We start from the raw sequence: 144,179 nt of genomic DNA on the forward strand, positions 1-144,179 counted from the left end.
TCAGCAGCTCTGACAGGAAAGGGGCGTTTCTTTCTGAATGTCATATTTTCATCCCAGGGAAGACTGGCCCATGCCTACCATGACTCATTAGGAGGGCTACTGTTATGGACATCCCACCTTTAACCCGTGGAAAGAGGGCTAGAAAGGCCCTCCGAGCTGAGGGGAGACATTTACAACTACAAGGATGGGACAGGGTCTGAGCATATCCAGACAATATACTTTCACGCTATGAGAGCTCGCCTGTGTTGCGTTATAGAGGTATTTAAAAAGATATTTAAAGGGGCGCCTGGGTGGCTCAGTCGGTTAAGCGGCCGGCCGACTTCGGCTCAGGTCATGATGTCTCGGTCTGTGAGTTCGAGCCCCGCGTGGGTCTCTGTGCTGACAGCTCGGAGCCTGGAGCCTGCTTTGGATTCTGTCTCCTTCTCCCTCTGCCCCTCCCCACTTGTGTTCTCTCTCTCAAAAATAAATAAATGAAAAAAAAAATTAAAAAAAAATATTTAAAAACAACAACAACAACAACAACAACCCAAACAGAATTGTTTTTCTATTAACTAATCTTTGCTATTGACTCAAGCAAAGAGTTTATAGCCTTTGGAAATGTGTGCTATAAAATGACAACCGGAGCTCCTTACTTGTCAAAGCGCAGCCTTTTGAAGAGAGGTATTTGTAGAAGGAGCAAATCAGCTTCTGATTTTAGTTCATCCAGAGGCCACGCGGGTTTTTTGGACCAATTATTTCCAGACCTTGAGATAAATCACCTCCTGTGCCATTAGTACTTGAAGGATTAGCGGCCTCAAAGATTTATGTGCGGATTAATTGGGGAGTGTACGTTAGATTGCTGTGTTTAGAACCACGGTTGTCCTGCAAGTCATTTTCGTTAGTGCTTCAGTCAAAATTCTTTAGCCTTATATAATACTGACGTTGCAGGGAAATCCGAACGAGCCCTTTCTTTTTTTATTTATTTGTGGCTTGGCCTCAGCCTGCACTCTAGAGTTTAATAGCTCTCGGTAGGGGTACACGGAACATGTAGAAGCACAGGGGCATCAGGTAGTGCAAAGATTACTTCATTTGCTTCAGCTGAACGGTGCCCGAAATTGACATGACCTTGTACTGAGAGAGACAAGATGAGGTACAAGAAATACATGGCTATTCTGGAAGCCGCGGTTGGTATCACCCCGCTTAACAAAAGGGAGCTTCTCCCTGAGAGCAGAAGACATGTGAACCTCTGGCAGCACCCCGGGTAAGCAGAGGAGACCAGAAGATGCTTTGTCTGTGTTTGGGTGAGGGGGGCGGGTTCTAGGTGGAGAAAAGGGTCATCCGTGTCCTGAGGGTCATAGACGGCGAATTGGTCATGGAGAACCTGTTTCTTCCTGGTAGACAGGGCCTTGCCAGACTGAATTAAAATAGTTAGTAATAAAATTCATGGTAATAATAAGTTTCAGAAAAATCCTAGTCTAACAGCCAAGAAGATGAAGTCATGGGTATTTTTACATTCAGATAATTTTAATCTTCTGATTTTGACGTTTTTAAAAATATGGCCTGTGTGTGTGCATGGCAATTCTCAAAGATGAAGTAAGTGTGCCTTATTATTTTTTTTTCCCTACAATGCAAGTATTTTTCTGACTAAATTGTACATGTGGAATGTTTCAGGTAAATACTTTTTATTTTACTTGACATGTCTTTCTAATGCCCCACTAATTGTCCATGCTGAAGAAGGGTTTAGATGTTCCTTTTTGAATAATTAGAGGCCTCAATTCCTGCTTTCTTCTCTAGAGTCCCTTTTTTTAAGTGTCTTTTACACATTGAAGAGAAGTTTAATTTAAGGTGTCTGTAAGGCAGATAGTATTTTTAGGGACTGAACTGAATTTTTCAACTGTATGAACCACACACATTGGCACTTACTCAAGGGTCAACTCGAGGTATCTGTGGAGCTAATGACACTTCTTTGTTAAAAGTGGAAAGTCACTAGCTTATTTAAAAAAAACTTTTTTTTTTTTTAGTTTTTGTATTTTTTCAGAGAGAGAGACAGAGAGAGCAAGCAGCAGAGAGGCAGAGAGAGAAGGAGAGAGAGAGAATCCCAAGCAGGCTCCGCACTGTCAGTGTGGAGCCTGATGTGGGGCTTGAACTCATGAACCGTGAGACCATGACCTGAGCTTAACCAACTGAGCCACACAGGAGCCCCATCCCTAGCTTATTTTTATCATAGAAACAATATACATTCATTAGAGGAGATTTAGAAAATATAGGGAAAAAAGGGGCAAAATCATCCATAGTCTCATCTCACTAAGAGAATTATTATAATCATTTAGGTCAGTAGTTTGCAATGGAGGGAAGGAGGGAGGACATTTGGCAATGTTTGGGCACAATTTTTTTTTTATATTAAATATAATTTATTGTCAAGTTGGTTTCCATACAACACCCAGTGCTCATCCCAACAGGTGCCCTCCTCAATGCCCATCACCCACTTTCCCCTCTCCCCTACCCCCTATCAACCCTCAGTTTGTTCTCAGTATTTAAGAGTCTCCTATGGTTTGCCTCCCTCTGTCTCTGTAACTTTTTTTTCCCCTATCCCCTCCCCCATGGTTCTCTGTTTCTCAGGATCCACATATGGGTGAAAACATATGGTATCTGTCTTTCTCTGCCTGACTTATTTCACTTAGCATAATACCCTCCAGTTCCATCCATGTTGCTACAAATGGCCAGATTTCATTCTTTCCCATTGCCAAGTAGTATTCCATTGTATATATAAACCACATCTTCTTTATCCATTCATCAGTTGATGGACGTTTAGGCTCTTTCCATCATTTGGCTATTGTTGAAAGTGCTGCTATAAACGTTGGGGTACAAGTGCCCCTATGCATCAGCACTCCTGTATCCCCTGGGTAAATTCCTAGCAGTGCTATTGCTGGGTCATAGGGTAGATTTATTTTTAATTTTTTGAGGAACCTCCACACTGTTTTCCAGGGTGGCTGCACCAGTGTGCATTCCCACCTACAGTGCAAGAGGGTTCCCGGTTCTCCACATCCTCGCCAGCATCTATAGTCTCCCGATCTGTTCATTTTAGCCACTCTGACTGGTGTGAGGTGATATCTCAGTGTGGTTTTGATTTCTATTTCCCTGATGAGGAGTGACGTTGAGCATGTTTTCATGTGTCTGTTAGCCATCCGGATGTCTTCTTTAGAAAAGTGTCTATTCATGTCTTCTGCCCATTTCTTCACTGGATTATTTGTTTTTCAGGTGTGGAGTTTGCTGAGTTCTTTATAGATTTTGGATACTAGCCCTTTATCCAATATGTCATTTGCAATTACCTTTTCCCATTCCGTCGGTTGCCTTTTAGTTTTGTTGATTGTTTCCCTTGCAGTGCAGAAGCTTTTTATCTTGATGAGGTCCCAGTAGTTCATTTTTGCTTTTAATTCCCTTGTCTTTGGAGATGTGTTGAGTAAGAAATTGCTGCGGCTGAGGTCAGAGAGGTTTTTTCCTGCTTTCTCCTCTAGGGTTTTGATGCTTTCCTGTCTCACATTCAGGTTCTTTCATCCATTTTGAGTTTATTTTTGTGAATGGGGTAAGAAAGTGGTCTACTTTCATTCTTCTGCATATTGCTGTCCAGTTCTCCCAGCGCCATTTGTTAAAGAGACTGTCTTTTTTCCATTGCATATTCTTTCCTGCTTTGTCAAAGATTAGTTGGCCATGCATTTGTGGGTCCAATTTTGGGATCTCTTTTTTATTCCATTGGTCTGTGTCTGTTTTTCTGCCAATACCATACTGTCTTGATGATTATAGCTTTGTAGTAGAGGCTAAAGTCTGGGATTGTGATGCCTCCCGTTTTGGTTTTCTTCTTCAATATTACTTTGGCTATTCGGGGTCTTTTGTGGTTCCATACAAATTTTAGGATTGCTTGTTCTAGCTTTGAGAAGAATGCTGTGTTTGGGCACAATTTTGGCTGTTATAACCTAGGGGGTTGCTTCTGGTATCTAGTGGATGGAAGCCAGGAATGCTGTCCAACATCCTAAAATGAACAGTACAGCCCCTCTACCCCCAACAGTGAATTATCCAGCCCAATGGGGTGCCTGGGTGGCTCTGTCAGTTGAGCATCTGACTTCAGCTGAGGTCATGATCTCAGGGTTCATGAGTTCGAGCCCTGTGTTGGGCTCACTGCTGTCAGCACGGAGTCTGCTTTGAATCCTCTGTCCTTCCTCCTCTCTCTCTGCCCCTACCCCACTCATGCTCTCTCTCTCTCAAAAATAAATAAACACTTAAAAAAACAAAACAAAATAAAACAAAAACTTAAAAAAAAAATTATCAAGCCCCAAATGTCAATAGTGCTGCTGTTGAGACATTTGATTTAGTGAGATTTTCTTCCCATATGTAAAAAGTAGTTTTTATTAGAAACACATTAGATGTTTCTTTAAGAAATGTTAGGGATGCTTCAGAATGGAATCCTGAGGCCTCATCATCATCATTATTAAGTATTTTACAGTTGTCTCGAGGAGGGAAGGAAGTGTATATGTGCGCCGAGAGGGCAAGGGGTATATAGCGACTCTGGGAGTCCATGTGGGTTGATGTTTAGTGATGAAGACATTCTGTAACGACCAAATTGTGACTCTTCAAGTACCCTCAAGAGGTTGGGCTTACTGGGGTCAGACGTTTGTCCTAGAATGGCAGAAGGTTACAGCCGGGAGGACCTCCTGTCAGGGATGGCAGACAGGTCTCCGATGGCTTGATGAAGCTAGGTGATGTGCGGGCTGCTCGTAGCGTCAAGCTGGGGAGGCCCCCAGGTCAAGTCTGGGCTTAGCAGAGAAGGGGTATTGTGACTGACGAGAGATACTTGTTCTGGACAGAATAATGCAGGAAACTGGAGAGACGCAATGTGTGGCCTGTATCGTCATCATTCCTTAATTCTAATTTTAGTCTTTGATTTTTACAAGTGTGGACGGAGCCTCTTTTGAGTCATCACGGTCGAGGGCTTGGCCCTCAGACAGCAGCTGGATGTTCTTAGTTTCTGGCTCAAGATCATTCGTTATAAGGGATTTTCCCTAAACCCACGCAATTCAGATGTGTACATTGATTGCCGCATTATTCATTTCTTTTTGGAGATAACCTTTTGTAGCCATTGGAATGAGTAAGTGCCTTAAGTAGAAACATCTCTGCTTCTCCTCGTTTCCCTCAGTCAAGGCAAATAGAAGTCAAACGATTTGTTCCAAATGATTCTTAATAAAGGAAGTTGGATGCTCTCTCTCCCTTCTCTCTCTCCCTCTCTTCCTCATTCTCCCTCCCTCTCTCTCTCCCTCATTCTCTCTTTTTAAAATTTTTTTTAATGTTTATTTATTGTTCAGAGATAGAGAGAGACAGAGTGCAAGCAGGGAAGGGGCGGAGAGAGAGGGAGACACAGAATCCGAAGCCGGCTCCAGGCTCTGAGCTGTCAGCACAGAGCCCGATGCGGGGCTCAAACCCGCAAACTGCTAGATCGTGACCTGAGCCGGAGTCTGACACTTCACCGACTGAGCTGCCCAGGCACCCCTCTGTCCGTTTTTTAAGAGAACATTCCCTTAAGCCTGATGAAATGATGCTGCATCACAGAACAACGAGATCTTTCTTGTATCTCTAAATACTTTGAGCTCTTTACACACACACGGACTAAACGTTGTTTTGCTGGTTCTCATTCTTTTGTTTGCTGACTCCCTCTTCACCTAACACAGTCTTCCTTTGGACATCTTCATATACCTCACTAAGTAGTCAACTCTCCTTTCCTGGAGATCCTAGGAGGGGTTATCTCCTGCTGATGAATTTCACCAATCCGTTCCAAATCTTTCAGGGTCACTTTGATGTCTTATTTTTCACATTTGTAACAGACATATGAATCTCTGTTAAAATGCAGATTCTAATTCTGTAGGTATGGTGGGGCCCGAGGGTCTGCATTTTAACAAGCTTCCAGGTGCTGCTGTCAACCCAGGTGATGACCAGTCAGTGGTCCAGGCGATGTTGATGGTTCAGTCCATGAACCACACTTTGAGAAGCAAACGCCTAGAGACATGCTCTCCGTGAGCATGCTTGCTTTCCTCTTGACCTCAGACTTTTCTGATCTTCCTGAGGGCTTGCCGTCCCCATGCCTCCCTCCTCTCTGCCATCGTTAGAGATGTCAGTGGTGAGACGGCGGTGCTTGTGTGGAGGGAAATCTGCCCTCGAGCATTCTGACCAGAGATCCCCGTTGGGCTGGTTGAGTAGACAGTGAGGCTGGTATTTTTTTTCCAAGACTTCAGGCCCTTTCATTCTTTTTAAGAAATATTACAATTGCTGCAGCATGTAATACCACGTAGTATTCAAGAACAGCTGCTTTTGCATTTTAAAACATAATTGGAAGTCAGGTCATGATTCAGTTTTCAAGACCTCAAGGAATTCATTCACGCCAACGCCCTCCTCCTTTGACTTGAGTACTTTGTCTTGCTGTCTGCAAACAGGGCTGTGCTTGGACATCTCTCTGCAAACTGTAGTCACATGACAGAACAGAACAACCAGCTACCAACCAATGACTGTGTGTTACAAGTTCACTGAAGCACAGTTCCGATTACTTCTGCACGCGCGCGTTCACCCCAATGCCCGCCACATGATAGGTGCTCGGCAAATATTTGCCAGTGCTTAACTTGGCTTCAGCATAGCCGCAAATAAAGGGAAAAAAAGTGTTTAGGGGGCCCTCGGGCGGCTCAGTAGTTTGAGTGTCCGACTCCTGATTTCAGCTCAGGTTCTGGTCTCACGGTTCGTAGGATCGAGCCTTGCATCAGGCTTTGCACTAGCCGTGGGAAGCCTGCCTGGGATTCTCTCTCACTGTCCCTTCCCTGCTTGTGCTTGTTCATTCTCTCTCTCTCTCAAAATAAATTTTAAAAAATGTTTAAAGGGATTGACATTCAAACACAAAAAATACTGATCCACCTATGGATTTTCCTTTTAAAATTTGTCCATTTTTTTTTTTTTTTAGTGTTTATTTTTGAGAGAGAGAGACAGAGCAAGAGCTGGGGAGGAGCAGAGAGAGAGGGAGACACGAAATCTGAAGCAGGTTCCAGGCACTGAGCTGTCGGCACAGAGCCCGACACCGGGCTCAAACTCACGAACTGTGAGATCATGACCTAAGCAGAAGTCGTTCACTTAACCAGCTGAGCCACCCAGGTGCCCCTAAAATTTGTCCAGTTTTTCAGTGCTAACTCATGTTACCTGACATTAATTTTACATATCTGCCAATACTATTGAAAACTAAGAATATAATTTAGTTCTTTCGCAAGCTATTATTAGATTTAAAAGTAGCCCTAGTCAAAGTACCCCTAGTCAACGGTAGCGTATTTTAGAAATGGTTGATTGTTATTGGTGGTTCCTATACAGTCAAAAACCTTGGGACTATTATAAAAGAAAGGTAAAACCAAGATGTTTTAGAAATGCAAAGATTCAAAACAGTTAAAAAGCAATCTGCTTCGGGGCGCCTGGGTGGCGCAGTCGGTTAAGCGTCCGACTTCAGCCAGGTCACGATCTCGCGCTCCGTGAGTTCGAGCCCCGCGTCGGGCTCTGGGCTGATGGCTCGGAGCCTGGAGCCTGTTTCCGATTCTGTGTCTCCCTCTCTCTCTGCCCCTCCCCCGTTCATGCTCTGTCTCTCTCTGTCCCAAAAATAAATAAACGTTGAAAAAAAAAAAAAAAAAAGCAATCTGCTTCAATACAAGAAACAAGCACTTTTTGTGGCTGAGACCTGTAGAAAAATTTCGTGTTAAGGCCAAAAGCATGACCAAGCCCATCTTGATTTGCTGGCCACTTATTTATCTTTGGAAGTAATAATAGAAACCAGGCATGGGCTGGGCTCTAATCCTGTGGCTTGCTTTGTAGGCTGTCCAGATGGCCTTGCCTTAGCCAGTTCCTACATTTCCTGCTGATCCTTGAAGGAGAAGGGAAATGTGTCCCCCGCCTGCACAAATAAAATCGACACTATCTTTTATTTCTACTTCATTGTGTAGAGAGGGTTTTGCACAGACACCACAATATCACTTTGTCTCGCAAGCGCAAGCAGAAGAGTAGGTCCAGAACACTCGAGAAGCCACATTCTTCCTCCCACTGACGTGACTGCCCTGTGTGAAGCTGCCAGGGCCCAGGCCTCGCCCAGAAGTGAGCTTGCCTCCTTGTGTGGTTTGAAAGGCATATGCAGACTTTTTTTTTTTTTTTAAGTTTATTTATTTCTTTTGAGAGAAAGAGAGAGAGAGAGAGAAAGAGAGAGCACGTGCATGTGGGGGGGAGGGGCAGAGAGGGAGAATCCCAAGCAGGCTCCATGCTGTCACTGCAGAGCCCAACATGGGGCCTGAACCCATGAATTGTAAGATCGTGACCTGAGCCAAAATCAGGAGTCGGACCCTTAACCGACTGAGCCACTCAGATGCCCCCATATTCAGGATTAATAAAAATGTGCAGAAGGGATGTTTCTTGGATTTTCTTAGAATGAGGGGTAAAAAAAAAAAGTGCCATCTTTTTTTTCTAATATTTTTTTAAATGTTTGTTTATTTTTGAGAGAGGGAGAAAGACAGAGTGTGAGTGGGGGAGGGGCAGAGAGAGCGGGAGACACAGAATCCGAAGCAGGCTCCAGGCTCCGAACTGTCAGCACAGAGCCTGATGCGGGGCTCGGGTCCATGAACCGTGAGATATCACCTGAGCCGAAGTTGAGCCACCCAGGCACCCTACCTTTTTTTAAATAGGTACATAAAAAAAATTTTTTTTTTAAATTTTAGAGAGAGAGAGAGTGAGAGATCGAGGGAGAGGGGCAGAGGAAGAGGGAGAATCCCAATCAGACTCCATGCCCAGTGCAGATGTAGGGCTTGATCCCACGATTCTGGGATCATGACTTGAGCTGAAATCAAGAGTTGGATGCTCAACCGACTGAGCCAACCAGGTGCCCCAATGCCATCTTTTCTAATGGTGGGCAATCCATAAATATAAACATAAAGATGAGCCAGTATTATAAATGCTATGAAAAATGAATTTTCTTTTAGTTTAAAATCTTTTCTCTATTGTTTATTTTAAAATGGTAAATTTTTGGACACCTGGGTGGCTCAGTTGGTTGAGTGTCTGGCTGTTGGTTTCAGCTTAGGTCATGGTCTCACCAGTTTGTGGGATCGAGCCCCATGTTGGGCTCTGTGCTGACAGTGTGGAACCTGCTTGGGATTCTCTCTCTGCCCCTCCCCTGCTTGTGCATGTGCGCACTCTCTCCCTCTCTCTCTCTCTCGTGTGCTCTCTCTCTAAATAAATAAATTGCATTAAATGATAAAAAATAAAATGGTAAATATTATGTTAAGTGCATTTTACTGTAATTAAAAAAACTAGTTTTCTCTAGATGTTTTCCACCCGTTGGGTATTTTTTTCATCTGAAAAGTGAATTCTTATAGGACCTTATTCCTTAGGATGATGGTGCCAAACTTCATTTTCTCCATTTTTTGAAGACTGAAAATACTAGGAGCAGTAATTCCACTCCTAGATACATACCTGAGAGGTACGAAAACTGTCTGCCTAAACACTTGTGCATAATAGCCCAAACGTGGAAACAACCCAAATGTGCACTGGCTGATGAAAATATAAATAAAGTATATCCATGCAATGCAATATTACTTGGCCATAAAAAGGAGTGAAATTCTGACACATGCTGCAGCTTGGATGGAACTCTAAAACATTATGCTAAGTAGATGAAACCAGTCACAGAAGGTCACATATTTTTTTAAGTTTGTTTTTAGAGAGAGAAAGTGTGTGCAAGTAGGGGAGGCACAGAGAGAGGGAGACGGGGAATCCCAGGCAGGCTCCGCGCGGAACCTGACATGGGGCTCGAACTCATAAACTATGAGATCATGACCTGAGCCAAAGTTGGACACTTAACCGAGCCACCCAGGCGCCCCCAAAAGGCCATGCATTTTATGCGTTTGTTTATGAAGCATCCGGTACAGGTAAATCTGTAGAGACAAACTTAAATTGGTGGTTGCCAGGATGGGGTGGCCAGGTTAGGGAACCAGGGCAGTGCAGGATGAGGTCTAAGGGGTGCGAGGCTTCTTTCTTGAAGTAATGAGAATGTTCTAAAATGGATTATGGTGATGGTTGCACAACTCTGTGAATATACTAAAAGCCACGTTTTAAATGGCTGAATTGCGCGGTATGTGAATTCCGGTGCATTTCCCAGAATCTCACGGTGCTGGGAGTGACCATGTTGGATTTTTAAACGCACTGTCTTTTTCAGGGTGCGGAGTGCCGCATTACTGTCATCTCCCTGTGAGTGGGACTGGTACCTGGGCCGCACCTCCTGGAGGGAGCATTCCACAAAGCATAGACGTGTGCAACCTGACAGCCTGCTTTATCAGGTACTTCATTTTTCCTCTCATCAACCTGGTCACCGGCTCTCCTCCTCCTAAAGTTTGGTGTAAATACTTCCCATCCTAGACAATGTCGAAGCCACCGTTTTCAATGTGGCTGATAGAGAAACTGTTCCATATCAGAGAAAATTTAATTGTAATATTTTATTTATCAAGGAACAGAAGCATCGTACCTGCATTTATGGTCTGCATTGCTAGGTATAGCTTTGCCACGGTTGGATGAGAACTAATTGAGATCTTTCCTGGCTGGAGCATATAAGTCCAACTCCTGTGGTTCAGGATAAATGCCTGACAGGGTATGTTAGTGTCTGGGGTTATAGGTCATTCTGGTAAATCATGTTTTTTTCATTATCTTTGATGGAGCAGAATTATGTAACAGTGATAAGCACGTTGCTGCAGATATTAAAGGCATCGGTCACACTGGCTTCCAAAGATTAATTATGTACAAGCTTTTAGTGAAAGAGCTAAGAGTGAGTATTATCTATTTACTGATTCAATTTTAGGTAGGAATTAAATGAGATTTACAAGGTATTAAATTTTATTTTGACAGATGCTGGGATGTATTTGTTCTTAGTTACACTTTAACCCCTGATTATAGGTCAGTCCATGGCGGCTGGAAGGGGGTTGGAATATTTTTCATGTGCTTGTTTCATAATTCCTGTCTGTTTAAGCTTGCAGCCCCTGCCTGGGTGCATTCTAGCTATGTGTCAGAGCTGGAGTTTAATAGACTGTGAATAGCACACTCCAGGGTGGCAGATGGCTGTTCAAATCCCAGCGTTCCTGCCTTCTAATTGAATGATTTGGGGCACATGTCTTCATGTTTCTGAGCTTCAGATCCTTCATCTGTGAAAACAGAGTGTCAGTATGAAGCTAAATAAGTAAAGTATAGTAGGAACCAGGCATATGCCAAGGCCTTTCTCGGAGTCTAGTTGTCCAAATGGGGACACCTGCACGGGGGAGCCCTTAGTTTCCACTGAACTGTCAGGGTTTTGTTTGCTGGGATGTTCCCTATGGAGCTCTTAAAGTTTCCAAACATAGGAAGGCAGATGCTTGCCTGGACTCCGGCAGTGGTTTTCCTGAAACTAGATTTCTGGGTAGGATCTTCTGATTTGGTCAAATGAGCTGGAGGAGCAGCCTGGAGTGTGGCAAAGGGAGATGATGCAGGCATTGTCTGGAGGAGGGAAGGCTCTTTGTGACTCAGAGGACCCCCCTGCTAAATACTTCCCTGGTTTTGATTCCCTGTACTAGTGACCACAGGCCCTTTGACGTCAGTTTGTTTTCCCAAGTCAGAGCCTTGTTCTAAAGCTCTTTCCTGTGTAGAAACTTAAGCTTGGCTTTCTGGGATGACTTCGTCTCGGGTGAGCTTGGATGGCGATGGTTTTTTCCCAGAGCCATCTCCTGTCACCTTAGTTTCCGATCTGGCAGACATTTATGGAGAGCCTTTTATTTGCCAGGCACTGGGCAAAGTGCATTCACCGATGTTGTTTAACCCCAGAATAACCCTGAGAGGGAAGGGGTTATGACCACCTCCCTTTTGCAAATAAAGCAACACTGAGATTCACAGATTTTAAGTGATTTCCCCAAAGTCGCACAGACACTGACTCCCAACTTCAGTGCGATTCCTACCGTCCCAGTTGGCTGTGTGACTCTCCAGAGTGTGGGGACTTAGCTCCTCAACTGAGAATAGTAGCAGACTTTTCTCAAGAGCCAGTTCTGGTCCACCGGTGGTGGTTGCCTGGGGTTCAGGATTTTCAGGTGCTGTCCAAGTCTGCCGAAGCAAGCATGTGGTGATCCATTAGCATCCAGTGTCCTTGGGTGGAGGAGGGTGTCTGCGGAGCCTGCCCTTGACCTTGACCTGAGGTTTCTGATATCAGCCTTCTGGAAGGATGTGAGTCTGGGCAGAGTCTCACTTCCTAGACATGGCTTCTCATTGTTAGGCGATTTAGATACCTCACACTTATCATGGACTCACCCCATTGCATGGGCTTAGAAAAGTCAGTTGAAGGTGAAAACTTTTCCTTCTGTGCACCTGAGAGCCCCTCTGCAGTCCCGTCTCCCCTGGGGCTCCTCAGTCTATCAGAATACTTGGGGAGCTCACCCCAGCAGTATAGACCCACACAGTAGTGCTCAGACTTTAGGGCATCAGAAACTCCTGGAAGGGCTTGATAAAACAGATTCCTGGGTTGTGCCCCCCCCCCCCCCCAGAGTTTCTGCTTCAGTCAGTGTGGGATGAGGCGCAGGGATATGCATTTCTAACAAGTTCCTGGCCAGGCCATTCTTGGTTTCCAGACCACACTTCTGAGAACCATTAACATAGAAAGCACTTCTACGAGCTGGTTTAGAGCATGGGCTTGTTTATAGACGGTCTATGTGGGGGCGCCTGGGTGGCTGAGTCGGTTGAGCGTCTGACTTCAGCTCAGGTCGTGGTCTCGCAGTTCGTGGGTTCGAGCCCCACGTCGGGCTCTGTGCTAACAGCTCAGAGCCTGGAGCCTGCTTCAGATTCTGTATCTCTCTCTTTCTCTCCCCCTCCCCTGCTCATGCTCTGACTCTCTCTGTCTCTCAAAAATAAATAAATGTTAAAAAAATATATATATATGTAGATGGTCTATGTGGCCACTTTCCCTCCCTGAGGTGAAGGGATTGTTTCCTCAAACCTTTAACGAGCATCTCACACAGAACCTGACGGAAATTAGGAGGAACATAAAGGCTCATCCATGGGGTACTTGGGGGTCTAATTTGGAATCAGTAATTGCATTGCTGTGTGAAAAGGCTGGTACCCACCCCTTTTGGTGGATGTGAGCAGAAGACCTGAGGCAGTGACTAAGTGAGGTGGGTCTCCTGGGGGAGGTGATATTTGAGAGGCAACTGGAGGACGAAAAGTTGTTGGCTACGTGGGCAAAGGGGGAAAAGGAACTTGGGGAGCAGAGACTGGACACCCCAGGCCAGGCTAGAAGAAAAGTTTTCATGTGTGGTGAGAATCCCGCTGTCATTCTAACATGAATGACATGTATCAGAGCTGTAGTAAAAACAATGAAAGCTTTATGTTTATTTGTGGGCTCCCCATAAAATAGTTGGTACCGTGATACATGTTTTATCTGCATTGTCTCTTTTATTTTATTTTTAATTAAAAAAATTTTTTAATGTTTATTTATTTTTGAGAGACACAGGTAGGGGTAGAGAGAGAGGGAGACACAGGATCCGAGGCAGGCTCCAGGCTCTGAGCTGTCAGCGCAGAGCCTGACCTGACGCGGGGCCTGAACTCACCAACCGTGAGATCATGACCTGATGCTGAAGTCGGACACTTAGCCTACTGAGCCACCCAGGGGCCCCTGCATTGTCTCTTTTGATTCTCATAACCACCGTGTGAGGTGTAGGTCCCACTATACTCCCGATGGACCTCAAACGAGCTGGCTTCAACAAGGGAGATTTATAGTCCTGGAGGCTGACAGTCTGAAATCAAGCTGCAGGCAGACGCGTTTCCTTCAGTGGGTTATAAGGGAAAGATCTGTTCTGAGCATCTCTACTTGACTTCTAGATGCACGACTTGCCTCTGTGTGTGTCCGTCTTTGTGTCCAAATTTCCCCTTTCTGGACAGACACCATTGTATTGGATCAGGACCTATTGAAAATCTCGCCTTAATTTGATTACCTCTATCCACACCCTGTTTCCAAATACGGTCACATTCTGAGGTGACGAGGGTCAGGACTTCAACATATGAATGTTGTAGGGACACAATACAACCCATAACACCATTTTACAGCTGAAGAAAGGGAGGCTCAGAGGTTTTAGGTAAGTGCCTAAAATCTGTGTAGATCAGAAACAGTTGACTAGTGGTCACAGGTTAAATCTAAGAAGTTAGCAGAACAGGGGCTTGTTGACTTCACAGCTGTGCTCTGTCACCCAGTGCTTTACTGGCTTCTAGCCTTTTCTTTGTTTCTACCATGTTTCCACAAGGTTCCCTGGGAACCCAGTGGGGTGGAGACCAGGGTGCCAAGCCGCTAGCCTGTTAGTTTCTGGTTCTTGAGTTTCTGGATGAGATATTCTTCCATTTCAGTTGTCTATCTTACCTGCTTATCTGTGGGAAGTTATTAGAGTATATGAAACATTTAAAATTCATGAAAGAAAGGGGCTATCTTTTTCCAGATGATGTGCTCTTTCTGCTGTTAAAATGTTAACTATCTATAAATGCACAGTTTTTCTGAGTATAGCTATTCTATTCTTAATGTCCTTCCCAAACAGCCTAAATGTTTGTAAATGATGTGTTAACAATGTGTTAGCCCTTAAACTTGTACTCTAAGTACATTTACTTGGAATTATTTCAGCATTAAGGGACTTAAGCACCTTAACTGTCTATCTATAAAGATTCAGACACATAGTAGTTTTGTTGGTATCCACACAAGAATTCCATATTTTCTTCCCTAAGTATTTAAAATGTTCTAAATACTTATCCAAAGACGTTGTCATTTTAGCAATTCAAGCAAACTTTCTTGAGAAACTAGTACACCACTGAAACGAAAGAAAAATAAAAATAAGAAGGGTTCACTCTTACTTTTGAATGCTTTAGCTATAGACTGACATGTTTTCCAAACAAAAATTGGAGCGCGTGGTTTACTCATGAAATCAACAAGACAAAGTGGTGGCCATCTGGCCTATCTCTGGAAATCTGAGATGTCTGCACACTGTTAAGTATAGCACATAGATGAGTAATGCTCAGGCTAGGGTCTGAAACAGAAATGTAATGATACTCCTGCATGTTTAAGAGAATCCGGAACCTAAGGATGGGGAGATGGCTAGGTGCTTTCCAACCCAGAGCCCTATCTGTCTCTTACTTTTCACAGCCAAATTTCTTTTCTTTTTGAATTTTATTTATTTATTTATTTAAATTTTGGTTAGTTAACATACAGTGCAATATTTGTTTCAGGACTAGAATTCAGTGATTCATCAGCTACATTCAACATCCAGTGCTCATCACAAGTGCCCTCCTTAATACCCATCACCCATTTAGCCCAACCCTCCACCCAGCACCCCTCCATCAACCCTCAGTTTGTTCTGTTTTTGTTAAGAGTCTCTCTTGTGGTTTGTTTCCCTTTCTTCTCTTCCTCCCCTTCCCATATGTTCATCTCCTGTTTCTTCAATTCCACATATGAGTGAAAGCATGTACTGTATTTTTCTTTCTCTGATTGACTTGTTTCACTTGGCATAATACACTCTAGCTCCATCCATGTCGTTGCAAATGACAAGATTTCAGTCTTTTTGGTGGTTGAGTAGTAGCCCGTTGTGTATATATACCACGTCTTCTTTATCCATTCATCAGTCGATGGACATCTGTCACAGCCAAATTTCTTACAAGGATTCACTGTACTTATCTCTTTTCCTCCCCACCACCTGCCCTTCTTTCTAAGACTTTTCCTCCATCTATTCTAGCCACTTAGCGGTCCAGTAATGGTTCCAGGTACCCTATGAACTAGGCACTGCACTGCCTGAGGAAATTTACATGGACAAGGCTCTTCCCTGGATGGGAGTTCAGTCTTATTTGTGATCGGCAGTTATACTGCTATGCATGCTGCCTGATTTGGGCCCCTGGTGCTGTGGCTGTGTGGGGAATGCTAGAGGAAACCTGATTCCCATTAACCTGCTAAAATTGAGATAAATAGTTTGCAGCTAGCTTCTGCTTGGAAGGGGTATCATCATTAGAGCCCTATTTTTGGTACTTTGTCACATTTTTATCAACAGAGTGGTTGGTGACAGCAGTTTTCAGTTCAGCCAGATTTTGATTCTTGTGTGGAAGTAATCTGGTTGTGTAGCAAGATTAGACAAGATACCCTGGACAGAATTTACCCCACTTAATCATAATTATATTCATATTTAAAAAAAATTATTGATTTTAATAATATACACAGTTATTTGATTATAGTTACTTTTTTTAAATGTTTATTTATTTTTGAAACAGCACAAGTGGGGAGGGCAGGGAGAGAGGGGACAGAGGATCTGAAGTGGGCTCTGTGCTGACAGCAGAGAGACTGATGTGGGGCTCGAACTCACAAACCGTGAGATCATGACCTGAGCTGAAGTTGGATCTTAACTTCACTGACTTAAGCCACCCAGGCGCCCCGTTTGTAGTTACTCTTAATACTTGATGTTGATATTTGAAATATAATTGTTGATATTCAAAAAATCAACTTCAGGTCTTAAGTCCAGTTAACTAAAATAATTAACTTTGTCAACACGCTGTGAAAGAGTCTTTATGATGTGCTAAAGTTTAAATTTGTTTCTTCTGATGGCTTCAGCTCAGCAGGATAAATCTGACAAGAAAGAGGGATACTATCCCAAGACTTAGAACAAGAATCAAAATACTTTAGCAACCGGACGATGAGAACTAGATCAGGGAAAGAAACCAAGAATGGCCTGGCCGGGAACTTGTTAGAAATGTATGTTCCTGCGCTTCACCCCACACTGACTGAAGCAGAAACTCTGGGGGCGGGGGTACAACCCAGGAATCTGTTTTATCAAGCCCTTCCAGGAGTTTCTGATGCCCTAAAGCCTAAGCACTACTGTGTGGGTCTATGCTGCTGGGGTGAGCTCCCCAAGTATTCTGATAGACTGAGGAGCCCCAGGGGAGACGGGACTGCAGAGGGGCTCTCAGGTGCACAGAAGGAAAAGTTTCAAGTTTTCACCTTCAACTGACTTTTCTAAGCCCATGTATTGGGGTGAGTCCATGATATCTCTGAGAGGCCAGAATTGCACATAAGGAGTGTCACCAACAGGTGGTCAATTTAGGGTTGACATAACTGTCAATCTGGAGGTAACATGAACTGGGGTTTATTATATAGTATTAGTATTTTGTTAAATAGGAAGTCTTTTTGAAAATATAAATTATGGGTTATAAAATATATTATCACTACATATTGTATCTAAATAAATACAATTATAGATTAGATATTTATTGAATTTACTAGTGTTTTGTTAAATATTATTACTATTTAAGATTTACTTTGGGGGTGCCTGGGTGGCTCAATCGGTTAAGCATCCAACTTCAGCTCAGGTCATGATCTCACTGTTCATGAGTTCGAGCCCCGCGTCGGGCTCTGTGCTGACAGCTGAAAGCCTGGAGCCTGTTTCAGATTCTGTGCCTCCCTCTCTCTCTGCCCCCCCCCCCAGCTCGTCCTCTGTCTGTTTCTCTCTCTCAAAAATAAATAAACATTAAAAAAAAAAGATTTATTTTGTCTTTCCCTCCCTTTCTAAGTAACACTGTCATTTGTTTACATTTTTTAAATGTTTATTTATTTTTGAGAGAGAGAGAGAAAGAGAGAGAACACAAGCGGGGCAGGGGCAGAGAGAGAGGGAGACACAGACTCCAAAGCAAGGTCCAGGCTCTGAGCTGTCAGCACAGAGCCTGACTCAGGGCTTGAACCCATGAGCTCTGAGATCATGACCTGAGCTGAAGTCGGACACTTAACTGGTTGACTGAGCCACCCAGGTGTCCTAACTCTGTTATTTGTTGAAATCTTTTGATTTATATTTAATACGCAAATGCTCCATTTATTCTGGTTAACACATCTTACAGCTTAGTAACTTAGTATCTACCCTCTACCTGTCTTATAAATTCTGCTTTAGTTTTACAAGCATCTTACTTTCTCATTATGTATGTGAAATAAATCTTAGGAGTTTCATCCATCTGATTCTTTTTCCTTGTCCTCTGTACCAGTTTTTTAAAAAGAACTTCAAATAAAAGTATTTATTGAGCAAATTATAGTATATTCATACAAATGGAGTATTATGCAGTTAGACACATGATGATATAAATCTATATTGCCATGAAAAAATAGTCAAGCAACGTTCTTACATAGAAATAAAGGAGGCAAAAGCGCATGCCTAGTATGGCCCGAGATGTGCAAAGTTATATATGATATCTATATGCTTACCTGCATACAGGTACCTGGAAGAACACTCACACAGTTACTAACAGTAGTTTGCTCTCTGGATGGCAACAATTTAGTTATATTTTGCTACTTTTTTTTATGATCTACTGTGTGGTTTGGGTAAATAAACAAGTACCATGTATATAAAAATAACTGAAATACAAATGAGAGATGTATATGCAAATATATATGTAAAGAAATATAACAAAAAGAATGATGGGACCAGATCTTTTCCTTTGCAAACCAAAGACAAAAGTTTGCAAATAGAGATGATGATTTTCTTGCCGTTTGAATGTTTTACCTGCTTTCAAAATTGTGGTCTTCCTGTCTTGTGTCCAAGCATTGAAACAATGTTCCTTTGGCAGAATTTCCCAGACCTCCCTGATAAGGAGACTCATTTGGTTGGGGAGGAGGGTGCATGCTCAAAACAACCAATCCCCTGCCCCTTCTCACACACCAACCCTACCCCCAGCATCTCAGGGAGGGACTGAGATGCCTCAGGTAATTCTGGTCATCAGGGAAATTTAGCAGAAGTCCCATAGGAGCATAAATATTGCGAGCCAGGTCTTCGAGTATGATTGAACAATGCCTCCTTGGAAGTGCCTTTCCCAGGCCCTGCTTCCTTTGTTCCAGAGGCCCATGCTCTTTGTGACTGGCCTGGAAAACTGTCTGCTCCCAGTGTTTTTCTAAAGGCCCCTTTCAGATCTGAGAAGTCTTTGAAAATCTAGGAGACTCTTCAGCTACTTTAATCTGTGCTGATAGGGGATCCTGAATTCTTAGGACTAGAAGGTTCTGGTGATAATTTCTTAAAGCAATTCACGTGTTGCCAGAGGCCCCTCTGGCTCCCGGGAGGACCTGTGTCTCATGCGATGGTCCCTGGGGCCTCTCTCACCTCAGATTCCCTCCTTACCTGTGAGATGAGAGCCTTTTTATTTAGTCCAATTTTTAACATATTGAAATGTTTTTTTCTCAAAGCACTTGTTTAGGGAGTGGGTGCTCTGAAGTTCAGTTAGATGTCAGATCGCATTTGCATCAAGGAGTCTCATTAACTAACCGGTGGCTGGAGTCAGATGGCATTTACTTTTTTTTTTTTTTGAAAGAGAACTTTTTATTAGTTCTATGTACAGAGAGTTTAACAGCGTGCACTCAGCCCGGATTGGGGCCCGGTTCTTTGGCTTTTGCCTTTTCCAGCTTGGTAATAAATATGAGCCACCGACTTAGGACCCAGGACGTTGCCTCCCCAGTGGCAGCAGATCCCATCGTTTCTGTCATCGTAATTGGTCCTAGAGCACCTAGTATGGCCGGAGCACCTAGTATGGAGGTGACAGCGGTGCAGGTCTTCCCGTGGACCAGACGCCCAGCCTGGCCTTCCCCTTGGTGATACAGCGGGGAGCCCCCATCTTACGACACCAGGTGGGCAGGGAGACGCCTGCTCAGTGGGAAACACAGCATGTGCAGTCACTACCAGCTGAACCTTCTTGTTTTCCACTAAGGTGGGGACAGGTGGCCTCTTAGTGGGGACATCCCCTTTGCTGGCAGCTTTCTCCTTAGCCTGGATCAACAATCTGCTTCTTCTCTTGCTTTGTCTCTGGTCTGTACTTGGTGGCCAGCTTAACCAGCTGAGCAGCTGTTTGGCAGTCCACGGTTAATCTCAGGGGCGGGGCGGGGGGGGGGGGCAGCATTACACATTTATAGAGAAGAGCCCTTTGCCGCTGCAGCCTGATGTCGTGGGGCCATTTGACAAAGCGGGAGAGGTCCCTTTTGGGCTGGATGTCTTGTCCGATGCCAGAATTCTTGGGCCTTTTCTCAAGCAGGGGATTGGCCACCTTCTTCCCCCCGGCCTTCTTTCCTTTCTGCATCTTGGATGGCTGGAGGAGAGAGCTGTGGCATTTACCTTTTAATGTGGTGCAGCAAGAGTTTCACAAACATGATCCCCCAGCACTCCGTTCGGCAGAAACCCTCCTGAGTTCTGTTCGAGAAAACCACAGTAGCAACAACAAGCCCCTGACCTGTGCCGTCGTCTGTCTGCGGTTGACAGTGAACGTGGCGGCCGGAGAGCAGTCGTGAGGATGAGCTTCACTCCCACAGACCTGCCCCTGGAGCCTCCCTGCCTTCTACTGGACGAGAAATTCAGGCAGCAGCTGTTTTCCCCCCTCGGAAGTTCAGTTTCCTCACCGCTGAAGCACAGCAATAATACCAAATATACCAAAGATTCACGGGCGCTGTGCGGCTCTGCGTGAAATGAGTTACAGCAGGGTTTGGAAGAGTTTTGGCACATAATACGCCTTGAATCAACCTTTGTTTATCACGCTTTGTTTGTTGTTGGTGGTGTTGTCTTAAGATTTTATTTTGAAGTAATCTCTGTATCCCCCCAACATGGGGCTTGAACTCACAGCCCCAAGATCAAGAGCTGCTCAGCTCTACTGATTGAGCCAGCCAGGCACATCTCGTTGTTGCTGTTTGTTGGGTTTTGTTTTTCAATGTTTATTTAATTTTGAGAGAGAGAGAGACAGCACGAGCAGGAGAGGGCAGAGAGGGAGGGAGACACAGGATCCGAAGCAGGCTCCAGGCTCCGAGCTGTCAGCACAGAGCCTGATTCGGCTTGAACGCACGACCTGAGCCGAAGTCAGATGCTCAACCCACCGAGCCACCCAGGCGCCCTGTTGCTGGTTTTAAATAGAGGGTTACTAAGTGGCATCTGTCCCTGAAAAGAGTGTGGATTTTGTATACCCAGCAGCGTGAGCAGGGGGCCCCAGGGCGCCCCGCCAGGGAGGACTCTCTCCAGTGCAGAGCCCGCTCCCCGGAAGGGCCTGTCTACACCAAACTGTGCCTGGGAAGGTGCTTCTAGGATCTCCAGGCCCACAGCTACATTATGCTTTGTCCCAATCCCCTGTCCATCAGGCTGAGCACACTTTGACCTTGCCTGTTGGCCTCAGCACGCTCGGACCATCCCCTTGAGTGTCCTAGGAGCCTGCACGTGGGCAGCCTGGCACCACGAGGTCCACCAGCCCTCCCCCAGCAGCAGGCCCCGGCCTCCCCAGACACCTCATCCAGCCAGCCCGCGGCTGACTCTGAGGCGCACGGCGAATTCTTCTGTCCGTGTTGTGGCCGGCTGACCCCAGCATGTGAGAATCACTGCCGGGTTCTCACACCGGGAGCAAGACGCTGGGGGTTGGGATTTGTGCCAATGGCAGAAAGAGGAGAGAGTGAATTGAAAGCCACCATCCGCTGAGAACCGAGAGAACTTTCTCTCCTGTTAGACTGACTGATGTTTTCATCACTTTTGCGCTCACTCTGACATCCTTTCATTGTGGTAATAACAGCATCCCTGCCAGTGTGTTACCAAGAGTAATAATAATAATAAAGTTAAGAAGGGAGAGTTGTGGATACTAGGGTCCTTTGCTGTCTTGGGCTGTCCTCGCTTCCTGCTGTGGTTCCTCCCTCGGCTTCCTTTAGCCAGGGAGACCACCCACCGCCCCCACCTTTTCATACCCCTGCACTCTGCTCTCTGAAATGCTTGCTTTGCCATAAGCAAAGCACTCAGCTGGACTCTTATGTCCCTGCTTTGACTTAAACTTGACTCTCTCCCGAGGGCATCACTTCCTGGTTGCGCTTCAAGGGATGCTTCCTGCTCTAGAGAGAAAGAGAAATCTAAGCAGAAGCTGGCTCTGTGGTCCAGGCAGAGAAGCTCAAACAAAGGCTCTGGGGCAGAAATACGCCTGGCAGGGTCTCAAGAGCAACAAAGAAAGGCCAGTGTGGCTCCGGGACCTGAGCTTGGGAGAGAGCAGGATGAGCTGGGTTTGGAGGAGGCAGCAGACTTGGAGGCTGTCTTAGCCAGCTTGGGCTCTAGAACGAAATGCCATGGACTGGGTGGTTTGAACAACAGACATTTACTTCTCACAGTTCAGGGGACCGCAAAGTCTGAGATCAAGATGCTGACAGATTTGGTTTCTGGTGGGGGCCCTCCTCCTGCCTTGTAGATAGCTGCCTTCTCCCTGTGTCCTCACATGGTCTTTCCTAGGAACATGAGCCTGGAGAGGGATCTCTCTTCCTCTTGTAAGACCACAAATCCCATCGTGAGGGCCCTACTCTCATGACCTAATCTAAACCTATTCCCTCCCAAAGGCCCATCTCCAGATACCACCACATTGGGGGTTAGGGCTTCAGCCCCTTTGGGGGGCTGAGGGAGACACAAACATTCAGCCCGTAATGAGGCCACGGCAAGAAGTCTGCATCGGTTTAAAAGCACAGAGTTACGAGATCTGATTTGTCTCATGAAAAGATCATTCTGGCTGCTTGGGGAGGATGGACTGGGGGATTGGATGCAGGGAGACAGCAAAGAGGCGAGTCCTGGAGGAAGAGAAACTTTCTAAAACTGAAACACGTGATTTTTCATAAATAAAATGCTGATGTCTTCATGTTTTAGAAGTGTCTTTGGAAACTCACTACTGAAGATTTTGGCGGGGTGGGGGGAGTTAATCTTTTCTCTCTAGATGATCTTTTGGGGATAAATATCATGTTGAAGAAATAACTTAATTTGTGTTCATGAGGGTTCTTTTGTTTTAATCAATTTTCTTTTTCTGTCAATATCAAATAGAATTTTATTTACTATTTTTCAATTAAAATAGCACTGTAGTAAGACTAATTTTTGTTTAAATTTTTCTGGTCTCTGGGGGTAGTCTCCTAACTAGCTCTTTATCTGTATCTGTGCATATGTCTGGAATGGCCACCTAATTTTGAAGCTGGTTATTAGGATTTTAGATGATTTTTACATTTATTTGTGCTTTTCTGAACTGTTTTGAATGCTTTATAACTGGCATCTTATTATTATTATTATTAATTATTATTATTATTTATCTTGCCAAAACTCACTGGTCTAAGAAAAAAAATGAACAAAACTGAAATTATTTTCTTTTTTTAATTTTTTTTAACATTTATTTATTTTTGAGACAGAGAGAGACAGAGCATGAACGGGAGAGGGTCAGAGAGAGAGGGAGACACAGAATCTGAAACAGGCTCCAGGCTCTGAGCTGTCAGCACAGAGCCCGACGCGGGGCTTGAACTCACAGACCGGAGTCGGACGCTTAACTGGCTGAGCCACCCAGGAACCCCCCGAAAATAGTTTTCTTAATTATGGAACAATGTAATTACCATTTCCTGAAGAGAAGAATGTCTATGTAAAAATTGGCAGTGACCTTTGGGACACTAACATGTACAAGTCTGGATGTTTAGGAAAGTGGCAAACTGGAGGCAGCTTTCTGCTCTTCCTATATAATATTAAGGTATGGGAACAATCCTGGAGACAGGGAGTCTGCAGTACTTGGCAGGAAATTAGAAACACAATGCTTTTAAACATAAAGCAAGAGTCTTGAGTTGCCCCAAAGGCTGAGGTGAACCTGGGGGTTTTTCTAGTGGATTATAACGCACTCCCCTGTTTGTTTGCAGGATTCTAAGTGCTAAAGGCTAGCTTGAAAATAATTTACTCTCTCTGCAATGTGTGTAAACCTATGACCATTACACTTAGAGTCAAGTTTGTTCCATTGTATCATATTTCTAGAACCATCATAGATTGCAATGAGGAGCGTCTCAATCAAAAGTCTGTGTTTCTGTGGGGCTTGGGGGGGTCATGCAGGACTATATGGGACTAGAAGCAGTTCTGTACATAGGTATCAGTGCTTTAACTAGAAACTTAGGATTTGGGAAACTTAGGTAGCTAGTCACCCGACCCTCCCCCCCCACCCCTCCCGCAAAAAAAGGAAGAGTACTTTCACAGACTTTGAGAGTGAGCAAGAGTGATATTAAATAAAAAAGTAAAGGCATAAAGGGCAGAGCAGAACTTTCGATGCCTCTCTCCTGGATGCTGTTTTAGTGGTTGTGGGGGATGCTGATGGAAGGAGTCCTTCACGTGAACATGGGAGGTTACTGGGATGGCTGTTTGCACTGAGAAGAGTGGGAGAAGCCAGCAGAGAGGAGGCCACTACAGGGGAGGTAAGGGAAGGCCAGGCCTGTTCTCCCAAAAGGTGCCCCTCCCTCGGGCAGAGTTTTAACTGCTACCTCCGCGTGTTAGTCATTCTGTACTTGAGCAACTCTCCCGCCTTGTCATCATTTGTTTACTTGGTTTTGTCTTGATCACACTGTGAGCACCCCCACTCCCCGCCCCCAGTATATATCATCTTTATCTTCTCTGTATCTACCCCAGGGCACACGGGTGGGGGGACTCCAGGAAATGTTTGTTGCAAGGAAGTGTCTCTGATTCCAGTCTGCCATTCTGCATACAAGCCAATTAAATTGTTCAGTTAACCTGGAAACTTTTCAAATGTTTATTTATTTTATTTTTAAGAGAGAGAGTGCGAGAGCAAGCAGGGGAGGGGTGGAGAGAGAGTGTGGGGAGGGAGACAGAGAATCCAAAGTAGACTCTGTGCTGTTAGCACAGAGCCCAGTGGGCGCTTGAACTCAAACCATGAGATCATGACCTGAGCCGAAGTTGGACACTTAACCAACTGAGCCACCCAGGTGCCCCAACCTGTAAACTTTTTATGTCAGATCCCTTTGTTCCCATTTAATGATACTTTATAACTATATTGCAAATATATATGTAAAAACATATATATATATATATATATACACACATGTATATGTGTGTGTCTTTATGTATGTGTGTATATGTACATATATATGTGTATATATATCCAAATCGTAATATTCTTGAAGAAATCTGATTAAAAGTGTTTATCACATTAATTCGAGGTCTTCAGACCAACTTGTTACAAAGATTTTATACACAGTAATGCATCCTGAAAAGTACTGAAAAATTGTCCATTACACAAACATGGCACAAACAATAACTACAATTTAAAAAGAGAAATGCACACAGCCCTATCCTGTCATCAAATCACGTTCCCATTTGCTTTCCAGTTTGTTTATACGTTTTCATAACTTCTTCATTGCCATCATAGGATAGATAACGTCTGTGTTCTTTTTCATCGGTGATTATATCATTATTCTCCTTGTTGCTGGATAGACTTGCTATAATTTTAAATGATAGCTTCATGTGCCAATTCAGTTGATCTGCTGTCATTAACAGCCCTCTGTGATTGGACACTGATGGTTTCCAGCCTTTGTTGTAATCAGTTGGGATCCAGTGAAGTGCCTTACCTCCCAGTCAGCCACTGGAGTCGAATTCCAGTCTCATCTTCCCCTTGAAACAGCCCTGGTCAGGATGGGCACTTGTCCTGTTCGTGGTGAGCATCTTCCGTTCTCATCTTAACTGACCTCCACACTGGTGCGTGTTGTTGGCGATTTTCCCCTTCTTGAAATTCATTCTTCCTTTGACTTTGTGGACATTGTTCCAGAGAGGTTTTTCTTACCTTTCTGACAGTTCCTTTTTGGCCTTTGCTCTGGGGACTTGAGTTTGCCCCCTAAATATTGGCATTCCCAGATATGGGTCCTAGTCTGGGTGGTTTTTTTTTTTTTTTTGCCTGTCACAGTAAAGGTTATTATGAAAACAGGCTGGATGGGTCCTATTTTTAATTCTCTTGCCTCAATCTACACAGTGTCTCTGAATATTCAGTCTCACTTCCTCACCTGACTTCAGCTTTCTTGATACATTGACGATCTGCAAATCTCTTCCTCCATCCCAGAGCCCTCTACCCAAAAATACTCAATGCCTAGTACATCGCAGATACTTGAACATCTCCACCTGGATGACCCTTAGCCCGTGAAGCTCAATCAGTCCTTAACTAAAGTCACCATGTTTCCTCCAGCCCTTCCCAAGACCTGCTCCCACTCCTGCATTCTCTATGTTGGTAGAGATATCATCATCTACTTCGTAGAGCCAGAAACCTGAGAGTCACCTTAGAGTCACTTCCCTCTTTCTTACATCATATCTAATCAGTCTACCTGCCTGCTGATTACACTGCCTTAATTTCTCTAGAATTGGCCCTTTTTTGTCTAACGCTGCCCAACCCGATAGCCCTGTCATCTCTCACCTGCATTTCCACAGAAATGCATTTTTTGCTGGTCTTCTCATTCTTACTGACACACCTCCCCCACTCCCCCTCTCTCCCTCCCCCCAATCCCACCTGCCAGATTCATCGTCCTCCAGAAGCTGACCCAAGGATCTTTACAAAATGCCGAAGCTAATCCCACTCCTACCGTGTTCAACAGTAGGATACAGCCCCTGCTTGCCTGGGCAACCTCACCTCCTGGCACCGAAGGGCACGTCTGTGGTCTCTTCATTTCTTGTTTCTCCACTTGTATTTATTCCCTTCACCTAGAAAGCTTTCCCCTTTTTGTCTCACAAACTCATTCCTGTAAGTGTCTTCTTGTCTGTAAAGCCTTCCCTGAACCCTATCCCCCTAGTCTGGGTGAAGAAGCCCTCCCAGAAGTCCCCAGACTACCCCGAGCTTTCCAGGAAAGCTCAGTGCTTTTGCAGTTTCTTATTATTTACTGATCGTCTGCTGTAATGGACTGAGCTCCCCAAGGTGAGAGAGAGCTTAGTTTTTTATCAGGGGGTCTGGCTTGATAGAAGTTCTTTGGAGAAACAAATTCTAGGAGTGGGGTTCGAATGTGCAACCCACATGTGAAAAATTATGTCCTATTAATTGCTTCTCCAAAAAGTTCTATTTATGTATAACTGCCACCAGCAATGCTAGTGTGCTCACTGAATCATGCCTTTCAACAACTATTTATTGTTGCTCTATGTCAGGCATTGTGTCAGAAGAATAGTATTTCTAGTATAAGACTATTTCATTATTTGGAGCAGTGTATAGCAATAGAACTTTCTGCAATGGTAGAAACATTCTATATCAGCACTGTCCATTATGGTAGCCATTAGCTGCAAGTGGCTACTGAGCACTGGAAATGTGACTCATGTGACACATTCGTCTGAAATCTTCATTTTCTTTAATGTTTGTTATTCTATTTAAACATTGTTTAATGTTTGTTTATTTTTGAGAGGGAGAGAGTGTGAGCAGGGGAGAGGCAGAGAGAGAGAGGGAGACAAAGAATCTGAACCAGCCTCCAGCTGTCAACAGAAAGCCCACTGTGGGGGCTCGAACCCATGAACCGTGAGATCACGACCCGAGCCAAAGTCTGATGCTCCACCAACTGAGCCACCCAGGCGCCCCTGGAAGCTTTTAAATCCTAAATCCCTAATTTTAGTTAATTTAAAATAAAATGTATTGAATACCCACATGTGAGAAGTGGTTATGTTGGGCAGTGCAGCTCTAGAGAGAAAAAGGAAATAGTTCTGCAGATGTTAGTACTACACTGTGGATTCCTTTCTTCCTTTTTAAATGCTAATGAATCAGCTCACATTACTAAGGTGTGACCAGTTCACAATCGCTATCATTGTTATTATTTGTTCGCACTACCTAATTTGGGAAACATTTTTTAAATCAGAGTTTAGGTCGGGGGAGTAACACCTTACACCGGAAACACGACCCCAACGTCTGTGTCTGGAGACTTGTAGGCAAGTGAGAAACGTCACTCACGATGCTTTTTAATCCAGAAGCATGCACTTAGCTCCCCAAAGGAGGCCAGAAGCCTCACACTTTCAGAGAGGCATCTGCTGGGCTTGTTTTTCCACATAAACTGCCAAACTTGTTTTGATCAGGCAGGAAGTGAAGCAACCTTTCGGGGAGAGAGCCTAGCTTCTGCATCTCGTCAGCGGGTCAGATAGGACATTCTACCTTTCACCTTCTACTTGTGAGCCTCGGCCGAGTTTTGCCTTAAGGGAAAGCAATTTTAAGGGAAGAGCGAGGTGGTCCACACTTTTTTTCTTTTACAGCGTGGTTCCCTTAAATTTCAACCCCCAAATTATGCTTTTATTCAGTGTACCTGTTTCGAGTCTCCGAATAATTTACATGCCTCTAAAATAAGGAAGCTTTTACTTCTCTTGTGCAGTTCTTCGTACATAGGAGACTCTAAAACGAGTAAATGTACTGATAAATCCTGCTTGGATAAGCATCTGTGACTTACTGGTAGTCTTTTAAAAGATGACGATGCGAGAGGCGTTGCAGTGTTTTTACTGGAGCTGTTGGAAATGTGATAAAAAAGAGATAAGCTGGGGTATATTTTCCTCCAAAGTCAAGTTTTATTTAACACGAACATCCCAATACCCTCGGAATTCCGGTCATCAGTTGTTGAGCTGAGACACGTGGGCTACAATGCCGTGTACGTGTCGGCTGGCTGGGCAGGCCTCTAGGCAGGACAGACAACTTTGGGGTTTCCCCTCTTCTTCCCTTCGGAAGAGAGCAAAAGAGGCGCTGCAAACCTCTCCAAAATGTGTTCGTACCGGATGCGCACGCGACCTCAAAGGAAGCGCCCCAGGACAGACGGGCCCGTCCCCCGGCTGGCCCCTGCGCTCGGAGCTCCCAGCGCTTCCCGGCGCGCGCCCGGAGCCCGACCTGCCGGCCTAGTGCGCGCCGCGGAGCGAACCATCGCGCCGTCCGGAGGGGGGGTAGGGTAGGGCGTGGGGGCCGCGGGACGCTCGGGCCCTGGGGGGAGAGGAACCCCCTGCCGCCGCCGTCCCCGCCCCCCTGCCGCCCCCCGCCGGAAGTCGCTCTCGAAGCGGCCAGCCGCGGAGACCTCGCGGGTTGGTCTCGGCGTGCTCTATCCCCCCGGCCGCGCGGGGGTGGTAGCGGCCCATTTGAGAGTTTCCCGGGTCCGGCCGCCGGCGCGGAGGCGCTGCGCTCCGGCGGGGGGCGGGCGGCGGGAGGCGGGAGGAGGGACAAAGGGGTGGGCCCTGCGGGCCGGCCCTCCCGCAGCCCCGGTTTCGGGTCCGAGGACTGATCTGCTGCGCGGACCTCGCGAGGAGCGGAGCCCAGGCGGGATTTGCGCCCGAGATGCCGGTGCGAGGGGATCGCGGGTTTCCACCCCGGCGGGAGCTGTCAGGTTGGCTCCGTGTAAGTGCCCTTCGAGTCTGCTCGGTTGGGAGAAGACTCTCGGGGGATGAGCGTAGAGCGCGTGGTGGGCTTCCTGTTGCGCGGTGGGCAGCTGCTACTCTCCCACCTGAAAGTGGGGCGGGGGGCACGGGTAGATTTCACCCGACCGGGTGGTGGCTCATGGCCTCCAGGGCTCCTTAATCCTTTTCTCTCCTCTCTGAAGTCACTTGGGTTTGAGATTAAGTCGTCAGGGAGGGTAGGGGACACGGTCCTGAACTCTGTCCTGGATCTCTGGTACCTTGAAGGCATCTCGTCCTGCCTGTTGTGTAGCCTGCCGTATGCCTTTGTGTCTTCCTTCTCTTTCCTACCACACCTACTTGATGCAAACTTACAGGCATGTGCCTGTGAGACAAACTTGACAACTCTTTGGAGACCGGGAGCCTCATTTTCTTTTTTAATCAGCTGCCGCGGTAATACAAGTAAAAGTTGTTTTCAGTGGGGAATGGAGATGGGGTTTTGGAGGAAGCCACAACAAGGGGGTGATGAATGCTTTCTGCTCTGGTATTATCTTACCTGTCACCATTCCCTTGCTTTTATGTCTTCATTTGTCAGGTTTCCGCTTCTGCACAGTAGTTTATAAATACTCAGGGTTTTGACTGCAGGGTTTTAACATTCTGGAAATGTGGACGAACTTGGGAGCGAATACTCCAGGGCTTAGTAATGGAATACAGCCTCCCACCTCTATTTTAGTTTAAGTTCTTAGGCAGCGCCGCTTCCCTGGCAGCTGTCTGGCCTGAGTAATAAATGGTTGTGGTTTCCCTGCAGTTCCCAGCGGAGACTCACCCCGTCGGAGAAACTGCCCTGTGACTCCACACTCCCTCCCTCAGCTTGGGGGATCCTAGCAGAGGGGGCAGGAGGCCCTCGGCCTCAGATCTTTTGGTGGCCTGTGCTGGGGGTGTGCTGATAATCCTTGCCAGAGAATCAGTCCTGCTTTGGCAGAATGGTTGGGGGGAGAGACTGAGAGGGGGTGTGTGTGTGGGGGGGGTAACATCACCCACACCTGGGAAGGAGATGCTTTAGACTAGTTGCATTTGTACCTGCCTGAGAATGAAATTTGACTCTTCAATAAAGTTTCAGGAACAACTTCACTCCAGTGTGGGGACTACAAGTGGGAAGAGCGTGCCCCTGTTGCTGTCTTGTCGGGGAAGCATGCAGATAATTAAGAATGATTAGGGGCGCCTGGGTGGCGCAGTCGGTTAAGCGTCCGACTTCAGCCAGGTCACGATCTCGCGGTCCGTGAGTTCGAGCCCCGCGTCGGGCTCTGGGCTGATGGCCCAGAGCCTGGAGCCTGTTTCCGATTCTGTGTCTCCCTCTCTCTCTGCCCCTCCCCCGTTCATGCTCTGTCTCTCTCTGTCTCAAAAATAAATAAAAACGTTGAAAAAAAAATTAAAAAAAAAAAGAATGATTAGAAATATTCCAGTTAGAAATATGGATGGGACGCTGTAGCTTCTCCTTCTCTGGGAGATGTGAGAAGGGGTGCTTTACTTAGGCAGCGGGGGCTTTGGAGGTGTTTCTTGAGCTCTTTCAGAGCTGCTATCAGAGATAGAGGAAGGGGGACTTCTTTCCTTGCCGTGGCTGCTGTAACTTTTTTGTGACCACACCGCTAATAACGAGCACCTGCCTGTGGCGGTCCCTGCAAGGGGTACAAGATGAGCAAGACTCCGTTTCTGCGTTCAGAGTCTGTTACATCTGAAAATTGTAGGGTATTGTGAACTCCGCAGACTCTGCTGGGATACCTGGGGCTGAGGGGGGAGCGTGCCATACAGGTGCGCACTCTGCAGTACAGAAATACAGGCAGGGTGCGATTGCCTTACACACCCTCCCTTTAGGGATTCTTTTTGGGAAGAAAGGGCCGCATTCGAACAGATACCCCACAGCGTAAGCCAGTGAAGAAGAGGGGGCTGATAACACGCCCACCTCGTAGGGTTATGTGAGGACTGCCTGAAATGATGGAAGGTGCCGGACATGAGGTGGGTGCCAGGGAAGCGGTAGCTAGTGATATGAACCAAGACAGGTGCTGGGTCCTGGGAGGTAGGATCTAGAAGTACAGGTAGGGGTTACCATGTCGGTGTCTAGGCAGGAGCTGAGGGAAAGAGAAAGAGTTGCTCACACTCTTGAAAGGCCTTGAATGCCAGTAAAAGACTTGGGGGGGGGGCGGCGAAAGTCCTAGAAATCCCTAATGGATCAGTGACTTGATTTTCCCTACAAAGAAGTGAACCAGTTTCTCAGTAAACACTTCACTCCCCCCACCCTACACTGGGAGTATTACTATTTTTTGAGGCTCCCAAAGGCTTAAGACCAATGAATTTTAATATCGCCCCCCTGGGGAATTCCATTTGCAAGGACTTATGTCTCCATTTGTTTAACTTTTGATCTAATTCTTTCTACATCTGACAAAAGGTTATAGCCAGCCATTTATCTTTTGCAGAAGTGCCTGAGAATGCAAGGGAGATGGAAAAAAAAAAAAAAAAGAAATCCCTGCAGGGACTTCAATTTAGAAAGGGTTTCTCTTCTGAAGGTATTCTTTTTAAGAGACAGGTAAGATTCTTGAAACTAGGCAGGGCCACTCTCCTCCTGTGGGCTGGAGTAAGTTCTGTAGTTTAAAAAGTCATGCAGATTTGGTCCAGGAGTGGCACAAAGAGTGGGTGGCGGGGGTGGAGTTAAGAGGAAGGGTTAGTAATCACTGCTGAAACTTTCAGCATACTTCCACCAAGAATATGAGCCATCGGGGAATTCCTTGCTTAATCTCTAAAACAAATCCCATTTAGGAGTTGTGGCTACGGATTAATTTATCTAGGTTGAGAGCTGACTCCCTGTAAAATGCCTCATTGATTAGATTCTGCGTAGTAATCAGGGAGCCAACAATTGCTGGCCAGATGGCCTCGGACTAGCCAGCCTTGCTGTTGAAAAGGCGTTTTCCATTGCAGGGGATTTGGGGTGTAGTGATGTAGGAGGGTGTGGGGGAGGGGATAGAGACGGGGACGTAAAATGATCATCTCGGGTATTTTACGAAGTTAGTTTCTTGATCCTAAGTCCAAGGGTCGGGGTATCAGAAACAGACCCAGAGATCAGACTGAACACCTATTTAAGTGGTTAAAAACTTCAAAGTTTGTGTGAACTTATTGAGGTTAAAAAAGAAACCTTCCCTACAACTATTTTAGGGCCTCCTCACCCCCACAGGAATTTTCACCGTGACCCTTGTTGGCAGAAGCCCGTATAGCTACCAAATGTATACGGGTCTAAGGGGGTGTTACCATTCCTATTTTTTTTTTTTTTTAAAGACCACGTATCAGCAGTGGAAAGAAGCGTTCAGGCGCTCAGTGCTAACGTGTAGCGGCAACAGCGAGTCCCAGGTTTGAAGGTGCCTGGGAAATGCACTTGGCTTCTCACTTCTGGAGCCCAGGTAGCTCCGCTTAGGCCTTCCCCTGATGGTGACAGTCTCATTCTGTTTGTAAGGGGCTTAGAGCTTTTCTCTTCTAGCTGGCCACTGCACCCAGAGGTTCATCAGCCCAGTAACTGGGAGCTCAGAAGAAAGACCAGACTGTTGTCAGGGAAAAAATACCTGATTATGTTAACGAAGCATTCTTTTTCTGTCCTGGTTTGCTGTTCCGCAAACTGTTTTCTAAAGTGTGCTACACAGACAGACTTAGAGGCGACCCGTTATTTTTCAGTGACTCTGCATGGATATTGTACTTCAAGACCAACACTCTAAAGCCAGTTACCAAACTCACTGATTTCGTGGACAGATTGTTTACTTAGAATGAGGCAAAGGGGTGCCTGGGTGGCTCGGCCGGTGAAGCGTCCGATTCTTGGTTTTCGGCCCAGGTCATGGTCTCAAGGTTTCGTGAGTTGCAGCCCTACCTACGTCGGGCTCCAAGCTGGCAGTGCAGAGCCTGTTTGGGATTCTCTGTCTCCCTCTCTCTCTGCCCCTCCCTCACTCATGCTATCTCTGTCTCTCTCCAATAAATAAACTTTAAAAAGAAATTTATGAAAAAAAGAATGAGGCAAAACTATGAAGGAAAGCAACAGGTTTGATGTGAGAATAATAAATTCTTGGGATGAATGGTATGAGAATAAGGTAAAAATTGTGAATAGAGCCCTTGAAATCCGAGTCTTGGGAAATACTGCTTAAAATATGAGTGTGACATTTAGTTATGGAGAGCTGAGTATACCTTGACCACACCTTCAGGAATGTCAGACACAGAACGACCCAGAAAAGCCAGGAAAGTTGAATTTGACAGGTTTTTATGTCTTACATGTACATCTTGCTCTTGCCTACCCGGCTCTTTTTTATTGCAGACAGTATATTTGTGAAGCTCTCTGATATCTTGCTTGATTCTCATTCCTTTCTCTGCTCCCCACAAGCCCTTCTGAAGACTTTAAGGTCTGTGGTGTGACTTTTGTGAAAGAATGGAGGAAAAACTTAGGTACTGCAGGGGGCACCCTCTGCTACGCAGTGCATCTTGCTGAAGAAGGGAGAGGACCAAATAGCCTCACATGTAAATGCATTTGTTTTATTTTATTTCATTTTATTTTTTTAAAGATTGTATTTTTTTTTAATTTTTTTTTCAACGTTTATTTATTTTTGAGACAGAGAGAGACAGAGCATGAACGGGGGAGGGGCGGAGGGGCAGAGAGAGAGGGAGACACAGAATCGGAAGCAGGCTCCAGGCTCTGAGCCATCAGCCCAGAGCCTGACGCGGGGCTCGAACTCCCGGACCGCGAGATCGTGACCTGGCTGAAGTCGGACGCTTAACCAACTGCGCCACCCAGGCACCCCTAAAGACTGTATTTTTTAAAGCAATCTCCACACCCCACATGGGGCTCAAGCTCACAACCCTGAGGTCAAGAGTTGCATGCACGCTTTAGCAACTGAGCCAACCAGGTGCCCCAAATGCACTTAATTTTTTAAAAATGTAGCCTATGTTGGTCTGTAAAATAGGCTTTAACAAGGATTGTAGTAGGAATTAGAAGTCTTGAGGTTAAAAAAAGAAAAAAAGTAACCCTGCCTTGACCTAGAGAAAGGAGCAATTGAAGTTCATGGTCATAGTAGGTAAATAAAACCAGAATAGAAAACACTTTGTTTCAGTCACCAAAATCCTTAATTGTGTGTGTGCGTGCACGCCTTTTACGCGAAATTCTAAGCCTTCAATTAGTAACTTGTACTTCAGTCATTTTAAATCCGTGCAGATATTTGTTGAGTGCCTCTGCCAGATGGTTACAGTTAAATCAGGTCAGGTCTTTAACCTTAAAAATATAATGCAGCCTTTCTTAATCACTTATACGCCTTCTACATTTTTAAGTAAACTCTACCCAGTCCTGTGCAACGTGAGGCTCAACCTCCTGACCCCAAGATCAAGAGTCATAGGCTCTACTGACTGAGTCAGCCAGGCACTCCTGCCTGTACCTTATACATTTTAGACCGTAGCAATATACATTTTTACCATAATGAATATTTATTTTAACTTTCAGGCTAATATTTAGCCTAATTAGAATAGTCATGGATTATAGTGTTTCTGTTTCTGTTTCTCTTTCCCCAACATTGTGTATGTGTGGGAGGAATTTGGGGGTGGCAGGAATACTAGTAGGGTGACAGCATACACTTCACAGATCTTTTGTGAATAAAATATATGTTCTAAAGTTTATTTTGAGAGAGAGAGAGAGAGAGAGAGAGAAAGAGAGAGAGAGAGAGAGAGAGAGAGAACAGAGTCCGACATGGGGCTTCAACTCATGAACCACAGATCATGACCTGAGCCAAAACCAAGAGTCAGACACTCAACCAACTGAGCCACCCAGGTGCCCAAAGTATTTGTGTTTTAGGAAGCTGAACTGACAAATTTCAAGTTACACCATTAATCATGACAAAGAGCTCATGTCACATCCTTGAATGCAGTTGTTTTCTAAATTTTACCTCTATGCATATGTAAAGTCAGACTCTAGAATTAATTAATAGGGCAATTATTATTTTCTATTGTAGACTTTAATCAGCCATATGAAATATATACATTATGTTCACAAGAAAAAGATGGCATCATCTTTTGAAAGCTTAATTATAGTATGCCTCATCTGATAGACACCCCATATGAGACTAAATATATAGTTATATATTTATAGTTAGTGACAAGTCAAAGGCATTTGGAGGAAGATGTATAATACATTGTGAGAGAATTATGGGGATAGTTCCTGGTAAGTAACAGTTACTAGGCTGTAATTAACAGATAATGATTAAAGTCCAGCTGTATCTTTGCCACTGTATTAAAGAAAACCTTTGGTAGAGATGAGAGAACACTGCAGATACTCTAGATTTTGCCATTTGAGTTGAAGGTGAACAGGAGAAATAATGTTTTCTAGTAAAACAACTTTTTTAGGACGTGTAACTTTTTTTAAAAGTTTATTTATTTATTGGGGGGGGAGGGGCAGAGAGGGAGAAAGAGAATCCCTATCAGGCTTCCTCCCTATTAGCGTGGAGCCCGATGCTGGGCTCGATCTCATGAATTGTGACCTGAGCCGAAATCAAGAGTTGGACACCTAACTGACTGAACCACCCAGGTGCCCCTAGGACCTGTAGCTTCTAAGACCTTTGTTCCTCTGAGGAGGAAATAATGTTCCGAATATGGCTTTGTTGAGAACCATTTGTTGAGAGCCATTTATTATCACAGAAGTAAAGGAAGTGTTCCAAGTTCTAGGTTGCGGGGTTTCTTTTGTGCCTTGATGTGGAGCACACCTAAGACCCGGAGGCTGTGTTGGGAAGGAGGGTAGTCTACGCTGTGGAGGCAACCAGCCCATTCTCCGTCCTTGGAAGGCAGTTCACAAATATATGTGGCAGCAGCAGAATGAAATTATTTGGGGGAATTAATTAGCAAAACTAACCATTTCTGTTTGTGAAAGAATGACTCGTTTAGATGGAACTTCCCTGTGAGCTCATTTTTAGAAGCCCGGTTCCTCCCTTACCCTTCTTCCCTCAGGCTGAATCAGTTTCCTTCTCGCCCATGATTGGTTAGTGTGCACATGCCAGTATTTATTAGAGCCCTTATCACGTCTGCTACATGCCGGTCACTTCCTGTCTGCCATGAGCCTTTCCTTGGTCTGAGTCATCTGGGTCACCCCAGAAGCTGATGGGGCATCAGACATACCCACTACGCTTAGCACACCCAACTGACTGGATCTGGGGAAGGCTTTTGTTTCATAAACCAATAAGAATTGAAGACTCACTGGGAACTCAGAAGAGTGGATTCCTGACATTTATATAATGAATGAGATGGTTTGTAGTAAGAAAAAGACCTGTCGAGTTATATACTAACCTTTTATGTAGCGGTGTATAAGCTGTACCACTAATTAGTTGGGTGGCTTCAGGTAAGGCACGTAAATTTAGTTTCTCTCTAGGGAAATGAGTAGTTCGATTTGAAGGTCTCTGAAGTCTTCTCAGTGGTTGGGTGTAAAGCCTAGAGAACATTCTAAGTAACTTCTACTGGTTCTTGTCATCTTAAAGTGCTTCCATGCACTTTAAAAACCTTGTGTTTGTTTGTTTCTTTTAAGAAAAGGTCCAGTGGATTTTCTCTGAAAGATATTTTTCTAACAGATAAACTGAGAACTCAAGTGTGGCAATAGCTGTTCTGCTCATGAAGTGCTGGAAAGATCTATTATTCAGTTGCAGCTTAAATAATGCACCATCACAGTGTGTGCCGTATTCTCTTCCTTGCTCTGCAGCCCAAGCCAATATCTGTAGTCATCTTGAGTCGCTTAAGAATCGTTCTTTCTTTTTCCTCTTCCCCTCCAGTGTTCCCAGTAAGCACTACCTACTGGGAGTCTCCCACACCCCCTTCTTTTCCTGTGGACTTCTCTTACAAGGGCCACATCACCTGCAGCAGGAGTGTGGAAAGTAAGGTGGAAGCCTGCAGCTGGGAGCCCGTTCTGGTTTGTTCTTCATAAACCGCTTAAGATGAGCCTCCTGGTTCCTGTCTCAGGACCTCACTGTTCACTGCCTGACGTAAAATCACTCACTGTCACTCAACTTTGAGCATCACTTCAGGCAGAGCACTTTGCCTACTTTGGGCTGGTCTGTTTAGTGTCTGGGTGAGTTTTAAGAAGGGAGAGAAATTTGTGGCATCCTAGACACCCGTTGAGATTTTCCAGAAATGGAACTGGAAACATTTGTGCTCTTCCTTCTGGTGTTATTGTCAGAGTCTAAAACCAGACAAGCAACGACATGGTGAAATGAAGAGGTACCAAGTTCATCTTAAATACTGGTGGCCTTCTTTCTTTTTAAAAAAATTTTTTTTAATGTTTTTATTTATTTTTGAGACAGAGAGAGACAGATTATGAGCAGGGGAAGGGCAGAGAGAGATGGAGACACAGAATCCGAAGCAGGCTCCAGGCTCTGAGCTGTCAGCACAGAGACCAACGCGGGGCTCGAACTTGCAGACTGTGAGATCGTGACCTGAGCCGAAGTCGGATGCTTAAACTGACTGAGCCACCCAGGCGCCCCTCAAGTTTTTATTTAAAAAATTTTTTAATGTTGTTTTTATTTTTGAGAGGGAGAAGGAGAGAGACAGAGCATGAGCGGGGGAGGGGCAGAGAAAGAGGGAGACACAGAATCTGAAGCAGGCTCCAGGCTCTGAGCTGTCAGCACAGAGCCCGATGCAGGGCTCGAACCCACGGACCGTGAGATCGTGACCTGAGCCGAAGCCGGATGCTTAACCGACTGAGCCACCCAGGCGCCCCCGGTGGCCTTCTTTCTAGCAGACCCAAATCTGAATTTTAGTCAAAGGTCTGGGAGAAATATTTAGTCTACTTATGCTGCTTAAGTGCATAGTTTGCAGATGTCTTTACCAGAGGCAGGAAGAGGCAGGAAAGGTGGACTCAGTTTCTACCAAAGAACTGAGGTTAAAAAAAATGTGCCTGAAACAGAAAAATTTTCCCAGAGAAACAGTGGCACCTGGGGTCTGTCCTCACAAGCTCGTTTCCTCATAATGGAGCTTCTCTTATATTGTTACTTTCCTGGCATTTTGTTGAAGTATAATTTATACACAGTAAAATACACAGATCTCCAAGTGGACAGCTTGATAAATTTGTTTTTGTTTGTGTTGTGCATGTAGCACAAGCCCCACCATTTTAACCATTTTGAAGTGTACAGTTCAGTGGCATTTAGTATGTCCACAATATTGTGCATCCACCACCATCTGGTTCCAGAGCTGGACGGACTCCTACATGAATGTGTGATTACCACCTAGATCAAAAAACAGGACTTTCCATCACTCTAGAAGGTTCTCTCTTGCTACTTCTTCCTACTGTTACCACCCCACCCACAAGGGAACCTCTCTTCTGACTTCTCTCACCAGTGGCTTCTTTTCTTCAGTATAACCTCCTCGATGTGCATCTGTGTTATGTGATTCAGTAGTTCTTGTTTGCTGCTGTGTAGTATTCCATTTATCGTTGGAATCTCTTGTCTCTTTTTTTCCTATTATGAATGAAGCTGCTGTGGAAATCACCAACACGTTGCTCTGTGGCCTCACGCACTGATTTCTCTTGTCTAAATTCCTAGGAGTAGAGTTGCTGGGTCATGCATCGGGGATATGTTTGACTTTGATTCTGTAATTCTGAAGTTGGACAGACCTGGGTTTGAATTCCTCCGTCCTGCTGCTTGCTTGCTCTACCTCAGGCAATTTATTTTTTCCGTGTTTGGTTTTCTCAGCTCTACAGTGGGCGGCACTGTGTACCTGCTCAGTCAGGGCTCGGTGAAGAAAACAGACATCATTTTGGCTGTTTCACGGAGAAAGGAATTTAATGGAGACAATTAAGTGCCTACAAAACAAGAGACTGGAGGGATGAAAACCAAGGGCACTCCACTGGCTTTCATATTTGGGTCCCCCTGCCTGGAAAGTTAGAAAGCTGCTGCGGCTCAGAGCCAGGACCTTGAAACACCTTCTACCTTCTCGGTCTTTTCAGTCCAGAGGTGGCTGAAATGGTAGGGAATTAACGATAGTGGCAAAGCTCAGGTCTGGGAAGTCCAGTTTTGCCTGCCACTGCTGGCCATCTGCTTTCCTTCTCCTTCCAGACCTTAAACAAGTGCACCCTGTTGGCAAGAGGGCTGGGGTTTCTGGCCTCTGGGAGCAAGGGAAGATGAGTGCCAGCCAACAAGAAATGGGATAGACACCTCCTGGGGTTGCACTGGCAACCTGAATGACAGTGGTTGTAACTTCTTAGTATCCTCACTGTTACAGAAGAACAGGATGCCAAAGCAGTCATAAGACTGCCTTCTGTAACTTACATTCCGAATCCGTCCTTTGACTTTATAGTCACCTGCTGGATCCTGGATGCTGCTGTAAGACCCACCTGTCACCTAACTGTTTCTCCGAAGGGCCTCAGCTTCTCCTGCTCTTGATCTGTGATTCTAGGTACTTCTCTATATGAGTAAGCTTGAGAAATTATAATTTGCAAGCCTACCAATTAATGCAGAAGCTGAAAGGTGACTTAATTCTAAGAACAGCTGCTTTGATGTATTCTTTATGAAGTTTAATGAGTGTTTTCTTCTGGAAGTCCTTCTGATTTGTTAGTTTTTAATAAAGTAAGGGGTGATGTGTAAATCTTATTGATAGATGGGCTAAAAAGGACGTTCCCTTTTTCTGTCTTTAACTTTCATTATCTTTTGACAAATGAAATGGAAAGAGATTCGATTTGTATCCTATTTGGTGCCTCGAATCTCATGCAGGCAGCACACTCTAGTCTACTAAAATATTTGGCAATGGTGACTGTCCTTTTTCTAGCTTTTGTTATGAAATGTGAGCTATAGTGTATTGCTCTTAAGACATTTAAACATCTTGAACTAACTGAATCCATTTTTTACTTCCTAGGGACCTTACTATTACTGCTTTCAGGGGGTTGGCCAAGTGATTTATTGATTAAGATTTTATTGTAGGCTTGTATCTATAGTGCTACTTCTGAAGGCTCCTTGCAGAGAAATGTGAAGCGATAGGAATGCAAATATTCTAAGTGCCAAGATAAGCATGACCAGTAACTTCATTTCAGCCCCTGGTGTAGCAGTTAGAGTGAGCTGGCTTTGCAAAGCTTGCTTACATTTGATTGTGTTAGAAATATATTGACAGAATCCCATTTTCTCTCTTTTTAGCCAGACTTACCCAGTCGGCCAGGGCTAACAATGGATGTCCAAACAGTTTACAGTGGTTAATACAATGGACAAAGGGTTTCACTGTTTGGAGAGTGGAAACGAGAGCTGATGGGGAGCTTCTTAAGGGCACTGACCTAATTCATTCCTTCAATGAAAATGATTAGTTTTAAACATATATGTATTCTGATCCAGGTGTTTATAAATATTTAAGCTAGTAGTATTACAGCCTCAGGAAGGGATGTGTGGTGCTGCTTTGTGTATTTTGGAAAGTACAGCCTTTATTTTTATTTGACAGTGGCCCTTAGATTTTTTTTTTTTTTTTTTTTTTTAGTAAGTTCTGGCACGAACTGATTTTCCACAAAAGTTAGGGAATTAAGAAAGGCAGCTGAAATCACACATCACCTTCCTCCATCCTGAAACCTCCTCACATTCAGGAATTTTAGTCATCCTCTTTTTAAAGATAAACTTCCCTGTGAGCCTTTCTTCTGTAAAATGTGGAGAAACAGAACTGGGTTAAAAATAAAGTTAGTTCAGGCATTGCTAAATTTCTGAGTATCGTGTTTATGATTTACTTTGTCCAGGAAACATAAATTGCCAATGCTTTTGCTATTTATTACCACAAAATATTTGCAGTCAGTATGCACTGTCTCAAAGAGTATCTCTCACCTATTAATAGAACAGAAGCAAAGGAGAGTGCGCACGTCACTGTGAGGTAAAAAAGCTCACTGGGCTTAGTTGTAAGCTCCAAGTAACAACTGCATTGTTGTTCTAAGTGGTCTTTAAGTATGATTGGATGATTAAATATAAATGTTGACCTGACTGGATTATATCCCAGCCGTGAACTGTCCTGAAAAAAACAGCAGTAACCTGTCACTCCCGACAGTTACCAGACTTGTTCTTTTGGCTTTATATTTGGGATAATGATTTATGCAGTGAAGTATCACAGAAACTGGGGTGCTGTCATGTCTGTCTGTCTCTTTCATCTGTTTCAACCTGGATATATTGGCTCTGTTTGTGTCGTCTGCTACATAGATAGTCCGTTATCTTCGTAAGAAGCAATACAAGCTTTTTGATTGGGATGAACTTGATCAAAAGAAATGCTTGGAAACAATGAATTGCAAAAAAAGTCCTCAGTGAGATCTAAACTTCAGTGCATGTGTTTATCCTTTCAGAATGGCAGACTGTTTTCTGGGGGGGTTGGGGGGTGGGCTGTGTTCTGCCTAGTGTTGGGAGGGGTATCAGTCTCAGTGCTGGGGGTTGATTATGGGTTCTTGAGGGCAGGTCTGGAGTTCGCTTTCCTAGTCCAGACATCATCACATTGTTGCTCAGTCAGTGAAGGAAAGCACAAGGAAGACAATGGAGCAGGTAAGTCCTACAGGACTGAAGTGTGATTCGTATGGGTGTGTATACTCTCCCTCTTCTTACAATATTCCCAGCCCTGCAAAAAAGTACCTTGTAGGTGGCTTGGAGACTGTTTGAAATAGCAACTTTTCATTATTGGACCAACAAATCTAAAAGACAAAACAAAACACAAGAAACCCCACCACATCTAAAATACGCATTAATAGTATGCATTGCAGAACAGCTCTGAGGCTGTGTCCTTCATTTCTACAACTATGGGTGTATTGGGGACAGACCCACTCTACTCATTTCCCAAGTATTCAGCAAAACTGATGTTTGTGAAAAAATGCCTAATCGTGAGGGGGCCCAGGTTTTGCTCTATGCTGTAGGACTTCTAACTTTCCTCTAGTGAAGTGGGGGGAGGAAGCATGTGACTGACGTTGTGTTAGACCTTTGGTGCAGATCTCACTGACTGATCCCACCCACTTGGAAGTGGGTGTTAAAACCTGATTTGATAGGTGAGGAAAGTGAGGCTCAGAAGTGTTAAGTACTTTGCCCCATGTCACACAGCTCAGTGTGATAGGCAGGGAATTTGAGCCAAGGTCCACTTGACTAATTCAAAACCAGTAGGTTCTTCCAACTCCACCAGCCTCTGTTTTTCAGAATCAGATGGGCAGAGACATAGTGGGAGAAGCTAAAAGTCCTCTGTTGATTTCTAGGAGTTTAAACATTATCACTGAAAGGGTACAGAAGTTTTTCCCTCCAGGGAATCATGAGTGATGATAATAATATGAGTGTTTTTAAGAGATGTTTTTATTCTTCAATGACTTGCTTGTGCTCATTGCTGTATGGGGCCCCAAAGACTCAAAGATGAGTAAGACACAGCCTTATGGGGAAGTAGTTTATATAAAAAACTAGCTAAAACCACAATTTATTATACAGATATTAAGAATGTCTTGTCTGTGAGAGACTTTCTTCAACTCCACAGCCTCTAGTTAGAAATGACTGTGTTTTCAACCCTCCCTCACCCTCCGCCCAAAACTCCCGCAATTGTTGTTAATGTCAAGAAAAACTTGTGGCTACAAAGAACGTGGGTTGTGGAATTAGAACGTCTTAAACATGCTGTGTTTGGGAGCTTGGCTGTTAAGGGTCAGAATTCCATCACAAGTTACCTCAGGATCAAAGTACATCTTTTAAAACATTACAAATTCCAAGAAGTTTAGGCTACCAGATACTCACACTTGCATGTGCAACAGAACAGTAAGCTTTCTTTTCATATGTAGCCAAGACCATATGCATTGATATAGTGAAAGTTTTGATTGAGGGTAAAGACAGAGTGGGAATTTTGGAGTTAGAATATTTTGGTGGTGGGGCAGCCACCACGGAGTACCATGTGTTCACCCTTGGACAGGTTGGGGTGGGGGGATGTGGACAATTGGAGCATATAGCCCAAGAGGTAGAAACAGCTGGGAAGGTTCCAAATACAGATGTTGTTTCTTTCCGATTGCCCCTGGGAATCCTCGCAAGGGTGCTTTTTCTCTTCCTTACTGCCTCACCACATAGCTGTCTTTGCCCAGGACCCAGAATTGATGAGTTACATGAGCTTCCATGGGCAGTCCGTTCAAGCTGGCACCTACTGGAAATGTTGACTCTTGGTCCTAAGCTCAGCCGCAACACATGCTGGCTGTAGAATTCTGACCAGATTCTAAGTCACACTTCAGGGTGGACGATGGAAACTTCCAGTGTTTACACCCTGTCTTTAAAAAATTTCTTGGGATGCCGGGGTGGCTCAGTCAGTTAAATGTCTGGCTTTGGCTCAGGTCATGATCTCACGGCTCGTGAGTTTGAGCCCCGCGTCGGGCTCTGTGCTGTCAGCGCAGAGCCTGTTTCAGATCCTTTGTCTTCCCACTCTCTCAAAAATTAATAAATATTAAAAAAAATTTCTTCTAAAGCAGCATGTGCCTTGGGTTGTGGGTGACATATCTTCATTCTCTTTTTATGAGGGTGCAGACAGCATTCCAGCTTGAGATCAGGAACCAAGGTTTTTACTTCTCTTTGTGGAACTCATTTCTTCACACAGTGTCTTGCCCAATGTTTATAATACCAACACATGCAGTTAATGATCTACTTTGAGGATTATCTGAAGCAAGATTTTGCTCTTAGCCCAGCTTCCCCTGCGGTATGTGATTGGAAACTGTGAAAACGTTCAGAATTTAGTTTAGGTTAATTATAACCAGAGAAGTTCTGTTTCTACCAAAACCAAGCATAATTCACATTGAAGTGATCTAACTTTCGGATTATGTACCCGCTCAGAACTTGCCCCTTATTAATTAAAAAAAAAAAAGAAAAGTAAAGAATTAAGCAAACAAAATAGGATTATCCCCAAATAGAGGCTAAGGACAGTCCTAAGGTTTACTGAGGATAAAAGTGAAAACCAAGGTGAAGGAAAGCAATGATCAAGAAGTGTGTGCACCTCCCTCAGTACCGGTGTGAGCACCTTGCATGTATAGATTGTGTCTTGGTGAACAGACACCTGCACATCAGTAGGTCGTTACTAAATTTTGCATGAGTTTAGACTAGGGTTTGCACACTACAGCTAACTGCCTGTTTGGTTGGTTGTTTTTGCTTTTTCCTGCTAGTATTACTAGCAAAGAATTGTTCTCACCTTTTATTTATTTATTTTTTTAATATTTATTTTTGAGAGGGAGTGGGAGTGGGAGAGGGGCACAGAGAGAGAGAGAGAGGGAGAGAGAGAATCCAAAGCGGGTTCCACTCTACAGCAGAGAGCCTGATGTGGGGCTCGAACCCACAAATTGCCAGATCATGACCTGAGCCGAATCAGAGGCTTAACTGACTGAGCCACCCAAGTGCGCCTGTTCTTTTTAAATGAGTACATTTAAAATTGGTTATGTCAGTATTCATGTAATATCATTTGCCTCCAAAGCCTAAGATACATACCATGTGACCCTTTAAGAAAACATTTGCCGGGCTCTGCTTTAGAACTCCCATAAGCAGGATGCTTAGTTTCTCGCCCATTTGGCTATCTGGAAATAGGCATGTCAGGATGCTGACTTGTGAAAGATTCATGAGGACACTCTTGTCTGAGGTCCTTCTTGGCTGTGGGAAAGTGAAAGAGAGAAAGGGGTGGGCCTGAGCACTCAAGGGCTGGTTTGCTTTCTGGTTTCAGTCCAGGAAGGTGACTGATAACAGAGGCTGTTTGTGTAGACTTCCTCCAAAGTAAGCAGTTAACATAAGCACAAAAAACTGGAGAAAGTATACTTCAAAGCACATTTTTTTTTTTGTTTTGTTTTTTGTTTTTTTTTTTAAGGATGCAGAAAGGCCATAAAACTGAAATCACCCTCTGTGATCAAACACTTCTGTCTGGGTTTTGGATGTTCTTATTTCCCTGGATTCCAGCTTTGGGACAGTTACTGTTTATTGTGTTTCTGCATTGTTGACTATTTCAGTTTTAAGCAATTCATTCTTTCCTATCAGGGAAAACTTCAAGATTATAATAAGATGCCATCATCTTCAAAGTCTTGAAGAAATGTAGCGCAGAAAAGGAGTCATTGGTGTTCCTCTGGCTTAGGAGACTTGGAAAGGCTTTGGACTCCTATCAGTGACTGATATCCCAGCTCATAAGCATTTACTGTCATTGTTCTCTGTACTATTCCAGGCCTTCCTACATCCTACAAACAAGCATCCCTTGAGGGTGGGGACTATGTCCTATGTTGATTAGGTCTTTGTTTTCAAAGCCTGGTACACAGGTACTTAAATGTTCAATGCAATCTATCTTTTAAATCTTTTATTGAACTTATACCACAATGCCCTTTTTAAGGGTGTGGCTTACTTAATATAGGAAACACCTCTCCCATGTGGTACTTTAGAGTTTATAAAAACTCCCACGTATAATTCTCACTCAGTCTTCACAAAAACCCTGGGAGATGGGTATCATCACCCAAGATGCTCATAGAACTTGGGGTCATATAGTTGGTTAGTGACAAACCAGGGACAAAGTAGAATAGCTAGAGAGAGCTTAGTGTGTTGTGTTGTTGTCTTTTCCCCTGACCCCCTTTTCTTGCCCACTCCTTAGTAACAATACTGCAAAGCTGTCTTTGAACCTGGCTTAGAAAGTATGGTTAGCTTTTGTCTTTTCTCCCAGGAGAAAGGGGATCCTGAATGGGGCTTAAACCCTTGGATGAGCCCCTTGGCTTCAGCTGATTAGAAGCCATTACTGCATGTGGAATCAGTGCCAGGCCCCTCTGTCTTCCTTTTCCCACCTCCTGTGTCTAGTAACCTGCTGGGGCTGTCGACCTAGGCTTACCTTTCTTCTCTGGCTCTCAGTAAAATAAGGAACTTGGACTCAAACATGTAAAAATACAAATCTCCCTGTACCACTGACCTGCCTCAGACTTTTACTTACTCATAGACGACACCAAAATTCTTCCTGAGTCCCAGGCTCCACCCCGCCCCCGCCCCTCCCTCCCTCCCCCCCCCCCCCCCCCCCCCCCGCCTCCCTCTCTGTGCCCTAGATGTGGTGGTCTCTTGTCTGTCCTTCCTCAGTGAGTTGCATACCCTACTTCCACATGGTCACTGAGAAGGAAGGCCTTCCTCGAGTCCCGGAAGAGGCAAGTTCTCTCTATTCTAGACCTTTGTGTGCTTTCGCATCCTAGCACCTGTCAGCTTTAATTCTGCAGTTGCTGACTGACTCCTTGATTTACATTGACCCTCATCAGCCTGTGAGCTCCATGAAGGCAGGGCCTTGTTTGTTACCCTCATTGTCTAATCTCAAGTGCTCAGTACAAAGCCTGGCATGAGAGAGGTGCTTGATAAATATGTGTTGAATAAATCAATGAATGGATTCCACCTTCTTCATTGAAACTTTAACTTCTATACGTCTGTCTTCTGAAAATTACGTTCCTCTATACCAATTAGGTCCAGTGATGAACAATTAGAAAGTGCTATCTTCTGCTTTCCAGATGGCTTCATTTTCTTTGAATATCCCACAGCACCCAGAGCCAGGTTAGCAACTTTGTAGGGTGATTATGTATTATAATATGCCTTTGCCTTTGTGGGTTTTTTTTTTTTTTTCAACGTTTATTTATTTTTGGGACAGAGAGAGACAGAGCATGAACGGGGGAGGGGCAGAGAGAGAGGGAGACACAGAATCGGAAACAAGCTCCAGGCTCCGAGCCATCAGCCCAGAGCCTGACGCGGGGCTCGAACTCACGGACCGCGAGATCGTGACCTGGCTGAAGTCGGACGCTTAACCGACTGCGCCACCCAGGCGCCCCGCCTTTGTGTTTTTATAATGTTAATGAATGACTGTTATTTTCTACTTTTAGTACCCCCCATTTGCAAATTTATCTTGCCTCTCATAAAAGCTATAATGGCGGGATTTTATTGTAATTATTAAGGTTCATTTCTAATTTCCTCTAAATGAGATTTATTTTGCAATTTTAAATTTGAAGGGAAACACCATTCTTTTTGTTTCTGCATCACTGCACCATCTAGTGGATAATATCTGTTACTATGCAATGGCCTTTTCTGATTTCCTGACAACTTCCAGTTCCACAAAAGGGAAATGTTGGGTGTCTTTTCATACTTGAAGATCGCGTATAATTTCTACCAACAGTTTATGTTACTAGACAAAGATGGATTCTTTTTGAGAGGAGCTCAACATTGCTGAAATTCAGAATTAAAAAAAAGTTGTTGACCCCTATTTAACATTTCCCATGTCACTAATACTGGAACAGTGCAGATTTGGGGAGGAGGTGTCTACACACTTTTTTATGGACTCAGTTGGGCTCAGTTTATATAATAATGGTGTATAAGGTATTAGACCACCGAATGAGATCTTCTTCCAAGTTTAGGAACAGAACTGTTTCAACCACCTTACCTTTTTCTTTATTTAATACGTTTTGTCATGAGAAGAAAACATTGGAAGCCTGACTATTTTTGTTTAACTCGACTCAGTTACATCTACTGTGTTTTCTTATTAAGTCAAAGTCCTTAGTAAGACTTGCTGATTGGCATTTTCAGTATTTTTAACAGCTTGGCTTGGTCTCTCACTTGGCCTCAGTGTGGGAGGTGGATACAGGAAACCTCACCTTTCCCCTTCCTGTCTCTGGTCTTTGCTGCCCCCTCCCCTTAATGGAGTGTGTTCCAGTGCAGCTGATCATTCTTTGTTTTTCTCCATTGATTCCATGAGATGCAGGGGACACACACTGTGCTAAACTTACAGTTACCGAATTTGATATTTTAAATATATAATAAGTACATATTAGGTTGAAGCTATAAATTGTAAGCTTTTAAATCTTATCCATAGATTAATGGTTTAATGTCTCATACTGACAGCTGGTTAAATTAGTGTTTTCAAAATGTCAAAAAATGTGTCTTATAAAGAAAGGAAGTTTAATTAAATAAATTTCCATTAAAGGCACACACACCCACAAACCCCCAAAGTATCATTTACTAAGTTTTACTAGCATGCCTACAGAGGGAACTCAAAATCTTTTTCCCACATTCATTTTTTCTTGAAGGAAAAATTTTAAAAGATTACCAAAAGGATCCTTAAAGTATGAAAGCAAGTAACTGTTTCTGTAAATCCATAGTATGTTTTTTTTATTTTTCCTCAAAGTGGCATTTAAAAAACAGGGCATTTGACTTATCTTGCTACAGTAATGTGAACTGCCAGAACTTCTTCTTCTTCTTTTTTTTTTAATTTATTTATTTTTGACAGAGACAGAGTGCGAGCATGAGCTGGGGAGGTAGAGAGAGAGACAGACAGACAGACAGACAGAATCCGAAGCAGGCTCCAGGCTCCGAGCTGTCAGCATAGAGCCTGACATGGAGCTCGAACTCACAACCCGTGAGATCATGACCTGGGCCGAAGTCGGCCGCTTAACCGACTGAGCCACCCAGGGGCCCCCAGAACTTCTTTTAAAAGTAATGGGTCAGGACATATGAAAATGCTTAGAAATGTTTGTGGTCTTCAATTCAGAAATACTACAAATTATGGAGAGGGCTCCATGCACTACAATTTTGCCATAGTATTAAAGTAGTCAAAAAAATCTGGAAACATTAAATTGCTAGGGATATAGTTAATACATTATATGCTAAATGTGGCTATTTATAAAGGTAAGTAAACATTTAGTTTCTTAATTGCAGTCGGCACCTTTCCAATGCTCAGTGGCCACAGGTAACTGGCAGTTACCATACTGGACAATATTGTTATAGCTCAGAGTTCTGTTGGAGTCACTGCTAGACCAGTGCTTCTCCAACTTCAGTGTGTGCCTTAATCACATGGGTGCTCCTGGTAAAATGCATATTCTTTTCAACAGGTCCAAGGTAGGGCTTGATTTGGCATTCCTAATAAGCCCTAGGTGTGGGCAAGACAGTATCTAAATGTGAGGTCTTTTTAAAGACCTGCATGTACTTCCCAATTCTGATAGAAAAGGCATGTCTTTGAAGCTTCAGACTCTGGAGGCTCCCTGGCTTTCTGGGGATTAACCAGTTAATTAACCATTAAGTGACAGATGGTGGAGGCACTGAGTCACTCTTTTCTGTGTGAGCCGTCCTTTGATGGTGCCTCGGATGGGTCTGGATGGACAGTTGAGTCTGGGTGTCATTAGGGCCAACCCTGCTGGCAGGATTTAGCTGAGCACTCTAATAATTGGTTTTCTAACCTACCTTTTGACAAAGCAGTTTATAATTTTCTTTATCTTGGTACCTGTCATGGGGTGGTGGTTTATATGTGTTTTTTCTTCTTTTTAAGTGAAGCTGTGTCTTAATGTAGTATGGGCTTAGTCAGATTCAAAATCATAGAGTAGACAGGGCTGTGTGTCCCTGTTTCCAAATTAGCACCTTCCTTTTTGGCTTATTAATGCTTTCTTTATAATTACAAATAAGAACGGTCTGTTTAAATGACAATTATACTTCATAGCTCAGTGTACCAGAATTATGAACATAGATGTCTTAAATGTAATTACCTGCTGATTTCACCCCCCCCCCCCCATATCTTACTAAAACTGGACTCATGCAGATCTAGAATCAAATTGTAACCACTACCTACTAGTTGTGGAGCCATGTGCAAGTTCCTTAGTATCTCACGGTATATGCTATATATCTTTTAATTAAGACTTCATTTTTTTTAGGGCAGTTTAAGATTCACAGCAAAATTGAGGAGAAGGTACAGAGATTTCCCAAATACCCCTGCCCCCACACAGGATCAAGCCTTACAATAATTATCAGCATTCCCACCAGAGTGGTTTGTTAGAGCTGATGAACCTACACTGACACATCATTATCACCAAAAGGCCATAGTTTACATTACAGTCGACTTTTGGTGTTGTACATTCTGTGGATTTGGACAAATGTATAATAATGACAGGTATCTATCATTATATGATATCATACAGAGTATTTTTACTACCCTGAAAATCTTCCGTGCTCTGCCCGTTTTCTCTCCTTCCTTCTAATCCTGGCAGTCACTGATCATTTTATTGTTTCGACAGTTTTACCTTTTCCAGAATGCCATATAGTTGGAATCGTACAGTATATAGCCTTGTTAGATTGGCTTTTTCCACTTAATAATATGCATTAAGTTTCTTCCATGTCCTTGCATGGCTTGATCCCTCATTTCTTTTTAATGCTGAATAATATTCCATTGTCTAGATGCATCACATGGAGTTATTCATCCATTCACCTACTGAAGGTCATTTTGGTTGCTTCCAAGTTTTGGTAATTCTCAATGAAGATGCTAAAAACATCTGTTTTTGTGTGGACGTAAGTTTACAACTCCTTTGGGTAAATACCAAGGAACACGGTTGCTGGACTGTATGATAAGCGTATGTTTGGTTTTTAAGGAAACCACCAAACCGTCTTCCAGAATGGCCGTACCGTTCTGCCTTCTCGCCACTTCCTACAGCTTCACAGCCTCACTGCATTTGATGTTGTCATTATTTCACATTTTGGCCCTTCTGATATGTGCAGTGGTATCTCATTATTCCGATTTGCATTTTCCTGATGACATACGGTATTATACATCTTTTCATATGCTTATTTGCCATCTGCAGATCTTCTTTGGTGGGGTGTCTGTGAAGGTGTTTGGCCTGTTTTTTAGTCAGGTAGTTTTCTTGTTGAGTTTTCAGAGTTTTTGTGTATATTTTGGATGATTGTTCTTTATCACACATCTTTACAAGTATTTTCTCCTGGTCTTCAGTTAGTCTGTTCATTCTCTTGACATTACCATTCACAGAGCAGAAGTTTGTAATTAAAAAAAAAAAGTTTTTAATGTTTATTTTTGAGAGAGAGAGAGAGAGGGAGACACAGAATCCAAAGCAGGCTCTAGGCTCTGAGCCGTCAGCACAGAGCCCGATGTGGGGCTTGAACTCTTGGACTACAAGATCATGACAGGAGCCAAAGTCAAATGCTTATTTACTTGAGCCACCCAGGCGCCCCCAGAGATTTGTCATTTTAATGAAGTCTGGCTTATCAATTCTTTGTTTCAGGGCTCATCAGACCTTGTATTTTCATATGTAAAAAAGGGAGGAACTGGGTTTTTAGAAGGGTTAATGGTTAACAGCCATTAAACACTTAGCACATATTGTCTGGCACTTTGTGATGTTCAGTCAGTGATGATATGTTTTGGGTGCCCCTGTTTCCACATGTGTTCACAGAGGTACAGCCACAGGGAACTTATAACTTAGCTGGCTACTGCAAGAGCCAGGAATAAAGTCTGACCGGTTCCCTTCCTGCGCCCTCTCCTTCCGAAGTCACTGCAGAAGAGTTGCTGAGCCAGGTTGACTGAACCCAGGCCAACTACTTGGAAATGATCGTCAAGCTTCTCAGAGGGACTGGATCCATCTAGTGCCCAAGCAATAATACCATGCTTTTGTTTGTTTGTTTGTTTGTTTGTTTGAAGGCCAGGGAACTGACTGGTCACAGGTAGTTTCTGAAAGGCTCCATCAGTGTACAGGGGAAGAAGGCAGCGTTCTTCATGGAAAGGATACAGGCTTTGTAGCCACACTGACCTGGGTTAGAATGTGTCCTCTGCCACCTTTTACTTGTATGAACTTGAGCAAGTTACTTTACTTCTCTGACTTGTCTTTTCTGTAGATGAGTCTAACAGTTATGATATTGATAATAGCTAAAAATGATGGAGCATTTTCTCTGTGTCAGGCACCACCCTGAGTTCTCTACATGCACTGTCTGATTAAATTCTCTCAACAACCCTAGAGAGGTGGGTGTTGTTACTTCTCTTGCTTTACAGATGGGGGAAACTGAGGCAAGGAGAAGTTAGGTAATTTGCCTAACTGGTGAAGCAGAAATTGGAAACCCCACTTTCTGATTTTGGAATGCTTGATGCATCCTTCTTAAAAAGAAACAAGCTTTTTTGAGATATAATTCACATGCCATACAATAAAAGTATACAATTCAGTGGTTCTTAATATACTCACAGAGTTGTGCAACCATCACCTTGTCAATTTTAGAACATCTTTATCAGCACAAAAAATAATTCACATATCCATTAGTTAAATCACTCCCATTTCTCCCTGAACTCTTATTCCTAGGCAACCACTGGTCTACTTTGGTCTCTAGATTTGCCTCTTCTGGACATTTTACATAAATGGAATTATATACAGTATTTGTCCTTTTACATCTATCTGGCTTCTTAAAATGTTTAAAATTTTTTTTTTAACTTTTATTTATTTTTGAAAGACACAGAGAGACAGAGCACAAGCGGGGGAGGGGCAGAGAGAGGGAGACAGAATCTGAAGCAGATTCCAGGCTCTGAGCTGTCAGCACAGCACCTGATGCAGTGCTGGAACTCACAAACTGTGAGATCATGACCTGAGCTGAAGTCGGATGCTTAACCGACTGAGCCACCAGGCGCCCCTCTTAAAATGTTTCCAAGGTTCACCCATGTTGTGGCATATATTGGTGTTTCATTCCTTATTATGGCCCAATAATAGTCCATTGTGGGGATATCCCACATTTTGTTTACCCATTTATCAGTTGATGGTCATTTGGATTGTGTCCAGTTTTTTGCCGTTATAAATAATGCTGCTATGAACATCTGTGTACACGTTTCTGTGTGGACATATACTTTGAATTCTCTTGGAATCCACAGTATGTTCTTAACTACTGTGCTCTTCCGGAAAACAAAACAGGCAATTCTTACTTGGGAATGATCTCGTTATATTGTTGCCGCAGTGCCTTTGGTGGGTACCTTTATTGGGAGTGCTCATTCTGTGACGAATTAGCAAGGCTTTTACAAATACTGCTTCACTCAGTCCTCACAACATTTCAAATAGGGTAGGTGTAGTGAGCCCTGTTTTACAGATGAGGCAGCTGAGCCTCACCGAGTAAACTGCTCAAGGTCACAGAACTTGTAGAATGTATAGGGAGCTAGCTTGGACCCAAGTGTGTGTGATGGCCCACCGCGCTCTCACTTCAGCATCATATGGCTGCCATTTTCAGGGGTATTTATGAATAAATAAACCTCCCACTCGAAAGCTTACTGGCCTGGATTTTACAGTCCTTTCTATGGGTGTTTTCTTCATTTCCCTGTATGAAATAGATAGTGATATACTTGTTTGTACCAAGGGGCAATGGAATTGAGTGTGTGCCCAAGGTCATGGGTGGGTTGGAAGGTCAGAGTCTTGGCTGGAAGTGCCTTTTAGAGTCTAGGTTCATTGCTTTTTGCATTTTAGCACAACTGCTTTCCAAACAACCGTTGCGTCCTCCCTGAGACATACTGTCATTGTCTCCCAATTCTTTAACGTAGACTGAAGGTTCCGGATGGGGTTCAAAAAACTTCAGTAACTCTAGTACCTTTCAGCATTGGGCCTGAGGTGTAATCCTATGAATTCTGATGACCTGTCAGAAATCCCTCTTGTACCTCGTGTGTATCACTTTCTTAACTGTGCACACTGTAAGGTGCGGCGTGAGTATACCGTGCCCACAGTTTAGTTGCTGCCCGTGAGCACTCACCTTGCACGGCTGTGAAGGGAGGGTGAGGAGCCGGTGACAGCCTTGTTACCACATTGGAAAATGAAATACTTGTGGGATAAACTATGAACGTTTTTTATTGGTAAACCAAAATTCATGTAAAGACTTGTTTATTAATTCACTGCTGACTGGTTTACTACTATAAGGAAGGGTTCACTTTGAAGAGACTACAGACAAGTGTCCCAGAGCCAAGGACTTGGTTTATAATGCTAAAAATTACACATCTTAGGAAGAGAGTGGAGCTCATTTTCTGCCTTTGCTGGGCAGAAATGGTTCCTGCTTATTTGTTAGGTGTCCTGAAATTGTGCCTGGTGATTGGAATTTTTACTAAATCCTTCTTGATCGTTAACATAAGACCCTATTTCGTGGGGGAAGAGAGGGGTATGCTCTTTGTAATTGCCATTACCTCATCGCTCACCATGCTCCTGCCCCACATGGCCTTTTTTCTTCCTTGAACATAATGAGCTTCTGTCTCACCTCAGGGCATTTGTGCTTACTGTCCCCTCTCCTTGGAGAGTGGTTCAGATTTTCTTAAGATTAGTTCTTTCCGGTGTCACAGCCCATGGCACTTACTGCCGTCTGAGATTATATGTTTACTTGTTTATTATTGTTTCTTTTTTTCATTAAAATCCTTTCTGTGAGGGAAGGACTCGGCTTGTATCCCCCCAGCACCGACACTGAGCCTTTATCTTCATCTGCTGTGGCAGTAGCAGAGTTGTTCCTGCTTACGTGTCTACTTCCTACTGACTATGGCTGCCTTGGGTAGTGACTCAGGGTAATTTTTCTTTCAGTCCCCAGGTTGCTGCTCAGTAAAGTTTTCTCAGGTCTATGAATACAGAGCTTAGGAATCTTTGGGAAGGTAAATTCCTAAACTTGAGATCTTCTCATGGAGGCTGCTTCCCCCCACAAAATGTCCTTTCGATGTCTCTGGTAGAACAGTTGTTAGGGAAAGCCTGCAGTGGTTCTGGTGGCCATTCCCTGTGGACTCCCCACCCCTTCCTTTTCAAGATCTTTGCGCTGTGCTATTCTTTTCATCATGCATAACCCTACCCCAGCCCCAATCCCATTCATTCTTCAGACCTCATCTCAGTGTGATTTGCTCATGGGAAACACACCTCTCCCCTCCACCCCCCATGAGATTAGGTGTTGGCTCTTGCTAACCTTCCTGAGGGCAATGCCGTATCTGTGTTATTCATTCAATTCAGTAATCTGTATGCCCAGTGCGGGGCTTGAACTCATGACCCCAGATCAAGAGTTGCATGTTCTTCCGACTGAGCCAGGCAGGTGCCCCTGGTGCCATATCTGTTTTAACCTTCATTTGATCCTCAGAGTCCATCCAGCAGGTTACACTTTGTAAACATATGCTGAGTGAATGAGTAAAGAATTAGTGATAATGTATTTGCATATCCATGTTCCACAGCAGCACTGTTCAGAATAGCCAAGAGGTGAGAGTAACCCAAGTGTTTATTCATCAGTGGATGACCGGATAAACAGAATGTGGTATACAGTGGAATATCATTCGGTCTTAAAAAGGAAAGAAATTCTGATGCACGCTACAAGAATGAACAGAGAACATTAGGTTAGTGAAGTACGTCCCAAACAAAAAGACAAATGCTGTAAGACTTCACTTAGATGCCATACCTAGAGTAATCAAATTCAGAAACAGAAAGTAGAATGGTAGTTACCAGGGGCTGGGAGGAGGGGGCAGTGGAAGGTGGTTTAATGGTGTTGATTTCAGTTTTGCAAGGTGAGTCTTGGAGACTGGATGTACAACACTGTGAAATATTTAACACCACTGAACTGTACAGTTAGAAATGATTAAGATGGTAATTTTATTACATATTTTTAAAAATACAATGAAAAGAATTAGGGCAGAAACTGTGACTTCTGGAAGTCACTGTAGAAGAATCTGGAATTCCTAAGTGGTACAATGCCTGTGACTTCTGGGCAGTATGCATAAATTAAGGAAAGAAGTATTTATTTCCTTATCAGGGAAGCTCAAGTATTTTCTAAAGAATGGTCAGAGTCCAGGAGGGAGCTGCTTTGTGTCTCCCCTCCCTGCCTAGGTTCTTGTGCTTCTCTGCTTCTAGGACCCAGTGAGCCCTGGGGTGAGCCTGGCTGCTGTGCGGTGAGCCTGCCTTCACCCACACAGCCCAACTGAGTACTGAGCATTGTACTTCCTGCCCTTCTTGGTGTAAGATTTGAAGCAAACTTTTATTCATTTCCTACCCTGTTTTGCTGTTGTTGTTTTTTAAGTTTATTTATTTATTTTGAGACAGAGAAGCAGAGAGAGAGAGACAGACAGAATCCCAAGCAGCTTCCATGTGCCATCAGAGCAGAGCCCAATGCGAGGCTCGAACTCATGAACCATGAGATCATGACCGGATCCAAAATCAAGAGTTGGACGCTTAACCGGCGGAGCCACCCTGGCATCCCTCCTATTATGCTGTTCTAATGCTTATGAAGAACTTATTCTTGTAGAGTCCAAGGGAATGACCTGAACATTGTCATGCCTCTTTAGCACATGCCCTTTGTAGAGGTTGCCTCATTTCAGGCTGACAGTGGCCCTCTGAGGTATTATCCCATTTATTTATTTATTTATTTATTTACTTACTTACTTACTTACTTACTTACTATTTACTTATGAGAGAAAGAGAGCGCATGCAGGGGGAAGGGGCAGAGAGAGAGAGGGAGAGAGACAATCCCAAGCAGGCTCCATGCCTACCGTAGATAGCCTGACACAAGGCTGGATCCCACGTCTGTGAAATCTCGACCCAAGCTGAAATCAAGAGTTGGCCACTGAAACAACTGAGCCACACAGGCATCCTTCCCCATTTACTAAAGGTGGAGACAGATTATCGAAGATCCCACAGCTAAGTGACGGAACAAAGACCACTCCAGATCGTCTGCCTTTATAGCGCACATTCTTGCCTGTGCTTCAAGTTGCTTCCTGTATGGTCTCCATCTCGTGGTCCAGATTCGTCACACACCTTAACCCCAGACAGTTCAGATAGTGTACTCTTCACACTTATAAACTGCTTGGTCTGGTCCCTTAGTGTAACGTACATTAGAGTACCAAGAATGACTGGAACCCCAAGACCGTGCTTTTGAAATCCCAAACCCAACTTTGAAACCCCAGACATCCCATAAAGTCTCTGCTAGATGTTGAAAAACCTAAAATGTACTTTTCCACTCTCTCCCACCATTGGTAAAAACAAAGAAGGAAACAAGTAATACGGCTCTTTGTTATTCTTTTATCTGCTAAACTTACAGAAAGATTAGGGAGAAGAGAAAACTCTACTGAGTGAACACTCTGTCCCCCAGTTGCCTCCCTGCTTCCTCTCGCCTCCAAGGATGTGAAACATCTTATCTTCAAGCCTTTAATTTCTATGTAACATTAGCAGTTCCATTCACCTGAAACATTACCAGTTCATTTCTAGCCAGCTTATACCTTTTGTGTATGTGTGTATGGGAGGGTCTGTATAAATAAACCCTTCTCTAAATGTTCATTTCCAGAGTACTGCTCCAAAATGTCCTACTTGCTTAATAATTTCTACTTCGATAGTTACTCTGTATGTCTAACAAGAATATTTGCTCTGATTCTCTCGTTCCCTTGCGTGGGAGAAAGGAGGGAAAGAAAGCCCTTCAAGTGGTGTAAATCCAGACTGCTTTCTATTTTTCCTCACAAGTGGTGCTTTTCAAAGCGTTCCGGCGTCTCTGCTGTATGGATGTGTCACTGTGCGAGATGACAACAGGATTTGCTGGGAATGTGGGCCACTATTGTATCCGCCTTACGTAACCACGTGGAGTGGTGGCAATGGGTGAGCAGCCTGGGGTGTAGGCAGTGGCCTGGCCGATTAATCTCCAGAGGCCATGAAGACTGCTCAGGTCCTCCAGAGGATGTGGAGCCAGGCTGTTAAAAAGTTTGGGAGACTGAAAGGCCACGTGAGTCCCTCTGCAAGCTCTCCCTCTTTTCTTTCCCAGCCTTTCTTTGCGGGAAGTGGTTGGGGAGCAAAAGCTTTCGCACAGTGACTGCTTTCTCTTCGGATTTATTTGCCCTTCTGGCAGCTTTCAGTAACAAACTGTGACATGCAGCTTGTAGTCACTGGTGGGTTTTAGAAATACTTGCCTTATTTTTAGCAGACATGTGAAACTGATAGCCTCTTATGGGATTTATGAGTCAAATACTGCTGTCTTGCATGTTTTGGGAGTCTGCAAGTACGTTGTAGCTTCCTGGGAATGACTTAATATACTCCTCGTAGAAGATGTTTGTGTTTGGGGATTTATTTTGGGGTGAAACTTTTTGCTTCCTTATTCTGCAGAAATCTTTATTCTTATATCTAGGTTCTTCAGTTACAGGAAACAGTTTTTGACATGTTCTTTTCTTCCTCTCAGAGTTTTGAATGGCAAGTACTACTGTAGCATGTATGAATGTTTACTTTTATGGCTTGGGGTTTTTATCAGACAGCTCCCATAATTATGGGCTAAGTTTGAACAATGTGGGGTGTTGACTTGGGGTAGATAGACATGGGAGCCCTGTACCCCACTGCTCCCCCAGAGCTAGCTGATCTCTCCCTCACCTTCCTTCCATACACCTCTCAAATTATTGCCACCACCCTGTCTTTCCCGCCTCCGGTGGAAGTGATCACATTTTCTTCTGCTCTTTCACTTTGCAAAGTCTGGGCTTAAAAAATATTTGGTATAAGGTCCCTGTCCAGGAATTGGGTACACCTTGATGTTCACTCATATGCACCTACCCTATTTTTTATTTTATTTTTTTAAATGTTTATTTATTTTTGAGGGAGATTGGCACGAGCAGGGGAGGGGCAGAGATAGAGGAAGACAGAAGCGGGCTCTGTCCTGACAGCAGAGAGCCTGATGTGGGGCTTGAACTCATAAACTGTGAGATCATGACCTGAGCCGAAGTTGGATGCTTAACCAACTGAGCCACCCAGGCGTTCCTGCCCCCCTGTTTCTGAACTTGTGAAGCATGTGGTGCAGGTGCAGGAATTACAGATCTAAATCATAAAGCCTGGTAGTAAAACACATACCCAGGAGCCCATCATGCACATCCATGGAGCCTCATGGAGATGGACAGAAAGTCCTTTCTCACTGTGCCTCATCCCTGGCTCATTTCATCCTGTAGTTTGTGGTTTTCATTCCCTTGCTTTTCTTTTTTTTTTTTTTTTCTTCATAGTTTTACCACACACGTGCATATGCATCCCTAAGGAAAAAATTAGTTTTGCTTTTTCTTTATTGTGGTAAAAAAAAAAAAAACAAACCCGCAGAACATAAAACTGAGCATCTTAACCATTCTTAAGTGCACAGTGCCATAGTATTGAATATATTCACGTTGTTGTGAAACACTGCTTTCTGAACTATATCAAAGTGATATCAGGCTCTGCACATTCTTCTAGATGTTTTTCACTCAGTGTTTTATTTGAGTTGCATCTGTGTGGCTCTAGTTTGTTTTCACTACTGTAGAATATCGCATTTTAATAATATATTATGATTTACTTGTCCATTCTGCTCTTGATATTAATTTGGGTTGTTTCCAGGTTTTGGCTTTTGAGAATGTTGCTGTGAATACTCTTTGTCTGTGTCCTTGTCACATATTCATACATTCCTCTTGGGCCTCTGCCCAGGAGAGAAATCACTGCATCATGGAATACGTGTATCTTTGGCTCTGATCCACGTAGGTAAAGCTCCTCAAGACTAAGCAACGGCTGAATACTGACAGCAATTCTGGGATCTGTACACAGCCCGGCACAGGTTGGGTGGGGCCCGAGCCGAGTGGCCCAGTTTGAAATGAATGAGCTGAAGCCCTCAACTAAGCTGCTGTAAGCTGGCAGCCTGTCCCCTGGGGGATGTACCAGGAGAGGATACTCTGAGGACCGTGTGACTGTGAGGGGTGCTCTCTGTTTCCCAAAAGGTGTTTATAGAGATGAGGCGGGAAAACACTCAGTGATTTTCTTTTTGGGCACACCTGTTGTAAACACTCCACGGGCTCTGGTGGTTTTTATTCACCAGTGTATCCCGAGTGCCACAAATCACAGGCTTGGCACATAGTGGGTACTTAATAAATGTCTTTGAACGAATGAATAAATGAGGGAGTGAATGAATGAAGGGGCTTCTCTGAGACCTTCATAAAAAGTCCCAGTTCTGTGGACTAAATACACAGTTATGGTATATTTTAATAGCTTTCAAAATAAATATTGAAATGTATTTTTACTTCAGGTTCCTCGTCCTTAAAAAATAAGATTTTAAATTCATCACTTGGTGTAACAACATATGTTCTTTTAAATACTATGTTTAAATAGTTAATAGTTTATGTCCCAACGCATTACCAATCCTAGGTAAAGAAGCCACTTACAATCTGATCAGTTCATACAAGTTGGTGAGATCTTTGGGCACGCGGCAAGGTCTGATTGATTAAAAATTTCAGTCAGTCCTGGGGCGCCTGGGTGGCTCAGCCGGTTAAGCATTCGATTTCAGCTCAGGTCATGATTTCATGGTCCGTGGGCCTGAGGCCCACGTCGGGCTCTGTGCTGATAGCTCAGAGCCTGGAGCCTGCTTCGGATTCAGTGTCTCCTCTCTCTCTGCCCTTCCCCTGCTTGCACTTTGTCTCTGTCTCTCTCTCTCTCTCAAAAATAAACGTTTAAAATAAGTTTTAAGAATTTAATTCAGTCCTGTTGGGGTGGCAGTGGTAGGAATAGGGGTTTAATTTTCTTTCTGATAAATCTAATTTAAATTACCCCTGTGGGCAGCACAGGGGTAGATTAGATAGTATAATCTCATTATGGAATAGTGAATTTCAAAAGCCAGGTTCATTCTACCTTGGGCAATATTTTAAAAATAAAGTTTTGTGGCAACTCACTTATTTGGCTAAATGATAAAAATTTTTAAATCCAAAACCTTTATTTTTTATTCAATTTTAGTTTTGTTTTTTTTTTTTAACATTTATTTATTTCTGAGAGAAAGAGGCAGAGCATGAGCTGGAAGGGGGTAGACAGAGAAGAAGACACAGAATTGGAAGCAGGCTCCAGGCTCTGAGCTGTCAGCAAAGAGCCTGAACAGGGCTTGAGCCCAGGAGCGGTGAGATCGTGACCTGAGCTGAAGTTGGCCACTTAACTGACTGAGCCACCCAGGCACCCCTAAATCCAAAACTTTTACAAGAGAACTTGTTTTTTTTTATTTTTAAAATAAAAAATGTATTCTATAAGTAATGTACTCATATAAAAATATTCTCTTCCATACCACAGCTCCTGGGGAAATTTTAACATTTTTTGGTATTTATTCTTCCCATCTCTTCCATGTATGGTTATATAAATACATATATTTATGACAATAAGAATGGAAACAGTGATGTTTTGTATATGGATTTCTCCCTATAGACATTTGAATATGATCTATATATGTAACCAATCTCCTATTGTTGGACATTTTAATTACCTATTAAAAATTACACTCAGCTATAAAAAAACTTATATGTTTACCTTAGTGTACTTGTGCAGATAATCCTGTAAAATAAATTGCTAGAAGTGGAACTGAATGATCAAGGGGTAATTAGATTTTACATTTTGATACTTATTGTAATATGCCCCCTGAAAGGTTTTTTATTTTTAATTTTTTTAATGTTTGTTTATTAAAATTTTTTTAACGTTTGTTTATTGTTGAGAGACAGACACAGAGTGTGAGCAGGGGGAGGGGTAAAGAGAGAGGGAGACACAGAATCTGAAGCAGGCTCCAGGCTCCGAGCTCCAGGCTGTCAGCACAGAGCCCTACGCAGGACTCGAACTCACAAACCATGAGATCATGACCTGAGCCAAAGCCGGACGCTTAAACGACTGAGCCACCCAGGCACCCCATAACATTATTTATTTTTGAGAGAGAGAGAGAGAGAGAGCGCGCGAGCAAGCTTGAGCCGGGGAGGGGCAGAGAGAGAGAGACACACAGAATTGGAAGCAGACTCCAGGCTCCCAGCTGTCAGCCCAGAGCCCCATGCGGGACTTGAACTCACAAGCCATGAGATCATGACCTGAGCTGAAGTTGGACGCTCAACCGACTGAGCCACCCAGGCACTCCTTCCCCCTGAAAGGTTTATACCAATTTATATTCCCACCCTTCCCACCAAGAGCGGATGGACCTGAAAATATAAAGCCAATTAGTTGTTCTTCTCTTTAATTGAAAATGTAGTAATCATGATAAAGAAACTTTTAAAAAATTGATGGCAGTTAAGTAATTATTTTCAATGCCTATGCATTTCATTGTGTTGATTCATTTAACCCAAATATCAACTCCATTTTTGGACATTTGTGCTCCCTCCCACCCCAGAGCAATGCCCATTCCTAGGGGTGATTGTTATGGTATTGGTTAGTTATTTCCTGATGGTTTTTATTTAAAATTTTTTTTACTTTCTATAATTTATTTATTTTTTATAATTTACCCAGGTCAGTTAGCACATGGTGCAACAATGATTTCAGGAGTAGATTCCTTAATGTCCCTTACCCATTTAGCCCATCCCCCCTCCCACAACCCCTCCAGTAACCCTTTGTTCTCCATATTTAAGAGTCTCTTATGTTTTGTCCCTCTCCCTGTTTTTACATCATTTTTGCTTCCCTTCCCTTAACGTTCATCTGTTTTGTACCTTAAAGTCCTCCTATGAATGAAGTCATATGATATTTGTCTTTCTCTAATTTCGCTTAGCATAATACCCTCTAGTTCCATCCACACAGTTGCAATCCTGATGATTTTTAGAAGAGTATTCTGGAGAAGGTCTTGTGTGATGTTTCTTCTTTTTTTTTTTTTCATTTAAATTTTAGTTGGTTAACATACAGTGCACTATTGGCTTCAGAAGAATTCAGTGATTCATCACTTGCATACAACACCCAGTGCTCATCCCAACAAATGCCCTCCTTAGTCCCCATCATCTAGCCTCTCTCCCACCCACCTCCCTCCATCAACCCATAGGTGTTCTCTATCATTAAGAGTCTTCCTGTGGTTTGTTTCCTTCTCTTCTTCTCCCCACCCCCTTCCCATATGTTCATCTGTTTTGTTTCTTAAATTCTACATTTGAGTGAAATCATATAGTATTTGTCTTTCTCTGATTGACTTACTTCACTTAGCATAATACATTCTAGCTCCATCCGTATCCTTGCAAGTGGCAAGATTTCATTATTTTTGAAGGCTGAGTAATATTCCATTACACACACACACACACACACACACACACACACACACACACACCACATCTCTATCCATTCATCAGCTGATGGACATTTGGGCTCTCTCCATAGTTTGGCTATTGTTGATAATGGGTGCTATAAAGTTTGGGGCACATGTACCCCCTTCAAATCTGTATTTTTATATCCTTTGGGTAAATACCTAATAGTGCAACTGCTGGATTGTAGGGTAGTTATATTTTTAGTTTCTTGAGGAACCTCCATACTGTTCTCCAGAGCAGCTACACCAGTTTGCATTCCCACCAACAGTGATGTTTTCTCCTAATGTGTAGGGATATAGCTATATTGAAAGAGGAATTGGCATCTGTATTTATTTTACCACAACTTCCAGGTTAATTCACCCTGTTGAAATTTGCCAGCTTTGAGGTAGAGTCAAGTGTAAGAAGATGAACTTGGGGAGCATGCATGCTAGTAAAGTCATTTCTAGTTGGTAGGTGATTGGTTAAGGCCACATTGAAACCTGAAGGTATCAGGGCGTTAGGAGGTGTTCTGTGGAAATGGAAAGAGAGGATCGAGATAATTCTAATCAACCAGGTTTCTGCTTACTATTTCCTTTTAAGAACTTTTTTTAAAATAGAAAACTTTATTAAAATCTTGGAAAACTTGCATTATACTGGCACACGTTGTAAATGCTGTTTTAAACACAGACTGCAACATTCCAGAGAGGAATGGTGGTGATAAAGCCCACCTAGCACACTAGACCTTATCGGCACTCAAGTTCCCAACCTGACCACCTCAAGGGTGCTGTCGAAGAGGCAGAGGGCCACTGACTGTAACAGAAAATTTCCTTTAAGAAAACTTTTAAGTAGTAGAAATCAGTGCTTTAACCACATTAACAAGTGATAAATAGACAGTGTACCCACTTCTTGGTTCATTGAAAAGAAAACCTTTTTGAGTGCCTACTCTGTGCACCCACTGCTGTTCTAGGAGAAAAGGGACGAAATGGAGTGAGTGAGATATAAAAATCTTACCTGAAAATCCACTTCCATTTTCTTTCAATTGATAAACAGTGGTTGGGGCGCCTGGGTGGCTCAGTTGGTTAAGTGTCCCACTTTGGCTCAGGTCATGATCTCACTGCTCATGAGTTCAAGCCCCACATCAGGCTCTATGCTGACAGCTCGGAGCCTAGAGCCTGCTTCAGATTCTGTCTCCCTCTTTCTGTCCCTCCCCTACTCATACTCTGTCTCTCTCTCAAAAGTAAATAAAATATTTTAATTAAAAAGAAAAAACAGTGGTCATGGTGAACAAACTTTTGTCACCATGCCAAAAGTCTTTGTCAAAAAGACGTATGGTCTTTTTTAATGTATACCTGTTTCAATGTGTTGTGCCTTCATTTAACCTAAACACAACCCCATTTTGGATGCTGATACCCATCCCTCCCCAGACCCCTGTCCTGCCACCATAGCACCTGGTCGTAGGTGTGCTGGTAGCATGCATCCTAGTTCTTGCCTGTTCCAGGACCATTTGTATTTTCTTTTTAACTCTAGAGGTGGTTTTTTTATTCTAGTTTTTAATCTAATAACTCTGATCTCTTTGAGCCAGATGGTATTAGCCATGGAAATGTCCTTTTAAAAGTGAGTACATAGTGGGAGGGTGAGCTAAAGGATTAGGACTTCCTCTCAATTTGACTAATCAGTTAGAGCTACTCAAGAGTAGGCTGCTTTACCTTCTGTACAAACAAAATTGCCTTTTCCTAAGCCCCTCTGCCAAAGGGAACAGATGATCTGCTCCAGTAGATCGGTTGATAGACTTGCCTTTTATGTTAAGCTGTGTTTTTCTCCCCAGTCAAGAGAGTTTGTTAACTGGGGAAAAAGGAAGCACATCATCTAGACATTTTTCAGTTCTTTACTCTCTCTCATATTAGTATCAGTGCAGGAATGGCAAATTTGATTTGAAAAAATTTTAATGTAAAACAACTAGTTTTCTTAAAATTATTTTAGTTTGTATATAAATACAGTAAGGCCTTTTATTTACGTATTTCTTTGTGTCCTTAGGTTTTAGATAGTCTCTTATTAAAAGACATAGAGCTTGATGGACCTTCTTGTTTTTTAAAAATTTTTTTAAACTTTATTTATTTTGAGAGAGAAAGCAAGCAGGGGAAGGGCAGAGAGAGAGAGAGAGAGAGAGAGAGAGAGAGAGAATCCAAAGCAGGCTCCATGCTGTCAGCTCAGAGCCCGACGCGGGGCTTCAATTTATGAACTGTGAGATCATGACCTAAGCTGAAACCAAGAGTTGGACGCTTAAGCGACTGAGCCACCCAGGCCTCCCTGGACCTTCTTGTGTGATTGTGATTACTCTTCTATATTCTTTCTATATTCTAGTTTGCATTTTACATTTGTGCTGTTTTTGTTTTTTTTTTTTCTAAGTTTCCCCTTTTGCCTCCTTTGCCTTGTTTTGGATTGACTTGTTTTGTTGTTTGTTTTATTTTTACCTCTGCTATGTTGGAAGTTATGTACTGTCAGTATTCCTATCGTGGTTACCCCAGAAAATTTAACATGTAGATTTGACTCAGTGAAGTTTAAAATTAATCAGCAGTTTAACTCTGCTCTTGAATAAAACATTTAGAGTAATCTAATTATGTTCAAGTCTTCTGGATTTACATGTGTGTTGTTTATACTTTGGCTTTGTCTTATTTGTATTAAGTCTAACAGGTTATACATTATTATTGTAGTTGCATACAGCTCAGGCTTACTCATGTTCCTTCTTGTGTTTTGGGTCTTCCTTCTGGGATTATTTTCCTTCTTTCTCAAATATCCTTTGGAAATTGTTTTATTGCTGGTCTAGGGTACTAATCTGTCCCAGTTTTTATGTTTTCAAAAAATGTCTTTTATACCCTCTAAATCAACATGTATTGTTAAAAATATTCTGTTAATTTTGGGCTTCCATCATTGCCGTTTAGAAGTCAGCTGTTACTCGGATTGTTCTTTTGTAGGTAATCTCTCAGGTCTAGACTGTTCTCAAGTCTTTATGTATTTTTTTCTGCCTTGAAATTACCATGTATTTAAAAGTGTTTTTTCCCCATCTCTACCACTCCCCCCCCCCCCATTTACTCTGCTTTTGATGTATTGGGCTTCCTGAACCTGAAAAATCTTTAATTCTGGAAGAGTCATTATCTCGTTGAGTACTGCATCTCTCCTGTACCCTTTCAGCATCTTGTTCAGGAAATCTAACCAGATACATTGTAAATAAGACTTCCTTGGTCTTAACTTTTCTTTCAGGATGTCTCACTTTTTAAATGCTTATTACTGTGTTCTGGATAATTTCTTCACATCTGTCTTCCAATTAATTACTCTTTTCAGGTGTGTACAGTATGTGGCTCACTCCACTGTTTATCTCAATTATATATTTTTATTTCTAAAATTTTTGTTTGCCTTTTTTCAGATTTCCTTGGTCATTTTTGATGTTCCCTTGTCCTTTCATTACATTTCCAATTTCCCCTTTTAATTTCTTATGATAAACATACATGTTATATCCACCTTTGAGTCTGTGATTGATATTCCCAGCATTTATAGTCTTTGGTCCTGCAGTTTCCTGTTTTAACTCTCACTCATGGTGACCCGCTTTGTGTGTGTGCGTTCAAATTGTCAACTTCTGTTCCTCAGATACTCATCTGGGGGATTCTCTGAAACCTGTGTTTAGTATGTTCCTTGGAGAGAAATTGCATTTGCCTCTGTGTCCCAGGGTGGTGCTCCCTTGCCTAACCACTTTTAGCAGGTTTTGAGGAGATGTGGTACTATCTGTAATAAGAATTTTAGTCTCAAACCTGTGTGAGTACAGGTCTGTTGGTAGGAATTCTCCAGGGAGATAGTTTTAGTTATTTCCGCTCTACTCAGAGCCAAGGAACATGCCCCTGCCATCTCCATCTGCCCGATGGAGTTTTTCCCCTACTACATCCACTTCCATCTAATCTCCCCCCTGTTTGGGTCCTACAGCTTATCTCTCTTCCCAGCCTTCTGTTGGAATGCCCGCTTCGATACTGGTTTATCTCTCTGGCTTTGAGCTTTCTTGGCATTTCTAGCCTTTAAGGATTTCTCCTCAAAGGCAGCCTGCATTTAATGGATTTATTATTAGTATTTTTAAACTGATAACGACTATTTTCAGGCTTTTCTGGACATTTATTTTGGAATACTGTCAGAAAGGAACCCCCCATCTATTTATGCAGGCATTTTCATCTTTTACACTCAGCAGTACCCATGGAGAAAAGGCACTCTCTGACAAGGCCAGGGATTCCTTTAGACATAAGATTTGCCTAAGAGGTCATCTTTGATAGGAGGAGGGGAGAGTGACTTAAAAAAAAGAAGTAAGTATCTGTTTAAAACTCTAGATTTCTTTTTAAGGGATTTTATAATGACTGCTTTGGAGTAGTGGTAATAAAAAAGTTCAACACTTAATATTTCAATTTTTTAGGGTCTATCTCTTACTATGTATTTCATTACTTTTCATTTGTTAAGACTACCATTTGATTAAAGGAGTGTTTGAAGATAGGTAACATAATGTTCCTAAAAAATATCAACTCCTTTTAGTGTGTAGAATGTGTAAGCTGGACTTTATATAAAGACATCTTGAATTACAGCTTTATTTCTAGCATTGAAATGTTTGTGGTTTAAACAAATTGGTTTTGCTCTTTGAAAACAGGCCCCAGGCATGGAAGAACTGATATGGGAACAGTACACTGTGACCCTACAAAAGGTGAGTGCTGCACAGTTCATATGTGCTACAGTCATATTCTCGAGCTCACGGGTCATGGATCCTATTCACTTTCGGCCACAGTGTTTCCCCCCTTAAGGTGGATGATGCATTGTAGCTGGCAGTAATTACTGCATTATCAAAGATTTGCACGCTATTATATTTTTTGGTTAAGGCCCGTGTAATAGAAAATTATAGAGGTTATTTAGTGTATTCACCTATAGCCAGACAGAACAGGTTATGAAGAAAGAGAAAAGGAGGGAAGAAATGGAAATAACCTCTACTATTTAAGGATGTTGAGGTAGCTTCTACAACTTCTATCTTTTTTATTATGACGTATTAAGTTCAAACTAAATTTTGAAACATTGGTTTGACAGAAGACATGGGTTATATTTCTTATCCCACTCATGATTAAAGGAGTTTTTTTTTTTTAAGTTTATTTATTTTGAGAGAGACTGAGACAGCATGAGAGGGGGAAGGGCAGAGAGAGGGGGAGAGAGAGAATCCCAAGCAGGCTCCATGCTGCCAGTACAGAGCCCGATACAGAGCTGGAACCCACGAAGCTGCGAGACCATGACCTGAGCCGAAACCAAGAGCTGGACGATTAACCGACTGAGTCACCCAGGTGCCCCTGTCCAACTCATGATTATATCAGGAGGCGCCGAGTTAATCAGATTTTTAAAAATCCTGCCCTCCTTCCCCATGGGACTGAAAGCCAACGTAAACCAGATAGAAAGGTATTTCACTTAATTTTTACGGCTTAATTTTTACGGTTGTTTCATGGGATTGCTCCTCTTGATTAAATGAGGTAATGCAGATAGCCTCTAGTACATGGAGTCCAGCACATAATGATTGCTTCATAAGTGTTAGTTCTAGTCCCTTTTACTCTCCTGACAGCAGATTCGAGGTGGGCATGATAGGTGTTAGCCCCACTTGAAACCAGCACAGCCACCAACAGTCTGTAAGTGATTTGTGTGCGGCTGGGCTGACCTGAGAAGCACTCGTGGTCCTGGGGTCTTATTCCATCAGCTGCCCTGGTCAGCATCTCTGTGACTTTTGTGGGCTCTGCTGGTCTTAGTCCTGCTCTGAATCCCTCCAGGCTCTGGATTGTAAGTTCCTAGAGGAGTTGTATGTTCCTCAGAGGGAGAGTTTTCCTTTAACCCTTAGAACTGTGAATTTTTCAAATCCTGACTTTAGTGAAAAGTTAGTTCCTGAATAAATGAATTAGTCCTGGTTGAAAAACACCCACGTCAGTGCTTAGGAGCTGAAACTTCCGGAGTTAAGTAACATGACATGGTTTCTTTGGATGAGTGCTTTCTCCCCTTGGGTCTTACTTCTCAACTCTGGTCATCTTCTGACTCTTCTCTGCGCCCTTCCACCAGCATTTCACATACCCCTTGAGTCGTGGGCCTCAAAGTGGCAACGATGAGAGACATTTTAAGTCTGGTATAGAGGACGGAGCTACCTCTGCATAAACCAACTACTAGGTGATGGTGCTGCCCAGTCCAAGGCCATGTAATCATGGGACAATCACCTAGCCTGTTTTGTGTTGGTCATTGTCACCAGTTGGCATAGTGGGTCCTATGTAGGAAAATGGGGGAAGACTTTCTTGTATTCTTGGAGTACATTTTTACGTAATCAGACCCTGATTTACAGTTATAGTCACATGCCCACATCATCTGCATGAAACTTTGGGAGCGTAGCTTTTTTAAACACTGAAATGAAAGGGTTATTTATGTATTATCCAGGTTCACTGTTTTACATTTCTAGACCAATTGTGAATGTAATTAGTCTGTATTTTCTGTCTTATATGTACACAGGAGTTTAATGTTTTGCTCTCTCATAACATCTTAAAACTGCTTATCTTCATATCTTCTCTTTAAAATCCATTTACTTCTTTTTTCACCCTATTAAAATGAAACCACCAGTTCACCTAACTTGGAAGTTAAAGTCATACTTTAAAAATAGGGTTTTCAGCACAGATTCAGTTGTGACTGAAACTCAGGCCAGGATATGAGAACAGGTATGATTGCTGATTTGAATAGCATATCCCTATTTGGACAGAAGATGTTATTTCCCATGGCAGCCCCTAGTGATAACTCCAGGCTGTTTTATCAGTCTTTTCCAGCTTTCACAAGACTGTTCCTTTTAGATAAGGATTTCCCTTTATAAACTTGTCAGCTAATCACGATGGTGCCTTATTTTGTCATTTGTGTCTGTGAGCCCTCTGCTCTTGAGCTGTCTCTGGTTATTGGTTTGACCTTTATTTTACTGAGTGCTTGTAATAAATCCCAAAAGCCACTTACAGAAGGATTTTTATTATTTTAATTTTTCTCTTAACTCCAATGAACAGGATTCCAAAAGAGGATTTGGAATAGCAGTGTCCGGAGGCAGAGACAATCCCCACTTTGAAAATGGAGAAACATCAATCGTCATTTCTGATGTGCTCCCCGGGGGGCCCGCTGATGGGCTGCTTCAGTGAGTGTCCTTGCACCCCAGCCCCTGCCCGCCCCACTGGTTGCTCCTAGACAGGGTATGCACTTAAAAAAACAAAACAAAACAAAACAAAAAAACCAAACTTGCATATATATATATATATATATATATATATATATATATATATATATATATACAAGAATTGAGACCATAACATATCATGCTTTAACAATCCCTAAATCTTCAGAGGAAGGAGAGCAGTCATTTCTACAGGAAAAGAGTAATAACTATCACAACTATCATTCCTAGGCTTAGGAATCATTTCTGAATGTGGAGTACAAAATCAGCATGCTCTCCTCCCGGCCCCTAGCAACCCAACCAACACTTTATACTTATTTTACCTTCTATTCATTAAGGATTTAATGAGGATACTTTGGCTTAATGATGATCTGATTTGTGTTTTTTTTGTTTTGTTTTGTTTTTTGAGAGAGTGCACACACAAGCAAGGGAGGGGTGGGGGGGGGAGAGAGGCCGGGGGGGGGGGGGAGAGAGAGAGAGAGAGAGAGAGAGAAAGAGAGAATCTTAAGCAGGCTCCACGCTTAGCATAGAGCCCAATATGGGGCTCGATCTCACGACTTTGAGATCGTGACCTGAGCCGAAATCAAGAGTCAGCCACTTTACTGACTGACGTACCCAGGCACCCCAATGATGCTCTGACTTATAAGAGGGATGTGGAAACTGGGAAAACTTACTACATGAAAACACAGGTTTTCCAAATGCCAGCCTTCTGTTCTGAAGAGATCATGCCATTTTTAAAAGAAACCTATCTAAGTTCCCTCAGGACAGTTTCTTAGGTCAGAATCTAAAATTAATTATATGACTGTCTTGGCCAGAGAGCTCAAAAGTTTAGGATTTATTGGCATATCAAGTCTGTATATTCGTATCTAAGTAGTCTTTCATACAGAGAGCAGTGTAGGATTTAAAAAGTGATTTTGGGGATGAGGTAAGTAAGAGGGTTCTAATGACCTCAATATTTCCTTAATAACCTCAGGCAAACTCCTGACCTCCTCCCCTCCATAAAAACACAGGTGGATATAAACCTGCTCTGGGGGCTATCTTTAGACTTCCTGAAGTCCACCATGCACCGCGGGCAGGGAGGGCCTAATGCAGAAGTTCCTTTTGTGCCTAGACCTTGCCACTGCCTAGTGCCTCCCGGAGGGACCCTTTGGTATTGGTCCCCCACTGGCCTCCCATAGACAATGTCAAAAGTGGGCTGAGCGGCTTGTGTGTTCCTTCCTGGGAAGAGTTCAGATTGAGTTGACCGATTCGGCCTCAGGAGTCGTCAGACACTGAGCCTTTTAGTAAGCATTTTGGGTCAATTTGTTGCTTTTATGTGTTCCCAAATAAACGATTTACAGTGAATAGATGGGAGTTTTTCACGTCTTCTTTTTATTTTTTGTTTGCAGAGAAAATGACAGGGTGGTCATGGTTAATGGCACCCCCATGGAGGATGTGCTCCATTCATTTGCTGTTCAGCAGCTGAGAAAAAGTGGGAAGATTGCCGCCATTGTAAGCTCTGGGTTTGCTTTTAGCTTTGTCTCCGTAGCATCTTGTTTTGTATGATCAGAAGAAAATTACCACTTGCTTTTAAACACTTGACAGAATTTAGGGGCTGCTACTTCTTGTTGCCCCTGCTGTGGGGTGATGTTACGGATGATGTAAATATGTAAGTAGTCTCTCCCTGCCTTTTCCTCATGCTGCTAACTTCCAATGACTCTGGTATCTGAGGGAGTTTGCCTTAGGAACCAGGCTGGACAATCCTAAGAGAATTCCCTAGATTGAGAACACTTGTAAAACAGTATTAATTTGGAAAATAAATTTCTGCTCAAAAACCCTTTTGTAAAGGCCCACACAAGATCTGTTATATCTTTTTTTAATTTTTTTTTTTTTTTAGTGTTTTTATTTATTTTTGAAGGAGAGAGAGAGAGACAGAGCATGAGCGGGGGAGGAGCAGAGAGAGAGGGAGACACAGAATTCGAAGCAGGCTCCAGGCTCTGAGCTGTCAGCACAGAGCCCGATGCGGGGCTCGAACTCACGAGCCGTGAGATCATGACCTGAGCTGAAGCCAGACACTCAACTGACTGAGCCACCCAGGCGCCCCTAGATCTGCTGTATCTTAATAAACTACAGTTTCTTAGGAGATACTGGCGGTCTGTAGCATTCATTCATTTGCTCAGTCATTCATCAGCAAACGCTGGGTGAGCAGCAGCTATGAAGATGCCACCTGAGCCTGGAGCAGGGCTGTGCTTCAGGGAGTGCCTACTCGAGCGAGGCAAGTGGACACACGAAGCCAGAAGTGGAATATGGTGTGTTTAAGGACAGTGCTAGGGAGATGTACTGGGTATGTGGTATTTAATTTTTTTCCCAACTTCATATTATGAAATTTTTAAGCAAAAAGAAAAGTTCTAAGATTAGTGTAATGAACACTTCTATATCTTCTACAGTTTTGTTTTTTTTTCTTAATGTTTATTCTGAGAGAGAGAGAGTGTGCACACAGATGTGAGCAGGGGAGGGACGGGGAGAATCCCAGTCGGGCTCTGCCTGTCACAGAGCTGCTCTCAGCGCAGAGCCAGGAGAGGGGCTGGATCTCACAAACCGTGAGATCATGACCTGAGTTGAAATCAAGAGTCAGACGCTTAACTGCTTAAACACTGAGCCACCCAGGCACCCCTCTTTTACACTGTTAATATTCTGCCATCTTCACTTGAGTTTTTCTTTTTTAAAATGTTTATTTATTTATTTTGAGAGTGGGGGCACCCGCGTGTGAGTGGGGGAGGGGCAGAGAGACAGAATCCCAAGCAGGCTTCAGGCCCACAACCATGGGATCATGACCTGCGCTGAAATCAAGAACTGGACGCTTAACTGACTGAGTCACCCACGTGCCCCACTTGATTTTTCTTTCTCTCTCTCTTTTCCTTTTAAGTTTATTTTGAGAGCGCAAGTTGGGGAGTGACAAAGAGAAGGGGACACAGGACCTGAAGCAGGCTCTGTGTTGACACCGGACAGCCTGACATGGGGCTCAAACTTCATGACCTGAATTGAAGTCCAATGCTTAACCGCCTGAGCCACCCAGGCGCCCCTCCACTTGATGTTCTTATGTATATAAACACGTATTTTCAGTAAACCATTTGAAGGAAAGCTGCAGATACGACAATGTCAATCCTACTTACTTCAGCATACATCTCCTAAATAAGGACATTGTTTTACATAACTATAACACTATGAGGAAATTAATGACTTTAAAGTATCATCTAATACCCAGTCCATATCCCAAGAAGTTTTCAGTAGACTTTTCTTCTCCATCCAGCATTCCAGTCAGGGCTCAGGCATTGCATTTGGTCATTAATCTCTTCAATGCCTTTTAATCTAGAAGGGTCCTTCTTTCTCTCTGCCCTCTCACTACACTGTCCCCTCCCGCTCCATTACTGACACTGACTTTTGAATGAATTAGGCAGTTGTATCCAGAATGTTTCAATTTCTGGATTTTCATTTTCATAACTTAGTGATTTAAAGTCCCTTGATACTGTTCAGAACACTGAGTAGAAGCAGATTTTAGAGGCCCTGTGTTCAGAGTTATACTCATGGTCTTATTATACTCAAGGCTTAGTGAGTTGGCGGGGACAGAGTTTTACTGAAAGGAGAAGCAGGGCTGGGCTCTTAACCCTGCATTCTCTGTAACTGTGCTTGTCCTGCATCCCCCCTGCGTTTGCTTGAATGACAGGTGGTCAAGAGGCCCCGGAAGGTCCAGCTGGCCCCACCCCAGGGCAGCCCGTCTGTCGGTGAGGATGACCGCGCTTTTGACGTGATGGACGAGTTCGACGGCAGAAGTGCCCGCAGCGGGTACAGCGAGAGGAGCCGGCGCAGCAGCCACGGTGCGCGCAGCCGCAGCTGGGAGGACAGTCCGGAGAGGGGGCGGCCCCACGAGAGGGCACGGAGTCCCGAGCGCGAGCGCAGTCGCGGCCGCAGCCTGGAGCGGGGTTTGGACCACGACGACTATGGGCGGGGCCGAGAGCGCAGCCGCGGCCGCAGCCTGGAGCGGGGTTTGGACCACGACGACTACGGGAGGGCCCGGGAGCGCAGCCGCGGCCGGAGCACAGACCGGGCCTACGACCGAGCTTACGACCGAGCCTACAGCCCGGAGGAGGAGTACGGCCGCAGGGCCCAGCCCGATGCCCGATACGCAGCGTCCCGGAGCCGCAGCCGTGAGCACTTGCACTCCTGCAGCCCCAGCCCTGAGCTGAGGGGGCGGCCGGACTCGGACAGGCCCATTGGGGTTCTTCTGGTGAAAAGCAAAGCAAATGAAGGTAGGCATGCTTGCTGAAGAAGAGCACTATTACAACAGCTAACTCTTACGTGGCACTTACTGTGTGCCAAGCACTGACCCAGATGCTTTGTGCCAGCTGGCTCATTTCTTCCTCGTAACCACCGCATGTGGGAGTTACTTATATCTGCGTTATGTAGACAAGGAGACTGAGGCACAGAAAAGTTCATTAACTTGCACAAAGCTGTGTCACCAATGGCAGAGCCAGGCTGCAGAAATGTGGCTTTAAACTCCTAGGCCAGGGGTTCTCAAAGCAGCCTATGCACCACCTGGACACTCGCAGTAAATGCAGATTCTCAGGCCCCAGCCCAGCCCCTCCGAGTTGAAACACGGAGAGAGACCACAGAGTCTGTGTGTTAACAAGCTCTCCTGGTGAGCCTGGTGCAGCTTGAGTGGTGAAACCATGAGAGTAAATCAGACTCTAGCTGATCTTGAGCGTTTGCTCTGTGCCAGGCCTGCGCTGAATAAATAACTCTTAATCTTCACCAGAGCCCTGTGTGGTAGGTAGGAGACTTCACTCCTGTTGCCCAGTGGGGAGCATCGTGGTGCAGAGAAGTTTTGGTGTGCCCACAGATGAGGAGGGCCCTGGTCCAGCCTGCCTGTCCCACACTGCATTCCTTGGAGCACTTGCACATGGTTCAGCTCATCCAAAATTCACTAAAGCCCCACGTGGCAGTTAGAGAAGCCAGCAGTCCCTTAGTTAGGCGAGGATTGGAAACTTCAAGAAGGGAAGCGACTTGCCCACATCTTGAAGCCAGGAAGTGGTGAGCCAGAACACAAATTGCATCTCCTGGAAATAGGGAGATGATCAGAAACAAGTAGGTGGATGAACAAGGCTTTAGAGCCAGTGCGGAGATGTTCCCTGCATTGGTTCTTGGTTCTGACTTTTTAAATTACTTGTCATATATCTTTTATCTCTGTTTGTTCTTTACTTCTCCTTCCAAGAGGAAGAACAATGAAGAGCACCCAAGAATGCAAAGTTAACTTCTTGCCCTTTAGGTTGGGAGCTGACATTTCACATAGCCTGTCTGATGAGAGGGTTTGTTTTGTTTTTACTTCTAGTGGAGCACAAAGTTGAGTCTAGAACTAGGTGCCCATCGAAATACCTAAAGAATAACACAAGGATGTGAGTAATGTGCTATGCAGAGTCCAGTCCCAGAAAACAGAGGAGTGAGTCGAGACTTTCCTATCTCTAAGGAATGCGCATCTTAGGAGGTTTAAGGATTCTACAGAATCTTTACAACCACTGATAATGATATATTAATTTATCAACCTACAAGAATTATAGAGTAAAAACCATCCTGCTCCCAGATTAGAAGATGGACTGGAGAAATTTTGAGAAAGATGACCTGGCATGAGACCTCCCTCAGAGAGGCCTGATACACCTTCTATAGGACTGGTACTCCAGGTTCTTGAGTTACCCAAGGTAGTGCTTTTCAGACTTTTCCTTCTCTTTCTCTTCTTTGCCTCTTTCCCTTTCCTTTCCCTCCTCCTTCCCTTCCACGGCAGAAAGAACCACATCTTGCAAACAATCACGGATGCATCTTCATATCAAAAAACTTGAACAAACCTTTCATGGAACAGTACTTATTCTGTGTGATGCATTCTGAGAGGTTCCATTACATTTTAAAATACTGTTCATAACTTACTACATTGATTTCAAGACTCACTAATGAATCTTGAAAAGATCTTGTCTGTAAGAGACGCCTAAGTCATGCCTGGTCTTAGTAATACTATCAAGGATAGAAGGGGCTATGTCCCTTTGTTGAGACAGCATTTTATTCCTCCTAGGCCATTTTGTTACTTAAACTTGGAATTCATTGGGGGGAAAAAAGTTCCAATTTTTAAAAGATAATTTTGCTGTTTGTTAGGATTACACAATAATTTGGCTGTCACTGGCAAGAGTTGCATAAAAACTAATCTTCAAAGAAATCTAACAGTAGGAAAGACCTATATTTGACTAATAAAAATATCCATTTGAATTGCCCCGTTGCATTTCCTGGGCACCAGATAGCTTTGCTGGCACGTGTCTTAGAAGCTGGTCAACTCATTTTTTTCTCCATTTAAGAGATGCCCATAATACACCAATAACAACCTATTTGCAACTGTACAGTAAGACTGCAGTTTTTAAGAGGATAGAAGAATTGACACATGAGAAACAAGTCATCACTCAAGCTGTCATAGCCTTCTGTGCTGGGCTGTGAGGCTGTTTAACCAACAAGGAACTGTCATCCATGAAAGAAGATGCTGCTTACCCTTATTCTTTCTCATCACCTTCCTAAAGGGGTGGAGATGGACCTCAACTTTTCCAATTGTTGTCGTAAGATCTGATGCTAACTCACTGTAAAGCACTTAAAATTTATTTTAGGGGACAAACCGGTAGTTGCCAGAGGGGAAGTGGGGGCGGGGGGGGATGGCTGAGATAGGTGAAGGAGATCACTTACCATGTTGGGCACTGAGTAATGTATAAAATTACTGAATCATTATATTGTACACCTGAAACTAATAGAACACTGTATGTTAATTATACTTGAAAAAAAACTTTAAATCTACTTCATAACTTTTTTAAATGGTAGGAAGTTACTTTGTTTTGAAATTGTAAGATTTTGAGTCCAGAACAATAACAATAAATTTGAAGGTGCCTCTTTTTAAAACCTGCTGGGTTGTGGTTCCTAAAACAGCAAAAATTTATCCTTAAATTAGGTATTTTCATAAGTCTAATAAGTAAAATCAGAAGAGTCTGAATAGTATTTAAAATACTTTTCACTGTGCATATTTAGTAAATACAGTGTTTTTTCTTTTCAGAGCAATCCAAAGTTCACAAACACCCTGAGTACACAGGTTTTACTTCAATACTTTATTGCTTGGCTTGGCTTACTGACCTGTTTTCTTCACACACTGAAATTTCTTCACTGCCAAACCCACACAGCTAAGTCATTACACATGAAGGGTATACCACTTTCCTTTCTGTAGGCAACTGCACTGTCAGCAGAACATCTTTATTGAGATGTACTGAGTTGGTTTCTTTGGGCCCCATTTTGAAAAGTGTTAATTTTAGAGCAGATACTCATATAGCCTTCACCTAGTTTTTCCATTTGTCAACATTTTGCCACATTTGTTTTCTTTCCCCTTCTTTTCTCCCCTTTCTTCCTTCTCTCTTCCTCTTCCACACCTCTTCTATCTCTCAGTGGTTTTTTGGAACCACTTGAAAGTAAACTGCAAGGGTGACCCCCTTTAGCCCTAAATATTTCAGCAGGTATCTCCCGGGCATAAGAACATTCTCCCATATAACCAAAATGCCATTGTGGGTTCTTTAGAAAATTAACATTAATATCCCTTTTAATATATTGTAGTGTGGTTCATTTTGAAGTTGCTCTAAAATAACGTATCCCCCCTCCCACCTCTGTCCCATACTGGATCCAGGACCTAGTGAAGGTTCATGCGTTGCATTTGGCTTTTATGTCTCTTTCAATCTAGAACAGTCCTTCTGCCTCTTTTGTTTTTTATGTCAATGACTTTTTTGATGAGTCCAGGCTGGTTGTCTGACAGAATGTCCTATGTGCAAAATTAATTTTTCATAAATATTTAAAAATTGACCTAAGAACCAGACTAAGTGTTCTGAACAAGTTGATGAAATATGTGTATGTTTATGTGTTTGTCTTCTAGAGTATGGTCTCCGGCTTGGGAGTCAGATTTTCATAAAGGAAATGACCAGAACTGGTCTGGCAAATAAAGATGGCAACCTACATGAAGGAGATATAATTCTCAAGGTTGGTGATACAGGGTAGAGAACAACTGAATTCATGTTTATTTTTCTAGTCCAAATTTCCTATTTGAATGCTGATAGAGTGAAACTTTGATGAGATGGGAGTCAATAATAAGACAAAAGCTGGGAAGGGCAGTGGGGTGAGATTTTTATCACAAAACCAGACATGGAGATTTGTAATAGTGTCATGTTAGTTTTTTAAAAAAAATTCATTGAATACTTTCTTATTCCCTGTTTATTTAAAGTTTAAGCTCCTATTCCCTAAACTAAGGAAAGATGAGAGGGAGAGTTGGTAGTACATGAATGTTGAATGTTTAATAGTTTCTGTAAACCTCTCCAGTCAGGAAACATGTTCCAGTAGTAAACCAAACCATCGTCTTGAGCTTGGAAGTTAAATAAATTAGCAGAGTAACTTAAGTATACCACAGCTCTCTCATGCCTGTCTTTGAGATCCAGGCATGCAGGGTTATATTTAATTTAAAGGATAATCCATTTTTATTCAGTCATCCTAAAACTCATGTTGTTTGAATAGCTGAGCAAAGACTTTACACTTTTAGAAGGGCAAAATGCAAACTTTCTATTTTGCTGTGAACAGCTGCATCACATGTAACATGACCATTATTCATAAACACAGATAAATGGAACTGTAACTGAGAACATGTCTTTAACGGATGCTCGAAAACTGATAGAAAAGTCAAGAGGAAAACTCCAGCTAGTGGTGTTGAGAGACAGCAGGCAAACACTCATCAACATCCCGTCGTTAAATGACAGCGACTCAGAAATAGAAGGTAAAGAGGGGGAAGCCTGTGAGCTTGGCTGGAAACAAGGAAGGCTGTTGCTTTTCCATTCTCACTGTAGCATAGCCATCCAGCTGGAAGTTAAATTTACAACAAAAGCTTCTGTTTTAAAATTTAATTCGGATAAGTGGTGGTTATTTTCTTACTAAAGTGTCTGCTGATACTAGTTTTCCAATATGAAATTCAGGTAGACTTGTGAACTCCTCAGTGGAATCTGTTTTAGGCCACTGAAAAAAAAACTTGTTCGTAAAAAATATATGTGTGAGTGGCTCAAAGACCTAACCACATCCATTTGTAAATTGTTCAGTCTTGTACTTTCTTGCATATGTTTAAAAAGCGGTATTAATATTTCAAATAAACGGAAGGTTATATGGAAGATAGCTAAACAGTCAGAATGGCTGAATATTGTGGTATTCATCAATTAGCAATCTGTGTCATCTCTTCTGTCTTAGGAAGCAATACTCACTTCTTAAATCTGAATTACACATGGGGTCACATTTTAACAATGCAAAAACTTACCAATAAAAATAAGTAGGTATGATACTGACTAACCATCTAGTACTGCCTTTGTGCAGAAGAACTTGGAAAATATTAAGTACTCAAGTTTGAAGACAGACATGTTGATTTTTTTTTTAAGTTTATTCATTTTTGAGAGAGAGAGAGAGAGAGTGTGAGTGGGAGAGAGGCAGAGAAAGAAAGGAACACAGAAGCCGAAGCAGGCTCCAGGCTCCCAGCTGTCAGCACAGAGCCTGATGCACAGCTCAAACTCACAAACTGTGAGATCATGACCTGGGCTGAAGTTGGATGGCTAACCAACTGAGCCACCCAGGTGCCCCAGCCATGCTGATTTTTAAAAGAATTACTTTATGAAACCGTACAACTTAGGTTAACTTCCATCATATCAAAAGTCTAATCATTTGGTTACTGCTATGAGTGCAGTGCAGGAAAACAGAGCAGGAGAAATAATCCCAGTATGCTAAGAGCTTATAGGTTATTTACTTGCTATTTCAAGTGTGATCCTTAGCCCATTGGCTGCATGAGCCTCTGGGAGCTTGCTGGAATCACAGAATCACAGGCCTGATTGTGTGCTAGAATAGCTAGTCTAACAAGATCCCAGGTGATTCATATGCACATTTAAGTTTGAGAAGCACTGCTCTGTGTGGTTAAAAATGAGTGGATACATGTATAATCCAGTAATTGAATTCTGACTCCTCAGTAGCAGCTTTGACGGAAGGTGTAATGAAAGAGGAACATAAAATTCTGAATTTGGCTTCCTCTTTATTAATTAATGTCTTTCCCTTCAAAGGCTCAGATTTGCTTCAAGGGAAGACTGCTAGACTAACAGCACATTTACTCCTGCCTCTTTTCCATTTCTCATATTGGCTTACCCAGAGAATAATATCACTTCTGGTACAGTCTTCAATATCTTAATAAGAAGTCTTTTCTTATTTTTGAAACCAGATATCTCAGAAATAGAGTCAAACCGATCATTTTCTCCAGAGGAGAGACGGCAGCAGTATTCCGATTATGATTATCATTCCTCAAATGAAAAGCTGAAGGAAAGGCCAAAGTAAGATGGTGTATACTTTCCCTCATGCGCGACACCGTGAACGTACACACATACATTTTACAGATCTGTTGCATTATGAGACATTAACATGATGTGTGCTTAAGTTCAAGAGAGGACATGCAGAACAGATGGTCCAGGATGGGCGCCACACCCACTCCTTTTAAGTCCATGGGGGACGCTGCAGCTGCACTTGGCACAGAGAACAGCAAGGAACCCAAATACCAAGAGGAACGGCCAGGTGAGGCTCCTTGTAAACAGCTGTGTTCGGAAGTATGTGCTTGGTCATTCCAGAGGGTGGCCAGAAGGAGAGAGAACTTATTAAGAAATCATTCAGATATGTGGAAGAGGCACTCCAGTCTCTTTTAATATTAAAAAAACTTACAAGAATAATAGCCCTTACCATATGCCAACAGATTGGTCACATTTTTTAAATATTTCACTATATTTATGGTCTTTGTGTTTCCCATCTCTGATCCCAACCTGAACTGCTCTGCTCTTAACATTTCTGACACCAGGGGCGCCTGGGTGGGTCAGCTGGTTGGGTGTCCAACGTAGGCTCAGGTCATGATCTTGCAGTTCATGAGTTTGAGCCCCATATTGAGCCTGCTGCTGTCAGCTTGAGCCTGGAACCTGCTTCAGATTCTGTTTCCCCCTCTCTCTCTCTGCCCCTCCCCCATTCTCTCTCTCTCTCTCTCTCTCTCTCTCTGAAAAATAAATAAACATTAACATTTCTGACACCAAACGTGTGGGTTTCTTCCCCTACTCAACTACCAATTCTCGAATTCTCCAGACACCAACTGATCATCCTACAATTCACTTCAGTCCTGGCACTGGCTACCCAGAGTTGAGTGCCGACCCCACAGGTTAAGCATTCAGTCCCATAAGATACCTTCACTGCAGACACCACTGCAATCTCCAGGTGCTCCCTATACTTCTGACCAAATCAGCTCTGAACCAAGGGTTCCCATAACCTCCTCCTCACTCTGGTTTGATCATTTGCTAGACTGGCTTACAGAACTCAGGGAAGCACTTTACTTCCTATTACTGGTTTTTATACGACAGAGGAACAGCCAAATGGAAGCAAGGTATAGGGTGAGGGGCACAGAGCTGCCAGGTGCTCTCCAGGCGTACCACCCTTCCCAGTATCTCAGTGTGTTCACTGACCCTAAAGCACTCCAAACTCCATAGTTTATGGATTTTACGGAGGCTCTGTCATGTGTGTGATCAGTTATTAACTGAGTCTCTAACCCGTCCCCTCCCAGATGGTGGGGAGGTAGGCTGAAAGTTCTAAGCTTCTAATCATGGGTTGCTCTGTCTGGTGACCAGTCCCCATCTTGAGGCTATCGAGGAGTAATCTCTTTAGAGACAGAGATAGAGGAAATTCCAAGAGATGTAGGACTTGTGTCAGGAACTGAAGGCAAAGAGGAAAGATAAGATTGTCCTGGCACCCATATCACTCCGGAAATTACAGGGATTTTAGGAGCTCTGTATTAGGAACTGGGGGCAGAGACTAAATGTATATATATATATATATATATATATATATATATATATATATATATGTGTGTGTGTGTGTGTGTGTGTGTGTGTGTGTGTGTGTATATATATATATATATAGACACATTTAGTCTCATATATATATATATTTGTTTTATTTCCTTTATTTTTATTTTGAGAGAGACAGAGAGAGCATGAGCAAGGGAGGAGCAGAGAGGGAGAGAGAGGATCCCAAGCTTGCAGGGCTCATGACTCCGGGCTCGAACTCATGAAATTGTGAGGTCTTGATCTGAGTTGAAATCAAGAGCTAGACACTCAACTGACCGAGCCACCCACGTGCCCCCCAAATATATATATTTCCAATCCTGTCACAGTTAAATTTTGTCTTATTTGATTAACTGAAGTCCTTTTGTTTCCCACTTCTGATCTCAACCCCATCCTCCAGCCCTGCCCCGTTGCCCTAAAATTATCATCGTGATTTTACATAATAAATATTTATTGATGGTAAGGGCAGATTTATGTGGTTTTTAAAGTATATTAAATGTTCTTTCCCATGTGACTGTGCACCTGGGATTTTGGAAGTTTCTTACCTCACTTATTTTGAGAAACTATTCGTACCTGCTAATGCCTCCAAATTAAACTTCACCTTAAAGGCTTATTTTCGTTGTCTGATGTGATGATTTATATGTAGCATAAAGTACCGACTTGGATTTTTGTGGATTTTGTGATCTTTATAGAGACAAACTCACTCTAGTTCTCTTGTTAATGATAGATGGTTTTTAATCCACAGCTCCTCAACCAAAAGCAGCCCCAAGAACCTTTCTCCGTCCTAGTCCTGAAGATGAAGCAATATATGGGTATATCTTTCAGCCTCTCTCTCTTGTCCTTTCTCCTTCCACACACCTCAGTGTCCTTAACTGAAGTACAGAAGAATGGTGTTTTTTAACTGCAGATGGCAGTTTTGCATATAATGGGCCACCGTTAACCAACCTCTATTGTTAGTGTTTATGAGAAAGAGAAATAACTTGTAGGAAAAGAAAAATGTGGAATTTGGCGAACTTTGTAATGTTAACTTTGCTTGTCTACTTATCTGGCTGCTTTTCCAGAATGTGATTCTGAGTATTTGAGTTTGCCAAATTGGTAACTCTCAAATAGGTGAAATGTTGCTTAACTACAGGACCTTTTTAGGGTTGTAGTATCCTGACGATCCTAGCATGTGGAGGGAGGATAGAAATGACACAGTGCTCTGCTCTGGATAATGAGAACCCGTGTGGTCAGTGGTGGTAGAGAGGGGCAGCTCCTGGAGTAAGATCCGACCTTGCTGGACCCAGGTTGTGTCTCCATTTGGCAAGAATCCTGTGGTGGCCGCAAGCTTTCCTTTGGGAGAATCCTAAAGTGGGAGTCAGATGGCCTAGCCCTGCCTTTTGTTTGCTTTCTAATCTTGAATGAGTTTACATAAACACCTGTATTTCTACTTATTAACCAGTTAAGTGGGCCTGCTGATGTTCATCTCATAGTCCCAAAAACGACAGATAAAAACAAGAGATTTTTAATATGTAAATCTCTCCATAAATAGAAGAAATTAAATCTTTCACTAATGTTCTCCTTCACAAAGAAAAATCTCCATCTTTCTTTTCTAAAACCGAACCGATTGCAGTCCCAATACCAAAATGGTGAGGTTTCAGAAGGGAGACAGCGTGGGCCTCCGGTTGGCTGGTGGCAATGACGTTGGGATATTTGTGGCTGGCATTCAAGAGGGGACCTCCGCAGAGCAAGAAGGCCTTCAAGAAGGGGACCAGATTCTGAAGGTAGGAAAAGCCCAGCCCCGTTTCTAGACATTACTGGGGAAGAGCTGATTATAAGGGAAGTGTCTAGCTCGTGAAAACGGACCAGTAGCAGGTTTGTTCGTGCTAAACATAAGTTCTGTTTCCCTGAATGGGCCCTGTCTTCTCAGTCCTGGAACCCAAAACTCATGCCCATGCCTGTGGGAATTTATAGTGTTTAAGACCCTTGCTAAGATTTTTATTAGTAAGCTTAACAAAAAGATTGAGATTCTAACTTAAGGCCTAGGAGGAAGACCTCTCAAAAGATCTTGCTAATGTTTGTTTTTTTTTTATTGATTCCCTGCCTGGTTGTCACTCTTAAGGCAGTGTGCTGAACTTGAACAAGGGTGGGTGTTGGCTTAGATCATCAGCCTTGAATCCACTCCCAGCCTCTCATTAGTTCCGTGACCTTGGTTTAACCCTGACACTCAGGTTTCAGTATCTGTTCAATGGGGATGAGAATACCTGCCTTGCAGGGGCCCTGGAAGATTGGAATGGATAACACTCACAAGGCATTTAGCAGAGTTCCTGGCACAGAGCAGGAAGGTCAATGTCTGTTCTTCTCCCCACTGGAAAATAACAAGTTGCTGCCACTCAGGATGTTGTTTACATCTAAAATTGACCAGGAATGGGAATTTCTGGTTAATCAAATATTGGTCCTTTTAAAGTTACTATATATATGTTTATATAATCTACTACTTTTAGAAAATAAACTCAGCTTTGACATTTCATGAGATACATATAATGTACTTTCCATTGGCTTCTGAATAAAGAATGTCAAATACCTCGTGACTCTGAAAATACAGGGAACTGTCTTCACTGGAATTTCTGCTTCTGTAAACTTGCATTTCTTATGAGTTTATTAGGGGGTCTGGTAAAAGTATCTAGGTTCAAAGGAGAGAGGAGAAAAAAAGTTGCAGAATTCTCAAGGAAGCAGGCAACAGAGCCCCAAAACAGGTGGTCGTCTTCCTTGGCTCTTGGCCTCACTGCGGTAGTTCAGATTTCATTTCTGGAGCAGATGAAGGGCAAAGCTTGATCATGAGCTTTGCTGAAGCTTTCCAGTGATATTCTAAACCTTCCTTGGCTCTGGTCAGGATCCTAGAAGACCAAGTGTACCTGAGTGAACCTGGTGGTACCATGTGATCCTAGGAAATACCACTTACCAAGTGTTATCGATAAGAATCCCATCAGAGTGCCAGCTCATACCAATTTACTTTTGGGCTGATACCAAAGGAGAGAAAGCATTATTTCCTAACTAATGTGGGGCTATAGGAAGTCAGGAATTTGGAAGCCTTTGCTCATGAAGGTTCAAGAATAAAATATTTTTGTATCCTTGGGTAAAAAAGATTTTCTGAATTTCCATGAAAACATAGTGAATTCACCCCAAGGCCTAATAAGCCTCTCTGTAAGTTGTTAAAGACAGGAGAGTCATTTCCATGTGTATAAGTCATGGTATGCAATGTTTATACTTAAGAAAGTGTCTTATTTTTTGTTATCACCCTAGTAAAAGACAAGAAGAAAACTATGGGAACCAGCTTTTTTTTTTTTGGGCAGTAATCCCATCTGAAGGTCAGACAATAGATGGTCCTCGTTCTTGGGCGTGAATAAATTTTCTGTTAAGGAGCTCTCAGCTCTACAAAAGGGTAAAAAAGACTTGAGCTCGCCTACTGGGGCAGAGAAGCCGCTATATAATCAAAAGCTGTAGCTGATACAGAATCCTTTTCAGGCTCACAGCAGACACGGCTAGTCCCCGTAGACTACTAAATAGATTAATGAAAGGGGATATTTCTTGGAGAGGACTGTACAACCTAACCTTCCAGTATCAAAGTGCTGTCCTGGCCTTTTTAACTGTAATTTGTTCCAGCATTCACGGCCAAATTGAATATGTGGGGAACTCTGTACATATACTAAACACTTTTCTTCTGTTGAGGGTTTTTTAAGTGGAGCTCTTCCCTTTGTAAAGATGGCAGCCTGACATGTGGAATGAACACACCAGTGTACTGTGGCAGGATATCTGCCTTATCCGTTAACAGAAGTATATGTTTTCATGTTTGGTGTAACTCTTTGCTTATTATTTATCTGGTATGGTTCTTATTTCTCTTTCAGAAACTTTTATGGGATGGAAGAGAGAAAGAAACTCCTCTAAGTTTTTAAATGTAGCTACTATGTGTGATTTAATTTTGACCAGTGTAGTTTGTAGCTCGATGGAAGGTCAGTCTCACATGGCCATAGGATGGACAGATGGACCCTCAAGGTCTTCCCTCAAGCCCTATGGCCTTATCTCATTTAAATAAAATAAAGATGGGGTGCCTGGGTGGCTCAGTCGGTTAAGCATGTGACTTCGGCTCCGGTCATGATTTTGCGGTCCGTGAATTTGAGCCCCGTGTCAGGCTCTGTGCTGACAGATCAGAGCCTGGAGCCTGCTTCAGATTCTGTCTCCCTCTCTCTCTGCCCCTCCTCCACTTGCGTGCGTGCTCTCTCTCAAAAAATAAACATTAAAAAAAATTTTAAATAAAAATAAAGGCATAAAGAGTGCATACAAAAACATGTCACCATATACAGACACAGGTGTAGTAGATATGAAAATGGCACAAGAAAGGATTAGATTCTAAAATCTGATGATCCCTAATTAGGGGATAGAGAGATGGAATGACAGATACCCTAAATGATAAATACTGTTTCAAAGGAAAAGTTAATGGGATTGCTTTAGCAAGTTACTTTATTTCAAAAGCACCAAGTGTCAACCTAATGCCTGTTTTCACTTAATCATAAATTCCAATCTTAATTTAGGCTCAATGATTTTTTTCAGTGATAAAGTAATAAAGACTTCCATAGTCCTCAATGACTGAAAAAAATATTTTGTAGGAATTCTGTATCTTTTTTTTACTTCTATATTGTTAAAATATTAGGTACTTAAAAATTTTTTTTAATGTTTTACTTAGAGTCATAGTGGAAGAGGGGCAGAGAGAGAGGGAGACTGAGGATCTGAAGTGGTCTCTGTGCTGACAGTAGAGAGACCCTGATGCGGGGCTTGAACTTAAGAGCTGTGAGATTAAGACCTGAGCCAAAGTCCCATGCTTAATTGACTGAGCCACCCAGGCGCCCCTAAAATAATTTTTATATTTGCTTATTTTTGACTATTCTGTTTTAAAACGATTTTAAAGGTACTGAACAAAGATTCCAAAATGTCTTTTTCTTTGTGCCACATTTCAGTTTTACTTGCTTTGTAACTTACCTTTCAAAAGCTAATTACTGTGTCCCCCCTTTGGTCGATGGGGATAAATGTTGTGGCTCCTTGCCAGAAGCTTAAATATATAAGTCTATCTATTAGGCTAATGGTCTGCCACTTAAGGCTAATGCTCTTCAGTTTCATAAACACATATTAAAAACCTTTTAGGTGACAGAACTTACAGAAGAAAGGTGGAATTGCATTTTTATTTTCAGGCTTTTATTTGAGTCAACTTAAAGTGTTAATGCCTTAAGTTGGGCCAGCATGCTTGTTTTGCCATAAAACTCTACCACTCCCTATAGCATTACAGTTATGTTTCATAATTGTATATTACCTCCCTGACCACCTCTATGGGAGACTCAAAGAAGAGACAGACACACAAACATAATAAGAAGGTTTAATCTGATCCAGTGACAAATCCTTGATGGAATGGCCTATTTCTAAGGGACGGTTGGCAGTGTGGGGAGGCAGGAGGGTATGGTGACTCACACAGCCTAGGCCCATAGGAGGTATTGGGAGGGTTTCAGTTGGGACACTAAGGACTTTTTTATATCTGGGATTTGCTTTGGGCAGGCCCTGATGAAAACAAAGAGACAAAAACTTAGGTGACATCTTTTAAAAAATCTCTTCTTCTTCTTGTTTTTTGTTTTGTTTTGGTTTTGTTTTTTGTGTTTTTTTTTTTTTTTTTTCGGTTTGTTTTTCTGTTTGCCTTATCAGGTGAACACACAGGATTTCAGAGGGCTGGTTCGGGAAGATGCCGTTCTCTACCTGCTAGAAATCCCTAAAGGTGAAATGGTGACCATATTAGCTCAGAGCCGAGCTGATGGTGAGCATGTTTGGTTATTAGTTTAATGCGGGGAGTGGGTGAAGGGAGGAAGGATGAGAGAGGTATCTTGGGACCAGAATAGGTAAGTCTGGGTATTAAAAAACTGAAGTATATCTTCACACTCAATTTCTGAGTCATAGGTATGTGGAGAAAATTTGGGTACCATTTAATGTCCTACAGAAATGTCTTCTGTGCACCAACTGAAATCATTTTACCAGTTGTGTCAATTTGGAATAAAATTGCTTTTCTGAATAGTGATCTGTCCTTAAGTACTGCCTGGAGTTTATGGAGTTTCCATATGCAAGATACAAAGGGCCCCATCTGTGGATCAACTCCCACATTAATGCTTATCTGACAAGTTGCTATACCCTTAATCTTGACAATGCAAGTCTGACAACTTGCTATACCCTTTCAGACTTCATTGTTCTCATCTGTAAAATGGGGGTTGATAGCATCTTCCCTGTCTGCTTCAGGGGTTGACTGGCAAGTATATTAGGGCTCTCTAAAGCAATAGAATCAATAGGATATATGTGTGTGTGTGTGTGTGTGTGTGTGTGTGTGTGTATAGATGTTTATTATAAGGAATGGGCTCACATGATTACAGAGGTTGGCCAAGTCCCAAAATCTGCAGGGTGAGCTGGCAAGTTGGAGATCCACGAGAGCCAATGATTTGGTTCCATTCCAAGTACAGAGGCCTGAGAACTGGGAGAGCTAATGGTGTAGTTACAGTCTGAAGGTTAGCAAGCTCACAACCCAGGAAGACCTGATGCTTCCATCTGAGTCTGAAAGCAGGAAAAAAGCTGATGTCCCAAAAGCTGATGTCCTAGTTCTAAAGCAGGAAGAGTTTGTTTTTTCTTACTCAGTGAAGAGTTCCCCTTTCTGTTTTATTCAAGCCGTCAACTGATTGGCTGAGGCCCACCACATGAGGAAGCGCAATCTGCTTTACTCAGTCTACTAATTTAAATGTTAATGTTCATTCCAAAACACCCTCAGTTACACACAGAATAATGTTTAACCAAACATCTGGGCACCCTGTGGCCCAGTCAGGTTGACACAAAATTAACCATTATGGTGACTCATGGAGTTAGCTTTCTGTCCTTGTTTGAGCCCTGATTCCCATCGGGTCTGTTCACTGAGTTTACTAAATGAAGAGAAGTAAAAAGGGTGATCAGGGATAGGAGAAGCTGGTAACTGTGAAGCAGAATGCAACATACAACAATGCTTTTGTTTTTCAGTGTATAGAGACATACTAGCTTGTGGCAGAGGGGATTCGTTTTTTATAAGAAGCCACTTTGAATGTGAGAAGGAAACTCCACAGAGCCTGGCTTTCACCAGGGGGGAGGTCTTCCGAGTGGTAGATACGCTGTACGATGGCAAGCTGGGCCACTGGCTGGCCGTGAGGATCGGAAATGAGTTGGAGAAAGGCTTAATCCCCAACAAAAGCAGGTATCAGAGATCATACACTCTCATACACCGCTCCTAAGTGTTCCACAAATCAATACAGTCCCTTCTCTGCTCAAAAAGGAAGCCCCTATAACTTCGTCATTTGTCGTCGTGTCCTCTCCCGTCACCTATTCCTATTTATGAGGTGTGGCCCGGGACTGTGAGATACCCACTAAATGGTCTGCTGTACTTAGTTAGCATCATGTGGTTGGCTGTTGCACCTGGCTGGTGTTTCAACAGTTTCCAGGGGAGTGCCTGCCACCTTGCGTAGCCTACAAGCAGATTACCAAGTGGCTGTAGCAAACCAACACGCCTCTCAGAGACAGGTTGCCCTTGTCCGCTGTCGGGCCCACATCCTTGGACGGGGCTGATCTATCCCAGTTAACACTTGTTGGTTGGCTGACTGGGGAAAATAGTAAAGATGATTATACTTTGGCATGGATTTTAGTTATGTTTATTGTATTCCATCCTACCAGAATGAGCCAAGTTTATTGTGTTCTGAGCTATTTCTGGTAGGTTTTCTGTGCACCCAACCGTTCTCTGCTTCCACTGTGTGGAGAATGTCCCCACGTTTCCCATTCTGTGAAACCTCTTCGGTGTCAAGCTGCATCTTCTCTATTCCAAGTTCATAAGCAGTATTGACTAGACTTGGTTAATTTTAACTTCATTTGTGCATTTTCTGGCTTTTGAGATTTACTTCCTGTGGTTTTTTTCTCTCAGAGCTGAACAGATGGGCAGTGTTCAGAATGCCCAGAGAGACAATGCTGGGGACAGAGCAGATTTCTGGAGAATGCGTGGTCAGAGATCTGGCGTGAAGAAAAACTTAAGGAAGAGTCGGGAAGATCTAACAGCCGTTGTGTCAGTTAGCACCAAGTTCCCAGCCTATGAGAGGGTTTTGCTGCGAGAAGGTGAGGAAGCTAAGTGGGGCCTAAGGAAATGATCTGACTGGGCTCTGAGCCTGTTTTTCTTCATTTTCATACTGTAACAGTCAGGTTCAAACTTACCATACCACTTAGACCAATGCCAGGTTATAGCGTTGGAATCACACTCAAACATGAAATAAAATTTCCAAAAAAGTGAGCTGTGCCAACTCTTACATGGAGGTGTATTTCCACATCTTATGTTATTTAATTTTTTTAATTTTTTGGGGGGTGGAGGGGGGGAGAGGGAGAGAGAATCCCAAGCAGGCTCCAGGCTTAGTGAAGAGCCTGATGCAGGGTTTGATCTCTTGACCCTGAGATCATGACCTGAACCGAAACCAAGAGTCGAAAGCTTAACCCACTGAGCCACTTGGGCACCCCTTCAGTTATTTCTTCTGATATTACCATTCAAAAGTTTTCATATATTGCCTATAGTAAAGTTTTTTTTTTAAGTGTTTATTCATTTTTTGAGAGAGAGAGAGGGAGAGCACGAGTGGGGGAGGGGGGAGAGAGGGAGACACAGAACCTGAAGCAGGCTCTAGGCTCTGAGTTGTCAGCAGAGAGCTTGAGTCAAGGCTCGAACCCATGAACCATGAGATCATGACTTGAACTGAAGTCAGATGCTTAACTGACTGAGCCACCCAGGTGCCCCAGTAAACTTTATCTTTGACACTAGGGAGGGGAGTAAAGGCATATTCTTCAGGAAAGAACAGGGCTGAAGTGAGGGAGGGAGGGAGGGAGAGCACACCATTTCTTTTTTTAATTATGTTCATCACTAGCCTATAAAATACTTTGGCTTCTTATCTTAATAGCTGAGGAAATGTGTTTCCATGGCCTTTCTTGTCTCATTTCAGCTGGTTTCAAGAGACCTGTGGTCTTATTTGGTCCTATAGCAGATATAGCACTGGAAAAGTTGGCAAATGAGTTACCTGACCTGTTTCAAACTGCTAGTAAGTCTGTTGATGATCTTTTCCTCCCCAAATTTTCAGTTTGAGAAATATCTAATATAAAGGAAAAATGGAAAAAAAGGAGAATACCCACATACCCTTCACATGCAGTCACTGTCACCAGTCAGAAAGTTTGCTATATATCACCCCTACCACAGACACAGATACACACTCTTAAAATTTTCTTTTGAGCCATTTGAAAAGTTTAAGTTGTAGACGTTGTAACATTTTTTTAGCCACGTGAGTCTCCTCAGAACAAGAGCATTCTTCTATACAGTGACACTGCCAAGAAATTTAACACTGATAAAACCGTACTGTTTAGTATATATTGTGTTTATGTCTACAAAGACAGAAGTAGTCTCCTCTTTCTACTTTATTTTCTAACATTGATATCTTGCAGAGTCCAAGCCCCTTGTCTCACCTGTGGGACTATCTGCTTCCTCATGATTAGATTTCAATTTAAGAGGTGGTGTGAGTGCCTCTCCTCTCTCTTTAGGGTGGCACCTTATGTCAGACTGATGGAGTCTCTGATTTTGATTTCTAAAAAAGTTGGTTAGCCCCTTGTTTTTGCTTTTGCAGAAACGGAACCAAAAGATGCAGGATCCGAGAAATCCAGTGGGGTGGTGCGGTTAAATACAGTGAGGCAAATCATTGAACAGGTGAGGAAATTCATCTGAAGGCCATGTTGTCGGAAGGAATTAGCTCATGGTTTGCTGGAGTCTTTTTTAGGACAGAATCTGTTTTTAATAATCATTAAATGTTAATTGTAAAAAATAAATATAAATGTAAGCTGTTGCATTGTGTGGAAACCAGGTGATGTTCAGTGGCAGTGACGTACCTTTTTTTTCAGTTCTCAACATTATACCAGATAACCTGTTAATTCATTTTCTCAGCAGTTCCAATAGACGAGTAGTATTAAAGTGGACATAACGTGGAGGAAAACATTCTGCTTTTGGATTTAAATTGACAAGTTTTATCTGATGCAGCCTTTACTTAAAATAAACTCTTTGCTGCTGTATGATTTTACATACATAACTTTGACGTAACTTTTCCCCATTTCTGACAGGATAAGCATGCACTCCTGGATGTGACTCCTAAAGCTGTGGACCTGTTGAATTACACTCAGTGGTTCCCGATTGTGATTTTTTTCAACCCAGACTCCAGACAAGGTGTCAAAACCATGAGACAGAGGTTGAATCCAACGTCCAACAAAAGTTCTCGGAAGTTATATGACCAAGCCAACAAGCTTAAAAAAACTTGTGCACATCTTTTTACAGGTAAGTGAAATTTAAAATGTTGTCTCTTTGTTCCATGGTGGAAAATACAGAATTGAAGAATGGAAGAACCAAGAAAATAATATGAAAAAAGAAGAATAATCTGAAATCCTATTCATGACTCCTTGAAAAGAAGTTAATCCTATAAAATGAGTTTATGAGACTCACTGAGTGTGTATATTTAATTTTGACTAAAAATGATCATAAAGATCTATGACATTGCAAAAATTGGTCATTATGATGAGGTTCAAATTTTTGTGTGGGACTGTAGGCTAGTGATTGAGCCCAGTGCACCACTAAACACCCCCATCTCTATATAGCTTGTATCGTTCTCTACTTACCATGCATGTGTGCACTAATGGAGTGGTAGGAACTTGGTTTCATTATTTAAAAAGGTCCCCAAAATAGAAACTTGAACACTCTGGGTACTGGATGATATTCTATTACTTCCATTTTTAGGATAAATGATACTGTAATTATGTTTAAAAATAAAGAGTTTTTATCTTGTAGGAATGTATACTAAATAAAGTATTCATGGATGACCCTAATATATATTTATGGATGACCTAATATCATGCCTAGCATTTGCTTAAATGATCTTTGGTGAGGAGAGTGGGTGGGGATATTAACAAGAGTTGATAGTTGTTGAAGGTGGGTAATGTAGACATGGAAGTTCATGTTCTCTCTACTTTGTATATGTTTAAAATTTTATATCACAGAATATTAAGTTCCTGAAATGAAGACCCACTGCTACTGTTCCTTAAAAAATAATCTAAGAACATAGCATGTTTTAGTAACTGAATGTACGCCATACCTACATACATGACTAGTTCTGTAAATGCAGTATAATTCAGAGTTTAAAAGGGTTGTATGAAGTTTTTGGTCATGCAGTTTTGTGGGAGCAACGTGAGGAGACTGTTGTGGATAGAACATCCTTCACGTAATGATGATAGCTCTTTTGAGTTCAGTGCTACTCACCGTCTACTTGTCATTTTTAGCATATCTGACACTGGGGAAGGGGGGGTAGATAGATGTACGTCCACATTAGACTCTTGTTTTATTTTCACTGGCTTTTCTTGTTAAAGATATGTGCTATTTATCACTATGGTGAAATGCTGTAACTGAGAGGTAATTTAGCCAAATGCACAGGAGAGTGGTCTATCATAAATTTTTTTTTTAATGTTTATTTTAGAGAGAGAGAGAGAGAGAGTACGTAAGTGGGGAAGGGGCAGAAAGAGAGGGATACAGAGGATCTGAAGTGGGCGCTGCACTGATAGCAGAGAGCCTGATGTGGGGCTCGAACTCACGAACCGTGAGATCACTACCTGAGCTGAAGTTGGACACTTAACCGACTGAGCTACCCAGGTGCTCCATAAACTGGGTTTTTTTTTTTAATGTAGAGTCTTAAGAGCTTGGGCTTTTGATACATTCATACTCATCTTTCCTCTTGTTTTTACTACTGCTACTGATAGTAATAATGTAATTAATAATTATTATCACTATTTTTATTATAGCAGTAGCTAACATTGGTATAGCTTTTCATGTGTGCTTATTGGACCGTAAGAAAAGCCAGGTGACTTCTACAGGGTCACACATTGAATGGCGGGGCCCAGAAGAAACTGATGTCTCTGTGTGTCCAATATTCTATATGTTACAGCACAGATGTATTTTTAATGCTGAAAGGGGTCATATAGCGTAATTCCTCTGTTTAACAGATAATTAGTCCATTTAACCAAGAGCTATATCATTCTGAGTGCTGTTAAACCTACCCCCACACTTCATCCCCACCCCCGCCTTTGCTTCAGTCCATTGAATAGCTAGGGGCTTGCCTTAGAGTTGAATTTGGAGTTCATGTGAGGATATGAGACATCAGGGAGGGAACTCATGGGTTGTGGAGGAAGAACCAGGCTGCAGGAGGCTGGACAAAGGGAGGGGCATGGTAGAAGAAAGTAGCCAGTGACTCTAGGGCCCTCTCTTTATCTGACTGTGAGTGGGTATCATTTGCTCTTTGGAGCACAGGCATAATCACACTAGCTGGCTGTGTCTGAGGATCCGTAGGACCTCATGTGTGTAGAAAGGTTTAACAGTTCCTTATTCGGCTCCACTAATGGATGATGAGATTCTTGAAGGCAGACACTGTACATTACTCTGTGTGCCGAAGGTCAGCATAAGGCCTAGCAAACGGGCAGGGCATTGATATTTGTAACTTAGATCTGCCTTTGGGATACCAAACTATTTCTTGCCTAAAGCTCATTAAGAGTTTGAAGGTTTAGGATAACTAAAGTCAGAGGCTGGAACAGAAATGAAGATACTAAGCCTCCAGTTTCATCTAGAACTTTAAAGTGGCCACGAGTTGCCAACCTCTCTAACATGGAATTCTGCAGTCTTCAGGACAGATGGAACAGGGTGCTGAATGACTTTTACCAACAAGCCCCAGTTTTCTACCAAATGGCCTCTTACAGTATTCTTCCAGACTTCCAAGTTTGAGTCTTGAAAGCCGCATGGATGGTCTCACTAAATGCTTTCTATTCCCCGCGTCTCTGTCAGCCTGACCAGGTTGTGGCCTGATTGTGTGCACGATGGCCAGAATCAAAGGTTTTTTTAATGATTTTTAATTTATGGCATTTTTTGAATGTGTAAGTAAGAATAATCGAACTGTTCTGAACACCCTAATTCAAAAATCCAGGGTTATGTTGCAGGTAGACTCCCCACAGTCAATATCCTTCTTTTCCCTGTTGCATTGTAACAAGAAAGTCCCATTTCCTACAGATGAGTATTTAATTATGACACTATTAAAATGACTCCCCTTGCAAACTCACGGTATTCCTCAGTTAAGTGGGGATGACAAGGAAAGATTTATTTTGAGATTTGCCCCAAAGCAAGTTAATTTTCAGTGTAAGTTAAAATGTTAGGCTGCCCTTTTTTCCCATTTAAAAATTTTTATTCTAGAATGCATTTCTGTGTACTTGTCACAAAAATGATTTTTCAAACATGAAGTTTGAATTGCATGTTTTCTTGAAATTCCTGAAGCACTCAGTTCATGGTTTGAAGACCAATGAAATGGAACTGTGAACTGAGACCCAAACAGAGCCACCATTTCTGTGAAATCATGGGGATTAAAAAAAAAAAAAATACCACACAATAATCTAACACTTTTTTCAGCTTCCCCAGGTTTCAGTAATGTGAAATTTGTACAGTTCAGTCCTGGGACTTTGGAAGTACTGAACAAAGGCTACTGATTATTGTTAGTGATATTACTTTATACCTATTTTATTATCTTTCAATATTCCATGTTTAAAAAAAAAGTTCATGTCATTATACAGTGTTTGCAAAGGCTTGAGGGGAAAAGTGAATCCTGTACCAGGTGAAGGAACCCAAACTACAGTAGCCAAGCCAGTTCTTGGTTTCCAGAGGGGAGGTAGAGCCTGGAAACCACAGGAAGCAGATGGAAGATGCTGTACTCTCTGGCTGGACACCTTGGTTGACGGTTGCTCGTTTAGAGGGGGGTCTCTGCCACATGAATAAGTTTATTGGAATTTAATTTATGTACCCCTCCCACCGGGGCTGTAGGCTTGGGAGAGATTGCGTAGGTGACAGTGAATCAGAATGAAATGGTAGGTTTTGTGTAGATGCATTTGTCTGCTGTAATTTTTATATATATATTAAACTTACTGTAACTGTACAGTTCGTTTCTGTTGTAAAACATCATTAAACCATTTTCCAAGTGTTTTCACATTGTTGGAGTTTCCTTGCACTGTCAACCAAGGTGTCCAGCCAGAGAGTACAGCATCTTCCATCTGCTTCCTGTGGTTTCCAGGCTCTACCTTCCCTCTGGAAACCAAGAACTGGCTTGGCTACTGTAGTTTGGGTTCCTGAGTTGTACAATTCAGTGGTTTTTAGTATATTCAGAACTGTACAGCCATCACCATAACCAATTTTAGAATGTTTTTGTCACTCCAAAAAGAAGCCCAATATCCTTTAGCAGTCATTCCCAATTTCTCCCTACCTGTCCAGCCTTACATGCCACCTTTTGCTGTTGCAGTTGGCACTTCCCAGCAATCTCCTTGGCTGGGGAGAGAATAATGACCATACTCGTGCCAGGGCTGGGAACAGATGCTCTCAAAATTCCAGGACTCCCAGCCAAGACAGAGACTGAATGCACATTCTTCCAATATTGCACTGTTTGGAGTTTGAGAGATGTATTAAGCCTATTCAAGTAGATACAGGCCTCGTCAAGAGATTGGGAGCAACAGGAATTAACTAAAATAATATAGCACATAATAATGCTAAAAGAATGTGCAAAACCTAATGAGCAAAAGCCAATAGTAAACTAAAGGTACTTGATTGCAAGAGAAGGCAACATCCTGTTTTAACCACCTGTTAAAAGGGGGTCAAGTGCATGAAGTGGATGGTACCAACTTAGTCTGTGTTATTTTTATGTGGGTCTTAGGAAATTAGCCACTACGAAGTTGTTTGATTCAGTGTGAATTCAATGAGAGGTATTATGACTTTTTCATTTTATTAGGAGGCATGAACATATTTTCTGCATTTGACAAAAGACCCTTTAACTTTAGGTTTTTCTTGTGATAAATACAGATTGTATTCATCTCAACTCCAACATAAAGCTCAAAAAGCAGTTTAATGTACACATTTCCTGCAGACCTCTCATTTTGCTTCTGGGGTGTGTAATCTAACTTCCACATGCAAGTACTATGGCATCATATTTTACCCAAGAACACAATAATCTTTGCAAAGTACCATGATAAGGATACAAAAGTTCAAGGAATCAAGTTAATTTTGCTTGAGTTGTGCAATGTATCGGTTTATTCTAATGCTATAACACAATGGATGACCAAGGAAATTATAAGCTCATTCAGGATTTTCCAAGGTCAGTGTTAGAACTTCTTAAATGAAAGAATGGTATAGGTTATTAGGAAGAAAACTTGAAGCGCAGTTGCTTACAGATTGCTTAATGGGGTTTTTTTTGGCTATATATAGAGAAGTACGCAGACTTCAGGGTAGATGGATCGGGGGCCTAACAAATTTTACCAGTAAGCCCCAATTTTCTTTGGGGTGCTACACATAATGCCACAGCCTTTAATAAGAGGCTATGACATAGTTTAAAAAAATCCTAATATACCTGCACTCTGATCATTTTAGGCCCAATTTATTATTCTGGAGCAGTTTGCTCCATCAGTTTATCCCTGTTAGGTTCATAAATACATACTGCTGGAGAACAAATGCATATGTTTTACTTGATTGGTATTTTATATCTGTTTTTATTAAAATTTTTTTTAATGTGTGTTTATTTTTGAGAGAGACAGAGACAGAAAGAGAGAATGAGCAGGGGAGGGAGACATAGAATCTGAAGCAGGCTCCAGGCTCTGAGCTGTCAGCACAGAGCCCGATGTGGGGCTTGAACTCATGAACTGCTGAATCATGACCTGAGCCGAAGTCGGACACCTAACCAACTGAACCACCCAGGAACCCTGTTTTTATTTTTTTTAATGTTTATTTATTTATTTATTTTGAAAGAGGGAACAAGTGCAAGTGGGGGAGGGGCAGAGAGGGAGAGAGTGACTCACAAGCAGGCTCTGTGCTGACAGCTCCACATGGGGCTTGATCTCCTGAACCGTGAGATCATAACCTGAGTCAAAATCAAGAGTTGGATACTCAACTGACTGAGCCACCCAGGTGCCCCATATCTGTTTTTAGATGGGCTGTGTTGTGCGGTGGCTAAGGCCATACACTCTAAAAGCAAACTTCTGAGTTTGTATCTAGGTTTTTTTCAGTTGTTTGGTGTGAGGCCTTGAGCTACTTTTCACTGTTGTGCCTCAATTTTTCTTCTGTAAAATGGGGCCAATAGCTATACCCACCTTGCAAGGTTTTGATAAATAAAAAATGAGTAAGGTATTTGGAAAAGTGCTTGGTCTATCCGTAGTAAGTGCTGTTATAGAAGATATATTTTGTTCTGAATAGAAAATGTATATTCCTTAAATATACACCTATAGATTTTGGTTAATCTGTAGGTATATTCTAAAATGTTAAAGCCTATCAAAATGATATACATTTTGATAACATTAAATGTTACCTTCAGTTTTTTATTGGTATATGGTAACAGTAAATTGGTATATGTTTTTCTTCTTTATAACATATATGTCTATGTAATGATCTTTAAGATACTTTTATATTTGGCTTAGATGTGTTATCCTTGCTCCTAAAAACGTAATTATTAAAAACATACTTTCTAAAGGTAGCCTTTCTGAAAAACAGACATTCTGAAAAGAAAGAAATTCAATTTTAGCTTTATAACATCTATCTCAACAGGTGGACTGGTAATGGTTTTAATTACATTTGACTAAAGGGATTTATTGTTCAAATATATGCAGATTTTCTCTTGGATTTGTCAAGAGTTTTAATTCGTATATGACAAAAGAATAAAATGAGGTCAAATAGCATTTTTAATAAACATTGCTATGGAAGTAGATGCAAACCTTTTGTTTACATTTCTGTAGCTACAATCAACCTAAATTCAGCCAATGATAGCTGGTTTGGCAGCTTGAAGGACTCAATTCAGCATCAGCAAGGAGAAGCAGTTTGGGTGTCTGAAGGAAAGGTATGTGGCATAGATATTCTGCTATGAGGTGAGAGTCCACATTCTGAATCTTTTCTCAGGAGGGTAGTGAATGTAGTAAAACTATGCCCACTTGAAGTGATTCCAACATCTGTGCTAATCAGATTTGAAATTCTATAAATTCTCTGAAAACATAATAAAATGAAGGGACTTTTCCAAGAAAAGCAGAATGTGATGTATGTGACCCTACATTCACTTCCCTTTTACTTTTAACGTAGTAACTAGTGTTGTATTCCAAGCACACTAATCAGAGCTTACAAGATCTTGTGCTGAGCTCCATCCACAGCTTACTAAGTACACGGGAAACTCAGCATGAGGGGGAAAGGTGAGGGTGAGAATCATGGAGAATATGGTTAAAAATTAATTTAAAAAGGGAAAGCTAGCTGAGTTGGAGTCATTTGCTCAGAAAGAAGATTGGCAGAGAATGTGTCCTAGGAATTTGAGTAGGTTGATAAGAGGGTGCTAGGAAGCTTGTGTAGGCTTCTAAAATTGGCTAGCTTCTCATCTATGCAGGTAGTTTGCCCACAGTTCTACTGCAGGGAGGAAGCAAAGAGATTATGTAATCTCCTGTGGTTCCAAGGAGCCTTTGGTGCTAGTATTCTGTAGTCCAGCTGAATCGAACCAGTTTGTGAGACGTCAGAGGTATGATTTTGTTGCGGAACCAATTAGATTGTTGAGTGCTAGTCTTGCCCTTAGGAAACTGCATGTTTAGTCAAGGTGTCTAGCATCTTCTGAGTGTCTATAGTCTGCTGAGGCTCCCTAGAACCTCTTTTGTGAGAACAGGTTGAACAGGACATAGCTTCCTTCCTCAAGGATTTGAGAATCGAGTGAATGAGTGGAGACATATGCAACACTGAGCAGTGTGCATTTATTACTAGGAGACAAGTATTAGCAGAAAAAGCTGGAAAGTAGCCAAATCTGGAAGAAAAGTACAACAATCTGAGGAAGCACGGCTCAGTAATGGTAGAAAGGATGGATGGTAGTAAGGCTAGATAGGGTGGAGGGTTCCTAGTTTGAGTCCCTGCACCAAAAATTAACATAATAATCTAAAGCCAAGTGATTTCAAGAAAATAAAGATGACTTCCCTTTCTAGAACATGTCAGGTTTCAGTCACTTGGCTGTGCCCTTGGGAATTTTCTTGAGTCCCCACTCCCAGGAGCCATGTCGACCCCACTGACCCTCCGAAACAAATTCCTCTAGATGGAAGGGATGGATGATGACCCTGAAGACCGCATGTCCTACTTAACTGCCATGGGCGCGGACTATCTGAGTTGCGACAGCCGCCTCATCAGTGACTTTGAAGACACCGACGGCGAAGGAGGCGCCTACACTGACAATGAGCTGGATGAGCCAGCTGAGGAGCCACTGGTGTCTTCCATCACCCGCTCCTCGGAGCCGGTGCCGCATGAGGAGGTGAGGTGAGGCAGGCCACAGGCTGTGAGGCCGTGGGCAGGAAAAAGAGGTTCTGCTGTTTCACTTGGGTTCTTCTGGACAACTGTTTATTCAGGGTGCTGTAGAAGGTATTCCTAAGAGTTGGAACAGATGACTTCTAGGGAGTTTCTTATTCTAAGTCAGTGCCTGCATGATAGCATTTGTGGTCCATGGGAAAGCCGGACAGGAACTTAGCGCTGGGAGAGGTTGAGGGATCAGCACTCATCACACTGATGTTCTCAATCATGATGGATACACTGAACAATTTTATGTGCCAGCTGTCCAAATTACAAGTGGAACATTATTTTTTTATAAATACAATTTTGCTGTATTTACTTGTAACCTTTGATTAGGTCTCTCTGTACTTTTAGGTATCCTTGCTTTTTCTTACCCATCCTACCTTTAACCTTTCTAATCCTGCCAAAACTCCTGAGTGTTTCCCCATCAGTTTCCTTCTCTCTTGTATTTCAATTTCTAAATTGAGTTCATGGTCAACTATGTATCTGATCATGTGTACTGTGCATCCACTGGCCAGTGAATAGACAGCTTCTGTGATCCTAGAAATCATGTCAACAGGCACTAAGGATCAATTAGTAGTTGCACCTCAGATACATTACGTCAATGTAGATGAGGTTATCCATATACTTGAATAGTTATTCTTGTCATCTCTTTAGCAAGTTAGCTCATTTTGGTAAATGATTTTATTTTTGATGAAATAAAATTACAAACAAACAAACAAAAATGTTGAAGGGGGATAAAACCTACCACGGCCAAAAAATTAGTATATACCAGTGGACAAGTTATAAAGAATAATTTAACTCCTGAATGTCTGCAGTTATAGATGTGCTAATGGTTAAAATATTAATAGCTATAAGTGACCAAAGAGATTTTAGACTTTAGGAAGACTTTGGGGGTGGGGGATTATTTTAAAGGAAGAGACTACACCAATGGATGTAACTAGTTTAAAAAAAGTATCTTAAGCATTTACTAATGGGAATATGCTGGTATCTGCCTTTTCAGTAAAGAAGCATTGGGTCAGTGTCTCAATTTATGCAAGTTATGAACCTCAACTTCTGAACTTTTGCAAATTGGCAGAACTCCAGCAAAGCAGATGAATGTTTTCTCTTCTTTGCTGGGATGTTCTTGTTGTGAATGAACCTTTATGTCTTGTAGAGCATAAGGAAACCCAGCCCAGAGCCACGAGCTCAGATGAGGAGGGCTGCTAGCAGAGATCAACTTAGGGACAGTAGCCCACCCCCAGCATTCAAGCCAGAACCACCCAAGGTATGTGGCTGGGAAGCCCACGTTGGGGAGGAAGAAGAAGCAGATACCCCGACAGCTTCCTGCATAGCCAGGGAAGAGCACACACCATAAGATGGCATTGAATTATGTTTCCGACTCACACTTTCTGTTAAAATGTGTCTTTTGGTTTGTGGGTGAACCCCAAAATGAGGGAAGAGCAAAAAGAAGGAAAGGTAGTTTTAGGAGAACATACTGTTTTAAGACTGTTGTTATTTTATTTACTTATTCACTTATTCATGCATTCATTCATTTTATTTTTTATCAAAAAAAGTTCCTTGTAGCAAGAATAAAAGTTTGACAAATAGTGAATGCCCAGAAGCACCAGTTTCAGAATCTGTTTTTCTTTTTGAGTTAGTTTTCTGCCCACAATTTAGATAAACCAGAAAGTCCCTATTGATAGTTTGCTGAAGAACACAATCACCACCACTGTTTATTATGCCTCTCATTATGAGGGCAGCTTAACTAATTAATTAATTTATTTATTTATAGGTAGGTTTCACACCCAGCACAAAGCCCAATGCAGGGCTTGAACTCACAACCCTGAGATTAAGACCTGAACTGAATCAAGAGTTAGATGCTTAACTGACTGAGCCACCTAGTGCCCCTCAGCTTAATTTATTTTTAGATTAAATAATTTCTCAGAACAGAATCAGTGTAAGAACATACAGTACATATCATATATTTTTACCCCTTTCTGAATCAAATCTATAAAAACAGGCTTTTCCTTTAGTATAACCCAATAAAACTTCTCCATTTAACTCAATACTTTAGATAGGAAAAAAGTAATCACTGATTGTGTGAGTTGTCAGAAATAGTGACCTCATAAAATATATCACTGAAAATGTACAAGCAGGCCTAGGATCGAAGTGTGAAGATGGAGTGGCCATTAGCATTGTTTGCTACCTTTCCCACTCCAACCTCCAGTCTCCTATGTGGCTGGACATGGGCCTCCCCTCTGGACTAGGGCATGCACCCTCAGGATCCCACTCTTCAATCCTGAACCCCCTTGACTTGTTGTGAGGTCTTCTCCAAGATACTGATCACTGATCTTAATCTCCTCTAGTACAAAAGTAGGTTTGCTCTGCCTCTACACTTGCAGGCCTCCCAGCCCTTCCCCAACACCCTCTTGGTTTCCTAGAGTTCTAAATACTCTTTTGTAGGAAGCAAGGTAGGGCTCAGGATGCCCACCCAGTGGCTGTTTGTCCTGTAGTATTTGATTCCTTGTCAGAATGGTATTTGTTGACCACCTCTGGAAACTGATTAGGAAATGGGAGTGTATTAAATCACTAATACAGATTTGAAAGTAAACTGAAAACCCAAGGTAAAAATGTGTTCATTGTTCTCTTCAGGCCAAAACCCAGAACAGAGAAGAATCCTTTGACTTCTCCAGATCCCATGAATATAAGTCAAACCCCTCAGCTGTTGCTGGTAATGAAATTCCTGGGGCATCTACCAAAGGTTATCCTCCTCCTGTTGCAGCAAAACCTGCCTTAGGAAAGTCTATACTGAAGCCCTCCACTCCTGTCCCTCCTCCAGAGAGTGAGGAGGTAGGAGAGGGCAGTGAAGAGCAAGATGGCACTCCCAAGTCTGTCCTGGGCAAAGTAAAAATATTTGAGAAGATGGATCACAAGGCAAGATTACAGAGAATGCAAGAGCTCCAAGAAGCACAGAATGCAAGGGTAATTATTTAAAAAAAAATTTTTTTTTTAATGTTTTATTTACTTTTGAGAGAGAGAAAGACAGAGTATTGGGGGGTGGGGGGAGGCAGAGAGAGACACACACACACACATACAGAATCTGAAGCAGGCTCCAGGCTCTGAGCTATCAGCAGAGAGCCCGAAGTGGGGCTTGAACTCATGAACTGTGAGATCATGACCTGAGCTGAAGTTGGACACCTAACCACCTGAGCCACCCAGGTGCCCCACAAGGGTAATTATTTTTAAACCCCTAGATCATCTTAGCATGTCAACAGCAAGAATGTTCAGTTTCATTTCATGTAATGATTTGAGTCCTTTTTCCACTGCCACCAACATGAAAGGAATGTTCACATGCATGATACCACAGGCACCTCCTGTGTGTATGTCATTTCCAGACTGCCAGCTATCACTGTAGCCCTTTTTCTTCTAATCAAGAAAGCCTAACAATACAGGTGAATAAGATTATGCTTTTCACACTTCAGAACTTTATATCAGGTTCTGGAATGGGGAAGTAGGACAAGACAATCAGTGCCTCTCTGAAGTTATTTTTCATTAAAACATTTGTTATATTTGTTCAGTAACTGAATTTTATTTTTTAAAAATATTTATTGATTTGCGAGAGATAGAGTGTGAGTGGGGGAAGTGCAGAGAGAGAGGGAGACAAAGGATCTGAAGCAGGCTCCAGGCTCTGCGCTGACAGCAAAGAGCCTGATGTGGCTGAACTGTGAGATTATGAACTGAACTGTGAGATTATGACCTGAGCTGAAGTTGGACGCTTAACCGACTGAGCCACCCAGGTGCCCCTTAGTAACTGAATTTTAATTTGCTCCCAGATTTACCATAGAAATCAAGGAAACCTTAGAAGCTAAAATTGAAAGCCCCATGGATTGTACTTTTTGATACTGTTTGAATTTTTGTGCCATATGCACATCTAACCTTTGAAAAGTTGAAGAAGAATTTAGGTAAGCATATTCTGCCTAGTGGATATGGGAGAGTTTTTTTTAAGTCTGTCACAACAGCAGTAGTGCTTCTGAACATTTTTCTTATCCCCCCCCTTTTTTATGTTTATTTATTTTGAGAGAGAGAGAGAGAGCGAGCGCTCAAGAGGGGGAAGGGCAGAGAGAGACAATCCCAAGCTGGCCCCGCACTGTCACTGTAGAGCCCAATGCAGGGCTCGATCTCATGAACCATGAGATTGTGACCCAAGCTAAAATCAAGTGTAGGATACTTAACCGACTGAGCCACCCAGGCACCCCATTTTTTTTTCCATTTCAACTATTTTTTTAATGTTTTTTATTTATTTTTGAGAGAGAGAGCGTGCGCGCATGAGCCGGGGAGGGACAGAGAGAGATGGAGACACAGAATCAGAAGCAGTCTCTGAGCTGTTAGCACAGAGCCCAACCTGTGCTTGAACTCAGAAAACCAAAAGATCATGAACTGAGCTAAAGTTGGACATTTAACCAACTAAGCCACCCAGGTGCCCCATTTTTCAATTATTTTTATGCAATCATCACCACCATCCATCTCCAGGACTTTTGAATCTTCCCTAGCTGAAGCTTCGTACCCATTATACATCAACACCCTGTTACCCCTCCTCCTATCCCTGGTAATCACCATACTACTTTCTGTCTTCATGAATTTAACTACTTAGGAACCCCATATAAATGGAATCATACAGTATTTGTCCTTTTGTGACTGGCTTATTTCACTTAGGAAAATGTCCTCAAGGTTCATCCATGTTGTAGCATGTGGCAGAACTTAAACATTAGGCCATCATATACAACCATAAAAACTAGAGAGTTGCTTCTGTTTTTCCTTTTGTACTAAAAATGGGATTGGAAAATGGGACCAGCAAGAATCCAGCAAGCCATCCGGCAGTCATTCATTCTTTCTTTTTTTGTTCTTTTTTCTCCCCCTTAATCCCCACAGATTGAAATTGCTCAGAAGCATCCTGATATCTATGCAGTTCCAATTAAAACACACAAGCCAGACCCTGGCCTGTCCCAGAATACAAGGTAAGGGCTGCTCAGCAGTATAGGTCTAAAAAGGGGGCTTGTCTAGGACTTGGACTCCTAAGAAAGAATTCTTCCCCACATTTCAATGTAACAAGGAGATTTTTTTTTTTCCTGGTGAACTATTTACCTTACTTACTCAGTCAAGTTTAATTGTAAACATTATACAATCAAAATTTCATAGAAATTTTGCTTGTGTACTAACACCGACAAAATGTAATCACTGACACTTGAAAGTAGTCCCCTTTGACACACTGCAGGTTAATTGTATTAGGATAGCACATGAGCAAAATTCCTGGGGCTTAAACACTAATTGTTTTGTCACTAATATATTTTGGCTCTTAATCAAGCTCCTTAACTCCTTTGTATCACATAGCAAAGTCAGGCCACTTATACTGAACTGTGGTCTGAAGGGAAGGTGACAGTCAGTTGACCAGTGTTGGTAAGATGCTTTCTATTTAAAATGCTACATAAGCATTAGGAATTATGACAGTGTCTTCCTGTAGAGGCTTTATACTGGATCATTTCCTGCTTCCGAGAATAGAAAAAAAAAGTCGCATTTTCTTGTGGCCATTCTGACTGGAAACTAGAGTCTGGTTTTACAGCAATAGAAAACTAGAGGCAAATTTCTTCTTTAACACTTGAACAGTGGTACAGCCAACCAGGTGGCCCCTGGCAACAAAAGGGGTTTGGTAGGGTACTTTGGCTTCCTCACTCACTGCCCAATAAGCCTTAACTGATTACTCCCCCACCATTAACCTGAAGTGGGGCCCAAAGTAACCCTCGTTAAACAGCGCAGTGCGGCATTCGACTCCAAGTTTGTGATCTGTCTTGGATTCATGGCCGCACTTCAACGGGCAGAGGCCCTGGCTGAGCTTTGTGACGCATTTAACACTCTCACTTTGTTAGTTCTAGGCCACCTGAACCCCAGAAAGGTCCTTCCAGACTCTACCAGGACCCCAGGGGAAGTTATGGCAGTGACGTTGAGGAAGAAGAATATCGCCAGCAGCTGTCAGAACACTCAAAGCGCGGTTATTACGGCCAGCCTTCCCGGTATCGGGACACAGAATTATAGATGCCTGCGAATTGACTCTTTTGTCTCCCCGCTGCACCACCTCAGAGCAGCGCTCCCCCTGAGTCATGGGATGGTTCTTTCCAGGCAAAGTGCACTGTGGAGATAGAGGTGGGACCTGAGGTCCCATTTCCTCCTCATGGGGAGTATAGGGGACAGACAGTGCAAATTAAGAAGTGAGGGCTCTGTTTGTGGAACTGGGTCTGGGGAGTTTATGGCTTTTTGCTCAGAATTAAGAGACACATAACAGTCTGATACTGTTAACTGCTTCAGTGGACCAAAATCTGTATCAATTCTGTTTGCATATTTTTAACGTGTATATTAAGAAGTGATAACTATTTTCCCTCATTAATAGCTGCCTTCAAGGACTGTTTCAATGAGAGATGGAATGTGAAAAAGGAATTAAAATATTTCTGGACTCAAACTAAACTCAAAGAAATATTTTATTACATCTCTAAGTGCCTTTGATGAGAAGTGTCTTAAATTTTCTTCCTTTGGAGCGTTATGCAAAGCCATAATGGACTAAAACACTGACTACAGTTTCATACCAGCTTAATAGCTATGGTTTTCTCTGCACTGTGTCATCTTTTCAAGGCATTTGTCTTTGTAATATTTTCCATAAATTCTGACTGTATATATAGTAGCTATACCTGGTGGTTTGGCTACCAGTGCTAAATAGTTTGAAGACCAAGATACCGGTATAGAAATTTTTTGTTTGTTTAAAACCATGTGCTCCACGAAAGCAGATAATTGGAAAAACCACATTTCCAAAAATGTGTGTATTGACAACAGTTTTATAATTTAATAAAAAGGAGGCTATTGCAACCAATAATTTGCTTTGTGGTAGATTTCTACACTAGTTCTTGTTTCTAAAGGCAACTTTTATTTCAATTAGTGATCATGAAATGAGATCACACTCGCTGCTAAACATGAAAATAAAGATCCATATGAAAAAGAAAATGAAAACTACCCAAAATCTCATCCTTCAGATAATTTTGGTGCATTTCCTCCAAGTACATGTCTTGCAGATGTCTGTGTGTGTGATGGCTATAGTATGTATAAATATACTGTATTTGCAGTTCTGTTTTTTACTTTTTCTGTATAACATTCTATCACGAACCTTTCTCTCAGGGAGTTAAAACTCAGGTATACATCATTGCTAGTAACTGCAGAACAGCATAACCTGTGACTTCATAACTAGACAATTCTGCTATCTGGTAGTTTGTTTCCAGTTTTTGGCCTCTTTTATATGAAATGTACCTCTATGTGTAATCCATTTCTTTTTATCAATGATCCGCATTTTCATCCTTTTCTGCTGGTAGTTTCTCAGAAGTGGAATTACTGAGCAAAAGCATAAGGACCATTTTTAAGGCCCTTAATACTTGTTGCCAAATTGCTTCCTAGGAGAGTTGCATCAATTTATACTCCCACATTCACTCTTTAAAGGCTGAATTATGTTTAGAATTTAAACAAGACAGCCTAGGAATTGGGGCTTGTATGAATCCAAAAGTACACTAAAGTCAGGAAAAGAGAAGCGTCCTGATTCCATTAGAGTCTTTTACAATATGAATTGCCATAAAGATGTTTAGCTTTGAGTTAGAAATTTAGCTTACTCAAAAAAGGAGTTGTATTAGAAATACGTCATGGTTATGTCTCTATGAGTCTGGGTGCTGTAATTCATAAACTATTTAGTGCAGTTCCTTGAATTTTTGAGCAATCCTGAAGACAGTGACTCAAATCCCTGTATTTTGTCAATAAAGTCACCTTTTGCGGACAGAAAAAGATACACTGGTTATATGATGATTTAGTTTGCTTGTGTCCTTTTATCTACCCGAACAAGGTTTTTTGCAAAGCCAGGGAGGGGAGAGGAGGCATTTCAGCAGGAGCTGGGCTGCCATCTGGCTTTAGCACTTTTTTTTGTGGTACAATTACTGATGCAGACAAGCAGGACCTCTGTTCCCCATAATGTCCCATAGTATGCCCCATGGACCACAGAGCCTGCCCCACCCCTTTTTCATTAACACTCTCTGTTCTGGGAAGGATTTAAGGCTGCCTACAACACATGTGGATTATGATTTAAAAAAGAAATGGGTGTTAGGCAAATGAGGAAAGAAGAGAGGAGAATATCAGAATAGGAGAGACAAAGCCATTAGTGAGAGTAGTGTTCACTATGCACACTGGGCTCCTCTGCTTTCCAGAGGCCAGTGTAGGGCACGAGACGACTGGTACCTGACTGGACTCAAAGTGTCCATAAGGAGGTGGGGAAACTTCTAGAAGTCAACCCCCTACTCCCATTCTTTTTATTCTGTGTTGTTTTACCTTGTGTCCCACAGCCATGGCCACTTGCTTGCAAGGATGACTTTGGAGTTCCGTACCCCCCCCCCCCCACTTTTTAAAAGATTCTATTTTTTTTTTTAACGTTTATTTATTTTTGAGACAGAGGGAGACAGAGCATGAACGGGGGAGGGTCAGAGAGAGGGAGACACAGAATCTGAAACAGGCTCCAGGCTCTTAGCCATCAGCCCAGAACCCGACGCGAGGCTCGAACTCACGGACCGCGAGATGGTGACCTGAGCCGAAGTCGGACGCTTAACCGACTGAGCCACCCAGACGCCCCTAAAAGATTCTGTTTTTAAGAAACCTCTACACCCAACGTGGGGCCGGAACTCACAACCCCGGGATCAAGACTCGCACGCCCCATCCACAGCCCCGGAGGTCTGTTTCTTACCGTGTTCTTTCATGTAAGCCAGCAGCACAATTCCAAGGGCCGTTCAGTAAACATTCTGGAGAAGGGCGCCCGAAAACTGCAGTATTGAAACCCTACCCCGGAGCGTGAACTAATCCAGACATCCATTCTAGAGGATCTAGGCCCAACGCCTCCCAACCAGCCATACGACAGGCATAAAGCCCCCTCCCCCATACATCCGCCTTCTGGAAAATCCATTTTACTCAAAGACTGGGGGGAGCGGGGTGTTCAAACACAGGGGTAGATTCACGCAGCAGAACGCAAACGTCACGCGAAGGCGTAGAAGAAAACCTGGCACTTACCCCAACCACAGCATCCTCAGCAGGTGCCCGGCCTCCGGCCTCGACACCTCACCCAAGACCTCCGGCGTCCTCGGCGTGGTCCTGCCCCACAAGCAGCGGGCTCAGCCTCTGCCAGCCAGAAAAGGGCTTCGTAACTCAGCATCCGCCCCCGCGCTTCCTGGTGCTGTCAACCACGATTTGGCTTCACGGGCGGCAGAAATGGCGGGAAAGGAGGCTGAAGAGAGGTCTTAATTCGGGTAGCCGCTTCGGCACCAGGGGAGGGCACAAAGTGCCCGCGGAGTCCGAGCTAATTCCATGATGGGAGACCCGCGCTTAATCCCACCAAGAAACGCCGATGAATGGCGTAAAACACGTGCCTCAGAGTTTTCCCACTCCAGGCGGGAGGGAGCCGGGCTACTTGCTCACCAGCAGGTCTCGGATTTTTCAGGGCTCCTCCCCGTGCGCCCATGCGCCCGCCCATATGCGCATGCGTGCGTGCGTGCGTGTGCGTGTGCGTGCGTCTGCTCTGCGCAGCCTCACTCCTAGCCCTCAAGCAAAGGCTTGAGACGCTTTCGAAAAGGGTGAAGCGCCCAGTGGAGCGAGGCACGAGGGCGGAAGAAACCTGACCGCGTGTTTCAGGATGGTGAGTGGGCCATGAATCTCCTGAGCCTTCCAAAATGGGAGATGTTTTCTGTATGGTGTTTTAGGATGGGCTGGGGGAGACAGTAGAAGAACGAGAGCATCGTCTGTAGGGGGAGTGGGAAGGGGAGAGCCTACGTACCTGTATTAGGGTTCCCTAGAGACCCTAGAGAAAGAGGACCAACAGGATGTGTGTGTATATCGGGATTTATTTTAAGGAATTGGCTCATAAAATTAGTACCTCCACAATCTGCGCAGCGCGTGTAGAGGCAGGTGGTGATCTCCTGCGGAGGCAGCTCTTAGAGGTGATAAGCTCAGGTTCTGGAATCAAAGCAATCTTCCATCAATCACCAGTTTTGTTCAGTTATTAGCATATAACGTTGAGCAGGTTACCCAACTGGTTAAGCCTCATTCTTTTCATGTATGAAATAGAAAACGGTAACACCATGTCACAGTTTTTTTATTGTGGCACTTAAATGGGATGGTGTGCATAAAATGTTTGCAGTAGTTGGCACAAAGTAAGTGCTCAATAAAAGTAGCTAGTAGTATTGTCGTCATTTGGTTTCACCATACCGATTTAGAAACATGAGTGGTGTTTTTGATTTTCTTGCTCTTCCTCCAAATGATGACCTACTTTGTTCTACTTAGCTATTTTTTAATTTGTCCCTCTGTTGTCCCTTTTCCCACAGCCACTACCCTAGTTCAGATGGTTGTAAACTCTCTAATCCTCCATCTAGCTAAACAGGCAGAATCATCTTTCTAACATAGATCTGAGAATGTCTCCTGCTACTTAAAACACGCGATGACTTCCCCTTGCCTACAGCAAAGTTTAATTCTTTTAATAATAAATTCTTTTAATCTATTGAGCTATAATTGACATATCACGTGTAAGTTTAAGGTATGCAACGGTGTTGATTTGATACATTTATGTGTTGCTTTGTGATTACCACCTGGGTGTTAGCTAACACCTCTATCATGTTACATAATTTCTTTTCTTGTGGTGAGAACAAGTAAGAGCTAGTCCCTTGGCAACAAAGTTCAATTCTTTATCATAGCATTCAAGCTTTTCTACTATCTGTACCTGTGGTAGACTGCATCATTCGTTCTGATTCTTCATGCCCTTCCTCACTTTACAGTTCCTTCCACTGAAGCCTTGGAATATATTTTCCCACCTCTTGGCTTTGGATTGACCATGTGTCTTTCTCCCTTGCACCTCTGAGAGGAAGCTCCTCAGGCTAGCTACTGTTCTCTCTCAGGAGGGTGAGAGAGAGCTGTGGAGCAGAGACATTCTACCTGAGCCCAGCCTATATCGGCAGATATATGAGAAATAATAAACAGGTGTTGTTGTTTTTTAATGTTTTAAAAAAATATTTATTTTTGAGAGAGAGAGGGAGACACAGAGTTGGAAGCAGGCTCCGGGCTCCGAGCTCTCAGCACAGGGCCCAACGTAGGGCTCAAACTCAATGAACCTGGAGATCATGACCTGAGCCAAAGTCTGACGCTTAACCGACTGAGCCACCCAGGCACCCGGAAACAGGTGTTGTTTTAAACCATTGAATTTTGGAGTACTTTGTTATGCAAATATTTTTTCAGGTAACTTTGTCCTCCAAAGCCCATATATGTTCCAGTTTCAAAGAAGGGCTTGTTCCTGACTGTGATACTGTGATTTGTAAGAAATATATATTTGGTCGTTTGGATAACCAGAATATATTTCTAATGTTTTTTTTTTTTTAATATATGAAATTTATTGACAAATTGGTTTCCATACAACACCCAGTGCTCATCCCAAAAGGTGCCCTCCTCAATACCCATCACCCACCCTCCCCTCCCTCCCACCCCCCTATATTTCTAATGTTTATCTGTGCCCACAGTTCCTGGCTCACAGCTCCCCAAACCCTTGGAATTTCCGAAGTGTTAAGAGTGATAAAGGCATTTTTTGTTGTATTAACGAAGGTGACTTTTGGTCTCCACCCATGGATGGGGGGCAGGTTGCCAGGAAAACCAACCATGTGATTACAGGGTTGGAACCATCAGTGTCCGCCCCCTCACCCCTGAAGTTGAACCAGCCAATGGGCAATGACTTAGTCAATCATGACTATGCACTGAAACCTCCATAAAAACCCAAGAGGACTGGGTTCAAAGAGCTTCCCAGTTGGTGAACACACGGAGATGCAGGGAGAGTGGCACCCAGGAGAGGGCATGGAAGCTCCACAAACTTACCCCATCCCTGCCCTATATATCGGGCTGTTGATTTGCATCCTAGATCATATCCTTTAATAAGCTGGTAACATCAGTAAGTGTTACTCTGAGTTCTGTGATGAGGAAGTGGTTGGAACCTCTAATCTGTAGCCAGTCAGAAACACAGGCAACAACCTGGAGCTTGTGCCTGGCATCAGAATTGGGTGGAGGGCAGTCTTGTAGCACTGAGTCCTTAACCTGTGGAATCTGATGCTATCGCTGGGTAGGCAGTGTCAGAACTGAGTTGATTCTCTGACACCCAAATGGTGTTTGCGAATTGCTTGGTGTTGTGTGGGGGGAACTTCTCCCCCCCCCCCACCCCACACCCATTGGAATTGGGTCAGAGGAGCCTAAAGGAGTTGATGTCAGTTGACCAATACGTTTCTTGAATTCTCTGTTGTTCCTTGAGCTAAGAATACCCTTCTCTTTTCTTTACCATCTTTCAAAATCGTACTCATTCTTCTAGGTTCAGCTAATATGTCACATTCTCTGTCAGGCTTTCTCTGATGTCTCCAATCAAATTTAACACCAATTCCTTCAGTAATCTCCCATAGCCCTTTAACCATATTCTCTGATATTCTAAGTGTCAACGTATGTATACGCTTCCCACTCACCTCTAATCTTCAAAGGGAGTATGTGTATGACCTACTCATCTTCGTATCCTCTTCAGTGCCCTGCATATATTCTAGAAATGTTTGTCGGGGAGAAAAAAATGAATGAATGAGGGGGAGATAAATTGAAACATGCCATTTTTCCACAAGAACATATTGATGACCTGATGGTTTGCTGATGTTAGGCCCAATTTAAACTCCCAACTCATACCACTGATGTAAACTGGAGAACATTAGTAAAACAAGTCAAGAAAAACTGCTAAGAATTTAGTTTGGCTAGGAAAAGACACACTGAAGTATAATTTTTAAAAGGATGAAATTATGATTCTCTTGCAAATTTAAAATGAATACATGTTGAAGACTTGATTCAATCCATTCCCTAATAAAGGTACCAGTAAGGTGTTCATGCTAGTTTAAAGAGCACTTGAGGAACTAGATAGGTATGAGCAATTAATTAAGGAATATTACAGTAAGAATTCTGAATTAAATACAAACCTGGTTAATAGCCTACAGAATAGTAAATAACTTTTGTAGATATCTTTTCCACCAGGCAGAAGTTATTTGCCCCTTTAGTAGACAGAAATGTACACATTAACATGTAATTTCTTTAAGTCTGGGAACTTTGATAGTTTTAGTACTAATTAGTCACTATACCAATTATGCTTAATAGCCACACCAACTATTTTGTAGATCGTTAAAAAGGTTAATTCCCTGAATTTGGATTATAGCAGGAATTTGGGCAAGCTAAGTCAATTATAAATATTTATTGGGTGTGTCTGTGTGGAGATACAAAGGCACTTATATACTGAATATGATCCATTTTCTGCTTTCAGAAAGTTTACTATAAATTATTTGTGTAAGAATTTCCTGAATTGATAGATTTGTTCTTTGCAACAGCCCTCCATAGTGAGAATGGCTGGTATGGTTATGCCAATTTTATACGTAATCCATAACTTAATTATATAACTTGCATGGACTCCTTCAGCTATCAAATCACATATAGAGTTTGGATTCAAAACAAAGTTTTCTGTTTCTGAGTCCAGTCTTCCTGTTTGTCCATCTAAAGGCCCCTTCTATAGGATGTCTTGAAATAGTTTGTTGATCATGCTGTATGGTTTTCAATTTTACACTTAAAAAAACAAAACGAAACAAAAAACACTTTCGATCTGGCCTGAAGATTGGCAGAATCCTCAGAACTCAGGTAGTTCACAAACTTGTTTGGCCTACACAGGGCAATAAAATTTTCTTAAATTTAAAAGTCAGCGGATTTTACACACAAGTCCAGATTGGGGGCTTTTCTTTACAAAATGGTACATCTGTAGATTTGGCAGTATTGGGTTCCCATGTCTGCATGACAGCTGCAGGCTGGAGCTGGGCGTCTGTTGTCCTGTACGGACCACACCCGCCCAGCCTCACTTACTAACATGGCCTTGGTCGTGGCTGAGTGCAGTTTGCCACCCTCGATCGCCTCTTCCCTGCCTCCCTTCCCCCTGCCTGCCCCCAAGCAGTGTGCAGCACCCATGCAGCTGCAAAGGAAGCCAGCGTTCTGAACAAAAAGAAGGAACTCTGCAGCTCCTTGGGATCATCTGCAACTCTCTTGACAAGATTGGGCCAGAAATTTCACCTTGCTCTAAAGGGAACTAATGAGTGTATCTATTCAAATCCTGTTCTCTGTGGCTACTACAGCTGGAGTGAGTTGGAACAAGAAAAAGCAATTTGGGGAAGGGTGGCAGATGTATTTGTATGGCTTAGAAAATTAGCTTGGAGTCCTGCCGAATAAGGACCCGATGGGATTTCTGAAGGATGGCTGTCTACCTTTGTTAGCAAGGTGACTGCAGAGGTCATATTTGTGGACCTGGTCTGGGGAAATGCAATCTGAAAAATTCTCTACCGGAGTGGAATGTTATCGAGTGCATAACGGGAATAGTTTCAGGCCCAGCTGGTAGACTTGTCCCTCTGCCTGTATTCCTCTGCAGGCCTAGATTAATTAATATTTCATAAATTAGTCGGCACTTAGAGATATGCATGTGACAGAGGAAAAGGAAGCCAATTCTGCAGTCTTCTGCTCTTGGGCTAACTGGGCTGAAAGGGCGTCTCCTCGAAGGACAGTAGTGCTTGTTCTGTGGGATGGGAAGGGGAGGTGGCACCTTCTCCCTACCCGTCACTTTGTTATTTGCTGCACAGATGACTGAGCTAAGAGAGGAAAAGGGTCCCGGGAGAGGGAGCCTGAGAGCCTGGGGGAGAGCCAGTTCAGATCAGTTCAGATCCCTCAGTTCAGAGATCTGGCTCAGTTACTCACTGGTCCTGTGACTCAGGGTAAGTTAGTTGCCTGAGCCTCAGTCTCCTCATCTACAAAGTGGGATGGGACAGTGATTGTGAGAAATGAAGAATCTATGCAAGTGATTGGCCCACAGTAGGTACTGCAAAAATGTTAGCCAAACCTCCCACCAGTGTACGTTGGCTTCTTTCCTCTTTGAAAAAGCTTAGGGAGGAGAGTTCCTCTCAAGGCAGTGAATTAACAAAGCACCGTGACTGAGAATGTTGGTCCCTGAGCACACTACTTGTGTGTGAATCCCTCTCTGAAAACTGCTTAATGCCCCTGGGCTAATTGTATAACCTCTGTGTTACAGCATCAGTTTCCTCATCTCTGAGTATAAAAATTGCACCTATCTCAGGGTGCCTGAGTGGCTCAGTTGTTAAACCTCTGACTTCGGCTCAGTTCATGATCTCAAGGTTCATGAGCTTGAGTCCCACATCAGGTGAGCTAGAGCCCCGCTTCGGTTGATCTCTAACCCCGTCCCCGTATCGAGTGAGCCCTGGTTCTCTCTCTCTCTCTCTCTCGCTCCCTCTGCCCCTCCTAGGATTCTCCCTTTGCCCCTCGCTCACTTGTGCCCTTTCTCTCTGTCTCAAAAAAAAATTGCACCTATCTCGAAACGATGGTGGTGAAGATTACATACTATAATACAGGTAATTACTTAACTATGTGCCAACATAGTAGGTGCTTAACAAATGTAAGCCTTAGAAGAACCAAGATGAATAAGTTCATCTTTATTTTTTATTTGAAATGATCTTCCTTTAAGTTCACATGGAAAATTAAGAATACTTCCAATTCAAAGTTCTAAGCACAAAATCCAGGTATGTCATGTCCTGGACTTGCTTGTTTAATTGCAGATGAGTTTGACAGCCAGTGGGTGTAACTTTGTGGGCAGGGGCCCCAGCCCAGTGCTATCAGTGTGCACCGGCTCAGGAACCCCACATATTCCTTCCTTCCTTCCTTCCTTCCTTCCTTCCTTCCTTCCTTCCTTCCTTCTTCCTTCTTCCTTCCTTCCTTCTTCCTTCCTCCTTCCTTCCTTCCTTCCTTCCTTCCTTCCTTCCTTCCTTCCTTCCTTCCCTCCCTCCCTCCCTCCCTCCCTTCCTTCTCTCTCTTCCTTCATTTCTTTCTTTCAGTTTATTTTTTGAGAGAGAGAGGAAAGTGCAGAGAGAGAGGAAGACGTAGAATCTGAAGCAGGCTCCAGGCTCTGAGCTGTCAGCACAGAGCCTGATGCGGGGCTCAAATTCACAAACCCTTAGATCATGACCTGAGCCAAAGTTGGATGCTCAACTGACTGAACCACCCAGGTGACCCTATTTCTTTAATGTGAAATTCACATAATATGAAATTATCCATTAATCATCTTAAAATGTACAATTCAGTGGCACTTACTACATTCGCAGTGTTGGGCCAACATCACCTCTATGTGGTTTCACGACATTTTCATCACCCCACAAGGAAACCCTATTTCCATTAAGCAGTTAGTCCCCATGCACCCCTCCCCTGGCCCCTGGCTACCACTGGTCTGCTTTCTCTATAGAGTTTGTCTAATCTGGATGTTTCCTATAAATGGAATCCTGTAACATGTGACCTTTTGTGTTTGGCTTCTTTCACTTAGTCTAGTATTTTGGAGGCTCAAACACCATTTTAATTATCACTACCCTTTGAACTGCTCTGGCTAATGTTCCAGAATTATTAGAATCCTTTTTGAGAGTGATAAGATAAAAACCAAAAACAAATAATGGTTAAAATGCCTTGTAGGACAAATAGAGCTTCCTTCTCTGCATGTTTGGGTGTCAGATGTTTCGGGGTGGGTGAGAGACAAAGCTGCAGGTCACTGCAGCCCCACAGTGATAGAAGAGTCAGGGCTGAATGTGCCTCCCTGGCTGGTGGGTCATCCCTCACCCGTAGCTATTGCTGATGATGCTGGAGAGCACACAGCCATGTTTAAGAACGAGAATGCTGAGAAGCAGCCTCACGAACTGTGTCCAAACAGACTTCACATTCCCGGGCCTTAGGCAGGTGCCAAACATCGAGTTAATAGGCAGAGGGTCAACAGACAGTGCATCAACCCTGGAGAAGAGGAGAGAACCAGGAAGGGCAGCCCAAAGCCCTTGCCCACGGGGAAGGTCTGTTTAAGAGTATCATCAACAACCAGACAAACCAGTCATGGTTCCTTTTCTGTAACATGCATTTATTGAATGTCTGGTCGCCAGGGCCTCAAAAATGAACAAAATGAGGTAGGTTCCTTGGGATCTCTGTGTCATAAGAAACCAGTGACTAAACCTATATAAAGGGCTTAGACCAGTATTTGATACATAGTACTCTGTAGGAGGTAACTTATTATTGTTATCATAATGCCTTGTGGGGTTGATATTTTCTGATTACTAGTTATAGTTAGTAGTAGCAGTAGTGGTAGTGACGTGGGTAGGTGGATAGATAGGTAGGTAGAGCTACAGTCCTTTGGGGATTCTGTCAGTTACTGTACGGATCGAATCCAATTATACATTCTTGAAATGAGGAAATAACTACTGGTGAGTTCAGGGACCCACCAGGGCCACCATGAGATGGACCTGAATCCCATTGATTATCTAACCTCCATGACTCCTCTCTGACTGGTGGGCAACAGTGGTATTTTGGGTCACAAGAAAGTAGAATCAATTCAAATCAGTAATTCTTAAAAATTTTTTTTTCAACGTTTTTTATTTATTTTTGGGACAGAGAGAGACAGAGCATGAACGGGGGAGGGGCAGAGAGAGAGGGAGACACAGAATCGGAAACGCTCCAGGCTCCGAGCCATCAGCCCAGAGCCTGACGAGGGGCTCGAACTCACGGACCGCGAGATCGTAACCTGGCTGAAGTCGGGCGCTTAACCGACTGCGCCACCCAGGCGCCCTCAAATCAGTAATTCAATTTTAACAGATGATCAGCAATCCTCCAAAAGTCTGATTATTTCTTCATTTTCCAGTCCATAGTCATCTGATAAATAGTCTCAGGTCCCTTGGAGGAAGGAAGGCTGGGAGGCTTAACTTTCTGGTGGTGTAGCGAGTTCTTTCCTCAATGAGCCCAGCTCCCCCTTCCTTCAAGGGGTATGTGAACTGCTCACAACTAAAAACTGACTGAGGGGCTGTGCCTCTCCCATTAGGATGATTCATGTCTCTTTAGTAAACCTACAGCTTTTGGCTTATACAGATCAAATAAAAATTTTTTTTTTCTTTTTAAGTTTGTTTATTTTGAGAGAGAGTGAGCACATTCACACATGCAAAATCTAGTGGGGCTGGATCTCTCGCATCAGGAGATCATGACCTGAGCTGAAATCAAGAGTCTGATGCTTAACTGACTGAGCCACCCAGGCGCCCCTGAATAAGATTTCTGAAGGTTAGCCATCTATATCACTTCTGGGGACACTAAGATCAACTAGCCCATGCCAAAGACTTCTGCAGGCCAGACTGGTGATTACTGATCCTCTCCGCTGCCCTTTACTGTAGCCACGCCTACCCTGTCTTTGATAATCAAGTGCAGCCACTTGGCCTCCACTACCCTGGGATGCCATCATTTCCCTCTCAGAGAAGCCCAAGGAAAGAACTAGAAATTGCAGCTGGACTTTCTAACTTCTGTGAATGTTTGCAGGTTGCAGGCTCCGATCTGGTTGCCTGCATACGGATATGATACAAATGTGTCGGTTAATCTAGTCTTTTAAAAAAACATTCCTTTATATCAGCAAGGAAAGCTGAAAGCCCAATAGAAAAATGGGCAAAGGATAAAATTTCTTTAAAAAGCAATGCACCTAACTAATGACTGTATGGAAAAATATTTAGCTTCACTAATAATGACATGAACATAAGACAACAAAGAGATACTGGTTTTCATCTGTGGGGGATGTGGAGCCTTAAGAGCCTTACGTTTTGTAGTTGGAGTAAAAACTGGTCCAGGTTTTCTGTAAGACAACTTAGCAATATACATCAGAACCCTTGGGTTTGGGTCCACAGTTCCATTTCAATAATTTATATTAAGGAAATAAAGTATGAAGATGTCACAGAGCCGTTTTTATGTGTGAAGTCTTGGAAACAACCTAAATATCCAAAAACAGGAACTTGCTTTACATAAATTATGGTTTATACATGAAACATTCAGACATTGAGTCATTCATTAATAAGCACTTATCGAGCACCTGCTTTGTGAGAATTCTGTTGTAAAATCTGGGGATGCAGATGATCTCTCCTTTTTTCTTTATGGAGCTTTTAGGACTTGGTGACATAGAATATATAGAAAAATAAATTTTTACTTTCTATTTTTCTATGTTTTATTTAGTTTTGAGAGATAGAGACAGAGACAGAGCACAAGTGGGGGAGGGGCAAAGAGAGACGGAGACACAGAATCCAAAGCAGGCTCCAGGCTCTGAGCTGTCAGCACAGAGCCTGACGCAGGGCTCGAACCCACGGACCGTGAGGTCATGACCCGAGCCGAAGTCAGATGCTTAACCGACTGAGCCACCCAAGCACCCCCCTTTTTTAAATTTATTTTTATTATTATTATTATTTTTTAGCTATGATGCAAATTAAAAGGGTCATGTGATAAAGAGTGGGGAGGAGGCTACTTTAGATTAAGTAAGTCAGGAAAAGCCTGACTGAGATTTAAGTAGAGATGTAAATGGCAAGGACACTAGAAATCATTGTTATGTAGGTCTGTATTTTTTGACATGAAAAGATATTACAAGCCCTAGTTTTTCATAAAACTGTATTGGGGGGGGGGTTGTGGGGGGATATAGTCCAGAAGGAAGCCTGAAGGAACTGATACTGATGAGAACATGTCCCCAGCTGCTGGTAACTGCAGACTTGGCTCAAAGCTGATTGAACAATAAAGTAAGTGATTGATTCCTATACCTGAAAAGGCAGGATTTCCAGGGGCTCAGTAATGTCCCAGAGGACCTGGTTGCTCTCTCTCTGTCTCTCTCTCTGTCTCTCTCTCGTACATTCCATGGAGTTGTTTGTTTTCTCAAGATCCCAAGAGAGCTGCCAACAATTCTTGGGTTACATGTTTCCTCATTAAGGTCCAGTAGGACCTAGACAGCATCTTTGTTTCAACGTCCCAGAAAAAGATACGAACTTCACTCTGGTTGAACTGGCTTGGGTCACATGACCACTCTTGAATCAAATATCTCGGCCAGGGGGATGGGCTATAATGGTTAGCTGAAATATTAAAGACCCAGCCATGGTGCCGCAGTGAGTAAATCTCTAAATCATCAGGCTGAGAACTAGCAGGGGAGCATATGTCTCAAAAGAAGTTTGGGGAAACTTTTCCTAGAGGAAGGATAAAAATTTCTGGGTGGCAAATACTAGTTGCATACTGAAAAACACCAAAAAATGAATGTATATCACTAAGCTTTAGATAATGAAATTACCAGTGGTTTTTTACTTTCTTTTTTATACTTTACATCTGAGTTTTTTACAGTGAGACTATATTAATTTTATAGCTACAAGACAACAAAGTGATTTCTATTTTTTATAATTTTTTAATTTATTTTGAGAGAGAGAGAGAGAGAATGAGTGCACATGTGCAGGAGAGGGGGAGGGACAGAGAGAGAAGACAGAGAGGGAGAGAGAGAGAGAATCCCAAGCAGGGTCTGCACTAGCAACACAGGGCCAGACGGGGGGCTCGAACTCACAAACCATGAGATCATGACCTGAGCTGAAATCAAGAATGGGACACGTAACCAACTGAGCCACCCTGGTGCCTCTCCATTTTTTTTTTTTTAATCTGGCAAAATGAATACAAGGCAATAAATGGACAAAGACTCATTTTCTGGCTTCTGTGTAAGAGCTCTCGCCTTTGAATTTTCTTCTCCTTCCCTAAAGCATTGTTTTTGCCACAAGCCGGCTATTCCAACCTTTTCCCTAGGTAAAAAGCAGGGTCCTGTTACAGGCAGGCTCTTGGACCCACAGAGTCTCCCTCCTACCCGCCCTGTTCCACTTAACAATTTAGCAAGGCCTGCTGGCTTGCATTGCCCAGCTTCGTATGTGCTATTCTGGGCCCCTGTAATTCTTCAGCCAGTTGAGAGTTCTCTTTGGTCGCAGCTGAGATACTGCAGACTAAGAATAGGCGCCTGACTGATGAAGGAAGGTGACAGCGATGGGGCCGCGAGGAAATGTGCTCCCTGCCAGGGCTGCTTTAACAGTCCTAAAGCTCAGTTTTGTTCTTTGCTCCTGGGTGTGCCGCTGGTCTGTGGTTCTGTTTTCCATATGTTTCTTGTAATCTTGCCAGCTGCGTAATCACACAAGTAACTTGGGCTGGAGAGGCTTATTAAGGGTCCCAGAGAATGCTCCTTCTCAGCCGGGCTTCCTACTGGAAGTCCTGGATCCGCGTTTGCCACACAATTCTCTATTGTGCACTTGGGGACTTTTTCCTCAGAGGCTTTTGATTGGAGGCCAAAAGGATATTTTTGCATTTTCTGAGAACTGCTGGGAGAAACCAGTGAAATTCTCTGCCTTCTCAGCACAGTTGCCTGCTCTTGTAAAGTGGCAAAGGGTTTTACTGTTACAGGGTGAGCTCCACCCCTGCCCGGCTCGGTAGCCTCGGGCACTTTACGTGTTCGAAGCCTGTAACCCATGTTTGGGGCCTCAGCTGGAGGTCGTCAGGGCTGGGGGCTGGACTCATCTGAGAGCTCATTCACACACACGTCTAGCAGGTGGATGTTGGCCGTCAGCAGGAGTTTCCACTTTTCCTGTGGTTTCTCTGCAAGTTGGGTTGGACTTCCTCAGAGCACGATGGCTGTGTTCCCCATGCAAGCGCTGCAAAAGAGGGAGCAGGGAAGAAATTCTGTCTCCTCTGACCTCGCCTCACAAGTCATAAGTCATTATTTCTACCACATTCTATCCACGGAAGCAGTCATCAGTCCCACTCAGGTTCAGAGGGAGACTCACTAGAATGTGCTTTTTGATGAAGAGAGACAGGTTCTGGAAGAGGGTGAGACTGGAAATTTTACTGGGGTGACTTTGGGAAAATATAACCTGCCACATTTGCACACAGGTCACTAAGCAAGTTCACCGAGGTGCTTCCAAGACTCAATAATTATACTTTGAGATGGAGAAAGGTGATGATGTCAGGAAGGAGCATGGCTGGCTCCACTGTGATAAACTAGGATAGACGTTTGTTCCAGTTTCCCGGAGCGATTGCTGAGAGAAAGTCCAAGAAAAAGGAAGACCATAGGAAGGAGCCTAGTTCAAAAATGTTTACTGGTTGGCTGAAACACCCTGGCCTGCTATAGAGACCTTAAGTGTACTATTTACTTAAAAAATTTTTTTAAGTTTATTTATGTATTTGAGACAGAGACAGTGTGAATGAGGGGGCAGGTGGGGGGGGGAGAGACAGAGAGAGAGAGAGAGAGAGAGAGAGAGAGAGAGAGAGAGAGAATCCCAAGCAGGCTCCACACTGTCAGCACAGAGCCCGACGTGGGGCTCGAACCCGCAAAACCGTGAGGTCATGACCAAAACCAAGAGTCAGATGGTCAGCCAGCTGAGCCATCCAGGTGCCCCGAGACCTTAAGTTTAAATAGTTGAATCCTCTGGACGCCTGGTTGGCTCATTTGGTTGACGTCCAACTTCAGCTCAGGTCATGATCTCGAGGTTCATGAGTTTGAGCCTGCTGTGGATTCTGTGTCTCTGTCTCTCTCTGCCCCTCTCCACTCATGCTCTGTCTCTGTCTCTGTCTCTCCCTCAAAAATAAATAAAACATTTAAAAAAAAGTTGAATTTTCTTACAAACTTGAAGGACAGAGCTCTACGAAGGCAGAGACCAAGTCTGCCCCATTCTGACGTGTGTTCAATGTGCCTCACGTATACAGCTCCAGTGACACGTGTGGAAAGGGGACCATGGAGAGGGCTGGGCTATTGGCCAAGATCTGAGACTAAAGATGGGTCTCAAGCTTGACCAGTAGGTGACATTCTGTGTGTCCTAGGTGTGTGCTGTGCTGTCAGAGCACTGGCATCCAGAGGGAGCACAAGGGTTGCAAACCTCCAAGACGCTCTGTGAACAGGAGCTTCGAGCCTTTACACGCTTTCTGACCCATTTCTGTTTTCACGCCCATTTGCAAAGGTAGGGGCCCACAAGTTGCAGGCGATGCCATTAGAAATTCAGTCCCCTGTCTGCAAGTGTGTTAATTCACATACTCCGAGTGGATTTATTGAGTGGTTAGTAGGCACCAGATGTTGAAAACGGGTGAGATGGTGTCTTAGTGACTCCATAGCCTGAACCGTGGTCTGGAGTGTGGCGGGGAAATGCTCACCCAAGGATGGAGGGACAAAAGGGTCCGGGAGACGTGGTCCGAAGAAGAGAGGAGAGGAGGCTGAGGCAGAAGCTTCTGCTCCCTTTTACTGAGACTTCTGGGCTGCGCCTCAGCCAAGAGTTCACACAGACGTACCCCCTGGATTCCCCACACGGCGACTCTCAGGTAGCCTTCTGCTGGCACCAGCCCCAGCCTCATAGTAGAGGAGAGTGGATGGCCTGGGCCTGGGTACGTTATCGACTCTTCCTTCAACAAGCATAGCCTCCACTTGATTCCCACTCAAGCCTTGGGTGCTGGATGTAGAAAATTGCATGGCCAGGGAACAGAGTCTCAGATTGTCAGGGCTGTTGGTGCGTTCTGCGGTTTTCCTCGGGCTTCTTCCAGGTGTTCTTGGTCAGGCCTCTTGCCTCCATCCATCATTCCAATGCCTTCCTCCTCACACCCCCTCTCTCATGCCCAGACCCAGGCTGAGATGTGCACCACGCGCACATCTGCAGGCAATGAGAGAATCCTGGACTCTGGGAGTTCCGGAAGCCAAAACTAGAAAGGGGTAGGGAAGCTTCAGGTTTAGAGCATTCTAGGAAGTAGTGTGGAGACGACCAATGCTATACTTGTGGAAATTTCCTCTGTAAAACATTTGTCAAGTAAAAAGTTCTTTTCATCGCCTTCTCGTCAGCAGAAGAGCAACTTCTCCAGTGTTCTAGACTTCTCTGTGTCTCTATCTCTGGCTCTTTCTGTCTCCCCTCAGTTTTCCTTCTTAACCTAAAGGGCTCCTGGTAGCCCCCAGATTTCCACTTCCTCTTTCTTTTACATTAAAAATAATTTTTTTAACATTGTATTTTGTTAGAGACAGAGACAGAGTGTGAGCAGGGGAGGGGCAGAGAGAGGGAGACACAATCTGAAGCAGGTTCCAGGCTCTGAGCTGTCAGCAGAACCCATTGTGGGACTCGAACCCATGAACTGTGAGATCATGACCTGAGCTGAGGTTAGACGCTCAACTGACTGAGCCACCTAGGCCCCTCCACTTTCTCTTTCAGTATAATCAGTCCTCCTCAGGAGCTCAACCACTTTGACTAGTGCTGTTATTTTTTGCTTTAGGTATTATCTTAAATGTTGCCTCCTCCAGGAATCCTTCCTAGGGCTGGGTTAGGGGCCCTGCTGTGGGTTCCCACAGCAGTTTACCTTTCCCACTAGCAAATCATTTGTCACATTGTAAAAAAATGTTGATTATTGTCTTCTGAATGGTATTTCTCCTCCTCTAGGCTCTAAGCTCTTTGAAAGAAGGTGTGGTTTCTTTTTCTTCCATTTTAGCTCCTGTGGTGAGCATAAGGAGGGATTCAATAAATGTGTGTCGTAACAGGAAAATATACATTACTTCATTTTCTTCCTAGATTTTCCAGGGGCAAAAGAGAATGAGGAGAAAATGTGGAGAACTTGCATAAGGAATAGCACCCCCTGATAATAGTTTCTTCCTAATACTTGCACCAATATTGGGACCATTGTGTTGTGGTGAGATGTAGTTAAATCCAAGCCATCTTCAAGGTTTGAGACATCAAGTTTCTGGGAACAGGGAGTGGGTCACCCTTAAATGGTAAATAGCCATTCTGTGTCCTTATGTTAGAGAATAGCCAGGTGCACAGCAAGAACAAAAACAAGAACAAAAGAGGACTGGTGTGGTATTGTGATTTATAATAAGAAATATGTATTTGGTCTTTATCCACTGTTCCTGGCACAGAGCTCCTAAAAGCCTTGGAATTTCCTAAGTAACAAGAGTGATCGATCGATAAAGGTCTTTTGTTAATAAATTGATCACCGATGGGCAATGATTCAATCAAACATGCCTACGTAAAGAATAAAACAGTGACAGCAACCCCCACCCCTCCGAAAATAAAACGAAAACGAAAACAAAAACAGAAAAGGAGGGTTGCAGAGACCTTGCGGGCTGGTGCACCTCTAGAGGTGCTGGGGCGGGGGGCATGCTCAGAGAGAGCCTGGCTGCTCCGTGCCTGTTCTCCCCGCTTTGCCTGGTGCATCTCTTCCATCCGACTGTTTCTGAATTATATCCTTTTATAATAAACCGTCATCTGGTGACCAAAATGTTTCTCTGAGTTCTCTGAGCTACTCTAGCAGATTAATCCAACCCAACAGTGGAGGTCCATCTACAGCCAGTGGGTCAGAAGCACAGATGACACCTGGGCTTGAGACTGGCCCCTGAGGTGAGCAGGGAGGGGGCTGTCTCTCTGGAGGACTGAGCCTTTAACCTGTGGATGTGATGCCGTCTCCAGGCAGACAGCATCAGAATTGAGTTAGATTGTGGGGCACTCAATTGGTGCCTGAGAATTACCTGGTGGTGTGGGAACTCCCCCCACCCCCAAACATTAGAATTGGGTGTGGAATCTTAGTTGGTGATCAGAGGTGGGATCAGAGTTAGAATTTTTAACTGCTGTTAAGTTGGTGAGAGAAAAGGCTCAGAGTTTCTGCCCTAGATGTTGAGCGCTGAGATTCCAAGAACTGCATTCTTAGAGAAATTGTTGTGTGCTGGATTTGCCATTTTTTTTAAAGAAGTGAGTTTTGATTGTTATCAAAGTAATACATGCATATAATTTTAAAAAATAAAATATTTTGTTAAAAACCAATAACAAGAGAAAATAGCCCCTGCCTCACCTGCCCCATTCCCCAGTTCTGCTCTCTGAGGCAATGGCTTTCAAACACGGTGAGCTGTAGATAGTGTGGTTATGTTGTTATTTCTCAATTTATCTGTTTTTGACAGTATCTGTCTGATGACTTGTTATTGATATTGAGGGTGTGCCTCTCTTTTTTTTTTTTTTTTTCAACGTTTTATTTATTTTTGGGACAGAGAGAGACAGAGCATGAATGGGGGAGGGGCAGAGAGAGAGGGAGACAGAGAATCGGAAACAGGCTCCAGGCTCTGAGCCATCAGCCCAGAGCCCGACGCGGGGCTCGAACTCACGGACCGCGAGATCGTGACCTGGCTGAAGTCGGACGCTTAACCGACTGCGCCACCCAGGCGCCCCGAGGGTGTGCCTCTCTTAACCACATCCCTACATACATGCCCTCCTGACATCGTCTCAGTAGAGTTATTAGTAAAGATGAGGTTCAGTTGTATATAACAGAAAATTTGAAATAACTGTGACTTAAACAGAATTTTCTTCCCTCTAGAGTAAAAGAAACTGGGAAGCAGCGCTTCTGGAGATGGTATAGTGGTTTTACAGGCACCTGGAAGGAGGCGTCACCATCCTTCCTAGCGCTGGCTTCCATTTTCAAGGTCACCGTTGGAGATCCAGCTATTTATATGCCCGAGTTCTCCAGGGAGGAAGATGGAAGAAGGGGCTGTCTCCATGGATGTGCATATTCTGGACATTTAGAATCATACAATATGTGGTCCTTTGTATCTGGCTGCTTTTACTTAGGATGATGTTTCCAAAGGTCATTCATGTAGCACGTATCAGTACTTCATTCCTTTCTGTTTCTAAATAACATTCCATTGTACAGATACACTACATTTTATTTCTCTCTTAATCAGCTGATGGGCATTTGGACTGTTTTCACTCTTTGGCGATTATGAACAATGCTGCTATTAGCATTTGCATACAAGTTTTTGCGTGGACATAGTTTTAATTTCTCTTGGGCATATACCTAGAGGTGGAATTGCTGGGTGCTGTGGTAACGCTATGTTACACATTTTGAAGGACTGTCAGATTTTTTGGAAAGCAGCTGCACCATTTTACACTCCATCAGCAGTGTGTGAGGGTTCCAGTTTCTCTGTATTCTTGCCAACACTTGTTTTTGTCTATCTTTTTAATTCTAGCCATCCTAGTGGATGTGATGTGGGATCTCATTGTAGTTTTGATTTGTGTTTCTCTAACGAGTAATGATACTGAGCGTTTTTAATGTGTTTTTAATGTTTATTTTGTAATTATTATTCTATTTTAATTCCAGTGTAGTTAACACACAATGTTGTGTTAGTTTCAGGTGTACAATATAGTGATCCAACAGTTCTTTACATCACCAGTGGATATTGAGCATTTTTGTTTATTTGGCCATTTGTACATCCTCTTTGGAGAAATGTCTATTTTAATCTTTTTCTCATTAAAAAAATTTTTTTTAATGTTTATTTATTTATGAGAGAGAGAGAGACAGAGTGTGAGCAGGGTAGGGGCAGAGAGAAAGGGAGACAGAATCCGGAGCAGGCTCCAGGCTCTCAGCTGTCAGCACAAAGCCTGACACAGGGCCTGAACCACCAACCGTGAGATCATAACCTGAGCCGAAGTCGGACACCCAACCAACTGAGCCACCCAGGCGCCCCAGTCTTTTTCTCGTTTTTAAATTGGGTTATCTTTTTATTGTGGAGTTGTAAAAGTTCTTCTTATATTCTATATGCAAGTCTCTAATCAAATACACAATTTGCACACATTTCTCCCATTCAGTGGTTATCTTTTTACTTTCTTACTGGTATCTTTTGAAGCACGTTTTTCATTTTTATAATGTCTAGCTTATCTATTTTTTTCCTTCACTATTTGTGTTTTTGGTGCCCTGTGTTGATTTGCCACAGAGTTTTGAGTGTTGAGATTTTGTTTTCGGTGGTTGCTCTAGGAATTATGATATCTATCTTTAACTTTTAGCCATCTGCTTCCAATTGATTCTGACTTAATTCTGCTAAAATATAGCAACTCTGCTTGAACATAGCCCCACCTCTCCCCTTTGTGCTGTCATTGTCATATACGCTATGTACTTGTATGTTATAAACCCAAGAGCACAGCTGTTTTTTTGGTTAGATGAAATGGCAAATTTAAGTTCAGGTCAACAGTAACATGAAGGGGTGGGAGATGGGCGAAGAGTTACTATGTGCAAATTGTGGTGAGGTTTTTTTTCCAAGTCCAGGAGTAGCATAGAAATATCAAGTAGCTTTCAATATTTATGGGGAAAAAATTGGGTGGCGTTGACAGTAATGTTAAAAGTATGGGAAGGCAACTATAGTGTACAGACCAGCAGAGGGATACAGAAAGGGAAAATATAGAAAACCTTGTCAATTCATCAGTCTGGAATAGAGGAAAAAGTAGAGAAAGGATACTAAAGAGAAAATATGTAATATAGCAATAGAAGCAAGTAAAAATGAGTCAACAAGTAAAATAAATTTAAATGTATTAAAATTGTCTCATTAAAGATTGATAATGAGTTGGGTCTTCAAAATGTAACTATACTTAAAACAGATACATCTACAACACTACCACTAGAAAAGCTGAAAATAGAAGAATGGGGAAAGATATAGCAAGCAAATACTAAGTAAAAGAAAGCTTATAAAGTCAGAAAAAAATTCAAAAATAGAAGCCTCACTGGTAATAAAGAAGAATACTCAATTACTTAAGTACAAAATGTGAAACTGATAGAATCATAAGACATGAACAAATACACAAACTAATGTTCTTTGCGACTAGGAAGAAATGGCTTCCTAGAATTGGCTCTATGACTGTGTTCTGTGCAATGAAATAGAATGAATATTGTGTGGCAGCTTTTAAGAAACTCTCTAGAAAGTCATTTGCACCTGTCCTTTGCTCCCTCTTCATTTCTTCCTCCAATCAGCTAGCTGGAATATGGATGTAATGCCCAGATCTGAAGCTGCTATATTATACTGTGAGGCAGGAGGCATGTGCAAAAGAGAGCAGAACAACAAAATAAAACAAAACCATATCCCTGATAACTTTGTGTTACTGTCTACCAATCCTGTACAGTCTGTCTCTGGAATTCTTTTATATCTCAGAGAAACAGATTTATAGCTTGTCGAGCCAATAGGATTTTGGATTTTCTGCCAGCTGTCAGGAGCATTGAACATGTAGTCCTTCTTTAAAGGAGTGCTCAACTATTGGTTATACGACTTTTTTGGTCAAGCTTCTGATACCCCTTCTTAGTATGTGATTGGCAGTGGTTTTGCATGCATTTCAGTTAGAAAGTATAACACGGTGTCACCTAGTTTTTTCTCAGGTCTCATAAAAGCACAGCTCTGGGAAGAAATATGTATCTAATCGAGGTCAGTTCTTCAACAATGAAAATTTGTTTCACTGATACCAATTTTATACCCAACTGAACTGTTTCTGCACCTTTCAAGATACACAATAGGTACATAATAACTTCTCATTTTCATGCTGAAATGTAGTATAATCTTTTTGAAGATCACTTAACACATGCATACCACAGTGCACACTATTTAGCTGAAGTGATGTTAAGGTGAATAACCAAATGACTAAGGTCAGTTTTGTAAAGGCAGCAATAAATATGTCCTGACTAATGCCTGGTGAAGAGTAATTACACAGTGCTATAGATTATTAGGTCTGTGCAGCCTAGTTTCAAGGATAATAAAATGTGTCTTAGAATCAATGACATATACTAAGTTTTGATATCTAATAAGGAAAATCCTTCCACCCTGATGGTTGTTGTTTTAAGCCACTAAATTTTGGGGGTGATTTATCCTGCAACAAAAGTTTAGTGATACACTCATTTGTGAAAATAACTGGGAAATGCATCTGTTTCTAAAGTTATACAAATTCCTCATTGAATAAAATGTTAGACACCCTATACAGGATCGGTTCTTGACCACACATATTCTGTGCTTATGATAAAGGGAGAAATAATATCTTAGCCATTGCTTTTATTTAAATGTCAACTTGTTCTTTCTGTAAGTAACCGTGTACGTTGGGAAAGCTGAGAGTCACCTAGATTTAGGCCCAGAGGAAGACAAGTAAGCTCAGAAAAACCACAAATCATATTGTGGCTGAGAACTCAGACTGAAATTTATGAGTAATTATAGCAAAGATTCAGTCATTTTAAAGTATGTGCTTTTAGGGGTGAGTAATAAACTTTCCAGAATTGAAAGGACTCTTCTGCTCTCAGTTCTTTTCCATTCCCTGTTCTCTCCTCCCCAGGAATAAAGTGTCAGAATAGCATCTGTACAATCTAATGCCCACATTTTTAACAGGAGTACCATTTTGCTATCGATAATCATTGAAGGTGGGTGATAGGCACATAGGAGTTCATTGTTCAACTTTCTCTAGTTTGTAGTATGTTTGAAAGATTTTATGATAGGGGCACCTGGGTGGCTCAGTTGGTTAAGCATCCAACTCTTGATTTTGGCTCAGGTCATGATATTGGGGTCGTGAGATTGAGCCCTGTGTCAGGCTCTGTGCTGACAGCGCAGAGCCCGCTTGGGATTCTCTCTCTCCCCCTCTCCCCCTGCCCCTCCCCAGATCTCTCTCTCTCTCTCTCTCTCTCTCTCTCTCTCTCTCAAAATAAATAGACTTAAAAAAAAAGAAAGTTTTTATTATCAAATTTTTTAAAATTTTTTTGACGTTTATTTATTTTTGAGACAGAGAGAGACAGAGCATGAACAGGGGAGGGTCAGAGAGAGAGGGAGACACAGAGTCCAAAATAGGCTCCAGGCTCTGAGCTGTCAGCACAGAGCCTGACGTGGGGCTCGAACTTATGGACCACGAGATCATGACCCGAGCCGAAGTCGGACGCTTAACCGACTGAGCCACCCAGGCGCCCCTATGATCAAATATTTATTTAAAAGGCTGCTTCTTTGAGCAGTTCCAAACAATGATTGATATTCAGTGTTTATTTATCCATATTGGTATAATTTAATATTTAATAATTAGGCACTCAGGGGGTGCCTACATGGCTCTGTCAGTTAAGTGTCCGACCTCGGCTCAGGTCATGATCTCATGGTCTGTGAGTTCGAGCCCCGCGTCTGGCTCTGTGCTGACAGCTCAGAGTCCGGAGCCTGCTTCAGATTCTGTCTTCCTCTCTCTTTGCCCCTCCCCTGCTCACAGTCTGTCTCTCTCGAAAATAAATAAACATTAAAAATTTTTTTTTAAATAATAATAATCAGGCACACACAATGTACATTTCTTCCTAAGAAATATCTAGATCATTTCTGCTATAAATAGTCTCTAAAACATTTATGAATGTAATGCTGTCATGTCTGAGATTTGCTTTAAATTATGCCAGTGGTGAAGGGCGTAGAGAGTATGAATGCAACAAGACTGGCCACAGATCACTAATAGTTGAAGCCGGGTGAAAGGTGCCTGGGGCTACTTACGCTCTCCTCTCTACTTCTGTGCATATTAGAAATTTTCTGCAATAAAAAAAAAAGATGTATCTGTTGTCCAGCAATTCCGCTTCTAGGTATAGACTCTCAAAGAATTGAAAGCGGAGACTTCAACAAACATTTGGCCACCCGTGTTCACAGCAGCATTATTCTTGAGAACTAAAAGAGGAAGCAACCCAAATATCCACCGATGGAAGGATGGAGAAACACAATGTATCAGATATGAATACAACGAAGGATTTTTCAGACTTAAAAAGGAAGGAAATTCTGACACGTGTTACAACATGGATGAACCTTGAAGACATGATGCTGAGTGAAACAAACCAGTCGGAAAAGGACCGACCGTATGATTCTACTTATATGAGGTACCTAGAATAAGCCAAATTCGTAGAAGTGGAAAGTAGAATCGTGGTTGCCAGGGCCTGGCGGGGGTGGGGGGGGGGAAGGAGACTGGAGAGTTGGTGTCTAATGGGTAGAGTTTCAGTTTGGGAAGATGAAAAAAGCTGTGGAGACAGATGGTGGTGATGGTGAATGTACGTGGTGCCACTGAACTGTACATTTACAAAGGGCTAAAATGGCAAACGTTACATATATTTTTTGACCACAGTAAAAGACATTTTAAAGAGATACGTCTGGTTTTTAAAAAATGATACTGGGGAGAGAGACGTAGAGAGAGAAAAACTAAAAGACGTGGACGTGATGAGCACTGCTTGGATCTCTAAAAACTCTGATAATCCTTCTGTCCTCACACATACCCATCAGTTCCTTGTACAGATTCTCTGGTTTACCCCCCACACACCCCCCTCCCTGCCCCGTGTGGACTCTGTTCATCCAATGTCCCCATGCTTCATAGTCAGCCCTGAAGTGCCACCTAGAGCCGTCAGAGACAAACTTGAGAAGAGGCGTGCTTCTCCGCCATGCCTCTTGGATGTCCGCCTTTGACAGCCTCTCAGGACTTCCCTGTCTCAAAGCCTGCCCTCCCAGATGGTTCTGGGCTCTTCCTTTCCGGATGTCCTCTTAACCGGGTCTAACCGCCTGGCAACACTCCTGACTTCTCTGAGGAGAAACCTGGCGAATGTGCCCTGCTCCCACTTTCTGCACTTCGCACATACTTCCCACCTCTGGGTTCTCCCACTTAGCTGTGTTGCTTTTTGCCGCCGTCCGTGTTTGTTGGTGCCCCCTAAAACTACCTAGGAGTCTGTGTGTCTTGGAAAACACGTCCAGAACGCTCTTGCAGAGCTCATTAGAAACTCTTTATGGCATTGGAAGAAGTCCAATAGTGGGAATAAATCACATCAGAAGTTAAATATCGGTCGTTTAAAAACATTCTACACTAAGGAAAATGGTGGTTTGTAAACATAGCCACTTAAGGACAGACACAGTAGGATTACAAAAAAAAGTGGAGTAAATGTGTTTTAAGACAAATGACTTCTGTCAATCACCTGTCTGATTTATTTTCACTTGTTTGTGCCTTATCTCTCCCCCACAGTGTTTATTTTATTTCATTAAAAAAGTTTTTTTAATGTTTATTTTTGAGAGAGCGAGAGACAGAGACAGAGTATGAGCAGGGGAGGGGCAGAGAGAGAGGGAGACACAGAATCCCAAGCAGGCTCCAGGCTCCGAGCTGTCCGCACAGAGCCCCACACAGGGCTCGAACCCATGAACCGTGAGATCATGACTTGAGCTGAAGTCAGGCGCTTAACTGGCTGAGCCACCCAGGCGCCCCTCCCCTACAGTGTTTAAAGTGGCTTGCAGAGATGTGTAGAATTAAGCAGGATGAAAAATAGTAACAAAAGGCGATGCCATCATAAATGCCTGGTGTAAGAAAAGCAGTTTGTTCCAGGGATGAGCCAGGTGGACACAACTTGCGTGTTCTTTGCTGGTGGCACAACACCAGATGGACTCTGAGCGACTCAGTAGCCAAAGCCAAGTGGGAAGTGCTGTGGGTGACAAGAATCATGGCAATGGTTAAAAAAACCCTTGGAAGTCCCAAAGTCAAGTTAATGCCGGCTGATGAGTCCTCTCTGGGCCCAGCTATTTCAGATCCAGTGTCAGGATCTGATACTGGATCTCTTGGGAAGATGCTCCACCCACACTATGCCTGGCACCCAGAGAGCATCCTGCTTCTAGAGCCTTCTGGTGACAGACGGCATCTGGCCATTCTCCCTTCCCACCCCCCACCACTCGGAGCCTACATGGGAGGCCCAAGACCAGGCAAGTGTGCAGCACAGAACAAAGTGTTCGAGTCTGGTCCCACGTTGAGCTTTTGTTAACGACTACTGATCTATGAAACGCTGATTAAACCGAATTTGAAAACAGTCTATTGTTTTTGTTCTGGATTTTACACGTAAACATCTTTGTTTAAATTGAAGACGGTAGGGGAAAAAGTTGCTACAGTTTTTCACTCGCATAGATACATCTACTCCAGTCCCAAAGCAGAATGCTTTTCTTTTATCACTTCCACTGCTGGGGAGATAGCAAAGCAATTTAGAGCCTAGTAGAGGAAGTTGATTTGACCTTGGCACAAAACTTATTGTCACATCAAGAGATACAGAGGCTGAACATTCTCTGGGCAGTGTCTGACTATCTAGTCAGCAGAAGATCAAAGCAATACATGAGCTGTCAGCCCCAGGACAGCAGCAGGGACAAGATTTTGGGTTCCAGAAGGTTTACCCCACAGGGTGTGGGTGGGCCTGGGTCAGTACAGTGTGTAAGAAAGAAAATCAGGTCACAAAAGCTGACCTTAAAGCTTTCCATGCCCAGGGGAAGGGTCCAGACAGAGAACAGATAGCAGTTTCATAGACAAGTCCCTGAGGCAGTCAGATATGTCTCTCTGTTGTCCAGTTTTTGTCAAGAGTGTTGCTATAAGAAATGACAGTCATGGACTGTCACACTACCTGCAATTTACCTGATAGTCTGAAAGAGTGTCTCTCAACTATAATTGTCTGGTCATCTGAGAGCCACACACCTGGACGGTACTTTTCCGACCACCTTTGAAGATTCCTTAATGACTTCCGGGTTCCACTTTTCTCAGAGTGAATGACACATTCAGAAGGAGCCCCGTCGAAACCGCCTACTGCTTTGTCATTAGGGTGATTATGAGAATACTGTCTCTTACAACACACATAACTCCTGCAAGTTGTAATGAAGGAAGTTCCAGAAAAACTTCTGCTTCTCCTGAATAGCTGGTTTATTTTTGTTTGAACCATTGTATGATTCTTGTCATCCACAGCATTTCCCACTTTGTTGTTGTTTTATTTCTTTTTGGTGGTGAGAACACTTAAGATCTATCCTCTTAGCAAATCTCAAGTACACCACACGGTATTACTAAGGTCACATTGTGGTACATTAGATCTCTAGAACGTAGTTATCTTGTGTAACTGACACTTTGTACCCCTAGATCAACATTTCCTCAATTTCTCCTCCCACTAGCCCCTGGAAATCACCGTGTTATGCTTGGCCTCTGTGAGTTTGACTATTTTGGATTCCACATATAAGTGGTATCATGCAGTATTTTTCTTTTTGTATCTGGCTTATTTCACTTAGCCTCCAGATTCATTCATGCTTAATGTCTTCCAAGTTTATCCATGTTGTGACAAATAACAGGATTTCCTTCTCTTTTAAGGCTGGAAAATACTCTGTTGTGTTTCTATATAATGCCCACATTATGTATCATAATGCCTGTTGTGTAGATAGATAGATAGATAGATAGATAGATATAATGTATATAAATAATATGCATTCAGTGTTTGTCCATTCATCTGTCAGTGGACATTTAGGGTTGTGTCCTGTCTTGGCTATTGTGAATAAAAGGTTCCAATGAATATGGGTGTTCAGATACATGATATCATTTCTCTCAGATACATTCTCAGAAGTGAGACTGCTGGACCATAAGGTAGCTCTATTTTAACACTTCGAGGAACCTCCACACTGATTGCTGTACCAGTTTGCATTCCCACCAACAGTGCACCAGGGTTCCTTTTTCTCCACATCTTTGTCTATACTTGTCATTTTTGAACTGCTGTCAATTCTCCCTTCAGATGTGCCAATATTTGCTTTATCCATTTTGGTGCTCTAATGTCAGACGCATATGTATTTATAATGGTTGTATCTTCCTATTCATTGACCCTTTTAAAATTATATAACAACCTTCTTTGTCTCTACAGATAGTTTTTGATTTAAAGTCTATTTTGTGTGATACAAGTGTAGCCATCTCTGCTTTTTTTTTTTTTTTGATTGCCTTTAGCATTGAATATATTTTTCCATCTCTTCACTTTCAGCCTACGTGTGTCCTTGATCTAAAATGTCCTATAGGGGCGCCTGGGTGGCGCAGTCGGTTAAGCGTCCGACTTCAGCCAGGTCACGATTTCACGGTCCGTGAGTTCGAGCCCCGCGTCAGGCTCTGGGCTGATGGCTCAGAGCCTGGAGCCTGTTTCCGATTCTGTGTCTCCCTCTCTCTCTGCCCCTCCCCCGTTCATGCTCTGTCTCTCTCTGTCCCAAAAATAAATAAACGTTGAAAAAAAATTAAAAAAAAAAATAAAATGTCCTATAGATAGCATATCACTGGATCTCTTAAAAATCCATTCATCCATTCTATGCCTTTTGATTGGGGAGTATAGTCTATTTACATTTAGAGTAATTATTAATAGAGGAGAACTTACTGTTGTTATTTTGTTCATTATTTTCCATCTGTTTACAGTTGTTTTGTCCCCTCTTTTGCTGTCTTCCTTTGTTATTTGATGATATTTTATTTTGGTAGTGATTTGCTTTGACCAGTTTCTTTTTTTAAAATTTTTTAATGCTTCTTTATTTTTGAGAGAGAGAGAGAGTGAGGGAGGGACAGAGAGAGGGAGACACAGAATCTGAAGCAGGCTTCAGGCTCTGAGCTGTCAGCACAGAGCCCGACGCATGGGTTGAACTTGTGAACTGCGAGATCGTGACCTGAACCGAAGGTTGGATGCTCAAGTGACTGACCCACGTAGGTGCCACAATTCTTTTCGTTTTATTTGTTTATTTTATGTGTATCTATTATTGTTTTTTTTTTCCTTTGTGGTTATCCTGAGACTTGTATAAAATATCTTGTAGTTAAAGCCATCTATTTTAAGTTGATAACAGCTAAACTTCAATCACATTTAAAATAAAACTTTAAATCATTGTATTTTTCTGGGGGAATGAGGGCTTGGATGGACCTCCTAGTCTGTCACCTTGTTAATGTTACCTTTTTGACGTGTGACATTTATTTCCTAAGATGGCTTAACACTTTCTGTCCAACCTGTCCATTCCTCTGCTGAAAAACACCTTATTGTGGTCATTTTGTCTATTCCTCTCCCCACTGCTTTCCATCCCATTCCTTGAGCCTGGAACTCCTTAAGGTTAAAAAATAGGAAGGAGCTTCCCTACCTTGGAGCCCATGTGCATTGGATTGCATTGCCTGAGCCTGAATTAAATATCTGATAGAACATTTTTTGAGGTTGTATGTATGTGTTCTTGCCTGGCTGAGAGATGGGCTACTTTTTCTCTCTCAAATCAGCAGTGGATGCCTGGAGTGCTCTAGAGTGGAAGATAGGGAGGCAGAGAACTGAATGGGGCCAGCTGTCCAGCTTGTGAATTGCCCTTCCTTCCGGTGCAGAGTGATGCTGTTCAGGATGCCAGGGCCAGGGGAGCTGAATGAGGAAATGGAGCTTGGAAAATCTGAATAAGTAAGAACAGAACCACCCATCTAAGGAAGGAGAGGCAGCCTCAGCCCCTGGGCTCTGTGTAAAGTGACATTTCTTATCCTTTCCGAGCGGTTTTCCCGTTTCCTTTTCTCATGGATAGGAAAAAAGTTACCAACTGGTAGTCCTGGTCTCAAGCAAGTAATCTGTAAATGAAATCTAGGGACACCCAGACAGGGTAACTCCCTGCTCCGTTTCATGGGGCGAAGATGGTTCTGGACATTTCTTCCCATGTTGTTTTCATCCAGTGAGGTCAGTTTTACCTCATAGATTCATGCCTTCCCTTTTCATTAATCTAGGTGTTTCTTTAACCCTAATCCTATGCGTATCAGCCATCATTCGCATAAGCATAAGCAGCCATCATACTCATAAGCTTGCCAAAGCTTTATCTTTTGAGATAATTGAATTCATGTGGAGTTATAAGAAATAAAACAGGGCTGCCTGGGTGTCTCAGTCAGGTAAGCATCCAACTTCAGCTCAGGTCACGATCTTATGGTTCATGGGTTTGAGCCCCACATCGGGCTCTGTGTTGACAGCTCGGAGCCTGGGGCCTGCTTCAGATTCTGTGTTACCTCTGTGTTATTCTCTGTCCCTCCCCCACTCAGGCTTGCTCTCTCTCAAAAATAAATAAACATTAAAAATTTTAAAGAAATAATAAAGAGATCCCATACACCCTTCTGTCAGGTTCTCCCTTTGGTGATATCTTGCATAACTATAGTACGATCTCACAACCAGGGAACCGAAGGGTTACAATTGGTCCACTTTATTGAGATTTCACCAGTTTTGCATGAACTTGTGTGTGTGTGTGTGTGTGTGTGTGTGTGTTCTATTCTATGTAGTTTTATCACATGTGTAGATTCTTGACCACTACCCCATCAAGATACAAAACAATTCCATTACTACAAGGCTCTCTCTCTCTTTTTTTAATGTTTCTTTATATTAGAGAGAGACAGAACATGAGCAGAGGAAGGGCAGAGAGAGAGGGGGACAGAGAATCTGATGCAGGCCAGGCTCTGAGCTGTCAGCACAGGGCCCGATGCGGGGCTTGAACTCACAAACTGCAAGGTCATGACCTGAGCCCAAGTCGGACGCTCAACCGACTGAGCCAGCCAGGCGCCCCACAAGGCTCTCTCGCTGCCCTTTTGTGGCTGCATCTACTCCCTTCCCCATCCCTAAACCCTGGCAACCATTAATCTTCCCTCCATCTGTATCATTTCACCATTTCAAGAATGCTACATAAACAGAATCACCCAGTATGCCTTTTCTGAGATTGGCTCGTTCCACGCAGCATCGTTTCCCTGGAGAGTCATCCAACATGTTGCCTGTATCAATAGCTCGTTCCTTTCACTGCTGAGGACTATGCTGTGATATCGATATACCACAGTTTAACTCGAAGGAAATTTGGATCGTTTCTAGTTCGGGCGTACACATGAAGCTGTGACAAACATTCACGTCTAGGTTTTTGTGCGAAGATAGGTGTTCCTTTCTGCGGGAAGAACACCATCACCAGGTCGCTTGCTAGTTGTGTGTGTGGTTTTTCTACCAACTCCCAAACTATTTTCCAGAGTGGCTGTGCCCTGTTACATTCCCGCCAGTAATGTGTGAGTGATCCAGTTCACCTCATCCTTGCTAGGTTTTGGTGTTGTCCCTCTTTTTTGTGGTCGTCCTGACAGTTGTGTCATGGGTTTAGTTCACATTTTGCTGATGGCTAATGATGCCGAACTTCCTCTCATGTGTTTGTTGGTCATGTTCATATCCTTTTCAGTGAAATGCCACTCTGTGTCTTTTGCTCATTTCTAATCGGGTTGTTTGTGTTCGTACCACTGAGTTCCTTATATATTCTAGATACTATCCTCTGTCAGATAAATGGTTTGCAATTTTTTTTCTCAGTCTGAGGCTTGTCTTCTTAACAGATCTTTTGCAGAACAAAGGTTTTTTATTTTGATGAGGTCCAGTTTTCAAATTTTTCTTTTAAAGATTGTGTGATTGGTGTCAAAACTCTTTGCCTAGCCCTAGATCCTAACTTACAGTTTTCTCCTATTTTTCTAAAGTAGTTAACATTTTTAAAATATTTACTTTGAGAGAGAGAGAGAGAGACAGAGCAGGGGAGGGACAGAGAGAGAGAATCTCAAGCAGGCTCCATGCTGCAGTGCAGAGCCCTAGTGGAACTCAAACTCACCAACTGTGAGATCATGACCTGAGCCGATATTAAGAGTCAGACACTTGAGGTGCCTGTGGCTCAGTCAGTTAAGTGTCCGGCTTCAGCTCAGGACATGATCTCACAGCTCGTGGGTTCAAGCCCCACGTTGGTCTCTGTGCTGACAGCTCAGAGCCTGGAGCCTGCTTCAGATTCTGTATCTCCCTCTCTCTCTGCCCCCTCCCTACTCACACACTCTCTCTCTCTGTCTCTGTCTCTCTCTCTCAAAAATAAATAAACATTAAGAAAATTTTTAAAAAGATGCTTAACCGGGGCACCTGGGTGGCTCAGTCGGTTGAGCGTCCGACTTCAGCTCAGGTCATGATCTCACAGCTTGTGAGTTTGAGCCCCGCGTCGGGCTCTGTGCTGACAGCTCGGAGCCTGGAGCCTGCTTCTGCTTCTGTGTCTCCCTCTCTCTCTACCTCTAACCCACTCACATTCTGTCTCTGTCTCTCTCAAAAATAAATAAACATTAAAAAAAAAAAAGATGCTTAACCAACTGAGCCACACAGGTGTCCCTAAAATGTGTAGAATTTTAATATTACATTTAAGTCTCTGATCTATTTTGAATGAATTTTTGTGGAAGGTGTGATGTTTAGGTCAAAGCACTTTTTTGTTGTTTTTTGTTGTTCGTTTTTGTTGTTGTTGTTGTTTTTGCCCATGGATATCTGATTGCTCTAGCACCGTTTGTTGAGTGGGTACTTACTTTTATTTATTTTTCATTTGCAAATGGGAGACAGATAAATTTTAATGACATAATTGGACTTAAGCTGTGGCAGATGTAGGAACAGTGGGGAAAAATATGGTATTAGGTGAGAGGGAAGGATTGCCCAAGGAGGACTTAACTGAGTCATGTGCTGTTAGAAAGTATAGAAAATAGAGGGGCACGCTCTGGTTATGGGGGGAGAAAGTCCATGGTAGGAAGATGCACGGTGGACCAAATGGACCCCCATCTTTGCTGTGAGGTTTGAGGAGGTCGTACGCAGCTGATAGGAACCCAGGGAAGACACCCTTTCCCTCCAGGTAGACTCACAGAAGACACAGGTGGCCACACCACTTGCCGGGCACCCTAACTTCTCGAGGCCGTGAACAAACTTGGTTATCCCCCAGGGGAGGAATGCCAGGCTGTCTCTAACACTCTCCCTGCTGCATTGCCCCCTTCAGCCTCCTTGTGATGTTGGAATGTAACTACTTAAGGACTCAAGAGCCTTCCACAAAAGACAGGAAGGCTTTGCATTCCTATTCTTCGTTCTCTGCCACGTGACCGTCTGCAAAAGTTTTTGTTATTTCTGGAAGGGAAAAACCAAACTTGGTGTGGTTTCTTTGGAAAAGCGAGGGGATTGCTCTTCGGCCTGTCTTCAGAAAAGAGACTCTGGATGCTTCTCTTCACAGGCACTTAAAATTCAGCAAGAACGAGGCTGCAGGGAAAGAATAATTTTGACACAGTTCTTTCTGTGTGTGCGCTTTGTTAGTGGTGGCAGTGGAGTTTGGAGCAGAATATAATCGAACGTTTTGGCATTTATGCGGAAGGGGCATACAGTAGGATGGCTGGTATAATCCACTTTGAAGTTTGTGCGTGCGTGTGCGTGTGTGCGTGTGTGCATGTGTTTAAGGGAAGTACCACCTGGCTAACAGATTAGCTCTGGGAATGTTCCAGGGCAAGCTATTAACATAAAAGAGAGGAGGATGGGACTATCTGGATGGTGACGGTTTATTTTCTGTCTTCTTTAAATGCCGTATCAGGCGGCACCTGTAACATACAGTCAATCTATGTGCTTCTTAGTGATCCTCACATATACTATAGTGGATTGAATGGTGGCTCCCCCAAAATACATGTGCATTTCGTAACCCCCAGAATCTGAGAATGTGACCTTATTTGGAAAGGGGATTTGCAGATGTAATTAGGTTAAGGACGTTGGGATGAGATCATCTTGGATTTTCTGGGTGGACCATAAATTCAATGACAGGTATCCTTGTAAGACAGAGAAGAACAAAACAGGGGCAGAGATTGAGTGATGCAACCATAGCCAAGGACTACCTGGAGCCACCAGAAGCTGGAAGAACCTTCCAGATCTCTACCAACACTTCCAAGATGTTAGTAGTGAATTTAAGTCCAGACTTCATTTTTGGACTGAGGAAGAAAGTCTGTTGCTAACGGAGGGTCTCGAATATAATAGTTGGGAGATGGTTTTTCTCAACATGTTTCTTAAACTATTTTTCACTCATGTGCTCATTCTAATTACTTTCAACCTTTCAGAGGAAAGAACAGTATTTGTTTTCCGGAAATCTTAAGATCCTGGTGTTGGAGAAGATTTACTTTAGAACCTGCGATGCCTGTGGGTATTTAACATAAACTCTAAGGAGAATCACTGTTTCCTTTCTTTTAGAACAGCTTTATTGGAATATGATGTACATTCCATAAAGTTTACCCATTTTAAGTATAGAATTCAGTGGTTTTGGTATATTCACAGAGTTGTGCAACCATGACCAAATATATAATTTCAGAACATTTCCAGTATTCCAAAGAGAAACTTCATATCCATTATCCACCGTATCCCAATCTTACCCCTCACTACATCCCTACTCCTCCAGCGCCAGCCAACAAGATTTGTTTACTCTGAAAATTTTGTATGAATGGAATCATACGATACGTGGTCCTTTGTGACTGGCTTCTTTCAACTCACTTGTTTTTAAGGTTCATCAATATTATAATACATAACAATACTTCACTCCTTTTTATGGCCGAATAATATTCCATTATATGGATATAACAAATTTTTGTTTAGCTATTTATCCACTAATGGACATTTGGGTTGATTCCCTTTTTAGGATTTTGTGAGTAATGTGTCTTTGAGTCTTAGTGTACAAGTTTTTGTTTGGGCATAGGTTTTTATTTCTTGTATATATAATTAGGGTTGAAATTGACGGGTCATATGGTAACTGTATGTTTAACATTTTGAGGAACTGTCTAACTGTTTTCCAATTTGGCCACACCATTTTATTTTGTTTTGTTTTATTTTATTATACTTTTAATTTATTTTTTCCTAGCGTTATTGAGGGATGATTGCCAAATAAAGATTATCTGTATTTAGGTTGTACAACATGATTTTTTAAAGGTATAAAACCTGATGGTCTTTAATGTGTGCATACATTCTGAAATGATTACCACAATCAAGTTAATTAATAGATCTATCACCTCACATAACTACCATTTGTGTGTGTGTGTGTGTGTGTGTGTGTGGTAAGGATACTTAAGATCTACTCTCTTAGCAAATTTCAAGTATATAATATATTATTATTAATTATAATCACCATGCTGTTTATTGGATCTCCAGAATTATTTATTTTGTAACTGAAAGTTTACATACTTTGACCAATATTTTCCCCATACCCACCCCTACCTCCTGGCAACCAACTTCTACTCTCTGGTTCTGTGAGTTTGACATTTTTAGATTCCTCATGTAGGTGAGATCATGTAGTATTTATCTTTCTGTATCTAGCTTATTCCACATGTCCTCCGTACTCATCCATGTTATTGCAAATGGCAGGATTTCCTTTTTATGGTCAAATAATATTCTATCTATCTATCTATCTATCTATCTATCTATCTATCTATCTATCTTATATCTATCTTTCAAGTGAGGGAGAGAGATAGCAATTTCTTTATCCATTCATCTGTCAACAGATAGTTGTTTCCCCCTTTTGGCTATTGTGAATAATGCTTCAATGAGTGTTGGAGTGCAAGTATCTCTTTGAGTTATTGACTTCATTTCCTTTGGACATACATCCAGAAGTGGGATTGCTGAATCATATGGTAGTTCTATTTTCTGTTTTCCATAATAGTTTTACCAATTTATGTTCTCACCAGCAATGTTCAAGGATTCCTTTTTCTCTACACCCTTGACAACGCTTATCTTTTGTCTTTTTGATAACAGCCTTTCTAAAAGGCTTTGATTTGCATTTCTCTGGTGATTAGTGATGATGAGCACATTTCATATACCTTTTGGTTATTTGCATGTCTTCATCTTAAAAGTATCTATTCAAGTCCTTTGCCTATTTTAAAATCAGATTGTTTATTTTGCTATTGAGTTGTATGAGTTTCTTACATATTTTGGATGTCAATTCCTTATCAGATATTTTTTGCAAATATTTCTCCCATGTAATTGGTTGCCTTTCATTCTGTTTTGTTTCCTTTGCTGCGCAGAACTTTTTAGTTTGATGTAATCTCATTTGTCTGTTTTTACTTTTGGTGTCATATCCAAAAAAATCATTGCTTAGACCATAGTCAAGGAGATTTCCCTTAGCAGTTTTATGGTTTCAGGTTTTATATGTAAGT

The 144,179-nt window shown here is 42.7% G+C and overlaps 1 protein-coding gene and 1 pseudogene across 4 annotated transcripts; one reads left to right on the forward strand and one right to left on the reverse strand.

Annotated features, from left to right (window-relative positions):
• Positions 1-19,438: 19,438 nt before the first annotated feature.
• Positions 19,439-21,601, reverse strand: LOC124524022 (60S ribosomal protein L7a-like; annotated as a pseudogene).
• Positions 21,602-29,053: 7,452 nt separating this feature from the next.
• TJP2 (tight junction protein 2) lies at positions 29,054-107,533 on the forward strand. Of its 4 annotated transcripts, none has more exons than XM_047101795.1 (23): positions 29,054-29,199; positions 67,597-67,650; positions 70,001-70,125; positions 71,550-71,652; positions 73,865-74,447; positions 78,131-78,234; positions 78,865-79,018; positions 80,489-80,597; positions 80,702-80,835; positions 82,885-82,951; positions 83,752-83,902; positions 87,864-87,972; positions 89,208-89,418; positions 90,136-90,323; positions 91,190-91,285; positions 91,862-91,941; positions 92,349-92,559; positions 99,072-99,172; positions 100,391-100,603; positions 101,795-101,905; positions 103,273-103,602; positions 105,550-105,635; positions 106,542-107,533. In XM_047101795.1, exons 1-23 carry the CDS (start codon positions 29,140-29,142, stop codon positions 106,705-106,707), a joined length of 3,546 nt encoding a protein of 1,181 aa, XP_046957751.1. In that variant the 5' UTR covers positions 29,054-29,139; the 3' UTR covers positions 106,708-107,533. The 4 variants fall into 4 exon arrangements, with proteins under 4 accessions (XP_046957751.1, XP_046957758.1, XP_046957765.1 ...); XM_047101802.1 differs by lacking the exon at positions 29,054-29,199 and adding an exon at positions 36,348-36,499; XM_047101809.1 differs by lacking the exon at positions 29,054-29,199 and adding an exon at positions 36,506-36,591.
• Positions 107,534-144,179: the final 36,646 nt, after the last annotated feature.

The sequence above is a fragment of the Lynx rufus genome, unplaced genomic scaffold (assembly GCF_022079265.1).
Source record: "Lynx rufus isolate CCGP_SWC_20201006 ecotype Redwood Valley unplaced genomic scaffold, mLynRuf1.p SCAF_10, whole genome shotgun sequence".
In the NCBI taxonomy this organism is placed as follows: Eukaryota; Metazoa; Chordata; class Mammalia; order Carnivora; family Felidae; genus Lynx; species Lynx rufus.

Excerpts from the sequence above, each read along its gene's own strand:
- TJP2 (XM_047101795.1), top strand. The coding sequence starts at position 29,140 with ATGCCGGTGCGAGGGGATCGCGGGTTTCCACCCCGGCGGGAGCTGTCA. Across the intron at positions 71,653-73,864 it reads GTGGGAAGATTGCCGCCATT|GTGGTCAAGAGGCCCCGGAA; the intron begins GTAAGCTCTGGG and ends CTTGAATGACAG. Across the intron at positions 91,286-91,861 it reads TGACCTGTTTCAAACTGCTA|AAACGGAACCAAAAGATGCA; the intron begins GTAAGTCTGTTG and ends TTGCTTTTGCAG.